Source organism: Silurus meridionalis, chromosome 25 (assembly GCF_014805685.1).
Source record: "Silurus meridionalis isolate SWU-2019-XX chromosome 25, ASM1480568v1, whole genome shotgun sequence".
Classification (NCBI taxonomy): Eukaryota; Metazoa; Chordata; class Actinopteri; order Siluriformes; family Siluridae; genus Silurus; species Silurus meridionalis.
The window spans coordinates 895,034-1,039,212 of record NC_060908.1 but is presented as its reverse complement, the minus strand read 5'-3'; the positions used below and the strand labels follow the sequence as shown (position 1 = coordinate 1,039,212).

Here is a 144,179-nt window from a genome sequence, read left to right as displayed (position 1 = left end):
GAAAGGGGAAGAGCAATAAACCTTAAATAAATTACCAACCCAAATCAGTTCAGTGTTATACAAGACAGAACTCAGAAATAAAAAAAAAAAATATATAAGCTGAGAGTGGAGGAGTGAAGGAGGAATTAGAAAAGGAGTGGAAAAGGGAATCAGAAGAGGAGTGAAGGAGGAAATAAGGGTAGAAGAGAAGAAGGAAGAAGTGATGGAGAAAAGACATGTAGGAGAGAAGGAGTGAGGGAGTGAGGAAGTAAATGAGAGAAGCAGTGAAGGATACAAGGAGGAATAAAGAGAAAGAGTAAGGGAGGGAAATAGTGAAGAAGAGAAGGAGTGAAGGGGTGGAGGAGTAAATGAGTGTGGGGAGGAGAAGTGAGGGAGTGGAGGAGTGAAGGAGAGATGGAATAAAAGAGTGAAGGGGTGGAGGAGTTAGGAGAGTAAAAGTGAAGGAAAGAAGGCGGGGAGGTGTAAAAAACTGAAGAAGTGAATGAGTGAGGGAGTAGAGGAGTGAAGTCACACTGGGATGGAGGGATGAGTGGAGGAGTGAAGGTGATATAAAGAGTAATGAAGGTGAGATCTGTACACTCTCACTCACTCCTGCCTCGTTCATTCGTTACTAAATAATCTGCTTTATGGTCTGGAAGTTCATCAGACGCTTCCTGCAGATGAATGAAGTGTGTTTAGTTGGCTCAGAGTGTTGAAGAGTGTGTGTGTGTGTGTGTGTGTGTGTGTGTGTGTGTGTGTGTGTGTGAGAGAGAGAAGGCAAAGTCCAAACTCCCTGCAGCAGCTCTGTACAGCTCTGGCGGTGTGGCTGGAAGCAGCAGCAGAAGGAGGTGTGAGCTGCTGCTACCTGCTGCTGTGTGGAGCCTCGACGCCGGGACGCTTCACAGCCACGTGCGCTAACGGCCTCTTAATGAGCGCGTGGCTGATTGTTTCATATTTTTTCCCCTTAGTTTTTTTTACTTTCTTTCTCTTTTCTTACGTTTCTTCCTCCCTCTTTTGCGTGTATTGTTCGCCCGCGAATTCTTCCGAGACTCTGAACGGCAGACGAGTCGCAGGCTGCCCTCTTCTCTTCTCCAAAATGGAGGACAGTGTGTGTCTTTGTGCCGAGCGTGAGTGCACAGCTCCCTCCTCTAACCGACCCAGGCCCCGTTTCTCACAAACACACACACTGACAGAGAGAGAGAGAGAGAGAGAGAGAGAGAGAGAGAGAGAGAGAGAGAGAGAGAGAGCACGGCTGTAAACAAATCAGAAGTAAACTTGGCACTGCTGCCAGAGAGAATGCTTCGCCTACCTCGGTTTTATTTTTTCATCTCTCTTTTACAAACCACTTCCAGATATTTTTCCCTCCAGAAAACTCTCAGCGATCCTCACGTGGACTCTGCCGAGCGCCATATGGGTGCCGGGGTTAGCCGAGGACACGCATGCACCTTGGCAAATGCACAACTTCCCTATTAGAATCCAAGATACATTTCTCACGCGAGGTGAAAACGCCTGCCTGCTCGCGTATGGATTTAAAGGGCCGACGCGCCGCCTGCCTGCCTGCCTGCCTGCCTGCACACCCTGTCTCTTTGCCTAAACAAAATATGTTTGGTAAAGAAATTTGGTTATTAACCATCAACTGCCTGACAGGTTTTTATCTATGTGTTCATGCAAAAAAGCTCCTGGCAGCTTGTCCGTGCCATCTGTGTGCCATTTCAATGGAAACCCGACTCGCGGCCCGGTGTTTAGGCCAAACACGCCGCTGCCGTCCTGTTTATATTCAACAATGCACACTGCACTTACACACTTATACAGAGCTCCGGCTTTGTGTCCTGAAATCTCCTCGTCTCAGAAAACTTCTCCTGGTAACAAAATGATGTGATGATACGATACGTTTTACGGCGTTTGCGCGAAGCTCTTCGGCTGAAACCGCGTCCAGATTCGCCGCTCGATTCGTTTCAGGTTCGGAAAAGGAATCGAATGAAACCCTCTTTTTTTTTCACTTTAAATGATTTCACCACCTGTGAGAGAATTCGTGTTAGTTCACGTCCCTCGTCGTATCGTGTGTGTGTTCTGTGTGAAATCTCTTGAAATGTTTTTTCTTACGTTATTGGGAACCGAGTAGGAGGATTAATGTTAACCAGTAATATGGTGATTTTATTCGTCTCTCGCCACAAACCACACCAGATACAGTATCACCGAGCCAAAACACCAGGCTGCTTCGCTCGTCAGGCTGCAGAGACAAAAGTCTCCTGATATTACGTTGTGTTTTACTTAACAAAGTTTTGTATATATGCTGTATTTCGTGTACATGGTTTAGTTGTCTAGTTTGTGTACATGATGTGCACTGTGTAGAGTTTGCATATAATAAGGCATGTTTTGTGTATATTTTGTATATATGATTGTATATATAGTAAATATTGTGAAATTAGTATAGTGTATATGGGGTATATTGTGTATATTTGTGTATACGTTATATATTGTTTATACAGTGCATATTTTGTATATGATTGTGTATATGGTATAAATGGTGTATATGGTGCATATTTTTGTATACTATGTAAATGGTTAAATTGTGTATAGCTTATAAGGGTGCATATTGTGTATATTGTGTATATGCTGTATATTGTGTAGATAGTTGCATATTGTTTATATAGTTTATATTGTATATATAGTGTATATTGTTCAAAGCAAATTAAATTGTATTTGTCACATACACATACATACAGGGTACGACATGCAGTGAAATGTTTATATTGTATATATAGTTTATATTGTATATATAGTTGTATATATAGTTTATATTGTATATATAGTTTATACTGTATATAGTCAGTACATAGCCCATACTGTGCACATAGTCAGTATACATAGCCCATACTGTACACATAGTCAGTACATAGCCCATACTGTACACATAGTCAGTATACATAGCCCATACTGCATACATAGTCAGTACATAGCCCATACTGTGCACATAGTCAGTACATAGCCCATACTGCATACATAGTCAGTACATAGCCCATACTGCATACATAGTCAGTACATAGCCCATACTGTGCACATAGTCAGTACATAGCCCATACTGTATACATAGTCAGTATACATAGCCCATACTGCATACATAGTCAGTACATAGCCCATACTGTGCACATAGTCAGTACATAGCCCATACTGTATACATAGCCCATACTGCATACATAGTCAGTATACATAGCCCATACTGTACACATAGTCAGTATATATAGTTTATACTGTATATATAGTTTATACTGTATATATAGTCAGTATATAGTTTATACTGTATACATAGCCTATACTGCATACATAGTCAGTACATAGCCCATACTGTACACATAGTCAGTACATAGCCCATACTGTACACATAGTCAGTATACATAGCCCATACTGTACACATAGTCAGTATATATAGTTTATACTGTATACATAGCCCATACTGTACACATAGTCAGTATATAGTTTATACTGTATACATAGTCAGTACATAGCCCATACTGTACACATAGTCAGTATACATAGCCCATACTGTACACATAGTCAGTATATAGTTTATATTGTATATATAGTTTATATTGTACATATAGTTGTATATAGTTTATACTGTATACATAGTCAGTACATAGCCCATACTGTATACATAGTCAGTACATAGCCCATACTGTACACATAGTCAGTATATAGTTTATACTGTACACATAGTCAGTACATAGCCCATACTGTACACATAGTCAGTATACATAGCCCATACTGTACACATAGTCAGTACATAGCCCATACTGTATACATAGTCAGTATATATAGTTTATATTGTACATATAGTTGTATATATAGTTTATACTGTATACATAGTCAGTACATAGCCCATACTGCATACATAGTCAGTACATAGCCCATACTGTACACATAGTCAGTATATAGTTTATACTGTATACATAGTCAGTACATAGCCCATACTGTGCACATAGTCAGTACATAGCCCATACTGTATACATAGTCAGTACATAGCCCATACTGTATACATAGCCCATACTGCATACACAGTCAGTACATAGCCTATACTGTACATAGTCAGTATACATAGCCCATACTGCACATAGTCAGTATACATAGCCCATACTGCACATAGTCAGTATATATAGTTTATACTGTATACATAGTCAGTATATAGCCCATACTGCATACATAGCCCATACTGCACACAGTCAGTATACATAGCCCATACTGTGCACATAGTCAGTATATATAGCCCATACTGCACACACAGTCAGTACACATAGCCCATACTGTATACATAGTCAGTATACATAGCCCATACTGTATACATAGTCAGTATACATAGCCCATACTGTATACATAGCCCATACTGTGCATACAGTCAGTACACATAGCCCATACTGTGCATACAGTCAGTACACATAGCCCATACTGTATACATAGTCAGTACATAGCCCATACTGTACACATAGTCAGTACACATAGCCCATACTGTATACATAGTCAGTACATAGCCTATACTGTACATAGTCAGTACATAGCCCATACTGCATACATAGCCCATACTGCATACATAGTCAGTACATACATAGCCCATACTGTGCACATAGTCAGTACACATAGCCCATACTGTATACATAGCCCATACTGCATACATAGTCAGTATATAGTTTATATTATATATAGTTTATACTGTACACATAGTCAGTATATATAGTTTATATATTGTATATATAGTTGTATATATATTTTATATTGTATATAGTCAGTATATATAGTTTATATATTGTATATAGTTGTATATAGTTTATATATATAGTTTATATATATAGTTGTATATAGTTTATATTGTGTATATAGTGGTATATATATTTTATATTGTATATATAGTTGTATATAATTTATATTGTGTATATAGTTGTATATATATAGTTTATATTGTATATAGTTGTATAATGTGTATATTGTGCTTTGTTACACACACACACACACACACACACACACACACACACACACACACACACACACACGTGCATGGTGACAATGTGATCCATATGATCAGGTTCTCTGAGGTGAGCGTTCCCACACTGCTGGATCAGATGTACACATGACACTGAGAAACTGGTTTCCTGGTAAGGGTGTGTGCGGAAGATAACTAGAGCATAGTGGGTGTGTGTGTGTGTGTGTGTGTGTGTGTGTGTGTGTGTGTGTGTGTGTAAGTCATCTGAGGTGAACAGGAACGATATACACTCGCTTGGAGCTGAAGCCAAGGCCTGACGCATGCTCTGACATTCACACACACGAGCAGCAGAGGGCCATGTGAGGGTCAAACGTGGACGCGTGCGCGCACGCAAATGTCTACCGCGATGGGCTTTTCCGTAGAGTGCTTCCCCTGCTTAATAGTCTCAGCTGTTGCTCAACGGGAGACGTGTGTGTGCCGTGGAGCGGAGTGTGTGTGAGTGTGTGTGTAAGCCGTGTAGCCTTATCGAGGAGCCAGACGGCGTGCTATAGTCAGTGCCTATATTAAGAACGCTGGTTTAAATTCACTGCCATTATCACATATGTATGCGTGCACGTGCACACACACACACACACACACACACACACACACACACACACACACACACAGAGCGTTCCCAATAAGACCCCCCAACCACATCCATGATGGAAAAACACAGTTCTGCCCAAATTCTGAGAGAACACGGTGAATCGCGTGTGTAAGAACAATGCCACAGTGTGTAAAGAGAATTCCTCTGCAAATGCAAAACTCTTGAGAGGAGCTACAAAGCCAAAACTCCACGCACTCCTTCATTCTCTCTCTCTCTCTCTCTCTCTCTCTCTCTCTCGATCCCTCTCTCGGCCCTCAGAGTAAACCCATTTGGGAAATTGTCTTTTTTTTTTCTCAAACCATCCCGAAAATGAGGAAACAGCTCAGTGTGACACGGCACAGATCAGATCTCCAGGTTTTCTGAATCAGTTACAGAAGGACTTTTAGGAACAGGACGGATCTGGAGCTCGGCTGCGATGAATACCAGGACCGTTTGCAAATTAGCACAAATCTGCAACAGCTGTACGGCTGACAAACACGCTCTTCTACAGACGAGAAAAAAAGGCCTCATTGTGTCTCTCGCAGGGTTTCACAACAACAGCGACAGGTAACTTACACCTGAGAGACAGAGCAGGCCTTTTCGGGACTGATCCCAGATCTGATCTCGCAGACTTTCACGCTGATGTGGGAAAGAATTATTTTGGACTCGTGGCTTTCAGAGAGCTGGTGGATAAAAAAAAAACGCTGTCTTTGATGAGTTCGCGTCACGTGGCTTTTTGGACGGATCTGGAATTGGATCACGATGTTTCGTGAACTGATCACAATCAGATCACCCCAATTTTTCCATTAATCTTTGATTGGATGCAAAACTGTAAAGTCTTTGATCAGATCTCGAAGCTTTTTAGATGGACCTAAGATCAGATCACCACAATTCTTAAATTGATTTTAGATTGGATGTTTTTGGACTGGTCTGGTTTGAGATTGGATCAAAAATGTTTTATAGACGATCTGGAATTGGATCAGAAAGATTTTTTTTAAGTTATCGTAGCTCAAATGCTAAAGAAATGTGGATTCTTACAGCAGATCTTGAAGCTTTTTAGAGGATCTGAGATCCAGTTCTTAGATTATCATTTGATTGGATCACAGATGTTTTTGAAAACTGGTTTTGGATTAGATATCGTATCTTTTTGGTCCGTTATGAAATTGGATCACAAATGTTTTTTGGATTGATCTGTGATTGGATCACAAATAATTTTTTTATTTATCTTTGCTTGGATATAAAAGTAATTTGGAATCTTAGATTTACATTTATGTACTTTGGCAGATGCCCTCATCCAGAGCAGCTTACAGCTGAACAGGGAAGTGTTAAGAGCCGTGCTCAAGGGCCCAGCAGTGGCGGGATTCAAACTTGTGACCTTCTGATCCAGAGTACAATGCCTTAACCATTGAGCTACCACCTAGATCGGATCCTGGCACCTTTTTCACTCTGAACTGTCATAGATCACAAATATTGTTGACATGAAATTGGATTGTGAATCTGATCTGCTTGATTCTGCATTTCCTTCACGCTGTACTTTTATTGACACTAAAATTGAATCCAATCTAATTTAAAAGAAAATCTGGGATCATATCTTTATGTTTTCTGGACTGACCTGAGATCAGACCACACTGCTTGGCTGATTAATCTAGACTCCGGATCACTCTGTCTTTGAAAGAAATCGATCTGGAATCGGATCACTTGTCGTATCAGACTGCTGAGGGATCGGCTCGCTTTACTTTCCCTGCGTCTGATCCGAGGGAGGGCCGCTCTCCCAGATCAGAGCGTGTAAAAGCATTGTGGGTAGGATTTGTTCGGTGTTGCATCAGATGAACCACATGCTGTGTGTGTCATTGCTCTCCCTCGCTCACTCTTTCACCATGTAGGGGGCAGCAGAGAGACGGAGCGCCGAGCGCCATGCTCAAAAACGTAAACATCCCAATTATAAATCATTTAGTGGGAAAAGGCGCTTCGGGAGGAAATCGTGCCACACGTGTAAAATCGGAATTTGCGCTCGGATCGACACGTGACGGACGCCTCGCTCATACACGCCAGAAGAATGCAGAGAGGTCACGTGTCGGTGTAAATGAGCGAGAGCAGGAGAAGAGGATGAAGCAGGAGGAGAACGCTGAGCTCACCTCTCACTCTCGGATGGGGAACACGCTTCCTCTCCAGCGCCCCGCGGCTGCGAAGATCACATCTGATGCTCCTCTGAGTGCGTTCTCCTCGGCCGATCCGGATCTGTTACTGAGAACATCACACACTGTTAATTTCCACGTACGAGATGTGTTTAAACACGTGCACACACACACACACACACACACAGACAGACCACTGCTTTTAAACTGACATGACCTTCGTTAGTGTGTGTGTGTGTGTGTGTGTGTGTGTGTGTGTGTGTGTGTGTGATGGCCTTTCCTTTTGAAGCAATGTCCTTAACTAACTACAGAATTGTTTCGATGCAACACAATGTGAACAAAAAAAAAGTTTCCATGCCTGAACACGACTCCTGAGTCTCTGTCCCCACACGTGTGCTGGTTTGTAAATCAAGATCTTGCTGAGCAAACACACACACACACACACACACACACACACACACACACACACACACACACACACAAACACTCAGAACGGCCGAAGCTTCACAACTCAAAGTGTGATACAAAAAAAAAATCGAAAATTGTTTACGATGATCAAAGAAACAGTTAAACGTCCTGCCATGAGGGAAAAAAAATTGACTCCAACGCGGCTCCGCCCACTGATCCGGGAAATTGAGGGGCGTTACAGCAAACAAAAAAGAGCAACGGTTACAAAAAATTAACTTAAAAGAAGAGTGCGATGTTTATTGGCCCGCAGTGTCACCATACCGAGCCAAACCAAATCATCATCATCATCATCATCATCATGATACATAAATATGATAAATAAAAAGTTCTCAAAGCATGAGGCGTGACGCAAAACCGGATTTACCCATAAGCAGTGCCTGATACAATATTTCAGTAATTATAAGTGTGTATAGGGAGTTATAATCAGCCCACGTTCCACAGGCATTCTGGGTATTTTCGAAAGGCCGGTGAGCAAGAGAACATACCAGCACAACGGAAAACAAACAAGACATGCGTTCATTTAAAGTGGAGTGATGCAGTTTCAGGTTTCCGTGCTCTGATGAAGCCTCGAGCACATGGTTGAAATGAACGAAACACACACACACAAAACATCAAAACAGAACCGGTATCGAGTGTGTGTGTGTTCATTCCAGCCGGGGTTCACCGGGTTCGCCCCGAACTCCACGTGTTCTCCTCTCAGATACATCTCCATGTGTCTCCTACACCACGTACAACCACAACACAACCTCGATACGACAACGCAAAACCTCACCCGTTCCCCAATTACACTTCTACACACACACACACACACACACACACACACACACACACACACACATTGTTTGGTCATGTTCGGGTCGTAGCAGGTCATCAGCATTTCTACCAGAGTTTAAACTTTTTATTTTTAATTAATTTATTATTAGATATGCTCCGTTTTTTGTGTTAAACTGCTCAAATATTTTCTGTCTAAAAACTTACGGTCTTTACTGTAATCACGAGGACGAGTTCACACACAAACCAGCCAGTTTCTGTTCCGTTCTTTTAGTTTACACTCTGAGTCAAAAATTATACAAATAAAAAAAAAAAACATCTCTAAACATTTTACACAGAAATTATTTACATTCTTTTCTATTAAAACAATATTCAATTCTATTTATTTAAATGATTTTTATATTATTCTGTACTTAATGTTTAGACTATTTTTACATTTTACATTTTTACATCAATTTCAATTGATGCAGTTTTAAATTTTTTATTCTTTTTTTAATTTGTATTGATTTTATTTACATTCTTTTGTTTTTGTGTATCTAATTTTTAAATTTTTATTTTTTCCCTATTTCAATTCTTTTTATTTATTTTATTGTTTTTTATTAAACTTTTACATCGGGGCGGCTGATGAAAGGGTTTTTTGGTTGCACTGTGTACAGTTGCATACGTGACGAACAAAATGTAAACCTTAAAGGTAAATACAATTATAGACAGAAGTGTGTGTGAACAGTGTGAACACTGAGTTCCTCAGACTTCAACTCGGGTGAAATTTTGTATTTGGTTTCTAGAGGAACGTTTCCAAGTTACACGTCTGATGCGATCACTTAGACGTGGATAAAAAACACAAACCCCAACTTATAATGAGCCCCTTCCCCTTTCTATAGAAGCTCCACAGAATGTGATTCACGTGAATCCAACAAGAACATCGGGAACATTTATAAGATTTAAAATTGACCCTTTTAAATGATTTGAACTTAATTTTCTACTTAAAAACACATTAAAAAAAAAACTAATAAAAATATTTTTTATGGAATATTTGGTTTCTAGTGAAGTTGGTGAAAAGATGTAGAAGATGAATATTTCCGAGCTCAGGGGTTGGGGTGGGGCACATAAAGGCTTCATCATCATCATCATCATCATCATCACCACCATCACACTACTCCGACACAAATTCAGCCTTGACTTTCAATTAGAGCAGTGAAGGTCATTCTGTAACGAGCTTTAAAGTATTCCAGGATCCTCTCTCTCTCACACACACACACACACACACACACACACACACACACACACACACACACACACACTATGTAACGTTTGCAGCCCGGGGCGGGTCAATATGATTTTATTTTACGATAAAGTTATTTTCCGTTAACGGCTCCAGATCATTTGTTCGTTAATGCGAGACATGGTTCAGTTCAGCGTTTTCGGATTGCGTAGATAGACTGGTAGATAGACAGACAGACAGACAGACAGACAGACAGACAGACAGACAGACACATATACAAATAGCTAGACAGACAGACAGACAGACAGACAGACAGACAGACAGACAGACATACAGACAGACAGACATATATACAAATAGCTAGACAGACCAACAGACAGACAGACAAACAAACATATATACAAATAGCTAGACAGACAGACAGACAAACATACAGACAGACAGACAGACATATATACAAATAGCTAGACAGACTGACAGACAGACAAACAAACATATATACAAATAGCTAGACAGACAGACAGACAAACATATATACAAATAGCTAGACAGACAGACAGACAGACATACAGACAGACAGACAGACATATATACAAATAGCTAGACAGACAGACAGACAAACATACAGACAGACAGACATATATACAAATAGCTAGATATACAGACAGACAGACAGACAGACAGACAGACATATATACAACTAGCTAGACAGACAGACAGACAGACAGACAGACATATATACAAATAGCTAGACAGACTGACAGACAGACAGACAAACAAACATATATACAAATAGCTAGACAGACAGACAGACAGACAGACATATATACAAATAGCTAGACAGACAGACAGACAGACAAACATATATACAAATAGCTAAACAGACAGACATACAGACACACAGACAGACAGTATTTTTTTCATCCTCTAAACAGTACAAGCATTTGTGTGCTGCGTTTCTCAGAACAAACTTATCCTTCGTGTACAAACGTTTGTCGTTATTAAGTGCACGTGTGCGTGTGCATGCGTGTGTATGCATGTGTATGTGTGCAGTAATAAAAGGGTTTTCTTGTCCATTTCAGGTTCGAGCAATTACATCATTTCCGAATAATACTTTGCGTCTGAACAATGATGGGCACCTGCTAGTGTGAGCCGTGGAGAGGAACATCAAGGCTACGCCGATTGAGGTTAGACGTGTGAATGCGAGCGAGGTTATACTTATAAACGCGTGAAATAAATACCGGTTCTCTACAGGTTACAGCACGGGTGCTTTTTTTTTCACGTTAGCGCGATTTTTGTACATTGATAAAAAATATATATATACTGTTGAGTGCGGACTGATGAGCTTAAACTCCTCTCTGTGTATTATTATCTGTTTATTTCTATAAATTCGCAGTGATTTAGTCAGAAATACTCCATACACACTCCAGCTGTTATACAGTATATGTTTATGGTGTTGTAAGATTTATCGTGTGATATTGACAGAAACTTTATCATGCCATAATCACACTAAATATACAATTCAGCCGAATCCCTGCCCTGGGTAAATGTTAAATATTTATAAATCCGAATGATGGAAAAAGACGGTGGTCATGAAGACCTGGAAAGGAAGCGGACTCTGAGGAGAACTCGTGTCCTCATCGGAGAATAAAATCCCACAAAGCGCTTACAGACACCTGGGAATTCGACTTCAGCTTCGTGCCAGGTGTTAAATCCGCTTTCAGAGTCGAGTGTGAAAAACGTGACGAGATCCAGCCCTTTACCCAATACACAGATGATGGACTCAACACCAAACTCAAGACGAAGTGGAGCCATGAGAACACCACAGAGTCGGTTGAAGCGAGAGGTGTTTCTTTCTAAAGTGTCTCGTCAGAGAAAGCATAAACATCTTTTTTGTGGGAGGGGCTTAAACCTCTCACCTGTGCCAATCAAGCCCTGACACTAGCCAATCATCAGGGCTTGTCCACTCATGTATGTGGAAGAGGGCAGATAGCGCTTTCCTCCAAACATCTTACACTTGAACAGAGAAGGCATTGCTGCACTTTCACTCTTGAACAGTGAACAATGAATGAACAAAACTGGAACAAACTTTTTTTTCTGAATTTGAGGTGAAAAACGAGGTTCAGTAAAGTGTAAGAGGGTCACAGTTTCCTCCCTGGTAGGAGCTCGTACCTGCGGCTTTCTACAAGAAATAAAACCATCTTTTTATGTAGATCTTCATGTTGCGTGAACATACACACTAAACCTCTTTACAAATTCTTCCATGTATGACACACACACACACACACACACACACACCCCTCATCAGTATGAAAGTTGATACTCATCCATTACTATTTCTTACATTTCCATTTAAATAGCCTTTTTTTTTATCCAATGCTTTTAATAACAGTTTTAATATCCTGGTTTGAAGGAAATGATATTTTGTTAATATATGAGAATTTGAGGAATAATCTTCGCCTACTTTTTCCAGTAAACATCATAAAGTCCTGAAAAGTCTTTCTCGGAGATCCAAATCTCACTCATGCATTCGCACACGATTCTCATTCAAGCATGCAAACAATTCATCAATGATCGTTTGAAAGAAACGAACAACAAACAAAAACCCTTTTTATTTTTCGACTGATGAAATCCCGGCATCAGACGAATTCCTGGGAATTGTCGATTTCAGCCTCGCGCACTCTGACACGCCGACTTTCACGTCGTTACACGTTTCTAAATAAACATCCTGCTTCAAAATCAGCGATGTCGAGAATCTTTATGGTTAACTTTCCTGATTTTCCTATTAGACCTGTTAGAACTATTACACACACACACACACACACACAAACAGGCGTACGGTTTAATTTGATAAATGACTGTATAAAGATAGAACGTGTATTGAGATGAGTCTGTACAGAGCTCGGTATATTCATCGTTTTAATGAGAACTTGTTAGAAAAAGAGAATTTTTTTGCCTTTTTTTGTCTCGTTTAAAGAATATTAGTGTGACCTGTGTGAATAGCGCAGTAATGATTAAGCCATATATCAGCGTAGGTATATAAATAGCTGATATTAATACTGCTATCAAGCGCTGACCTTGGTACTGGTGTAAATGAAATAAGTTTTAAAGGGGGTCTACAGAGGCGGTTTATAAGCGTGTACATTAGCTGTAAATAGCACTGACTGATTACACATAAGCACAGTACAGTGTACACAGGCAGGTCCTGAGGAACGATGAATAAAAAAAATATATTTTTTAATTGTCGTACGCATTTTTAATTCCATACACGTCTCCATTCTTGCGGAATGCCCAATTTTAGCTCGTTGTCGCTCTGCTTTTTATCACGTCGCCGGATACGCTCTATAATCTAAAGCTCTTCCACGCCCCCTCTGCCACCGCTCGCCTGGGTATGATAGACCATATATAAATATATTTATAAAAATATATATACAGAGTACTACTCAAACATTACTACTCACATCACTACATACACACCTGATTACACACACAACTTACTATATATATATATATATATATATATATATATATATTTATATACATACAGTAGAGTCACTACTCATACACAAATTAACAACTTACTGCATACACAAGTTACCAAATACATATACTACTTATACACATTACTACACACACACACACACACACACACACACACACACACATTACCTACAAAAGTTCTATATACATACACAACTACACAAATACAAAGAGAGAGAGAGAGAGAGAGAGAGAGAGTGAGAGAGAGAGAGAGAGAGAGAGAGTGAGAGAGAGAGAGTGAGAGAGAGAGAGAGGAGTGAGAGAGAGAGAGAGAGAGAGAGAGAGAGAGAGTGAGGAGTGAGAGAGAGAGAGAGAGTGAGAGAGAGTGAGTGAGTGAGAGAGAGAGAGAGAGAGTGAGAGAGAGAGAGAGAGAGAGAGAGTGAGAGAGAGAGGAGTGAGAGAGAGAGAGTGAGAGAGAGAGAGAGAGAGTGAGAGAGAGTGAGAGAGAGAGAGTACTCGTACACATTACTACTCACATTACTAAATACACACATACACACGCTACTATATACACACACTACTCATCATACATACACATACCTACATACACATATTATTACATGCCTACATACGCGTATTATAACATGCCTACATACACATATTATTACATGCCTACATTCGCGGATTATAACATGCCTACATACACATATTACATGCCTACATACGCGTATTATAACATGCCTACAAACACGTATTACTACATGCCTACATACGCGTATTATAACATGCCTACATACGCGTATTATAACATGCCTACATACACGTATTATAACATGCCTACATACACGTATTATTACATGCCTACATACATGCCTACATACACGATTATTACATGCCTACATACGCCGTATTATAACATGCCTACATACACGTAATATTACATGCCTAAATACACATATTATTACATGCCTACATACGCGTATTATAACATGCCTACATACACGTATTATAACATGCCTACATACGCGTATTATAACATGCCTACATACACGTATTATAACATGCCTACATACGCGTATTATTACATGCCTACATACGCCAGACATTATAACATGCCTACATACACGTGACATTACATGCCTACATACGCCGTATTATAACATGCCTACATACGCAGACATTATAACATGCCTACATACGCGACATTATTACATGCCTACATACACATATTACTACATGCCTACATACGCCAGACATTACATGCCTACATACATTATTACATGCCTACATACGCAGACATAACATGCCTACATACACGATATTACATGCCTACATACATTATTACATGCCTACATGCCTACATACACGTATTATTACATGCCTACATACACGATATTACATGCCTACATACGCCGTATTATTACATGCCTACATACAGACATTACATGCCTACATACGCAGACATAACATGCCTACATACACGATATTACATGCCTACATACGCACATTATTACATGCCTACATACACGTATTATTACATGCCTACATACGCGTATTATTACATGCCTACACATGCGTATTATTACATGCCTACATACGCGTATTATTACATGCCTACATTCGCGGATTATAACATGCCTACATACACGACATTACATGCCTACATTCGCGGATTATAACATGCCTACATACACGATTATTACATGCCTACATACACGACATTACATGCCTACATACACGTATTATTACATGCCTACATACACGTATTATTACATGCCTACATACACGTATTATTACATGCCTACATTCGCGTATTATAACATGCCTACATACACATATTATTACATGCCTACATACGCGTATTATAACATGCCTACATACGCACATTATTACATGCCTACATACACGTATTATTACATGCCTACATACACGTATTATTACATGCCTACATACACGTATTATTACATGCCTACATACACGTATTATTACATGCCTACATACGCGTATTATTACATGCCTACACATGCGTATTATTACATGCCTACATACACGTATTATTACATGCCTACATACACGTATTATTACATGCCTACATACGCGTATTATTACATGCCTACATACGCCATTATTACATGCCTACATTCACAGACATTACATGCCTACATACGCATATTGCCTACATACTACATACGCACTTCAAGGCTCTTCTCTGTTCTGGCACCAAGGTGGTGGAATGAACTTCCCCTAGATGTCCGTACAGCAGAGTCCCTGATTATCTTTAAGCGACGACTGAAGACCTACATCCTCCTGAAATACCTGAATTAGCACTTTCCAAGTTTGTAGAATTCAAGTTATATTTATATTAAGTTTGTAATCTTGCGTAGCAGTGTAGATTTATTTATTACTAGAGATTTAAAGCACTTTTGTATGTCGCTCTAGATAAGGGCGTCTGCTAAATGCCGCAAATGTAAATGTATTATTACATGCCTACATACACGTATTACTACATGCCTACATACGCGTATTATTAAATGTCTACATACACGTATTACTACGTACACGTTTTACTATGTACACCTATTACTACATACAGGTGTATGTGTGTACATGTGGGTATGTAGTACCTACATTATTACAGAGACAGAGAGAGAAAGAAAGAGAGAGAGAACTACATACAAGCTATCTATCTATCTATCTATCTATCTATCTATCTATCTATCTATCTATCTATCTATCTATCTAATATTTGATAGATTATTGCGTACATGTCTATTACCTTTACACTCTACAGATTGCTGCCTGTATGTATTAATATGTGTGTGTGATAAAGATAAAAATGACTCCACTGACACGTGAACGATGCATTATGGATTATGAGTTCATATTCATGCACCTGTACGCCAGGACCGTAAGAAAAGAGCTCTTCATGAGATCGTGTTGTAGAAATCATCTTCTCCTTTCCTTAACACTTTCTCAAGCAGCCTTCGAAAAGGGAAAAAAAAAAAAATGCAATATCGATATCTCTATCAGCCCGCGACCTTGCCGACGCGTTAAAGTGGTGTGAAGGTGGAGGGACGGAAAGAAAGGAGTTTTGAACTCTGGGGGACGTGTAAATAACGTGTACAGCCTCAATCACTTCCGTGGACCTTTTGGTGGAAAATCAGCGGCTTTCGTACTGACGTGATCTTTTTCTTTTAAGATTATTTGTTCATTTATATATATATATATATATATATATATATATATATATATATATATATATATATATATAAATAAAAGACAACTGGATTGACTTTGATTGGTTATAATCCCTAATAACACGTCTCTCGGACATCATAACCCTAACAGAAGTCTGTTCGCTATATTTTCAATACGAGACGTTATTTGTGTTTGGCCTCGACGGGTATACACATTTCTTTCTTGTGACAAACGTGAAAAGATCTTCGTGAACGTTCGCTGGTTATGGATTTGTTGTTCATGAATCAGCCAAACTCAAGAATTTAAAGAATTTACAGTATTAAAAAAATGCTGAAATAAAACTATTCAAAAATACAAATCTGTGGTGTAAAAGACCAACATGGACGGCTTCGAAAAAGAGAGCACAAACATTTGGGCAACGTCACATTGACGTGTCTGTACACACACACACACACACACACACACACACACACACACACACACACACACCACTTTCCAAGAACCTGCCATGCACGAGAAGCTACAAGTCTGAAACCCGACGAGTTCACATGCGAAAGAAAATCGGAATTCGACAAAGATAATAATAATAATAATAATAATAATAATAATGATAATAATAATATGTGCAAAAGCACTTTTTTTTGTATTATAATATTTATAGCTGCGGTGTAGTAAAAGCCGATAACATGAGGGTTATTTATTTCCTGTCCGCTGTTCGGCTACGTTAAATATTCATTAATAATTCGGTGTCAGGGAAGAGGACGTCTGTATGGCCCGTGTTCGGCTCGGAGAGAGAGACGATAAGAACTGCTGGAGAATTATCATCTGGATAAAACAGGAATATTGAGGATCAGAGATTCTGTAATACTGCCAAGAAAAGATCGCTGTGGGGATGTTCGCCTTGATACATTTTTTATTTTAAGTCAGAGCGGGTGTGACCTTTGACCCTTGTACGGATCTCGCTCTCTCACACACACACACACACACACACACACACACACACACACACACACACATTCTCATTCACTCATTAAAAACAAAATAAAAAATAAATAAAAACACACACCAGCGCATAAAAGTTTTTTCCAAACCTATTCCGAGGCCTTTTTTTTCAGGACTGGACTCGATATGAAGTGCAGACGGTCAGTTTTTTTTTTTTTAGTGCCGCGATGACCTCTGACCCGGAGCGCCGATCGAAACCGGGGCCCTGTGCATCCGTGTCGGGTTTTTTGTTGCACCCGCGACGTTTCCTTGGCTTTTATTTTCCCCCTGCACTGTTTTACAACTGAATCGCGGGCAAACCGAAACCTTGCTGCTCTGCTTGGTGTCGAGAGAAAGAGCGAGAGCGAGAAAATAAAACAAATCCGAAAGGAATTGGCGAATCTGATCGCAGGAAATAAACACAGAGCCCAGTGACGCTTTCTCTGGAGCGGTTCTCCTGCTGAGGAGGAACTCCAGAAAAGACAAAAATGTAATTAAAAAAAAACAACAAAAAAACGGTATCCTGCATATAAAAAAAACACCAAGACAAACAAAAATGCACAGGAAAAAAAGAATAAAGCAATAAATCCACGTGTGATTTTTTACGCACTGAGACGGACGACTAACCTGCGACTCCCTCTCTCCTTCCTCTCTCCTTCCTCTCGCTCTTCCCTGACAGAACTCTTTCACTATACGGGAACGATCAGAGTTGAAGATAAAGATAAAGAACATGTGCTCAGGGGGGGGAAATAGAGAGAGAGAGAGAGAGAGAGAGAGAGAGAGAGAGAGAGAGAGAGAGAGAGAGAGAGAGAGAAGGCCTGTATTTTATTAAACTAACACACACTCTCTGCAGGTCTAACACTTCCTTCTGTAGAGTTATGAGTGCTATTAAAATACATTAATGTGATCAGATACATGTGTGTGTGTGATACTCAATGTATGGGGTGTGTGTGTGTGTGATCGTTGTATTGTTTAGGGTTTGCCCGACCCGAGAGAGAGAGAGAGAGAGAGAGAGAGAGAGAGAAACACACCTGTATAAATGCATTAATATCTATCAGGTATGAAGGTTGTTTATGAGCAGGTTTTTGTTCCTGATCAGAGAAAAGTTACCAAAAGACAACGCCTGGCATGGGGCGTGTGTGGGGCGTGTGGGGGGGTTGTAAACAAAAACAACAACACAAACAAACAGAACAGGGTGTGTGTGTGTTTGAGAGTCAGAAGCCTGATCACAATAATAAAACTAATATTATTCAGTATTCCTCTAAACACTTCTTATGTGTGCCAGAGAAATTCTGAAAAGGTTCTGCAGTGTGTGAAAGCTGAGAACATCCCTCACACACACACACACACACACACACACACACACACACACACACACTCTCTTTACCGGCACCTGTTATCTCTTTATCACTTTACTCAATAAAATAGAGGGAAAAAATCGCCTCCCCCCAAAAAAAATTAAATCCTCCTGTGAGACATTTTTATCATGTCGATCCGAAATCTGCTCCACACCGGATCTCGAATTTCATACCGTATTCACGGCTTTGTGTCGTTAATAAATCCGTTTTAAGCCATCTGACCCACTTTCTGTCCTCTCTTTAAAGCCGAGCTCCACACACACACACACACACACACACACACACACTCACACACACACACGCTTTCATTCTCCTCGTGTTTTTCCTCCGTGTTCAGGAAGATGAGCTGCGGGTTCGAATAAATCGGTCTAGAAAAATCCGACAAAATCTTCAGGCCGCGCGCTAATTTCATTCCTCACCCAAAAGAGAGAGAGAGAGAGAGAGAGAGAGAGAGAGAGAGAGAGAGATTCTCTTCATCTCCTGGGGCACTTTTTTTTTGCACTCCATAATCCCGCTAGTGTTTTTGTGTTATTTGTGGTGTTTGGAGAAGAGTGAGAGCCTCAGGACTCGGATTTACATACCGAAAAAAAAAATTGCCAAAAAAAATATGAAAGAAGAGATGAGGAAGCACAAGAAGGAGGTGAAGATGAGGATGGAGATGAAGGATGAGAAGCCGCTAAAGCTAAAGGGATATTAGTGTTAATATTCGCGTTCACACTGATCCGAATTAGTGACCGATTTCTGTCCGAGTCTCATCTTTAATTTTATTATTACTATATTTTATTATAATGGGGGGGGGATAGCAGACACCTTTAATTCTACAACTCACACATACACACACACACACACACACACACACACACAACAGCTGCATACTTTCATATTAAATTAACAGAGAACAATACAAAAAAAAACACAAACCCGGGCTTCATCTATCCTTCTCTCTCTCTCTCTCTCTCTCTCTCTCACCACATTCATCCCGTCTTACTTCTGTCTTTCTTTATAAACAGAAAATGTGGCGCGGTGAAGATATTTATATTCTATTTATTTATTTATAATAAGAAGAAGATTCATGCTCGCGCCTTCGGTGTGTGTGTGTGTGTGTGTGTGCGCGCGTGTGTATGAACACGTTTCGGCTCTTAAACCCGAATATTAAACCTTGAATAAAAATTTAAATAATACTACAAATAAAACCACACACACACACACACACACACACACACACACACACCGAGGCGCGCGCGCGCGTCTAAACCCCTTTGAACATAAACAAGGCTACATTTGATTTGATTTGTCGCACGAATCCGTCACTTGTTCATTCTCGGGGTTTATTAGATTTGATCTCTGCGGGATTATTTTTTTGTGTGTGTTTATTTTAAAGTAAACAAACTGGAAGGAAGAGCAGATTTTATAAAGTTCCTCCAAATCACAGCGTCCAAAAATAAAACACGACTTTCCAAAAAAGGGAAAAAAGAAAAAGAAGAAAAAAAAAAAGCGTCATGAAGTTGAAGTTTGTCCTTATTTACCCCTGACATGAGCATGTACAGTATACGCGTGTGTGTGTGTGTGTGTGTGTGTGTGTGTGAGAGAGAGAGAGAGTGCATGCCATTTTTTAGAAAACGGCCAGACACAGATAATGTTGAACGCCCTCCCTCTCTCTCTCTCTCTCTCCCTCTCTCTCTCTTTCCCTTCTCGTTTTCTTACCTTTCCTCTTTTCCCCCACGAGCGACAGTGTTTCACAGCTTTCTCCGGTTTGTCTTTTCTTCCTTTATCCGGACAAGGTTGGAGTTTTCTTCCTTTTTTGTTTCTACATGGAGTATTTTCTCTTACTTTGTTTCATGTCTCACTTCCATCTTCTTTCATCTCATCAATAAACACACGCTGCAGCCTACCTTCGGAGAGGAGGAGGAGGAGAGAGAGAGAGAGAGAGAGAGAGAGAGAGAGAGAGAGAGAGAGAGGAGACCGCGGCCACTTTCAGCGCTGCCCTCCCATTATACCTCCGCCATTGGACGGAGACGCGATTAGGACACGCCCACTTCCAACTGCGATTGGGACACAGCCGCGACGGGGTTATGCTAGGCTAAGAGACGCTCCAACACCCCCCCACACACACACACACACACACACACACACACACACACACACACACACACACACGTCTTGTCACAGTCTACGCACGCGCCTCCTCCTTCTTATATTTGTGATTTTATTTGTATTTATTTATTATTTGGGGGGAGGGGGGGGGGAGTCTCTATTTGTAGCTCGGACAAAAACGAAATCGTGTGTGTGTTTATTTATTTACTTTTTTCTGTCATTTATTTATCCCATTTATTTAAGAGCACGACACTCGGTTATTGGTCGTTTATTATTATTATTATTAATTACTATTATTATTATTATTATTGTTGTTATTATTATTCATTATTATTATTATAATTATTATAATTATTATTATTATTATTTGACACACAGTAAAAGACGGGATGAAACTCCAGTAGAGATCCTGAGATCCTGCTTCGTCCCGTCGCTGATGTAAAGAGGAGCAACGGTCACTCATTACACACACACACACACACACACACACACACACACACACACACACACACACACAAAGTACACAAACACGCGCCGTGCGCACGTCATCAACCGTCACTTTCGATTGGGCGCGTGGCGCGTCATTTAAACGCTCCCCGCGCGCCCCGCGCTCTCTCGTTGGCTCGTGCGGCTGTCCGTCAAAAAAAAACAAAAAAACGCGTCTTTTTAGTTTTTTTTTTTTTTTCCAAACCACCAACAAGCTAGTCTGCTCCTAGTCCGCTCCTGGTCTGCTCCTCCTCCTCCACACCGCCGCCTCCTCTGACTTTATACGCATTTCTATTTTCTCCTTTATTTATTTAATTCCACCCCCTCCTGCCCCACCCCTTTATTAAACCCCGCCCCTCACCCTATAGCTCCTCCCGTCATCATCTCAGCCACTCCCCTCCGCTCCACGTCCCCAGCTGACCTCGAGGCGACGTAAGGAGAACGCTCGCGCTCTTGTCGACCAATCAGAGCGCCGGAACTCTGACTGTGTGTGTTTTTCGCCCTCCAATGGATTCCTCCGGCGCGGTAATGACGGACAGCGAATTAATGCAATGGTGCTGCCCCGATCCGTCCACACACACACACACACACACACATCCTCGTTACCCCAACCCTCTCTTGTCTAGACAGTGACAGGTGTGTGTGTGTGTGTTGAAGTATATACTGTAGACCAAGAATAACATTACTATTTCACAGTTTTGTTTTTGCACGCATGTGTGTGTGTGTGTGTGTGTGTGTGTGTGTGTGTGTGTGCATTTTCAAATACATTTACACAACATTAATGTACAATTTTCTTTGCCAATTTGCCATAAAAATAAACGTCACTATGCCCGAACCATCCATACACAACTTCCGGTTTTAATTATTGTACACAATAATCCGGTGTTTTGAGGTAACATCAAAGAGTCGCTTTTGTTTTCACGCCACCATGATGTTTTTAATATCCTACAACGGAAGTGTTCAGCGACACACACACACACACACACACACACGCACTTAGATATACACATATTTATACATACAGGTTCAGGCCGGTTGTCATGGTAACTGCGCTTCTCGGAGCCCCTTCATGGTTTAGCTAGCTAGCTAGTCTGCGCGTGTTACCCAGTACAGGAGGAGGAGAAGGAGGTAATTCTTCTTTTCTTTGGGTAATAACACACTTTAGTATGTTTACTAAACGATATGGAGCGTAACCTATATATTTCCTTGAACGCGCGCTCCCTCTGCCGGTTTAAACAGCAAATAACAGCGGGGTTATAATACACCCCCCACCACCACCACCACACACACACACACACACACACACACACACACACACACACACACCTCCTGCGCGCCCCCACTACACCCCCGTTCGCGCGCTCTCGCTCCGCCTCGGGTTCACGGAGGGACACGAGCACCGTCTGCCCTACATTACACGCGCGCGCCGTGATGTCATTTGAGGACGACGGTGTAACCTAGAAACGGAGAGGGATCTTTTCCCTTCTTTTTCACTTTACTCCGCCTCTGTAATCCGGAACAACATAAATAATAAAGATATCAAATATGTACAATTTATACAAATAAATAAATAAACAAACAAACAAACAAACAAATAAATAAATGCAAAATTTTAAGTTTTCCTTTAAAATAAATAAATAAATAAATATGCATACATTCTTGTGCTCATGACTCTCACACCCTCACACCCACACGTCCTTCCTGATCGTCTCTTTCCAAATCATCTCTTCTTTCACTCTTCTGAGAAGGTTTTCCACTACATTCTGTAGATGTGTTTATTAAACGTCAAGAGTCTTAGTGAGATCAGGAACTGATGTCGGTTTGTGAAATGATAACGGAGGTGTGATGTCCAGGTGTGTAGATATTAGTGCACTCACACCTGGGGGGATTTCGCCTCAACTAAACATCCTGGAAAGGCAATTGCTTACCTGGATTATAGGTAAACAATTGCCTAACACAGACAAACATATATATATATATATCGTACGCATACAGATATAAAACACATAGATTATATAAAACACACACCTACACACACACACACACACACACACACACACACACACACACACACACACACACACACAAATGCACTAAAGTAAGGCATAATGTGAGCAAGTAACGAAAAAAAATAGCAAAAAAAATCACTAATTAGTAATCACTTTTTTGTCGTGTAAAATTTTATATGTCCACAAAATTATACATTATTCATAAAATGCTTTTTCTGAATTTTGCAGCCGAGCCTCATTTCAGCAAATAAACAAACAACTAATGAGAATAGTTTACTGAATAATAATTTATTCAGTGATATTAAATACATAAGAAAACATACACATACATAACACAAATGCACACACACACACACACACACACACACACACACACACACACACATATATATATATATATATATATATATATATATATATATATATATATATATACCAACCTACACATACATTACTGTGCAAATGTTTTAGGCAGATGTGAAGGAATGTTGTATGTAAAGTAAGAATTATTTTCAAAAATATATATTTGAATTGTTTATTTAAAAACTGCAAAATCTAAATCAAATCAATATTTAATGTAGAAGCTTCAGACTGGGTGAGGAACAGCCAAACTACATGGAGCCCAGGTACACCCATTGACTGTACAGAGAAGTCTGGCCAAAGGTGGCCTTTATGAAGAAATGGTGACCTCCAACATGGCAACAAGGCTAAATGTCTCAACTCTGCATGAAAACAGAGGAACTGGACAGCAGAAAAATGGCAGCAGGCGCTCCAGTCTGACGAGTCAAAACATTGTCTGTAGCAGGATGGAGTTGTTTGCTGAAGAGCTGAAGAATGCCACAATACGTCTGTGTGTCTGCAGGAAACAGTGAAGCATGGTGGAGGTTTCCTGCAAATTCTGGGATGTATTTCAGTAAATGATGTTGGAGATGTGGTCAGGATAAATAGTGTCCACAATGTTGAGAAATACAGGCAGATACTTCTCCATCATGCAGTGCCATCAGTGAGGCACCAAAATTTATCCTGCAGCAGAACAACAACCTCAAACATACAGCCCATGTTATTAAGAACTACCTTCAGCATACAGAAGACCAAGGACTCCTGTAATAGATAATTTTGGCTCCACAGAGTCCTGATCTCAACATCCTTGAGTCGATCCGGCATTACATTAAGAAGGATTTGAGAAGCCTTCATCCACAGAGCAGATCAGATCAGATCATATATATAAAAGCACATACAGTACAGACCAAAAGTTTGGACACACCTTCTCATTCAAAGAGTTTTCTTTATTTTCATGACTATGAAAATTGTAGATTCACACTGAAGGCATCAAAACTTTGAATGAACACATGTGGAATTATATATGGAATTATATACATAACAAAAAAGTGTGAAACAACTGAAAAATGTCATATTCTAGGTTCTTCAAAGTAGCCACCTTTTGCTTTGATTACTGCTTTGCACACTCTTGGCATTCTCTTGATGAGCTTCAAGAGGTAGTCACCTGAAATGGTCTTCCAACAGTCTTGAAGGAGTTCCCGGAGAGATGCTTGGCACTTGTTGGCCCTTTTGCCTTCACTCTGCGGTCCAGCTCACCCCTAAACCATCTCGATTGGGTTCAGGTCCGGTGACTGTGGAGGCCAGGTCATCTGGCGCAGCACCCCATCACTCTCCTTCTTGGTCAAATAGCCCTTGATGCCTTCAGTGTGACTCTACAATTTTCATAGTCATGAAAATAAAGAAAACTCTTTGAATAAGAAGGTGTGTCCAAACTTTTGGTCTGTACTGTATATAACACACTCATACACCCTTTTCCAAATGTAAATAACAACATGCACTGGATCGAACTCTACACACACACACACACACACACACACACACACACACACACACACAAACACACACTCCTGTTTCATGCATTTGCATTAGTATAATTTTGTACATTTATAATCTCTGGTCTTTTGTCCTCATCATTGGTATCAGAGGCGGCTGGAGGATCGTCCGAGGAAGAATCTCACTGTAGTGTGTAACACTGATTTACGACCAAATAAACTCCTGAAAGTATACAGTATTATATTATATAAAAATATGGAGTATTATAATAATGGATTTATTTATAAACTTTTGAACATATGTGCAAAATAAAGTCGATTTTATTGATACATTACATTATTTAATTATATCACATGAAATTGACGATACATGAGTAAATTGTTATGATGTATTACGTCATAACATTACGTTACACTATATATTATATGATATTAAATTATGATGCTTTTCCAAACTCACACTAAAAAGCGTGTAAAATATGTAAATCCGGGTATTTTGTGTTTTATTTCTTCTCGTCTGAGATTTGCAGCAGTTTGACCGATAAAAACGAGCGCGCGCGCGATTATTGTAATCAGTTACAGTAATGACATCATCGGTGTGTCTCGTGCGCCGTTGCCAGGGGTTACAGCCTGACATTTCGGTCGGTGTAAACAGAGCCGCAGGAAGTCCGAGCCGCACGAGCGAATCGTTTCTCTGCTTTTATTTCATTTACAAAACCAAGTGCAGGCGAGAAGGTGCTCAGCATCCGCGCAGGAGACGAGAAGAAGATCCCTGCTCCAGTCCACAGCCTGTCCACCAGCACACAAGGTCCTGCTCTCTCCAAACCAGCAAGTATTTAGTGTAGGAGAAAAGTTCTTCCTGCTCTCGAGGCCACGGTTCTGATCATTTCTGCGCTGTTTTGTTTTCTTCACAGTCACTTGAAATGATGGAGAATTCAGGTAGGATTCGAGTAGATATCTCTGGAGAGCCTTATGAGCAAACAGTGAAGTACATGGAGAGCCATAACATTCTGCAGATATTCCAGGTAGGAAGATTCCTGAAGATCCTGATAATGAAGTCTTAATCCAGGGATAACTGGCTGCGTGAAGTCCTTTATTGTTGGAATAATAAACTTTTGGACAAAAAATATGAGCGAATATCTAGAAAAGGAAATTCAAAGATACTCTTTATTGCCAAAAGTATTGGGACACCTCGCATTTCCTGCCATATGTTTTTTTTTTCTCTAAACTGTTACCACAAAGCTGGAGGTACTCAATCATACAGGACGTCTTTGGAACACCTTTGTGATGAATGTGAACGCTGACTGCACCTCAGACCTCCTCACCTTCTCACCTACATCACTGCCTGACTTTACTAACAGCCTTGAAGCTGATGAACACAAATGTCCACAAGCACACTCCAAAATCTAGTGAAGCACCTTCCCAGAAGAGTGGAGGGAATAATAAGAGTAAATGGGGACTAAATGTGGAATGTGATGTTTGAAGAGCACATACCGTCCTTATGATCAGGTGTCCGCAAACTTTTGGCAATTTAGTGTACGTCGTTTAATTTTATTGTTCCATTTATCGCTTCAAGGAAAACAAACTCATTCCTCATTCCTGGGGGCTAGGTCCCGCCCCCAGGGGGTGTGTCTTTCTCTACAATTGCATTCAAACCTGGCTTTTTCTTAGTGTTTCTTCCCCCACTGGCTGTGTGTCTTCCTGAACCCGAGTCGCTTTCCTCCTTCGTTTTGGAAGATGGTGGAGTTTGTGTAAGATTTAATGGAGATTTTTTTAAAAACATTTTGTGAAGATGGACCTCAAAGTGTGGTTTTGGGACCGTTCGAATCCTGGAACTCACACATGGGTCTCATTACTTGTTAGTGTGGTGGAAATCACAGCCCATATTATTCATTATATTTAGGGGTCCAAGCACCAAATTCAGATCTGATGTGTTCCACCAATGAGACGTTCTAAATAAAATTCTCTAATGCGCTAATAAACATTATTCTAATAATATGGAGATAAATCTGTAAATCCGAGGGGGTCTATGGAACTGGAATCCCGGAAAAAGACTTCTTCTCCATGTTTATTTAGTTCATGTCACGTTTTTTCTTGTATCTCCGGCATGGACTTCAGCACGCCTCAACTTCATGTTTCAAATCGATTGAAATCACAAGTGGGTTCAGGAGCACTTTACTGAAGTCTAAATGAAAAATGTAAATTAAAAACGGTCATTTGGTCTCAGAGACATTTCCTAGGAAACGACCGGGGAAAAATTAGCATCGCGCGAGACGGCCGAATCGCATCACAGCCAGAAACCATCAGTGAGACCACGAGCCGGTCTGCTGTTCGCCGAGCGCGCGCTGGTTATTACTCATCTCATTTTCTCATTTTTTTCTCTCTTATCAGGAAATCACAGAGAACCTGGTTTATGACAGACCCGAGGACCCCCTACAGTATATGTTAGAGCAGGTACATGTGGATGTCTTATGAGCTTCACTTCATAAAGCATGTGGTGTGATGGATCCTGCCAGCCTCTGATTCAGACCTTCATTTACTTCCTAATTACTGAAAACAAAAAGCAACGGTCTATTTTTTTAAAATCCACAAAGCAACTCGACTTCCTGTTTCAGCAGATCAGCTGTGTTTCATCCGAACCTGAATTCTGCCGGAACATCAGGGAAACAGTTGGTGATTAATTGCCTGAACTTTTGAAAAATAGTTCTGCAGAAGTGTTTCAGAAATGTCTGGTGTCTGATGTTTGCTGGGGTTTTCTTTGTTTTTACTGGAGTTCCAGGATTCGTGTCTCTCACAAACAATATTCCTTCTCAAATCTTTTCATACTTCCATCAAGCGACATCATTACGCTCTGTAAACCTTTATTACACTTAATTAACCTAACTTAATTAAAGACAATCGATTGTCGGAGGCGTGGCCTAAAGGAGCAGAGTAATCATTTTTCATAATCCCAGGATAGGCTCTGGATCCACCAGCATCCGGATCAGGATTAAGAAGACTAGCGAACGATAGATACCCCACCCCCCCCACACACACACACCTGTACGTGTTCAGGTTGGCGTTTACACGTGACAGGAAGTCCCACTGCGTCCTAACCCACATCGGCACATCTGGAGAGCTGGATGTGGTTTGAGGCGGATATTAACACCAAAAGTGGCAGCTGTGGCATTTGTTAAAAAAAAAAATTTTGGCCTGTTGCTATGGCGATACAGGAGACACCTAAAAACCATGCCTGTCTGCTTTCTCAGACAAAGCAGCAGTCAGATGAAGAAACAGAGAGAGAATTTTGCAGGACGCACCACACATTCGCTTCTCAGCGCCGTTCGTTCCGCTTCGTTCCGCTTCGTGCCGGACGACTCCAACACAAACCTCTGTTTACAAGCCGGTAGAGAAGACGCTTAAACATGACCTTTTCTTTTCTTTTCTCTTTTTTTTTTTCGCCAAATTGTTAAAAGTACATGTATTTCATTGCAAAAAGAATTTACATCAGTTTGAGTTTAAGTTTTAAAAATCATCAAATGCATCAGAAATAACTTGAATATTCAGTAGACGTGAGTTTTATTATTACGCGGTTGCAGGACATTTATTAGATGATTATTACATCTATTTTTTATATATTTGACTCATTATAAGTGGATTATTTTGCAGTTGCAGTTTTGATTTATATATATATATATATATATTTTCAAGATATTTTCACTTGCAAGCATGTATTTTTTCCTGCAGTGTAAAAAAACAACAAAAACAAAAAAATGCCCAGAGCAAGTGATTATTTATATGAAGACGATTTGAGACACAAAAAAACGTCTCGATTGTCCAGCTGGAATGAAGATTCCTCCCCAGACTCGTATAATACATGACTATAATTATTTCTTATTCCTTTCTGGCATCGCTTTAGTCTTCTTCATGTCACACTGGATTCTTTTATTTACAGTATTTCTTTATTATTATTATTATTATTTATTTTCGTGTGTTTAGTTGCAGAAGAAGATCCGGGAACGCCAGGAGTCGATGGAAGCTGCGAAAGCTGAATAGTTTTCTCAGATGGGATGTTAATATTCAGCCCAGGATTTTTTCCCCTCACACACACATACACACACACACACACACACACACACACACAAGCACACACTCTCATAATTGCAGCTCATATTATTAAAAAATTCTGATTTATTTTGCCTGAATAATCCTGTGTGTGTTCTCTCATGTAAGATTGTTACTACGGGGCGTGTTTTCTACGACGAGGCTCGTTTTGGGAACTTTTAGGAAGGTGGGAATCACATTGTAGTGTTTTCTAGGAGCAGGATCTGGGCTGGGAAAACTGTTCTGCAGGTGACGAGGTAAAAAACAGATCCGCTAAGATGTACGATGAAAGCAGATTTTGCGCCGAGAAGAATCCGGCTTTAAGTCCGCAATGAAAACAAACACTGGCTCGAACGGCGTATTCAGATTTGGACGAGGGCATTTTGGCAGTCGGAGTAAAGGAAGTCTTTGTTTGTAGTAGGTTTACCTTTCAGTGTATCGCTCTGGTCATCATCCTGCGCTTTGAAGCCGCATCTGCTGTTTCAGCTGCACCACATAAAGCTCCGTTAAGTACATCCTTCTCTCTGTGATTTAAAGAGAGCCAGAAAAACAAAAGACGTCTCTCTCTCTCTCTCTTTCTCTCTCTCTCTCTCTGGATTAGGCATCAAGGAGAATCGGATTTCAGTGTATAAAAGTGAGATCAGACCCTTTTATTTCTTTTCTTTTTCTTGTTTTTTTAAATATTCACTCATATAAACTCAGGAGCATCATGAATGGTAATAAAGCCTGACACTGACACTGACAGTCACTTCCAGAGCCCAGGATCCAGAGTCCAACCCAAATTAACCGAATCCTGACATGAGCACACGTTAGCATCAAACGTGTCATCAGTGGACATTTGACTCAGGAGTCAGAGTCGTCCAGTTCTGAGAAACGAATCAGTAACGAGGTTATCGGTATCACCGTGACGTTGTTCCCTGATAACGGCGTGTCCCCCAGTGTTTTATTCCTCTTACACTTCAGTCCTACACTGAGCTGAATACAGGCCACTTCACTGCTGAAAGAAACTCACCGTCATACTTTTTATCCGTTTGTAGTTACATACAGTGTAAAGAGTCATTTTCTTACCGGTCTATTTCTCACTACTCTCTCTGTCTCTCTTTTCTGTCTCTTTCTTTCTCTTTGCCTCATTTTCTCTCTCGTTGTCTATCTCTCTCTCTTTCTCTTTGTCTCCTCGTTTCTTTCTCTTTCATACTGTCTTTTCTCCCTCTGTCCATCTGTCTCACTTTCATGATTTTCTTTATTGTTTCTTTCTATTTGTCTGTTTTTCTGTCTGTCTTTTTGTCATTGTCACTTTTTCTTATTTTCTCTTTCTCTCTTTGTTCTCTCTCTTCACTCTCTCTCTCTCTCTCTCTCTCTCTCTCTCTCTCTCTCTCTCTCTCTCACTGTCTGTCTACCTGTCTCTTTCTCTCTGTCTACCTCGTTTTCTATTTATTTCTCTGTCTTTCTGTCATTGACTGTTTGTCTACTTTCCTGCCACAATCTTTCTCTTTTGTCTCTGTCTCTTTTCTCTCTGTCTCTCTCTGTAAATCTGTCTTTTTCTGACTGCCTTATTGTCTCTCTCTTAGTCTCATTGTTGCTATCTCTCTCTTACTGTCTGTCTCTCCCTCTCTGTCTCATTCTATCCCTCTCTCTCTCTCTCACTCTTATTGTCTCTGTCTCTCTCTTTTTGCTTCTCACCCCTCTCTCTCTCTCTCTCTCTCTCTCTCCCTCTCTCTCGAAGTTGATGAGAGAACAGGAATCGCAGTCCTTCCTGCTTCAAAGAACCCAAATAGGAGTGTAAATTCCTCTGTCCTGAGGAAAAAAACCCGAGTTACAGCTCTACAGCTCTCTGACCCCGGAGGCTCCTTCCACTAAAGCTGTACGTTACAGAAAACATCACCGTAATCAACACCACGTTTTTGAATCGGTTCCTCAGCGGAGCGCGTGCTGTACGAGGCCCCCGTTAGCGACTTGTAACCACGGAAACGATGTGCTACTGTCAGAGCCGCTGTTCTAGAGAATTAATCAACACAAATCCTTCCCAGTGGAATTCAGCAGTGCTGTAGGGGTTTAGATCACGAGAACAAGAGACTCATGATATATAAAAAATAATACAACTGCAGGCCATTCACAAAAAAATAAACACCTCCCCACAGTCTCCCATAGCAACAGTGGTTTTTGGGCCGTACGTTAATCTTGTAAAGCATGATAGAAGTGACCTCCAGGTCAACCTGTTTATCTGCATTTTTATCTCATAATACAGAAACGTTTATTATCACACTTCCATGTGACTAATGCAACTTATATTCCACAAAATAACCACAATTACTACAGTAAATATGAAGTATATTTATTGTGATGTTTACAGTGGATGTGTATATATTTATAAAATAAATTCAGTTTATGCAATAAACATTTTTTACACAGTTAGTTTTCTTTGGTTACAGTTTCTGACAACATAAAATTCCTTTCTCCTCATCTCACACAGAACAGTACAGAGTGTACAGTTGTGCTTCATCCCTTCCTCCGAAACATCCCGGATCGCTGGCAGCATTTTCCTAAAACTCCGATTTTGGATTTCTCGCTCAATAGCTTGTACTCCTAATTCCATAAACTCCAATGTAGCCGAGTGTATACACACACACACACACACACACACACACACACACACACACACACACACACTCACACACACACACACACACTCACACACCATCTTTTCCCAACAAAACACACTCAAACAATCGGTACACTGTGATCCATTGTACAGAACAGACGCCTAGAAAAGTGTGACTGCGCATTCATTCCACTCGGAATTTCCCAGTCAGGAACTCGGACATTTTTATGAGCAACAATTAACAAGGCAGATGTTCTACACTATATGGCCAAAAGTTTGGTGTGTGCTTTCTGATCATCCCATATTTATATTTATGGCATTTGTCAGACACTCTTATCCAGAGCAACTTACATTTGGCTAATTCATAAAGCAGCAGATACTGGGTTAAGGGCCTTTCTCAGGGGCCCAGGATTCTCAGCTTGGTGTGGCGGGGATTTGAACTCACAACCTTCCGATCCAAAGTTGAATGCTTTAAACCACTAAGCTAACATTTCCATTTTCTTCCATTTAGTTGCCATTTGCTGTCATGATAACCTCAATTCTTCTGGTAAGATGTTCCTCTAGATTTTGCCGAGATTCATTCAGCTACATGTGTGTTAGTAAAGTCAGGTGATGTAGATGAGGAGGTGAGGAGGTTCCTGGGTGCAGTCAGCGTTCACAATTATCCTACAGGTGTTCAATAGAGTTGGAGCTCTATAGCAGGAGATCTTTCACTCCAAGCCATGTAAAGAAGATCTTCATGGAGCTGGCTTTGTGCACAGGGGCATTGTCATGCTGGAACAGGTTTGGGTCTCCTAGTTAAAGTGAAGGAGAAATTTCATGCTCCCATGTCTAAAGATATCCGATACAATTGTGTGTTTAACTTTGTGGGTGAAGCACATATGGGTGGAAAAGGGTGGTGTCTTAATACTTTTGGCCAAATAATGTATCTTCATTTGATGATTATAAAAATCAGAGACTAACCTTACAAACACGATTATGTTCTGCGAAGCCGAAACACAGGAAAGTGTTTAGATCTCGCTGGAGTACAAACGAATCACAGCGTCCGAGCACGTGTTCCAACCAGTATCAGAACCTTCACATTCTTCAGCGTTCCATCTTTCTTGTTTCTCTCAAACTGAACCTCTACCTTCAGATACCAACCAACTAATCACCAAAACAAGGCGAGAAATCGTATTTTTATACGTCGTCATAAGATAAACGTGTGTCCTTCACACAACTATAAAACTTTTATGGTTTGGAACAACAGTGATATCCACAACACCGTCACAAAGTCCACGTCATGAGACACAAACCACATAAATAAATACACCATAAAATTCCAGGCTTCTTTTTGTACAATGACATTATTTGCACATAGATATTCCGATTTAAATGGCTTCACGTGACGTCGTGTCACGACCCGATATTATATTATAATCGCACAATATAGGGTAACAATAAACACAGTGTTGACAGTCGTCATGGCAACGTCATCATATCGATTCCTGTGCTCCATTATGTATTTCTTTAAAATAAAAATAAAAAACATCCAAACAATGACACCATGATCTTTTCTTGGTTATGTAACCTCCATGAAAAGGTTTTAGCAAGCATTGATGTGTCCTTCACTTGTCCTTGACATTGCACCATAATGACAAGCCCATTTAGGACTCTAGAATTCGATAATATATTCGGAGATGAAGACACCAGCTGAAGTAGAAGATGATGAACAAAAACAAATATATAAAAGAACAATTATGGATCGAATCCAGACCTCACGGTTGTAAGTTTGTGCTTTGACCCTTTAATTGCACCATCGCTGAGTAACACTGCGTATCTGACCTATGGCTCCCATCCCATAATAATAATCCCCATAAAGAAATGGGTACGGAAGGAAGAATGAAATAAACACATTGCAGGATATTTAATACTATTTAGAAATCTGACCAGGACAAACAAACAAATAAACAAACAAACAAACAAACAAAAAAATCCCCTGAATTATTTGGTTACTCGATCCAGGTAAGGCTTCGTTGTAAATTCAGTGGAGCTCACCTTCATCTTCATCACCATCTTCACCATTCCGAGACCATGCGAGCCAGAAATGTACAGCAGTTAGCACTAAAATGCTACTTCACAAAAAAAAAAAAAAGCATTCTGTTTATCTTCAAAGTCGTTTAGCAGCAGAATTTTACACCAACAACAACAACGACGATGAAAGTTCTACATTTGTCACCTTTAGAAGTTAAAGGCACCTTGTTAGATGCCAATTTTTGGTCAGCAAAAAAGAATAAGGGAACTTGTTACATTCAGACACTCTTCCGTCTAGAGATGACGTGAAGGTTTACGGGTCTGACCGATGGCTCACTCGATCTGCCGACTGCTCCTGTTGTCAAAAATCATCGACCTCCTCTGGGGCTGGTAGAAGCAGCTCGTAGAAGTTTCCAATCTCTGTCCGCTCTTGGGCAAAGTCATCTTGTTTCGTAAGGTGACCTCATCTGGAGTTTTAAGGTTCTCTGCGAGCTCCTTGGTAAGGACGTCAAGAGGAGATGTTTCAGCAGGACTCTTAATGGGTGACAGGACGTGTTTTCCATCGTCCCCCGCTGGATGATAGTCCATGATAGGAAATGGAGGACTGAAGAGAATCAGGCTCTGAGGCCTTGGACGATTCCTGAAGGAAGACCTTTGAAGTAAGGCAGATCTTTCAGGTCTGGGACGATCCACGAAGAAGTCTCCATTGGCAGACCGTTTCCTCCTTAGGATGGGAAACTCAGGAGCAGGCGCTGCCTTGGACATCTCTGACGGTTTTTCCACAGACGCCTGTCTTTGGATCCTTGTGCCTGGTTTGCAGTTTTCTCTTTCTTCTTTGGAATCTTTTACCATCAGGAGAGGAGGTAAAGAATCGGCCTTCTCTAATTTAATCTTCTCAGGTCTACTTTCTGCTGTGTCCTGCTCGTGGCTGCATTTCTCTGGATGAACTGGATGTGGTGTGTGGCTGTACTGGAGTTTTGGAGGTATAACAGGCACGGCTTTGGCTTGACAGGTTTTGATCATGAAAGCAGTGCGCACTGAGGACACGCTAACCGGTGCCGAGTTGCGTCGCATGGGTGCGTGACGGTCCCTCAGGAACATCTCCAGTTCCAAAGACAACCCTTCATACTTTGTTCCAGAAGGGGTTATTGCCCCCCTCTGCCAAGAGAAATGATCAACAAGATCAAGGTTCTGCTGATTTGAGATGTCCCTGATGCACCGGTTTCCCAAATCCAAGTTAAGGGAGTATGGTCTGTGTTTTGGAGCAATGTTTTCCTCGTTCTTCTCAGCAATACAGGGCTCATGCGATACCTGCCGGTGAAATCTTTGGGAAAAGACAGAAGACTTTGAAGATTTTGGAGGTCCACTGTTTCTCTTTGGGATTCTGGTAGTCTCCTCCTGGTAGATGGGAGTCTTGGGTTGTGCAGCCTGTGAAAAGTCCTGTTTAGTCTCTGTGTTTTCTCCAGGATCTTCAAAGTTGTCACCAAGTAAGAGCTCAGTTATAGTTTCACAAGTCAATTCATCTGCCTTTTTCACTGGATCGAGAGGTTCACGATTAATGGGTGAATTTTCTTCTAATTTCTCTGATGGAGGTTCTCTCACATCTACCTCCTTTTTGTCTTCTTGCAAGTGATGGATGCTCAACTCAGTCGATGTTCTGATTTCAGCTCCTGAAGCTGGCGCCGGTGTATTAAACAGAGAGAAAAGATCCTCCAGTTTGGTTGAGTGGAGTGGGCTTGTGACCCACTGCTTGGTAGTGCTCAAGTCTTCCCAGGGCTCCACTTGATCCAGTCCTGCCAAATGACTCCCCCAGATATCGTCATCATCTTGACTCGGGATTTCTAGAGTGAGGCGCCTTTCATCCAAGCATTTTGAAAGCCTTTCAATGTTTACCTTTACTTTGGTTGTTAAATTAACACTCATACTGCTAGTTTCCTTCTTGTCATTTTTCTTGTCATCATTGTACTTTGGTAAGTTTCCATCCTGCTCTGCAATCAAAACAGGTTTGCTATCAAGACTAGAACCATAAGCAATTGCATCATTGCTTTCCTTGGCTGAAGGATCTTCTGGTGAATAAACCAAAGGCCAGGGATCAGCATCTTGGAGAATATCGGTCTCCTTCAACTGAAGGAAAGGCGAAAGCTTCAGCTTGTTTGCCATAATGTCCAACGACTCAAATGAATCCAAGCTCTTGTGATCGTTTTTCTCGGCATCCAGGTAATTCCAGTCATTTTCAGAAGCTGAAAGCTTCGACGTCGTTTTAAAAAGCGTAGCACCTGAACGGTCCACCAAGAGACCTTTTAGAATGTCTTTGAAGTGTCCCTTTGAAGACAACGGGTGAGTTGGTAAACTGCTTCTTCTTTTAGCCTGAGCAGTGAAATTTAAAGCACCATCGTGTCCAGCGATTTTGCTCATTGAGCCGCTGGTTTTCAGTTGGTCTTTCGGAGAGTTGATTTCGGACTCTGTGATCCTGAGCTTGTGATCATAGTGCAGCTTTGGATCTTTCGATCCTACTTCCTGTACGAGACAACAAAAAAGTGGTAGGATTAGTCGACATCAGGATTTAATACTAATCTAGACCTTTTAATACATCCCTAATTCGATTGATAATAGAATTATTAATACAGGACAGATTATTGACCACGCCCACTGGGGTGAATTGAACAGGATCCTAATCCTAATAAGGTGAAAAAAAGGGAATATAGCTGGGAATGTCATGTGAGAGAGGTCAGTTACCTGGAGATAAGGTGGGGATAAATCCAGAGATAAAAAAACATAAATTTTTCTTAACAAGTCCTATTTTAACCCTGACCCTGAACTGCGAATTGAAACAGGGTAAAGGAGACTCGGCGCGTGGTCTCTGCTGGCCCAGGAACCGGAGCTTGTTAAAGAGCTGGATTTAGACAGACTGCTGCAGGGAGGTTGGGTGGAGAAAGGAAAATAAGAAATTCTCAAAATGGAGGTGTGATTGTGCAGTCGTTTGCATGTGTGCTGGGTTTGGTTTTGTGGCGATCAGGGCTCAATGCGTTGGTTCGTGAGTTGTGGCTTAGAGAGGAACAATCTCCAACTGGGGGTCCAGGATTCACTCATCCACCCCCTGATAGTTATGTAAATTAATATATAAAAAAAAAAAAAAGTCAAGTATCACAGAAAACAAATTAAAACAGGCTGATTTTAACACCATTATCGTCTTAAAATAGACGAGGAACTGAAGTGTAAATTGGAGGCAGCAAAATTTCACCCTGACTTAAGCCAAGGAAAATTAGGACCTGAGGACTAGTAGACTCCTGAATAGTAATAACGACATGATGTTATCATTATCACTCTTACCAGTCGGTCCGTTTTTTTCAGCTCCTCGCTGAGCTGCGCTGGTGAAGCATCCAGTTCTGTCCCGGAGGACTGAGGCGTTTCTTTGTGGTTTTCAGTCACTTTTGATTGAGGTGCCATTACGTTCTGTGACATTTCTACACCAGGCTTCACCTCCACCTTAATGCCTGGAAGAGTGAATGCAGAAGAGAGAAGAAAAAGAGATTTACGTGCTTTTCTTGATGATATGGGGAAGGTTTTTAGTTTTTTGACTCTGAATGCTTCCAACAAATGTTTTATTAACATTCAAAAGCAGCTCATTAGATGATATTTATTATCTGTAAATCTGGAATGTTCGTGTGCACATTTGCATGCACAGACACACCACATGCACACACACACATGCACACACACACACACACACACACACACACACACACACACACACACATATTTTATCTTACTCAGTGCTGCTGTTTCGGAGGGGACCACCCTGGTGCTCCTCTCATTCATTTGACTCTCCTCTGTGGGGACGGAGCTGCTGTTGCTATAGATACCGTATCCGGCGCTGTTGCCGAGCGGGTTCTCTCTGCCCCCAAATAGTCTCTCCCTGTCTCGGAAATCAAAGCTCCCACTGTTGCTGGGGTGTGGCTCTCTAAAACTGGCGCTTCCCAAGCTTCCCAAACCGCGTTCACGATCTTTTCCTGCCACCCTGCAGGGGGTGCTGTTACAGCTGATGACCGCCGAGACGCGCAACGGGACGGACACCGCAAACGGCTCCGAGATGTTCAGTGCCTTGCGTTGATGCCTCGGCGACGATTCCAAGGGAAACAAGCTGCCCGGAAAGGACGGCCTTTGTGACGAGCCGTTGTGCGACGTCCCGGAATACAACATCCGGCGGTTTTTCGGGGATGCGGGCCGGCACGTGGACGATTCGTCCCCTTTAAACACCTTGAGCTGCTCGGGAAAAGAACGCTGTAACTGAGATGAAGCAGACGACGGAGAAGACGACAAAGATGCATTTGGAGTCCCTGGGGACATTTTGGCGGTCAGACCGTTCCCGGTGTTGCCAGATTTGGGCAAGTCAAATTCCCAATCGGGATCCTGTTCGTTAGGATCGTAGTTGATATCCGAACCCAGGGTTCTGGATTTCACAACAGGGGCGAAGAATCCGTTTTTTCCTCTGGCTGATACGACTTTATCATCATCTAAATGGGACAAGAATCACTGGGTTACAATTTTGCAATTGAACAACAACTTAGAAATGTGTACGGTCAAAACTCTTGGTACTGTACAATTAAAAAATGCGGAACTGTTCAGAATAGTTGACAATGCTGATCAGAGCCCAGGTGTGATGTGTGTAAACGAGGCTTTTCACAGAACACCTGATGCTCCGCTGATTGTTTCTGTACCACTTCACACGTACAAACACTAACAGTACACCTCACACTTAACGTTTTTTCCCCCCACTTGTACACAATCCAGTATTTAAACATATACACGGTGAAGAGTGTGTGTGTGTGTGTGTGTGTGTGTGTGTGTGTGTCAGGGTGCATGTTATTAAGCGCTGATGGTGTTGTGTTGTAGCGCCACCTGTTGGCAGAGAACAGAGGGAATCCATGCTCTTGGATGGACGAATCCCAGGCTTTTCTGCAGAAGGAAAGAAGAGAAAAAGGAAAAGAAATCTCCATTTTATGTTTCAAAAGCACATCTGTTTAAAGCTGTGTGAAATTACACATTATGAATTCGATAATGGCGTGTGACCGCACATCTTATTAGACTTTTTTATTTATTTATTTTTTTTTTTGACGACATTAACATTAAGTAATGAAAGTCAAATTCTCTCTTGAAGCTGAAATAAAGGGGAAAAAAGCGAAGGGTAATACAGGTCGTGCGAAAACATCAGATCGTTTGAAAAGGATAAACGCTCAAAAGCAATTCTTCATTTTCTTCATTGTCTTTACTTCTTTGGGTAGTGTAGGTGTCCCCCCCCCCCCCTCCCCACCACCACCATTTTTTATTATTGCTCAAATAGCTCAACCATTGAGACATTACAAAGTGTCTAGTGTTCATATATAAAATTCATATGACCATATAACTTATATTTACTCTTCATTTTCTTGCCATAAACCATATCCTAGCTCAGAGTGTGTGTTCTTTTTTTTTGCAGTAATACTCACATGAGCTCACTGTAACATAAGAAAGCTCTCTGTCTGCATGCATGCTAAAGCTCGGACAGATTTCTTTTTTATTTGTAAAAATTGTGTTAGTTTAATTCATTTGTTCCTTTTGACAAATACTGGTGAACACGTTTCTCTTCCCTTCCATACGTTTTTTTTTTTTGAAGGCTATAAGATCTGCACAGAAAGTGTAATGAAATGAATTGAAGCGCACAGATCGGATTAGGAGTAGTCCGATAATCAGATGCATTTAGCGTCTGAAATACATTAGCCTTACGTTACATATCACGCCTTTCCTCATAGACATTTAGGATCAGGTTTTCTCAGTAATTCACACTCACACCACATGGGTATTGAAACCTGAACGCTTCATCTTCGGGTATTAATTAGATATCAGGGACAAAATTCAATCATGCGCTCCATTACAGCTCAACCTTCAGCTTTAACGCTAGATATATACCTCATATACGGTCAAAAGTATTGGAACCCCCAGCCATATGCAGTTCTTCAACAAACTGTTAGTATAAAGTTGAAGGCACACAATTGTGTAGGACGTCTCTGGATGCCATAGCTTGAACTAGGACATCAAAACCTGTTCCACCATGACAAAACCAGCTCCATGAAGATCTGCTTTACATGGGTTGGAGTGGAAGATCTCCTGCTATAGAGCTTCAACCCTATTGAACAGGATGAATGTGAACGCTGACTGCACCCCAGGCCTCCTCACCACACCTCCATCAGTATCACCAGTATCTTGTAACCTAATGAATCTCCACAAAATCTAGTGGAAGATCTTCCCAGAAGAGTGGAGCTTATTATAATGGGGAATTAATGTGGAATTGGATCTTCAAAAAGCTAATGGTCAGGTGTCCACAAACCTTTGGTCATAAAGTGTGTATCTTGTGAAGTCTATAAACATGAACATGAGCATTTAAGCTAAAACGAGTATTAGCAGCCTCGGTTTTCTTTTTCTTTCCATTTTATTTGCAAATTCATTTTATTTTAAAGACGGCAGCTTTACGGAAATCCGGGTGTATATTTGGAACAAACCCCGAGGCGACAGCGGAGAGGAACTCCCAGAGAAGACATGACAAGACATTTTTCTCTGCGTTTTTTTATTTCCCTTAAAATTCCTGTCACTTTTACACAACACACACACACACACACACACACACACACACACACACAGAGACACAAACACACACAGCATACCCGAGACGTTCTGTGCTCTCATGAACACGCTCCCGTTGCGACTCAGCTTCCCTTTGCCATCAGCGACGGATCGACCCAGGCTGAAGATGGACTTCCACTTCTTCGACTTTCCGGAGAATTTCCTCCTGTTGTGGAGACGAACACGTCATTACACCTCCGGAAAAAGACAACCTAGGCGTCAAAAGCCTGTGTGTCAAACACTCCGAGACTTGTGTTCTGTTCTTGTCTGTTCTGGTGGGCCGACAGAGACACTGAACTGCACTGAGGTGTAAAAAAAATGCCAAATCGTTTATCTATCACAAGCCATTTCTCCACACAGGTTGGGAAGAAAGAAACCTCAGTCAGGCAGCCATTTCTCTCTTACTAAACCCAGAAAGAAGTCAAGCAGAAGACTGAAAATAGTCAAAGTACAATGGAAACATTAAGAAACAGCTTGGAGTAATGATCACTTTAGAATTCAATTGTAAATCTAAATTGTACAAAAAATCTGGAACAATTGTTCTGTGTACCTTCTGGCCATTTGATTTTTATTTGAGAGAATATGATTTTATTTTTGTAATACTCCAGAACAAAACTACGGAAAAACTATTATCTTCGTGGACGGAAAAGAAAATTAAAGGAAAAGATAACAACAAAAAAAGGTGATTTTAACTTATTAAGACTTTATGCATCCAGAAGAACGCGGCAAAATGAGGGGCCAGATACTGTAGCTGAAAGATCAAACAGGTTAGTCAGAATAGAAATTCGCCTTAATATGATGTTAGAATGTCAAACAAAAGAATATCATCATCCTCGAAATCAGAATACCTGGTGTGTGAATGTCGGGAAACATTGTGAGGTTTTCAGTAACAAATGTAAGAAGATTTTGTGTTAAATTCTGCTGTATAAGCAAATAATAAAAAATAAATAAATAATTAAAAATCCAGTCTTTTTCTGTTTAAGTTTCTATTTGATTTTCTTTTCATGCATCCACAAAGAAACTGGAAAAATACTTGTTTTCTGTAGGTTTGTTCTGGAGTATTAAAAGAAAATTCCAACACAGTCCAACAATCTTCTATTCAAATCCAGTCTTTGTTCAGCAGTTTACAGTTCTTAAGCTGGATATATGTATATATTTTATTTGTAAATTGTTTCATTGTTTCACAAACTACTTTGTGCCTTTTGAACATTAACATATTAAACATCTTGAGATTTTGGTGTGTGTGAAATGTATATATATATATATATATATATATATATATATATATATATATATATATATATATATATATATATATATATATAAGCAATAAACACCACTGTCTTTCCATTAACTGTCAGGGTAAAGAGGGTGCCAATACAATAGGGTGCAGAGCAACAAAATGAGCCACAGTCAGTAATTTTACACCTACATAGTGACCTTTGTGGCATGTAGAACTGAAAGTGTGTGTGTGTGTGTGTGTGTGCGTGGGTGGGTGTAACAAAAGGTTTAAAATAACGTTGACATTGAAAGCCGATTTATTTATGCACTTATAGTGAACAGAAGTGGAGCCAGTTTGTTTAGGTATGTGTGTGTGTGTGTGTGTGTGTGTGTGTGTGTGTGTGTGTGTGTGTGTGTGCGTGCGTGCGTGCGTGCGTTTGTGTGTGTGTGTGTGTGTGTCTGTGTGTGTGTGTGTGTGTGTGTATGTGTGTGTGTGTGTGTGTGTGTGTGTGTGTGTGGTAAATGCTCTGCCATAAAAAAATGTGGGGACATTTTAAGGTCTCTATAAAACTGTGGGGACATTTTAAGGTCTCTATAAAACTGTGGGGACATTTGAAGGTCACTATAAAAAATGTGGGGACATTTAAAGGTATCTTTAGAAAGTATGGACATTGGAAAGTCATTATAAAAAATAAAAAAAAGCTGGAAAAAATTGAAAGACCACTATAATAAAGTGTGGACATTTAAATGTCACTATAAAATTAGGGACATTTGAAGGTCACTATAAAAATATGGGGACATTGAAGGTCACTATAAAAATGTGGGGACATATGAAGGTCTATATAGAAGGTATGGTCATTTGAAGGTCACTATAAAAAAAGTTGGGTAATTTGAACATCACTATAATAAAGTGTGGACATTAAAATTTCGATATAAACAAGTGGGACAATTGAAAAGGTTATTGAAAAAGGTGAGTACATTTGAAGGTCACTAAAAAAGTCATTTATAGGTATTTCTAAACTAAATAAATACATTTGAAGGTCATTATAGATAAAAGTTGGGTAATTTAAAGGCCACTATAATAAAGTGTGGACATTTAAATGTCACTACAAAAATGTGGGGACATTTGAAGGTCACTATAAAAAAATGGGGACATTGAAGGTCACTATTAAAATGTGGGGACATTTAAAGGTCTCTATAGAAAGTATGGGCATTTAAAGGTCATTATAAAAATGTTGGGTCACTTGAATATCACTATAATAAAATGTGGACATTAAAACGTCAATACAAACAAGTGGGACAATTGAAAATGCTATTGAAAAAGGTGAGGACATTCAAAGGTCACTATAAAAGTGTGGATATTCAAGGTCATTATAAAAAGTGGGAAATTTTAATGTCAATATAAAAAGTGGGGACAAATTAAAAAGTCTTTGTAAAAGAAGTGGGGACATTTCAAGGTTACTATAAAAATGTGGATATTTAAAGGGCTGGATAAATAGTGGGCACATTTGAAAGAACTATAAAAAAGAGGGGGTATTTGAAGGTCATTAAAAAGTGGGGACTTCAAATAGCTCTGTGCAAAAAAGTGGAGACATGTGACAATCACTATAAAAAGTAGGGTCATTTGAAGGTCACTATAAAAGTAAAGACATCTGAAGGTCAATTTAAAAATGAGACAATTCAAAGGACTAAAAAAGTAGGGACATTAAAACCTCACTATAAAAATGGGGACATCTGAAGGTCACAAAAAATTAGGGACAATTTAAAGGACTATTAAAAAAGAGGGGACATTTTAAAGATCACTATAAAAAAAGTGGGGAAATTTAAAGTTCTGTAAACTAAATAATTACTTTCGAAGGCCATTATAAACAAAATGGGACATTTTAGTTCAAAAATAACAACGGACAATGTAAAAGGACTATAAAAAAGTGGGGACATTTGACAGTCAATATAAAAAAGAAGGGACAATTTAAAAGACTGTTTAAAAGAAGTGTGGACATTTAAAGGTTACTATAAAAAGTGGGGACATGTGAAGTTAAAAAACTACAAAAAATTGGGGACAATTGAAAGGATCGTACACAAGATGGACCATTTGATGATCACTATAAACATTTAAAGGGCTTTGTGAAGAAAAAAGGTTCATTAGAGCTCACTATGAAAAAAACTTGCGTGGGGTTGGGGGTGAGGCCTTTAGAACTATCCATTGTGTAAAAGGCCCCCAGTTTTTCACATAAAAAAGATTTTCATCTTCAACCTTCAGTTCTCTAAGAAAAAAAAAAAGACTTTCGGGGTGTTTTCTACAATGCTGCTAGGATAGGATCTGGACCACCAGGCACCCCAAACCCTGTGTGTGTGTGTGTGTGAGTGTGTGTGTGTGTGTGTGTGTGTGTGTGTGTGTGTGTGTGTGTGTGTGTGAGTGTGTGTGTGTAAGGCGTACTTGCTCTCACTAAACTCTATGACGGTGTGGTACATGGCGGCGGTGCTGGTGTCAGGAAGGCTGTTCTCTCGGAGTCGCTCAGTTCTCGCTGGGTGATTGGGAGCGAGAGATCGAGCCTGAGCTTCCTCCAGACTCATCAGCTTCATGGGAGGACACTGACTTACTGCCGGCAGCGTAGCGTACTTCTCCACACACATCACAGCTGCACCTACACACACACACACACACACACACACACACACACACACACACACACACACACACACACACACATACACATAGACAGTCAGAGTGAAGTGTTCTTCAGCTTATTTTATACAGACTGTAATTTCTACTCAATAAACATCATCATTCAGAGCGGTGTAATAAAAGAAAAACAGTAATGTAACAGTAATAATGATGATGATGATATAACAGGATTGTAGAGCGGAACACTGCGCAGGATACGGAACTCAGTTCTAGGATTTAGCACAGCAGTGGGAATGTGTATTAAAGATTGCAGTAATAAAATAACTCATGCTTTTTAGTTTTAAACAGTAATAAGTGTTGTGAGTGATGAACCCCACTCGGGCGACTTTATTAAACAAATCAATAACTCACAACACAATGACTCCGGATATCTCTTAAGCACTTGAATGTATTGTGTATATATAAGTTTTATTGTTCTTTCTGCCTGTACATAGTAGTATTTGTAGTAGTAGTAATAGTAATTTTAGTACAGGTAGGAGTATTGGTATAATTATTAGTAGAAGTATTTGTAATAGTGATATTAGTATTAGAAGTATTAGTAGTAGTAATATGATTATTATTAATACTAGTAGTATTGGAATTAGTAGTAGCAGGAGTTGGAGTAGTAACAGTAGCATCAGTATTATTATATTCGTAGTAGCTGTATTGTTAGAATTAGTATTGCAGCAGTATTATTATTATTATTATTATTAGTAGCAGTAGTAGAAGTAGTATTGTTGTAACTGTGTAGTATATGTCAGTGTATTTGATTAGGTGTGGCCTGGTTCATGATGAATTACATTTCCAGGTCTCGGACTTGGTTGCTACCTGTTTGTGCTCCTGCTGGAACTCAGCCCAGTGTTTTTGTGTTGTATTTTTGGCTCGGAGTTTAATTTCATTGTTTTTTTCAATCTCCTCCCATAAGAGCCCTATATTTTAGAAACGCCACAATCACAGCAGCAGCAGCAGCAGCAGCAGCAGCAGCAGCAGCAGCAGCAGCAGCAGCAGCAGCGACTAAATGAGTCAGCAAGTCAGCAGGTCCGACTCAGAGGCTTCGAGGATCTGAGACCTCAAGGAGTTATTCTTGTATCCTGATTTGACATTCATTAAACTGATGGGTTTGTTTTATAATACATTTCTTAAGTGAATAAACAAATGAAAAAATTGTTCAAATACTAAAACAACCTTCTTTCAGAGGTTTTGGGAGCTCGGCTCCAGGGTTAAAGATCTGCTCCGTGTGCTTCAGGATGAACTCCACCACCGACTGCTGAACCCGAACTTCCAGAAAGGCCTCATCACCGTTACACGCTGATACCTCAATCTCCTTCGAGCTGCAAACATCACGTGTGTTACACACTTACTCCTTACATCTCACTGCACCTGATTCATATCACACAATATCATATAAAATATACAGGAGCAAATACACAAATAATAAATAACGTGAAGTAATAAAGAATAAATAAAATAAAATAAAAAGAAGGCTCTATATGTAATAATGACATTAGAAATAAAGAATAATGTATTCTATTATATTTTTATCGAAATTACATTTGAAATGCTAAATTTATTTTAAATATATATAGATTTTAAAAAAATGATTTAAATACTTTAAATGCATTATTTCAGCATATGTGGTCTGTTTAAAGCTCAAAATAATACTTTGTCTAGTATTATTATGTGCTTAAATGATCATATGAACTAGTAAGATGGGTATATAGTTATAATTATTAAATATAATAAAAGATTATTTACAATTAATGGTAAGGATTACATTTTATATTTATTATATATTTCCATAATAAATGTCAAATATTTATTAAAAACTATACTAAAAAGTAACTGTATATATAATAGAAAAATAATGAATAATAGAATTATACTTTATACTTTATATAATAGAATTTATACAGTATAGAATTAATAAAATATTGTTAACTATAAATATTTATAAATGTTTTATTTTAAAATGTTTAATATGTTTGCATGCCTAAATTATAATTAGTTATTATTATTATATACGCAATTAAAATGATAAAGAACAGAATTTTTATTTTTTTTTACTTTTATCATTTCTATAAATATCATAAATTGAATTAAATTTAAGCAGTAATGAGTGTGGTTGTTGTCTGACCGGAGTAGGTTCGGAGCCCACACCAGGGCCAGGTTACGTGTGTGCATGTTGGTCTGGTGGCTAAGTGTGGCCAGGTAAGCAAGGTGCTTCGCCAGGTACTCCAGAGTTCTATGAGGGGGAAAAGGAAACATCAGAAATTTTACATACACAGAAACACTGAGGTAGAGCAGGAGCAAAGGATGCTGGTTGTGTGTTGATTGTAAATGTGTTTGTTGATTGTATATTCATATGTTAATTGTACGTTAATTGTGTGTTGGTTGTGTATTAATTTTAAATGTGTATGTTGATTGTATGTTTCATTGTGTGTTGATTATATGTTGTTTGTATATTTGTATGTTGATTGTGTATTTGTATGTCTATTACATGTTGTATGCATATTGATTGTGTGTTTATGTGTGTTGATTGTATGTTGATGTGTGTTAATTGTACATTTATATGTTAATTGAGTTGACTGTGTGTTGATTATATGTTCATTGTGTGTTGACTTTGTTTTGATTATGAATTTATTGTATATTTGTATGTTGATTGTGTATTCGCATGTTCATTACATGTTGAATGCATATTGATTGTGGTTTGACCGTGTGTTGATTGTATGTTGACTATGTGTTAGTTACAGGTGTGTTTGTACCTGAAGTGGGGAACAGGAAGTTCTTTGATGACTCGCTGAATGTTCCTGAGCTGCTCATGTTCCTCCTGGACTGACATGGCGTCCTGCGTAAAAACAAAACAAAACAAAACTTCCATGTTTCACGCTCTACTGGGGTATCCTTTATGTACATATATATATATATATATATATATATATATATATATATATATATATATATATTATATATATATATATATATATATATATATATATATATATATATATAATTTTATATAAAGATATACATACATATATAATATATCCAAATATATAATATATATATATATATATATATATATATATATATATATATATATATATATATATATATATAAATCTCTAAAATATATAAAAATATGTTACATATAAAAGTATCAGCAAATTCCTACATTTAATGACAAAAATAATACAAAATGTTAAATATCAAAATAACACATTTAGAATCAAAATCATGCTAATTACGCTATTCATTGTTTCAACTTTGCAATTGCAGTCGCTAGTTAAGAGCTAAGTGAAGACAGAAAGCTGTAATTAGCGTAATTCTGACGTGACACGACGCAGCATGGCCTAATGTAACACGCCGTGATGTGACGTGAGATGAAGTAGTGACTCACAGTGAATTTCTGATAGAGTTCGTAGGTAAGCAGTGGATTTGGAAGCTCCCTGAAATACAGCTTACACAAGGAGCCAACACAGTGGATGTCCTGCAGATACACTTCCTTAGTGAGATCAGGACACTGCTCTGAGCTGAACTCCTGCCTACACACACACACACATACACACACACACACACACACATTAATTTCTGAGTAAGAGAATAACCAATAAGTGTTAACATGCTGAGTTGAACCTTGTGTCAAAACAAAGCTAATACAGTTATTGGAAAAAAGCTAGCATCAAAATAAATTAGCATAATGAGCAATGGCTAGCAACTAAAGCTAATCTGTTAAGTGAAAGCTAACTTCCCATAACCTCCTAAAATCGGTGAATGACAGAACGAATGCTGATTAGCGGAGCACAACGTTAAATATTAGCACAAGATTCAGTGACTTGTAGCCTAAACCATGACCTCTGACCTGAGGCGCTGGATGTTGGAGGTGATTCCTGAGAGTCTGTAGATTCCATCGACGATGCCATGCTTCTCAATAAACTCTGCACACGTCTTCACAACCTGGGGAACTGAGAGAAAAAGAAAAGAAAATTGCTTTGTCTTTCCCTCGTATGTTTCTCTTTATGATCTCGTATTTACCTTGTAACTGTCTTGCATTTATCTCACGTTTACCTCGTATGGAATATATCTCGAATTTACCTCATACTCCCCATGCACATGCATCGCATTAACTTTATATTAGCCTTACATTGACCTCATGGTAACCATATATTCATCTCATATTTACCTCACAGGTACCTTGTTCTAATTACGGACAAGAAAAAAACACATTTACCTCAAATTAGCCTTACATTTACCTCACATTTACCTCACATTTACCTCACTATTTCTTTATAGTTATCTACCGTTTACATCACAGTTACCGTTCTTTAATTACAGACTACACACTACTCATTTACCTGATATTCCCCTTACATTTAGCTCACTTTTACCTCGCTTTTACCGCAATTTTTGTATATTTACCTCCTATTTACCAAATGTTTACCTCACAGGTACATTGTTGTAATTATGGACTACAAGCTATGATTTACCTCATAATTTCCTTACATTTACCTCACACTTGCTTGCATTTACCTCACTTTTACCTCACAGTTATCTTATTGTAAATACAGACTTAAGTGCTACTCATTTACCTCATATTTACCATATGTTTGCCTTGTAATTACCTCACACATGCTGCACATTTTTTTATGCATAGTCGCCTAATGTTTATTTTGCATGTATCTCATATCTATTGCACGTTTACCTCATAACCAACATTCTTTTACACGGTAAATACAGGTTTACACGCTACTCAGACTAAGATCTTTCAGTGTGTTATTCATGGTGAAGCTCCACACTGAAGAGGCACTCAGTTCAACAGTCATAAAGCTAGTACATGTGTGTGTGTGTGTGTGTGTGTGTGTGTGTGTGTTTGTGTGTGTGTGAGTGTGTTGTGAGCGCAGCTGGTATGAAGCACAAATAGCAAAAGAGAAAAAAAGGAAAAGAAAAGAGAGTATATGATATAAAGCACTGTATTTTTGTCCAAAAAGCTAAGTGTGTGTGTGTGTGTGTGTGTGTGTGTGTGTGTGTGTGTGTGTGTGTGTGTGTGTGTGGTTTGTTTTCATGTTTTGAATTGTGACTCTCATATTTGCAGGACCTTCGCCTTCTTTTACAACAGCAATCCACCTCCATTCAACTTATTATATTATATTCTTTATCATCTTCTTCTTTTTCTTCCTAATATTATTATTATATTTATATTATATGTTAAAACCATTTATGATTACAATTCACTAATTTCTTTATTGTAGTATCAAAGGAATTTGGCAAATTCAAATACAATACTGAGAAGAAATAATAATAATAATAATAATAATAATATTATTATTATTATTATTATTATTATTATTATTATTATAAAACTATGAGCTTGATTTAACCCCCTGATATATTTTTGTTGTTTTGTGTTATAACCATGAAACTTGTCACTTTTATTGCATTATCATATATATATATTATTTTAATTAAATAAATATTTTATTAAATATTTATATTTATATTTTATATTTTAAGAACACTGCTGATGAACTGGAACAGCTGTCATTAATACACACAAACACATACACACACCCACACACTCACTCACACACCCATTCACCCCCCACACACAGACACAAAGATTCACGGTTATTTGACATTTATTTAAATGAATGTGGAATAAAATAAAATATAATTATATATTTTTGGGGGGTTTGGTACACTAATAAAAAAAAGGTTATTTATTGTGCAGCAAAAATACATTTTAAGTGTAAATTTATTGTGACATGAATTAGATGTTTTTTTGTCCATCTGAAAGATGAATCAATCTTAAATTCATTTTCAGTCTTGCTAGTTTATGTCTGATAAATACAAAATTGGACCAATTGTGAAAAACATTAATTACACACACATACACACACACACACACACACACACACACACACACACATACACATTAACTTAGACACAATATATATTTATATACACAAACATTTTCAGCTGGGGAAAATTAATATTTTATTTCTGAAATTCTATTGTAGTTCCTTTTATATATATTTTATTGTATTTTATTCTTTTTTGTATTTTTATTCTTAATTATAATTTTTTTGGATGGAGCAGTTCTTACTAACATTTTGCTATGTGTGTGTGTGTGTGTGTGTGTGTGTGTGTGTGTGTGTGTGTGTGTGTACGTGTGTGTGTGTGTGTGTGTGTGTGTGTGTGTGTGGTGCTGTATGTAACAAATTACATTTATTTTTTACAAATGTATAAAGCTGTTAAAAACATAAAAGTGTATAGACAGTAACAGTTGCTACAGCAACCTTTTTATCTGTATTTGAACGATGAAACTGAAGAAGTTCCTGTTTACAGATGAGTTACAGCAAGTGTGTGATCATCATTAGGTGTCATTTATTTCAATATTCATCAGGTACTATTTGGCAAATCATTTCTCACTATACTCCTCCTTCTCTTTCTCTTTCTCTTTCTTTCTCTCTTTCTCTATTTTTCTTTTTATCAGATTTAACATATGGCATGTCCCATTTAGAGACGACAACCCCATAAATTACACTGTACAAAAGGTTTCGGGAAAAAAAAACGTACACACATGCAAGCAGAAATTATGCGAATCTTCCTAAACATTTCAGAGATTTTATTTAATCTCGATTTCAACATCATTTAAATAACTCATTAGCTACTGAGAATTACTATGTATAAAATAAAATAAATAAATCCGAGCAAACACTGAGACTGTGAGTAAAGAATAATATTTTAGAAAACAAAGCAATTTTATAAATAAATATATAAAAATAACTGTAATTGTTTCGTGAGAGAATTTGATGAAAAAAGAGTAAATAATGAGAATAATGCAACTCGTAAAATACAAAAGAAACCCCCCCGATGAATTAAAATAAAACACTTTAATTATTATTATAATTATTTTCCTATAAGGAAATAAAGAAATTGTAGAAAACAAACAAACAAATAAATAAAAATGCAATAATATTAAAATTTTCTGAGCTGCAAATAGAAAATAGAAAATAGAAAACGATAACAATGTGTATATTTTATATCGCTTGTTCCCATCTGGTTGTGTGTATTACAGCGTAAACGTCTCTCTGAGGCTCTCACACACTCCGTAAAGTTTTGTATTGGTATTAAAATGGAGTGCTGGGAGAAATAAAGCAGCTGCTTTCAGTATACACACACACACACACACACACACACACACACACACACACGTGCATGTGCACACACAAGCGAGGATTGGACAAAAAAAAAGTTGGCATCAGCAAAACTATTAAAATATTGATTCCCTGCTAAAGCATGTGTTTGGGAACAGAGTGCAGTTTTCAGGACGTCTCAGTATTTTTATTGTAAAATACACTGTACGGTCAAACTCCACTCTCCAGGGAAGATGTTCCACTAGATTATGTGAAGATTTGTGGAGATTTCATTCAACTGCAAGGGTGTTAGTAAAGTTAGTAAAGTCAGGTACTGATGTAGGTGAGGTGAGGTGAGGAGGCCTGGGGTCATCGTTCACATTCATCCCAGAGGTTTTCAATATGGTCTACAACTATTATTTCTATAGCAGTTTATCTTTCACTCTCCAACCCATGTAAAGATGTTCATGTAAAGATGTTCATGTAAAGATGTTCATGTAAAGATGTTCATGGAGCTGGCTTTGGCACAGGAGCATTGTCATGCTGGAACAGGTTTGGGTCTCCAAGTTCAAGTGAAAGGAAAATTTCCTGCTCCTGCAGCCAAAGACATTTTATACAGGTATATTTTTTTAAATTAGTATGAACAGTTTGTGGAGTGAATCACATATGGCTGGAAAAGTCGGGTGTCCCAATACCTTTTGCCACAAATTGTATATATTAATGGGATATTAATTTATTAAAATAATGGACATTATTGTATGGGAGCAATAATTTCTTCATTGTGTAATTACTTATGTTGTCATTATCAGTGTGAGTGTGTTTTTTATATTATGTAGCTGTAATATAATGTGTCTTTGTGGCTTTTGTAATTGAAAATGCATGTGTTTGTGGTTTGTGTAGTTTGCTGTGGGTATCTGTGGATTATGTCATAGTAGGTATTTGTGGGTTGTGTAGTATAACAGTGGGTATTTGTGGGTTGTGTAGCGTGACAGTGTGTATGTGAGGGGGATTATTGTAATAGAGTTGATTTGTGGGTTGTGTAGATGTGACGGTGTGTGTGTGTAAAGGGATTGGTGTAACAGTGGGTATTTGTGGGTTGTGTAGATATGACAGTGTGTGTGTGTGTGTGTGTGTGTGTGTGTGTGTGTGTGTGTGTGTGTGTGTGTGTGTGTGTGTAACAGTGTGTGTGTGTGGGGGGTGAAGTGTAACTGTGTGTGTGTGTGTGTGTGTGTGTGTGTGTGTGTGTGTGTGTGTGTGTGTGTGTGTGTGTGTGTGTGTGTGGGTTGTGTAGTGTAATAGTGTGTGTGGGTTGTGTAGTGTAATAGTGTGTGTGTAACAGTGTGTGGGGCTGTGAAGTGTAATAGTGTGTGTGGTAACAGTGTGTGTGGGTTGTGAAGTGTTACAGTGTGTGTGTGTGTGGGGGAGGGGTTGTGTAGTGTAGTAGCGTGTGTATGACAGTGTGTTGGGAGGTTGTGAAGTGTAACAGTGTGTGTGTGTGTGTGTGAGTTGTCTAGTGTAACAGTATGTCTTTGTGCTGTTGGTGCTGCAGAAGGTCAGAGCAGGAAGTTCAGAATGGTTTGTTTGTTTCAGAGGAAGGTCGACACACCCAGAGGTCTTGGTGCTGCTCTTACCGGTGACGCTTCCTCTCAAACAATAGTGAGTTTGGAAAAATGCCATCGGGCTCTTACTGGCGTCCTACACACACTCGTACACTTCTACACGCTCCAGCACACACTTATACACTCGTACTAACCTATACCTCCCTAAATACACTTATGCACTTCTTCACACACATACACTCCTACACACTTATACCCACCTATACACTCCAAGACATACTTAGAAACTCCTGCACACCCTTATACACTTCCACACACAATCATACACTCCTGCGCACTCCCACACACACTTATACACTTCTACACACTCATACACACACACTTATACACTCCTACACACTCATACACACACACTTATACCCTCCTACACACTCCTATACATACTCATACACTCCTACACACGTTTACAATTATATAACACTTTTACACTCCTACACAGTCCTACACACCCCTTTATACACATATACACTCCTGCACATGCTTATACACTCCTATACATGCTTCTACACACCTAAACATGGTTATACAATACTACACATTACTGCACACTCCTACACTTCTACACACTCCTACACATGCATATACACTTCCACACACTTTGACACACTTCTACACACACTTATACACCTTTACTATACACACCTACATACTGCAATACTCCTACACACTCACACACAGTCTATATAAAGTGCACAGTTTATCTATATAAAGTCTACACTGAATCTACACTGAGTCTGCATAATGTCTACACCAAGTCTAAAGTCTACACTGTCTAAAGTCTACAATGAATTGCATAAAGTTTACACTGAGTCTGCATAAAGCCTACACAAGGTCTACATAAAGTCTACATAAAGCCTACACACAGTCTACATACAGCCTACACACAGTCTATATAATGTCTACAGTCTAAATACAGCCCACATACAGTCTAGATAAAGTCTACACACTGTCTACATAAAGCCTACAGTAAGTCTTCATAAAGTCTACACTAAGTCTACATAAAACCTACATTGAGTCTGCATACAGTAAAGCCTACACTAAGTCTACATACAGCCCACATACGGTCTATATAAAGAATACACACTGTCTACATAAAGCTTATATATATATATATATATGTATGTATGTATGTATGTGTGTGTGTGTGTGTGTGTGTGTGTGTGTGTGTTTTCATTAAGTCAGCACTATGACCAGCCTCAGGAGGAGGAAAAGTCAATACTTTGTACTAACCAGTGTTTAATATGCAAAGGTGGAAAAACAAGAAAGAATTCATGCTTACATCCAAAGAAAATTGCAGTACATCAGCAAAAGGTTGTGTTTTTGGATGAAAATATAGGCCATAATGTGTAAAATAGCAAAGTGTGTGTTTTTATTTTCTTCTAGTTATTAGATTTTATTTGGAAAAATGATGCATGTAAATATTTCATTCTGGAGCTAAAAACAAACTTGAGAATGAAGACTTGTGCTGCTAACCTACAGATGCTTCATACAGAACCTTCATTACTGATCAGTTTCCTCCACAGTAAAGGAAAAAGAAATCAGAAATGTGTCCTGAAATAAAAGCAGGGAACTAAAACACAAGGATTAAAGACACAAAGGTGACAGTAAAAACTCGAGCATGTTTCACACTGAAACACAGTCTACTGCAGCTAGATCTCGGCTTTACTCCTATTTAAAAGGATATTATACATGTGATGGTTTGTATGATGGCATTGACCTTTAATCTGGCTTCATCATGCTGCAAAATAAGTGTCAGTGAAAAAAAAAACAGGTATTTTGTTTAATTTGTTTGTTGAAAATATTGTTGTAGGCAGTAAATGTGCACAAATTTTTATAGGATTTTACAGATCAGAGTCGGATCTTATAAACGTGTCTGCATGCATAGCTTTCAGATAGCTATCAATCGCTAGCAATAAAATTAAAATTTTGTCCATTAACCCAATCACAGGAATTTCAGCTGTTACAAAAGTGAAACTTAAAAATGGTCATTTGCACTCGTTATAGCAATTTACCTTTATTTAGCCTAAAATCCACAGAACATGGATGTATTTGTGTATTGTACATGCGCATGCGTAATAATAAATACAAATTTTACTAGGCTACACGAAACCTTCATGACAAATTTAAGCAAGTCTAGTGTTATAAAGATCCATTTTCACTTCAGGTTGATATAACATCCAAGTCAAGTGAGATATGGTAGTTATGAGACATTTTAGACTGAATATTAGAACGTCATGAAGCCTGGATTTGAATCACATGGAGACAATTTTCTGTCATTTAGGTTTAAAAATGATACATCTTCTTCTTCTTCTTCTTCTTCTTCTTCTTTTTTCTATTGGGGTCTAAATACCCCCCTGTCCTCTACATCTGCCTCTTTCAAACAAACTACATGCATGTCTTCCCTCACCACATCCATAAACCTTCTCCTTGGTCTTCCTCTTTTCCTCCTTTCTTTTGTCTCCATCCTCAGCATTCTCCTACTGATATACCCCATGTCCCTCCTCTGCACATGTCCAAACCATCTCAATCTCACCTCCCTCACCTTGTCTCCAAAACATCCTACATGCGCTGTCCCTCTAATAAACTCATTGCTAATGCTGTCCATCGTCGTCACTCATAACGAAAACCTCAACATCTTCAGCTCTGCTACCTCCAGCTCCACCTCCTGTCTTTTACTCGATGCCACTGTCTCTAAACCATACAACATCTCAGGTCTCACCACAGTCCTATAAACTTTCCCTTTCACTCTCACAGATATTCTACTATCACAAATCACTCCTGCTATCACTCTTCTCCACCCACTCCACCTTGCCTGCACTCTTACTCCTACTCTCACCACAAATCACAATATTATCCACAAACATCAGAGTCCACGGAGACTCCATTAAAAATGATGCATAACGTTGCTATTACTGTGCATTAGCACTGACAGCTATTACAGACAATATTATAAGCCATGACATGAAATTAGCAAGAGCTAGAACGTCTATAGCTTTACATAGGAGTGTTATGTCAACCATCATTATCAGTATACACACACACACACACACACACACACACACACACACACATATACACACAGCAGTTTATTCACAGTAATATACACACACCAATATACACACCAGTACACACACCAGTATACTCACACCGATTAACACACACACCAGTATACTCACACCAATATACACACTCCAATATACACACTAGTAGACACACCAGTATATACACACCAGTATACACACCAGTATACACACCAGTATACACACACACAAGTATACACACCAGTATATACACACCAGTATACACACACAAGCATACACACCAGTATACTTACACCAATATACACACACCAGTATACTCACACCAATAAACACACTAGCATCCACACCAGTACACACACAGTACACACACCAGTACACACATCAATTTACACACAGAAATATACGCACACACCAGTAAACACACCCACCAGTATACTTACACCAATATACACACACCAGGATCCACACCAGTACACACACCAGTATACTTACACCAATATACACACACCAGCATACACACCAGTATACTCACACCAATATACACACACCAGAATCAGAATCAGAAATAGCTTTATAACCAAGTATGCTTACACACACAAGGAATTTGACTTGGCGTCAGAAGGTTCCAGTGCAGTAGAAGTACAAATATAGTACAGACACACCAATAAACACACACACCGGTATACTCACGCCAATATACACACACGCACCAATAAACACACACACCAGTATACTCACACCAATATACACACACACCGATATACACACACCAATATACACACCAATATACACACACCAGTATACTCACACCAATATACATACACCAATATACACACCAGTATACTCCCAGTATACTCACACCAATAAACACACACCAGTATACTCACCAATATACACACATCAATACACACACACCAATTTACTCACACCAATATTTACACACCAATAAACACACAGACCAGTATACTCACCAGTATACTCACACCAATAAACACACACCAGTTTACTCACACCAATATACATACACCAATATACACACACCAGCATACACCAGCATACACCAGTACACACACCAGTACACACACCAGTATACTCACCAGTATACTCACACCAATATACACACACCAATAAACACACACAGTATACTCACACCAATATACAGACACCAATAAACACACACACAGTATACTCACACCAATAAACACACACACACCAGTATACTCACACCAATATACACACACACACACATATACACACAGCAGTTTATTCACAGTAATATACACACACCAATATACACACCAATATACACATCAATACACACACACCAGTATACTCACACCAGTAAACACACACCCTGTATACTCACACCAATATATACACACCAATACACACACACACCAATTTACTCACACCAATATTTACACACCAATAAACACACACACCAGTATACTCACCAGTATACTCACACCAATAAACACACACCAGTTTACTCACACCAATATACATACACCAATATACACACACCAGCATACACACAGTACACACACCAGTACACACAGTATACTCACCAGTATACTCACACCAATATACACACCAATAAACACACACACCAGTATACTCACACAATAAACACACACCAGTATACTCACACCAATATACACACAATATACACACACCAATATACACACCAATATACACACCAGTATACTCACACCAGTAAACACACACCAGTATACTCACACCAATATACACACACCAATACACACACACACCAATTTACTCACCAATATTTACACCAATAAACACACACACCAGTATACTCACCAGTATACTCACACCAATAAACACACACACCAGTTTACTCACACCAATATACATACACCAATATACACACACCAGCATACACACCAGTACTCACACCAGTACACACCAGTATACTCACACAATATACACACCAATAAACACACACACCAGTATACTCACACCAATATACACACACACAATAAACACACACACACCAGTATACTCACCAGTATACTCACACCAATAAACACGCACATCAATATACACACACCAATAAACACACACACCAGTATACTCACACCAATATACACACCAATAAACACACACACACACCAGTATACTCACCAGTATACTCACCAATAAACACGCACATCAATATACACACACCAATAAACACACACACCAGTTTACTCACACCAATATACACATTAATAAACACACATCAATAAACACACACCAGCATACACACCAGTATACTCACACCAATATACAGACACCAATAAACACACACTAGTACACACACACCAGTATACTACACCAATATACACACCAATAAACACACACACCAGTATACTCACACAATATACACACACCAGTATACTCACACCAATATACACACACCAATAAACACACACACCAGTATACTCACACCAATATACACACACCAATAAACACACACACCAGTATACTCACACCAATATACACACCAATAAACACACACACCAGTATACTCACACCAATATACTCACACCAATAAACACACACACCAGTATACTCACCAGTATACTCACACCAATAAACACACACACACCAGTATACTCACCAGTATACTCACACCAATATAAAACACCAATAAACACACACACCAGTATACTCACACCAATAAACACACACACACCAGTTTACTCACACAATATACACATTAATAAACACACATCAATAAACACACACACCAGCATACACACCAGTGCACACACACACCAGTACACACACCAGTACACACACACACACACACCAGTAGACACACACACACCAGTGCACACACACCAGTACACACACACACACCAGTGCACACACACCAGTACACACACACACACACACACACACACCAGTACACACACACACACCAGTGCACACACACCAGTACACACACACCAGTGCACACAGTTCTGTAACTGTAAAAAATAATGTGTAAAATGAGGAAATGTAATTGTGAAATAAAGATGGTGTGTTTCTGTAACACAGTGAGACAGTGTCCTGTTACTGAATCATCCAAACCACAGCATACACACATGAGGACCCCCCACAGAGAGAGGGGGGATAGATAGATAGATAGATAGATAGATAGATAGATAGATAGATAGATAGATAGATAGATAGACAGACAAAGGGACAGAAAGAAAGATTTATAAAAAAAAAAAAAAAATGAAACTGCACTACATTACAATGTTATAACTCAGTAATATGAAGGTAATTATCATGTATAAAGCAGTAAAAAGTTATTAGTTGACAGAAAGGTCACATGACCAGACCCGTGAACACACACACACACACACACACACACACACACACACACACACACACACACTCAGTGATGTTAAGTTTGTCCTGAGCGTGAGACAGAACTCGAGATTATAACTGTATTTACTGTACAAAAACAAAAAAAAAAACAGCGTTATTTTTTGGCACATTTTTGAGTGCTGGAAAAAAAACAATCCTGAGAGGCTGCCAATATGAAAAAAGTGTGTGTGTGTGTGTGTGTGTGTGTGTGTGTGTGTGTGTGTGTGTGTGTTTGGGGGGGTTCAGGGGCAAACAGGATCTCAAACAAAAAAATGTCTCAATCTCAACCACAATCACGACCACGCCGGTTTTCGCACTGATCTCAGGTCAGCTCGCTGCCTCTCGCCTGATTTTACACAAACACCAAACCATTACAGAGATCTGATCTGAGATCAGAGAGAAATAGCAGCTCTGACACTCATCTTTTCCTGCAATTACGCCGGCATCCCACAATTCAGCGGGGCAGGGAAGGCAGCACATGCAGCACAGAGCTGAAGGGAGGGGACGAGGGCGTTGCCCGCACCGAGATGCCACAAATAGCCAATAACCAGAATAAAAGACAATCAGGGTGCAGGACATGGAACAAAAAAATTTTAAACCCACTCCACCACTCCGTCTCTGTCTCTCCGTCTAACTGCTCGACTCCTCCTCTGCCTCTTCCTCCTCCACAAATTTGCTTTTTTTGTTTATTTTTCACTCTCCTTAGGGAGCCTGAGCAGGAATCTTGTGTATGTGTGTGTGTGTGTGTGTGTGTGTGTAGACACAGGAAGTCAGAAATGTCTAAAATAACATGAAGCTCTCGTTTAGATGCCCTAATGTTCCAACTGACTCAACCCAAGTGAGAGGAAAGTTTTTTTCTTCTCTACAAGCTGCTTTAGTTCCTCTATGTAGCTCCAAAACAAGCAAAAATTATTTTTTTGTGCTGTTTATTTTAAGAATTGACATAGAATCAAAATATTTTATTATATGATGCTCTTTAATTTGATTAATAGGGTTTAATGTAATCCTGGAGGAAGTCTGGAAGAAATTCCCAGAAATCACCATCATCATCATCATCATCATCATCATTATCACAGAGGAAGCAGGGGAGAAAGAGAACAAGCAGGATGTGTGTGTGTGTGTGTGTGTGTGTGTGTGTGTGTGTGGTTTCTTTCAGAACAAGACTTGAGAAATAATTGAAATCAAATAAAGTTGGAGAGAAAATAAAAGTTGTACCGTCATGTCCTGAGGTCTGGAGGTGCTCGCTCAGGTCACAGCCGAACGCATTTTCACTTCCTTTCCTCTTAGACTTCTGCTTGGCAGCTTTATTCTTCATCAGGAGCTCAAGGTTTTATCCAGATCGAGAAAGAAACAAACGCAGGAGACGAGAGAAAATACAAAGCCGAGGAAAAAAAAAAAAGAAAGGAAAGAAAAAGATTCTGGAACGGAAAGAAAAGTCACATCGGGCTCACATGGTGACCGAGAGTCCAGAGTTTCGGAGTGGGAGAGGAATTCTGGAGCTCAGCGGCACCAGGATGACGTCACTCCCCACATCGGACGTTTTTTTCTCTCTTCTGTTTGGGCTGAGAGACACAAAAGCGGAGTGAAAAAGTGACTCTGAGACTCTGTGAGTCGGTTTCCTGTAGGCGTTTTTTTTTCACTCCTCAACCCCTCCTGACCCTCGTCCTCCTCCTTTCTCTCTCTCTCTTTCCTCTTTAAAACTTTCTTTTCAGCTGGACCTTCTGGATTTCACTCCTCCGGCTCGTCTCCGTCCTTCTCAGCTTGTCCATGTTTCACTGCTCGAATACACGAGGCTTCAAACTTTTTTTCTTCCTCCTTTTTTTCCCTGCTGAAGGGAGGGGAGAAAAATTACAGCCTTTTCTACTCGGCTTAACACGTTACTGACCCTCCCTCTCTCATCTCGTCTCTCCTCTCTGCTTTCTCGTCCACCTCGTTCTCCTGCTCCATTAAAGGTTTTTCCTTTTTTCCTCCTTCTTTTTTTTTTTTGAGGTAGGGTCTGAACAGGAAATCTGTTCTCTGCCTTCCTGAACGCTCCCAGAGTCCACAATTTCCTGTACAGGGCTCTTTGTTTGGGAAAACAAAAACAGACAGACAGGGGAGAGAAGGGAAGTGTGGATAGAGGGGGGTGTGTGAGAGACAGAGAGAGAGAGAGAGAGAGAGAGAGAGAGAGAGAGAGAGAGAGAGAGAGAGAGAGAGAGAGACAGATGGCAGAAGCACACATGGTTCCTGTTAGTCTCCTTCCTTTCACTCATAACTCTGACATTTACTAATGCACAGCTTCTAAAGACTAAACGGACAATGACATGACAGCAGCACACACACACACACACACACACACACACACACACACACACACAAAATGCTAAATGTTCAAAATGTTAAAAATGCTCAGGATCACACACTAATCATATAAATGGGACATGATCACACATCTCCTGAACACAAACATATGAGGAACTGATTTATCTTCTCTATATGTCAAAGTTGGAACAGAACTTCAGGCATCGTGGATAAACACGTCTGATCCAATAATACTAAATCACACCCAATTCCGAGGCAAGCATCCTGTCCCGGGGGAAACCGAGTAATATCACAGTAGAAAAATAGAAATCTGTGTTTTAGAGCCGAATATTAACGTTTTACAAATTTATCATCACGTGAACACTTCAACTTCAAATCAAAAGAGACAGACTGGGATTATTTTATCCTGAATATCTGTGGAAATGGCGATCTTTAACAAATTATTAAAAACTGACTGTTCAGTGTGTACTGATTTTGTAGCAGAAAGAAAGAAAGAAAGAAAGAAAGAAAGAAAGAAAGAAAGAAAGAAAGAAAGAAAGAAAGAAAGAAAGGCACAGAGGGGAAGACAAAGTAAGGCAAAATGGAAGCAAGCAAGAAAGAAAAACATTGACTAAGAGAGATAAATAAAGAGAGATAGAGAGACTGAACGAGAGACAAAGATAGACAGAGAAACTGGGAGACAAATTGAGAGATACAGACTGAGTGTAAGAAAGAGAGAAAGAGAGAGAGAAAGAGAGAGAGAGAGAGAGAGAGAGAGAGAGAGAGAGAGAGAGAGAGAGAAAGAGAAGAGATTAATGGATAGGGGACATAGGGACAGAAAGAAACAGATGAAAAGAATACCACACAATGGATTGGATGGACTTACGGTGTTGAGGATGAGGATAAGGTTCCACTCCACAGGGCAGTGGCGGTCCAGTGGTGGTCCAGTGGTTAAAGCGCTGGGTTATTGATCATAAGGTCTGAAGTTCCAGCACCACCAAGCTGCCACTGTTGAGCCCCTCAGCAATGCACCTGACCCTGTCTGCTCCCTCTGTGCTGGACCCTGGCTGACCCTGAGCTCTGACCCCGGTTTCCTGAAAACCTGGGATATGTGAAACTTTACAAATACACCTTTCTCTTTAGCACATTGTATATAAGACTTTATACAGCAGGTTTACTGGTGGCGCTCTTGTGTGTTTTGTGTATTTGTCCTACACTGTCTTGTGTTGTCTGTTTGCACTGTCTTTTGACTGCGCCATCTGCACTCAGTTGTCACTTTATGTGGTGAAGACACGTACTTTAGTCCTTAACTCTGTGTTCTGTGTGTAACTCTGTGTTCTGTGTGTAGCTCTGTGTTCTGTGTGTAACTCTGTGTTCTGTGTGTAGCTCTGTGTTCTGTGTGTAACTCTGTGTTCTGTGTAGCTCTGTGTTCTGTGTGTAGCTCTGTGTTCTGTGTGTAGCTCTGTGTTCTGTGTGTAGCTCTGTGTTCTGTGTGTAACTCTGTGTTCTGTGTGTAGCTCTGTGTTCTGTGTGTAGCTCTGTGTTCTGTGTAACTCTGTGTTCTGTGTGTAACTCTGTGTTCTGTGTGTAGCTCTGTGTTCTGTGTGTAGCTCTGTGTTCTGTATGTAACTCTGTGTTCTGTGTAACTCTGTGTTCTGTGTGTAGCTCTGTGGTCTGTGTGTAACTCTGTGTTCTGTGTGTAGCTCTGTGTTCTGTGTGTTGCTCTGTGTTCTGTATGTAACTCTGTGTTCTGTGTGTGTAACTCTGTGTTCTGTATGTAGCTCTGTGTTCTGTGTGTAACTCTGTGTTCTGTGTGTAACTCTGTGTTCTGTGTGTAACTCTGTGTTCTGTGTGTAACTCTGTGTTCTGTGTAGCTCTGTGTTCTGTGTGTAGCTCTGTGTTCTGTGTGTAGCTCTGTGTTCTGTATGTAACTCTGTGTTCTGTGTGTTGCTCTGTGTTCTGTATGTAACTCTGTGTTCTGTGTGTAGCTCTGTGTTGTGTGTAACTCTGTGTTCTGTGTGTAACTCTGTGTTCTGTGTGTAACTCTGTGTTCTGTGTGTAACTCTGTGTTCTGTGTGTAGCTCTGTGTTCTGTGTGTAGCTCTGTGTTCTGTGTAACTCTGTGTTCTGTGTGTAACTCTGTGTTCTGTGTGTAACTCTGTGTTCTGTATGTAACTCTGTGTTCTGTGTGTTGCCAATCATGCCAAGAAAGCTGACTTTGAATCTTGAGAAAGAGAGGAGAGAGAAAGAGAGAGTGAGAGAGAGAAAGGGGAACAGAGAAGTTATTATTTGGTGTTCTTGCTGATGAAATGACGCTATGGAACAGTTTGGTGAGAAAGTCTGACTTCACGTCCGAGTGATCAGATGTCGGAGTTAACATGTTTAAATGTTGAAGTTTTAAATAAAAATCCAGTAATGCTGTAGGGGGCGCTACAGAACTCGCTCTGTCCAACTGACTACACATAGAACATGATGTTTATGCTGCACTCAGTTAATTATAAAAAACCTGAAAGGAACTTCAGCAACATCATATTTACAATCCAAAGGCCAGGGGGCGGAGCTTCGCTCAGACACACCGAGGGTTCGCGTTTTCTCTCAGTGCTGCGAGCGAACAATGAGCGGCTGTTGCTCACAGCAGGAAGGAGGATGATCTCATCACGTCAAACATACACAAGCTCATTTCCCGCTTCTTCACACTGATCTGTATCGGCAGTTCTGGGCAGATATGAATAATTATTATAGCAGTTATGAGCAGTAACAATGAGTTATAAGCAGTTATAATCCTATAATAATTAGTTACAAGCAGGAATGGGCAGATATAATCAGTTTAATTCAGTTATTAACAGTTATAATCATTTATAAGCAATTATAATCAGTTATTAGCAGTTATTTTTGGTTGTGAGCAGTTATAATGAATTATGAAGAGTTACAGCCGTTATGCCAGTTATGAACAATTATAATCAGTTATGAACAGGTATTAGCAGCTATGGGCGGGATTAGTGCTCTAAAGTGTGTTGTGATGCATTAAATAATAAACACGTCTCCGATAAAAACACGTCTCAAATAAAAACACGTCCCAGATAAAAACACGTCTCAAATAAAAACACGTCCCAGATAAAAACACGTCTCAAATTTAAAAACTTTTAAATAAAAACACGTCTCAAATAAAAACACATCTCCGATAAAAACACGTTTTAAATAAAAACACGTTTTAGATAAAAACACGTCTCAAATAAAAACACGTCTCCGATTAAAACACGTTTTAGATAAATCACTTCCATTAGCAACTGATTAGTGTTTTAAGTGAACATTAGACATCTGTGGCCCCCCCCCACACACACACACACACACACACACACACACACACACACACACACACACACACACACACACACAGAAAGGTCTCTTTCACACAGGAGTAAAAACACAGCAGTGTTTACAGAGCGTGAGATGAGAAGTGAGTTCCCTCACCGAGCGTCCGTCTCCACGTCCAGACCTCGTGATATGTGCCAAAGGTCACAGGTCACATGACAAGCTCGACTCAACAAAGGAACGATTCAGGAACATCAGGCAGGCATTTGCTCTGGACGGAGAGACAGACAGCGTGATAAAAGTGTTTGTGAAGGTCTCGCTCACCTTTACAGAGAGATCACCTTCTTATTACTCCTAAAGTTCAGGAGAGTTTATAGATCAGTTATTCAGCAGGGTTTCATTTCTATTATCGAGCTCCAACACTCCTGAACACCTCGGGGATGAATGTGAACACTGACTGCACTGAACCCAGGCCTCCTAACCTTCTCACCTTCTCACCTCCATCACTACATGACTTTACTAACACTGAAATGAGCTGAATGAATCTCCACAAGTATCTTCCCAGAAGAGTGGAGCTCATCATAACAGCAAAATGAAACTAAATGTGGAATAAGTGTAATTTTAAATGTGTTTGAAGAAAACACATTTAAATATAACATGCTGAACTGGAATGTAGACTATTAGATTGTACAATTCAAATAAACAAACAAACAAACAAACAAACAAAATAAATACATACATACATACATACATACATACATAAAAACAATTCAGAATCCAGTTTTCAAGAAGAAATGATCAGAAAAAGGAGAAATAAGCAGCCTGGCATCCGCTGCAGCACGAGTGCTTTCACATCTGCACAGGTGAAGTGTGCGAGATGATTATAATACCCAAGAAACTTTTTCACATCAGTAATGATTTAAGTGAATTTATTCATTTTAAAAATCAGTCCAAAGCTTTAATTCTGTGTTTCAATGTGGTTATGATACACCCTCTAGTTTTAACTCGTGGAGACTCTGAAATGATAAAAGAGTGTAATAAACTGTAATAAAACTTTACTACACTTAAGAGTTCAGGATTCGGTCAATCTTATAGAGGATGTTTCTGATGTAAACGCGTTAACAACTCTGTACCGCTAGAGGGCGCCGAAGGACAAGGGCCGCTATTGCTGATTCTAAAGAAAAATCGGTGTGAGTGGCACCTGCTGGAGATACACCGTAATTACACAAATAATACAAAAAATACTGTTATAATAATAATAAATAATAATAATAAATAATTATGATTATTATTTTTTACTAAATGAAATAAATTTTAGCTCGTTTGCGTTCAATATGGTGGTAATTATTTATTAATATTATTATAATATAAAATTATTTACATTTCTAAACTAAATGTTTCAATTAAGACTTTTTTTTAACAGATTTTACAATAAAGTTTTATCTTGGTATTAAATTAATTAATTAGATAAAAAACAATGTTATATATTTATTATATTATAAAATACACAATGAGCATTTTAAAGTTTGAATAAATAAAATAAAAATATATATATTATAAAATAAGTGTATTAATGAGTGAAAACTAATTTTTAAATTACGCCTGTAAGTGAAAATGAAGAATAATAATTAAAAAAAAATTCATAATGATTATTTAAAAGAATCACACTGTAGGTTTGATCTAAATTCGGATATATAATTAAATAAAATTAAATAATTATACTATCCATAGTTTAACACAAATCACAAAGAAGAGGAAGAGAAAAAATAAAGAAAAGAAAGAAAACCATCAGACTTTCATTCTTGTTTAAAGAAATGATTTATTTGCTTTCCTGAAGCCTCTCAAGCACAAAAAACTCACAGCTGTTTTTCTGTTTATAAAACACCAACCAAAAAAAAAAAAAGCAAATAATCAGCAAGAAGGAAAGAAAAAAAACGTGTATTTTAAAGTGATTATCAAACAGTAAAATGTGATGAAACTAAATCATATTGAAATGTAAATTTGGCTTCATTTGATACATTCTGAGGAAATAAAAGCAATAAAATCCTGCAGTAAAAAAACAATAAGGCTTTGAAATCTCATTGTTTTCTCCTTTAGAGAATCTCGGGATGTGATCGCTGTAGATCAGAATATTACTGAAGACCGGCTGATCTGATGACAGAACCAGGTTTGTGGGGACGCAAGATGTTTATATGAAATAAATATAATAGTGTCGGTTCTTGTCCCCAGAACGCAGAGCTCCGAGACCCTCTGCTGCACATTTCACACTCCGCTTATTATTTCATAAAAAATAAACAGATTAAAGAAAGATACAGATTATACCAGGTGGTATGAAAAAGTGTGGAGATTCGCTCGGAGTACTTTATTCACAAGATCGCCTTCAAAATAGTCCCCGTGCACAGCAGCACAGCGCCACCCAGTGGTGTTCTGGAACGTGAGTCTTCTTTTCAAAGCGTCTGGAGCGTCTTCTGGGATTCGCTCAGCAACCGTGTCAAATCTGGTGTGCAGAATTGAGGTCTTGTGATTTCATCAGATCGGTGAAGAGGGGGCGGGAGGGGTGTTAGGGGTCACGTGGGCAGAACTACACCAGTCGCACAGCTCCAGATGTTCACAGGATGACGTCTTTTATCACACTGACTTATGAAGGTCGGTGCTCCCTGTGACTCTGCGAGCTGCCGCGTGCTGCCATCTGCTGGTGTGTTACAAAACCAGTCTCAAAAACTTTTTGATTCCACCTTGTAACAGCGATCAGCAGAGACCAAGTACTCTTCAACAACACTGCAGTGTTTACACACATGAGCACGTTGACAATATTCACAATAACAATCCTGACAAAATACCACCTGATGGACATCATCAGCCAATCAGATGCTCTTCAGCATTTATTTAGTGTTTCTGGATAAGTTCAGGCAAAGTTCAGAGCAGAACTCGAGGAAGAACATGCTGTAGTGGGAATCCAGACAGTTTCTGTAGTTATACACAAGTGTGTGTGTGTGTGTGTGTGTGTGCGTGTGTGTGTGTGTGATCCGACCAGCGGTACTGTATCACCTCCTGGTATTAGGCCTGTTTCTAAATCAGGAACTTTTTCAGGAACTCTCGGGATTTAACGCACAGTTCCAGCACAGAAAACCAGGAACCGTTTCCAGGCAGTTTTTTATGTTCCTCTAAGAGAAGTCAGGTGATCAGGGGGCGGAGCTTCATTTGCTCTCGAGATGATCTGCTGAGCCGTGGTGCTCCTGTGCCCCCTTTTTAAACAGAACCCTGTGTCAAAAACCATCCCAGAGACGCTCCTTCACCCATCTCTCGGTCTTGTGCAAAACTTTTGGCACCCACGAACGAGTCACTGTGCTCTTGTGCAGTTGACGTGAAGAATTGCTATTTTTAGAACTATGCAAAAAAAAATGACATTTGTATAAAATCTATACTAAAATATTATATTAATTATATTATTCATATAAATGTAATAAAATCTGCATCGGTAATGAATCAACACTCGGAGATAAAACCGATAAAGAAGCACATGGTATGTAGGATCAAGCGTTTGATTAGGAACTGAAACATCAGTGTGACAAAAAAAAATCATTTGGTTCGAACTGCAGCAATAATCCAGATTACAGATTATTGTGGAACACAGGGGAACACGGTACACGCCTGTTCCTCAAATACTATCGGTTCCTATCACTGGAGGGACCAGGAACCGGTTAACTGGATACTAGGCATGTGTGCGATCACTTTCATGGTGCCAAAACTTTTGTAAAAAGGCCTCTTCACCAGCGTGAAGTGAATGTTCACCTCAGGACCGTCTCAGTGTCGGCGGCGTTCCGATATCCACCGTGACGTTAACGTACAGCGTGTGGCGCTCCACCGACAGAGTTTTATACGCACACGAGTTCAGACCGTCTTGCCTCCATGTCTGAGGCGTCCGACCCAGCAAACGCATCCTGTGGGAAACAGAGTCAGGAGGAACCGAGAAACTCTCAAACTGATTGGTTCATAAAGAGTGTACTGATTCTGCACACGTTTTTCACGACACGAACACCAGGTTTATATTAGTACTCTCATTCTAATAGAGCGACGGCTCATACACAGAAAAGAGAGAGAGAGAGAGAGAGAGAGAGAGAGACAGACAGACAGAGAGAGAGTTAGGGGAGACAGACAGACAGACAGAGAGAGAGAGAGGCAGACAGACAGAGAGAGAGTTGGGGGAGACAGACAGACAGACAGAGAGAGAGTTGGGGGAGACAGACAGACACAGAGAGAGAGTGAGAGAGAGCAACAGAAAGAGACAGAGAGAGAGAAAGTTGGGGAGACAGGCAGACAGACAGACAGAGAGAGAGTTAGGGGAGACAGGGAGACAGACAGACAGACAGACAGACAGACAGAGAGAGAGCGAGAGAGAAAAAGAGACAGTGAGAGATGATGGTGAGGTCACAGACAGAGACAGACAGACACACAGAGAGAGAGAGAGCAACAGAGAAAGAGAGAGAGAGTTGGGGAAGACAGACAGAGACAGACAGACACAGAGAGAGAGAGAGAGAGAGAGAGAGAGAGAGAGAGAGAGAGAGAGAGAGAGAGAGCGACAGAGAGAGAGAGAGAGAGAGAGAGATGGTGAGGTCACAGACAGAGAGAGAGACAGACAGACAGACACAAATCACAGAGAGAGAAAGAGAGAGAGAGTTGGGGAAGACAGGCAGGCAGGGGGGGAAAGAGAGAGAGAGAGAGAGAGTTAGGGGAGACAGACAGAGACAGACAGACACACAGAGAGAGAGAGAGAGAGAGAGAGATATGATGGTGAGGTCACATGTTTATATCTTCCTTTTATGATAGATATTTTAAAATGCAAATGTTTTGGCACCCCAGTGTGCAGAAAGGGAATATATATTTTCACCTCTAAAGAAAGTGTGTCTCGTTCGCTACCTGAAGAAGAAAAAGAAAAAACACACACATTCCTCACCTGTCCTTATTGACCTCATTGCCGGTGTCTCTCTTGTGGAACACCATGGTGTAACGCGCGACATCAGCAGGCGGCCGGATGATCTTCATCCCCTGCAGCTGAACCCTGAACAACAAACATCACTTCAGGGGTGAATTTTCTGTTACAAAATATACCTCAATCTGGAACAATTATAGCTACAAAAATATCCCATAATGCACTGCATCAGGGTCATTCTCCACTGTGATTAGAGGAAGAAAAGCCACAATACTGCACTCTGGAATAAACAAGTGCATGTGTCATGAGAACTGATTCGTGTGTGTGTGTGTGTGTGTGTGTGTGTTACCGTATACGCAGGTCGTCATCTTCCCCTCCCCAGCCCCAGTAGGTGTTTGGAAATCCGTTCACTTTGGAGAACTGCTCCTTGGTCATCGCGCTCACGCCCCCGAAATAACCTTTATATCTCAGTCTGCGTAAACACACACACACACACACACACACACACACACACACACACACACACACACACACACACACACACACCTCATCAGATTGTTTTAACCCACTGAGTGAATAGTGTTTGTTCACTCGGAGACCTTTTTGGATCCCTAGTATCATGTAAGTATCATGAAATGTTCTCTTCACTTCAACTAGGAGACCCAAACCTGTTCCATGGGTTGGAGAGGAAGATCTTCTGCTATAGAGCTCTAAACCCTACTGAACACCTTTAAGATAAATGTGAATGCTGACTGCACCCCAGGAACCTCCTTTACAGGGCTATGAGCTAGCACAATCACGCCGCGTTTTATCGAGAAGTCGGAATGCAAATCTGTTCCGGTGAACTCGTATCTGTTCATACCAGGTGAGAACTGACAGAAGAAGATAATGTCGAAACCCTGAGATGGGAAGAAGCCGTTTTATACAACACGGCTTTGAAAGCTGCCTGATTTGCAGTGATGTCGCTGCGTACACGAACAGGGGGGGTGACGGTGGTGAGTGATGTCATTTCCTGTCGCTACCACATTCACAGCTGGTCTACGAATAAATTATGCATGAATGAAGTCTAGTGAAACTGCAGCCTTAGACCACCTACAGTATGTACAGCGTGTGTGTGTGTGTGTGTGTGTGTGTGTGTGTGTGTGTGTGTGTGTGTTACGTACTTGTACCCAGTGGAGTTTCGTCCCACCACTAAGTGTTTGGGTTGCTGTGCACACGTGTACAAATTGCGATCGTTTTCCGGGACGAGATCCACGTCGTGGAAGATAAAACAATCCCAGCTGTAGTCCTTCAGAGCCTCCAGATAACCGACGTTCAACAACTTCGCCCTGTTAAAGATCGCATCGCCTGCCTGGGAGAGTGAAACAAAAATAATATTCTGACGAGTGCAAAAGTTTGTGTTTCTTCCAATATAAAAATTTTAAATGTGGACGGTTATAAATATGCATTATGCAAATTTATTTAAATTGAAAAAATATTAAAAAGTGGTGACACGCGCGTTCACTCTCATATAGCAATCATCAGGAAACACGTGTGTGTGTGTGTGTGTGTGTGTGTGTGTGTGTGTGTGTGTGTGTGCGCTGACCTGGTGGATGATGTAAATGGCGTAGTGGAGCTGCTGGCGCTGCAGAAAGGGGTGGAGGTGTTTCAGCAGGTACAGCAGGTGTTTCTCTCGGTTTCGGTGAGGGATGAGTACGGCTACGCTTTGCCTCGCTTTACACTCGCCCGGCTTATACTGTCCCTCCATCACACCTCTGTTCTCCATCTCCACCTGGCCCAGAGTCAAAAACGGCTCAAACGCCAATCTCATCGCTCCGTCTGTGATGATCACACACACACACACACACACACACACACACACACACACACACACACACACACACCCTTCATCATTTCCTTTTTTCCTCTGATCATTAATTTGTTCCTACTCGCTTGATGTCGTATTTATTTATTCACTTATTGCCAGTCGGTCCATCGATCTTTCTGTCGATCCATCCATCCATCCATCACTCTCAATCATCTTACCATCAACAGATGCTCTTCTTTCCTTTCATCCCCATCAACTCTCAATCTCTTTGTCCAACTTCCTTCCTTCTCTGAATTCTTATCTATCCATCATTCTCGCCTCTTTCTCTTCATCAATCTATTTCTGCCTCTTCATCCTTGTCTGTCCTTTTTTCACTCATTCCTTTCCCTCAGTTCCATATGTCAGTAATATTCACTTTCTTTTAATCTGTCTGTCTCTTTATCTCGATCTGTCCATGTCTCTCCCTCAGGGTTTCATCTGTCTCTTTCTTTACCAGTATATCCCCCTTTCACTCGGTCTCCTTATTTCTATCCATCTTTTTTTCTGCATTTCTCCTCCATTCATTTTATCCATCTATCTATCTATCTATCTATCTATCTATCTATCTATCTATCTATCTATCTATCAGCCTGTGCACCTTTCTCCACCCCTTTCCAGTATTCTCTATTTTTCTCAATCCATCGTCCCTCCATCCCTTGCAATCTGTTTACTCATCTTATTTTTTTTCCCTTTTCCATGTCCATCCCTTTCCATCAGTCTCTTCCCCCATCTCTTTCTGTCCATCTCTCTTTCATCTATCTCTCCGAATCAAAAGTTAAAAGGAAAAGATCAAACAGCAGGAAACAAATATTTACAAAGTCAAACACCTCAGAAGCCAATCAGAAAACACACACACACACACACACACACACACACACACACACACACACACACATGCGCACACACACCAGGATGTAAGCAAACAGTGAGTCAGTGTGTGCATTTGCAGCTCAACACACAGGAGTGTGATATCTAAACACTTTCATGCCCTCGGGAGGAGACGTGAGATTCAACACCGAGATGGAAAAACTCTGCTGTGTCCCAAAAAGTGGAATAAACTGTGCTCCGGGATTCACACATTTACACAACGTCACAAACACCGCGATTACACACTTGTACGACCATCACCACGTCATGACCATCATGATTACATGACCAATATAACAATATAAAGTTTTATTTTTGCTAATAAACTTTCCAATATCCATTATTTAGAAATATATACAATATATACAGTTATCATTATATATGATGAATATTAATTTTTATAATATTAAACAAACTCTAAAAAATATTTTATATAAAAATATTTTAAACAGACACGTTCTGTTCCTGCCTCCATAATAGAGGTCGGCCGATTAATCTGCACCAATCATTTCTGGAACTATTCGCAAAAATCCATCCTGGTAGTTTTTCCGGGTTGCATTATACAGTACAAGCGCCCTCTAGAGGCAAACTACTGACATCACATGTCATTCATTTTTAGTGTATATTTATTTTGGATGGAACTGTTTTTATTTAATTGAAGTGTTGATTTTTGTGTCAGTTTGAATACGTCTTATTTTCCTTAATATTTATTAATATAATTCATGTATATTTATTTTAGCACATTTTCATTTTTTTTTTATAAAGTTATACTTTACATGTTTTTTTTTTTTAAAAGCAATTGGATAAAAAATAGACCACCTGTTTATCAGTAAAATCCACCATCAGTCAGCCTCTACTATATAAACATATAAAATATTAATTACTTAGATAGATAGATAGATAGATAGATAGATAGATAGATAGATAGATAGATAGATTTTTTAAAGAATAGCATACTAAATAAAGTAATACTTTCCTGTACAGTTTAAATAATTAATAAGGTTTAAATACCTAAAGAATTAATAAAATCTAGGTGAAGTATCCTGAATAAGCCTCCTGAACTCAAACAAAAGAAAAAAACAATAATAAATCTCACGGAGCAGAGGTGACGTTTCTGGGCATAGGTTTTTTTCGTGAATTTGCTCCTCGTCCACTTCATCCTGCTGCTCCATATCCATCTCCATGTCGATCTGCGCCTCCTTCCTGTTCTTCAGGATGTGCTCCTCGGCCGAGGTCGGGACCAGGACCGGCCCAGAGGTCTTGGCGTGGGACTTGATCCATACGATCACACATGCGCAGAGAACCAGCAGGAGCAGATACTTGGTCCTCCACGTGAGATTGGTTGCGATGTGATACGCTTTCATGTCTGCGTCTCAGAGGGAGCGAGTGTGTGAGAAGACACGTTGGAGACGTAAACAAGCCCTGTGGAGAAACATCTGCTTCTCTTCTCTGATTCAGCAGCACACAGGAAACTTCTCACGTCTGCTGATCCGCGGTGTTCAAGAAGGTGCAGTCTGCTAAAGAAACCCTGAGATCCAGAAACAGGTCGAGTTAATCATCTTCTCGACAGGTGCAGCAGGAAATGTCACATTCCTCACATCTACAGTATAAAATTGAATCCCTCAAGGAGCATCAGAACCTGAGCTCCTGCTCCTTAAACACACATCCTGAACACTGACATGGACCAGGAGCTCCATCTTCATCATCTTCATCACACTAACATGCGCCTGATCATCATCATCATCATCATCATCATCACGGCGTATTATAGCGTTATGAAGCACTCATCAATTTCTTATAAATAAAGCATGTGGGTACAGCTGTGTGCAAAAGTTTACACACCCTTACAACTAAATGAATTGTAATTTATGTTGTGCTACTTTGAGTATAATAAAAAATACTATTATTATTATTATTAATAAATATTCGCTAACATGCTAGCAAGCGTCCAGACAAATCAGAACATCTAATTAAATACTCACACACACAAAGTCAAATAAGAACACTTCTGTACAAATTAAATCGAAGTTACTGTTTACTAGAACACGTTACCTGAAGCCGTAGATGATCCTGGCAATGTAAATGAAATCAGCTACGTGACATCCTACTTCACTTCCCTGTAGGATGATAAGCCCCGCCCCCGGCGCCGGGATTGGCTAATACACTCGAGTAGCATAGTGTCTATTGGGCAAAGTAACGGTCAGTCAACATAAGTGGGCAGGACTAAGAGAACCTCTTAGTCTTCTTCAGTGGAAACGATAGAGGGCTATCCAAAAAGATAGCGGAGCTGCGGTCACGTGCACAAAAGCATAGCTGACGTATGAGAGCCGGATAAATAGATGTCACATGTGCCAAAAAAAAGGTCGCAAAACTTTCACATTTGCGGCATATGGCAGACGCCCTTATCTAGAACGATAAGTGATGATGCAGATGGACCTCCTGCTCCATGTCAGTGTTCAGGATGTGTGTTAAGGAGCAGGAGCTCAGGTGCTTTTAAATGGAGGTTTTATATATATATATATATATATATATATATATATATATATATATATATGTGTGTGTGTGTTTATATATATATATATATATATATATATATATATATATATATATATATATATAAACACACACACACACACACACGCATTCAGCTGGCCTAAACTCTATCAGAATCAATGATTTACGATTTTATATATTTTTGTCCACGAATATGTATACAATTATTCCCAATAATTAAACGTAGTTGCCCTAAACCTTTCAGAATCAACACTGCAGGTGCCTGCTAGCAAAAAATCCATGTTTGCTTGATGCTGTCACTTTAGCCAATCAGATTGCGAGTTGCTGACTTCAGAGGCCATCTAGCAGGCGTCCAATAACGTCAGCATTTTCATGTCTTTTGATTGGATGGTCAAAGTAGCAAACTGCACAATCTCAAATACGTATTTATTTGGATTTAATAGCTGTTAATTTATTCCACAAGACTGACAGAGGAGAAGAAATTGATTTGGTCGCTGAGACACTTACAAGACAGGTTTTTCAAGAAAAGATGGACATTTTGAGGAAAAGTCACCAAAACAGTAAAAACTGAACAGTTTATACTTTTCTTTCCTGCACAAAAACACATTTTGTCTTCATTTCAAATCCTCAGGAAAACAGTAATGCACTGAATAAATGCACAAAAATGCACTGGGTCATATCAATGCTCTTGCTGGAGATGATGTATGTGGAGGTGTGTGTGTGTGTGTGTGTGTGTGTGTGTGTGTGTGTGTGAGGAGGTGAATATCGATGCTCCTGCTGGAGATGATGTATGTGGAGGTGCAGTTGTGGCTCCAGTGAAATGAGACGTGTTGAATTGTGTTCATTGGGTTTCTTGCTTTAGTGACGTTCATTCTGACTGTATGAGATCCTGTGTGTGATGCAGCTCTGATCTACTGCACTTCTCTATAATACTGAGATAGATAGATAGATAGATAGATAGATAGATAGATAGATAGATAGATAGATAGATAGATAGATAGATAGATAGATAGATAGATAATTAAATTACACGGCTAATCACACACTATTAATTACACGGCTAATTACACGATATTTAGTAATTTCTCAATATTGCTCTTACAGGTTTGGCCTCACCCTGGAATTCCTGAATCAACAGAAAAGAAAAGCCACACCCAACCGACATGCTGCCAGATTGTATTCGGAGATGAGAAGTCGAGCAGAGAAAAGAAGTCTATATGCATTTAATACAAGCGTCTCAACGCCCCAGCGTTTTTAAACACATTTCACTTCAACTCTGCTTGCCAACAAAAAGAAAAAAAAAAAAAAAAAACTCATAGTACACATTCTATTTTTTATTCAGTTTGCTATGATTTATGTTAAATAAACCTGGAATCACATAATAACAACAACAACAACAACAATAACAGCAACAACACAGAAAGAAATTATGGATTGGAATCATTACAGAATTTACAAAGTACAGAATTTATAGAAATTGTCTCACACACACACACACACACACACACACACACACACACACACACACACACACACACACACCATTTGCTTGATCTGGAAACAACACACAATGCATCTAACAATACTAAATAAAGATATGAGACCAAATCTATTTGCTAAATAATTAGACATGATTGTTTTGTTTAAAACAAGTCGTTCACCAGGTTCATTCCATGTTTGTTATCATTATGTTCATGTCAGAAATTCCGAACTGTTGAATTTAAGGAAGTTCGACTCATAGGAATGAAGCACCATACAAATACCTCTGTTCAGTGGGTAGAGTCAGTGCTTTGTACAGTGCAACAAATGAATTGTACACTTACTATGTGATCTGCATTTAATAAAAACAGCTACTGAAGGCAAATGTTTATTTTTGATTTGCTGTTTCGTGATTTCCACATCGTCTCACATTTAGTTTTTTCTCGCCTCCTCAAAAGTTAGTGACAGACTCATCGTCCCACTCTCAAAGCTCACTCTGGGCCTCTGGCTCCACCTCTGCCCGGTGGGTGTGGCTGCTTCATTGGTCTTCAGGCAGATCGATGAGGATGGTGATGAGGCAGAGGACCCGCCCACACTGCTGGACCTCTTCCTGAAGGCGGAGCTTTGCCTCAGCGTGGCTTTGGCAGCCGCTTTGAAGGCATGGGCCGCTGTGCAGGAGCGAACTTCCTCAATGGTGTTCCTGCAAGGCTTGAACAAAATGATGTAGACCTTGTTGAAGAAGATGCATGCGAGCAGGCTAAAGCTGGACGCCAGGATGGCGATGACCTCCACAGCCGAGACGAACTTCCCATATGTGCTGAAGTATGCAGGGACGAAGGAGATCCAGACGATGAAGAAGATGAGCATGCTAAAAGTGATAAACTTGGCCTCCGTGAAGTTCTCCGGCAGCTTCCGAGACTTGAAGGCGAAGAAGAAACAGATGCCTGCCAGGAGGCAGGTGTAGCCGATGAGAAAGCCCAGAGCCATCATGGAGCCTTCATTGCAGGTTATGAAGATGATCTCATCGATGTCGTAGTTTCTGTAGCTCGCAGGTGGAGCATTGTACAACCACACCACACAGATCATCACCTGCACAAAGGTAAACAGGAACACCAAGAGAAACTGCAAGTTCAGTCCCCACCACTTACGATGGAGGCTGGTTGGAATCTTGGCTTCGAACACCAGAAGAACCCGGTTGGTCTTGACCAGGATGCAGGAGATGCACAAGACGAAGCTGATGCCGAACGCAGGCTGACGCAGACGACACGTCCAGTCCTGAGGTTCACCAATAAACACCAGCGAACTGGAGAAACAGCAGATTAATGAGAACAGCAGCAGGTAGGACAGCTCTCTGTTCGAAGCCTTGACTATAGGTGTGTTCCGGAATCGCACAAACACGCCGATCACGAAGGAAGTCAGGAGAATGCCGAGCACAGTGAGCAGGGTCAGAGCGATCCCGAACGGCTCCGACCATGCCAGAAACTCGATCTCCTTCAAGAAACAGGAAGTGTGGTTCCCGTTGGACCAAGAATTGTTGGGGCATTTAGTACAAAAACTGGCATCTGAGAATAAATAAAAATAAAAACAAACTATGCATTTAAATATTAAAGTATTCTTATTCATATAAAATAACATAATAACATAATAATAATATTCAACTAATATTAGGTTTAAAAATGCAATTATATGATCATTAATAAATATTAAAGACACAGCGCCACAGCAGATCATCCGTCTCCACACCCCCCTGTCCTCTACATCTGCCTCTTTCAGACCAACTACCGGCATGTCTTCCTTCACCACATCCATAAACTTCCTCCTTGGCCTTCCTTTTTTCCTCCTTCCTGGTTTCTCCATCCTCAGCATTCTCCTACTGATATACCCCATGTCCCTCCTCTGCACATGTCCAAACCATCTTAATCCACTCTTTTCTTCACTTCTCTAACACAATCTCCATTACTCTGCACTGTTGACCCCAGGTACCTGAACTCCTCCACCTTCTCCACATCTTCTCCCTGCAACCGCATCACTCCACTGCCCCCCCCTCAATCACACACATGTACTCTGTCTTACTCCTACTGACTTCCATTCCCCTTCTCTCCAGCGTGTACCTCCACCTCTCCAGGCTCTTCTCCACCTGCTCACTACTCTCACCACAAATCACAATATCATCCACAAACATCATAGTCCACAGAGACTCCTGTCTGACCTCGTCCTTTAACCTGTCCATCACCACTGCAAACAGGAAAGGGCTCAGAGCCGATCTTTGATGCAGTCCAACCTCCACCTTGATCCAGTCTGTCATTCCTACTGCACACTTCACTGCTGTCACACTGTCCTCATACATGTCCTGCACCACCCTCACATACTTCTCTGACACACCAGACTTCCTCATACAATACCACAACTTCTCACTCTCTCCGCCGTCGTACGCCTTTTCTAAATCCACAAATACACAATGCATTGCTTCTGACCTTCTCTAAACTTCTCCATCAACTTTTCTCAAAGCAAATAATGTGTCTGTGGTGCTCTTCCTTGGCATGAAACCTTACTGCAGGTCGATATATTTACACAAAAATGATACAGAATGTACGGAAGGCAGGAAAAAATTATCTATAAGTAATAAATCACACACCTTTATACTCGCTGTATTCTCCATCAGAGCACTCAGTACACTCGAAGCAGCAGGTGGGCTTCCCCTCGATGATGCCCTTCCTGGTGCCGGGCTCACACTCCTCACTGCAATTGGAAAATGGTACCTGTGTAAAGTCCCGGAGAAAAAAAAATGAATCATGTGACCAGTATCTGGGCTCTATTAATAATAATAATCTAACATTGCACTTTATTATAAGCATCTAATAAAGTATTGATGTATTTAATAAAAAAATTAAATAATTACAGGTCGCATAGAGACCATTTCTGATAAATAAGAAATTATCGGAAAATGTAATAAAAAAATAAAATGCATAAAAACATGCACATAGTTAATTCTATGGATTAATCATGCAGGGATATTGTACAGTGTTTATTTGTTTTTTCAGTTTTTCAACTAAAAAGTTGAAAAAGAAAAAACGGAAAAAAAGACAAAACGTTTTAGGATTTAGGTGAAATATTCATACATGAAATAAATGCACATACAAAAGATTTTATATATTGATTAATAAGTGAGTAATCTGTAATTAACCAACAGTATCTTTTATAGATTCTGAATAATTTTACACTTTTAGATCAGTGAATTGTGTAAAACAAAAACAATTATAGATGTATAGAGTAAACAGAACGTATTTACAGTACATGAGCTTATTTATATAAACACAGCAAAGTTCAACTTCTGAAATCTTTGTTAAAATCTTTCACCCTGTACGAATATATTAATTTATATAAATTATATTAAAATATTTTAAATATGTGCCGTATAAATAGATAACAGGAACGACTGGACTTGTTGGTTAACTTGTCTCTGGTGTTTTAGTCCCAGCATGTCTCAATGGCAACGACATTAAATCAATAACAAATCCAGTTCCAATGCTTATCTAAGTCCAGATGCTTTACCAGGAAAAAACACACTGCTAAAAATCTCAGATTTCACATAAAATTCACATAAATCTAATAAAAATCAGACAGAAAACAGCCCACAATGAAAACATTGCCATTTGCAGAGTAAGGATCAGATCACGGATCGTTTAGCAGGAACGTGTACACCTGCTCATTCATGCAGGTAACCTAATCAGTAGAATCATGTGGGAGAAACACAATGCAGAAACAGTACAACCACCTTGAAGAATAAAAAAAGGTTAGAAGAATGAAGCCAGACGGGTTCCAACTACCAGAAGGGATTTTTATCAATCTTATCATGTAATCGCTCTTACATGCGTGGAGAGCAGAAAAGCATCTCATTATGTACACAACGTCAAACCTTCTGGTGGAAGTGACAGCTGTGACAGCAGAAAAGCACAACAGGTTCCTCTTCTGTCAGCAAAGAACAGGGATCGTGTGAAGCTTTCACATTGTTCAGATTCACCAACACTGGACAGGTGAGAAAAAAAAAAAAAACTCGCCTGGTCTTTAGGTGTCCAGTTGCAAAAATAATCCCACCAGATTATCCGGTACCAGCATCTATGCCATGGTTAAATTCACTGAGGATTTCTCTAAATATAAGACACTTTATTTGTCACATATACTTAAGAGCACAGTAAAATTGTTTCTTCGCATATCCCACATTGTTGTGAAGCTAGGATCAGAGCTCAGGGTCAGGCATGATACAGCACCTCTGGAGCACAGACGGTTAAGGGCCTTTCTCAAAGGTCCAAGAGTGGCAGCTTGGCAATACCGGGGCTTAAACCCCCGACCTTCCAAGCGGTAACCCAGAGCCTTAACCACTCATCTCCCACTCACTCTGCACTGTGCTGCTGCCACATGATTGGCTGATTAGATAATATATTCCTATCATAACGCTGTGTATTTATATGAATATACTCTCCTGATGAAGCACATCATTTTATAAACAGTTAAAATGTTGATTCTTTGAGAGCCATCTGTAAAAACACTCACCTCAGTCAAGTAACCGTTCCACAGTATCTTCGTTTTGTCTATGGAGAGTTTGGCACCTTTTTTGCCATGAACGCTGTAGTAGCCGACCTCCCTGAAGACCACCGAGCCGTCGGCAGGAGAACGGTGCCAGTTCATGATGGTGTAGTTGGCGGAAAGTTCGCTGCTCTCGTCGAAGCGTACTCTCTCGCCCATGCTGTTCTGGAACTTCAGATGCCTCAACTGCTTCAAAACCTGGAAATAAATTAATTATTGTTATTCAGAGACAAAGTCCATCATAGATGAAGCTCCACTGAACTTCCCGTATCGCTTGTCTATACTGTTTGTATTTATGATTTATAAAATGAAGCAGATTAACAAATTACATAAATGACACTGCACCAGAAAAAGGACAAAAGTTTAATCTTGGAGCCCAGAAATGGCAGAACTTCCTGCTCATATACCTGCCATGCTTCCACCTTCCGAATATCTGCACAGGACCCGTTAGCAAAGAGTCCTCTCCCTGGCGTACAGGTAAGGATGTCCTGCAGAGCTTCAGCTATGGCGTACACAGCCACGTAGACGTTATAGGAGATTCTCAGGTGAGTGTAGTCCAGGTAAGGCGTCTCCACGCTCGTGATGTCCTCATCACCCGTGCAAAGTGGCCGGAATCCCGCACTGCTGTTCTCGCTGTCCTCCTTCCTCACGCTGTCCTCCAGGTAACAGTTAAACGTCTCTTCCCAAAACTCTCGCACAAACTCGTTATGCAGGGATTTTTTCGGATGCACCTGCTGCAGGAACTCCTTGAATCCGGGGATTTGTCCTGCCTGCAGAGCAAAGCCGATCGTCCCACCCATGACATCCAAGTATTCGGGTTTGGCCACGAGGCTCGACAGAGCCCAGGCTTCACTCGCTAACCATACGCGATCCGTGATGTTACGCCTTACCATTTCCTTTACCAGTGGCTCGACATCCGGCCCACTAGCAAATACCACAATGACTTTAGCGCTGGAGTTCTGGATTTGGTCAGCAATGTGGATAATCTCTGCTTCTTCCAGGTACTGAGAGATCAGCACATTGAGGTCGATGCAGATGTCCCTCTCGAACATCTCGTTCTCGAATTTCTCGATCCCGGGGCGGCCGTACTCATCATCCGAAGCGATCGCGATGACCCAGTTCCACTGGAAGTGATCGATGATGGCCGCCATGCCGATAGCCTGATACTCATCAGTCGGAATGGTCCTCATAAAAGACTTGTACTGGTTCTTGTTGCTTAGAAGGCGACTCGATGATGCATAGCTGATCTGATAAAGCGAAATGAATAGTTCATAAATAACTTACTTTAAAAAAAATAAACTTTTTACAGCAAAGTCTCAGCTCACCTGTGGGATGTAGAAGAGACCGACGAGATCAGCGACGGCTGTAGAAACCGCCGAACCGCACGCTCCGACCAAGGCAATAGTGGACGGGATGTTCCCGGTGCAGTTACAAAACCCGTCCAAGTTCAGAGAGTCGATCTTATTCTGAGCCACGAAGCTCAGCGAGGCCTCCAGCGCTTTGGAGACGGTGTTACAGGTGTCGAATATGCGGTACCCCAGGGTGATGTTGGGTAAAAGAGTAGAACTGTTGTTGATTTCCTCAATGGCAAAAATCATGGCCTGGAGCCAACGAAACCCACGGAAATTATACCTGAGAAATCACAGAAATCTTTATGATACATTTTTCTGTGTTATGTACAGGATACAAAAAATTTTTTTTGATCAGTTTCAACCATAGACATGAATATTTATAATCTTTTAATATTTACAGCATTAAAAAAAGAGAAATGATACTTGAAAAATCACAGAAATGATCTTTATGATCTTAATGATTTTTTTTGTACTGTTATTTACAGAACAATACAAATACATATTTGATCTGTTTTGACCATTAATCTGAATCTTTTGAATTTACAACATTAAAAAATCACTTGGATTATAATTATCTGGACCTTGTTATCCAGGTTTTCACCCCAGTGCTGCCCCTATACAGGTTTGGTTTTCCTCATGTACCTTACACACTCTGTAGATTCTGGTTTAGCCGCCAAGTCCTGGTCGTTCGAGGCGACTCTGAAGTGTATAGGGAACAATCCCCCCAGCAGGATATCCCCTGTTTTCTGAGCTCTCTGATGAGGGCCGTACGAAAAAACTCTGTCGTTAAAAGCCAACAGCACCAAGTAGTGCAGACAGAACTTGAAATGAAACCTCATGGTCTCAGTGGTTTGTATGTTTTTTGGCCATAAAAGGGGAAAGATCAGCAGCAGGGTGTAGGACACTCGAAGGCAAGCCTTGAATTAAAATGTTTTTTTCTCAGTATGAACGCAGGAAATCTGAGTATAACCTAAAAATCTGGTCCATTAAGATACAAAAGAGAATATGCTTGTAACTGGTTTGGGAACAAAAAAAACAACCACCATGCAGCAGATAAGGAACTAAATTTAAATGCTTGCCCACAAAAAATGGAAACTAAACAACCCAAAAGTCTGTTAAATTCTTTTCAAGACTTTTCAAGGCTTTTCAGGGGTCTATTTGAGGAGCTGTGGATCTCTTCACACTGTCCTCCATCAGTATCATCTTCATCCCCGGTGCGGTTCAGGTCTGTGTGACGCTTCTAAGACAGACTGTACCATGAGGTTATATAAAGCTGTGTATTCCTACCAAAAAAAAAAAAAAAAAACACATTTATGCACAATTATACATTTGATCTTTGTCATATACATATTTCACTTTTCTCAACATGCTGACTCAGGATATTTACTGTGAATCTTATCTCTGTGAAAATATCAAGAGGAGAATCTGATACCTTTAACACCTTATACATCCTGCTGTGACCAGAGCATGCTCAGCAATGAAGAAGAAAAAAGCAGGAGAGTCAAGAAATGAGTGCCATGAATTATGCACACACACACACACACACACACACACACACACACACACACACACACACACACAGAGAAAGAGCACTTCAGTTCAGCGAGCACTGAACACCCAGACATGACCAGCACACTGTTTAATTCTCTTAATGTTCACCACATTAACTGCACACTACAACAGATTTACATCACTAGAGGTATTTGGTTCTCTGACACCCCTGATGGATGGACCCTCAGTTGGTTAATCCCGATAACTATTTTAAATTGAATAACTCAAAATACAAACAAAAAATTAATAAATAGCTCAGTGGTTAAAACACTGCACTTTTAATCAGAAGGTTGTGAGTTCAAATCCCAGCACCACAAAGCTTCCACTGGCCTGCTCAACTGTAAGTCACTCTGGATAAAAGTGTCTGCCAAATGGTATAAATATTTGTATTCAGGTTTGTCTATTTAAATATTTCTGATCAATCGATCGTGAGAAATTATGCTCTGCAACATTTCTTCACTTAAAGACAAAAAGCAGAAAAAATGACAATTAATAATGTATTAATAACATCAACAGAAATCAGGATGATCAGCGTTTAGGATTTTTCGGCAGTCCTTGCATGAGAATGAGAAATGCTGACAATGATTTGTGAAGTTTTTTTGAAAATCAGCCGTCAGGTCGACCAGGCACTTACAAAAAAATAAAATATCTAACAAAGATGACCAACTTCAATCTGAGCTGAAAAAGAGGTGGTTTGTTCCACATCACCGCATGACCGAACTCCTGAGTGCGGGTGCCAAACACCACTGTGAAGACCATAGCAGGCCTTCCTTCTGGTCAATAACGCTCCAACATAACGCTTCAACATAACGCTCATTAACCCTGGAAATATGCAGCAGCAGGGCCGAGCTATTCCGCCTCAAAGCGCCAGTCAACTCGCTGGAAAAAGATGGAGAACTGATTATACAGCAGGGGAAAGTTTTCCTGGTTCTGGAGATGGAGGATATTGAATTTGAGTGGCGGTATCAGTAGAAGCAGCAGGATTGAAGATGTACATTTAAATAAAAAAGCTGATTGAAAGGTTTGAGCACTTTGTGTCTGATTTCTTTCTTCACCTTTATATATACTGTAACACTCAGAAGGAACAACTTCAAATATGACATTCAGAAAGTATTCGAGCGAGAATGTACTCCAGATTTTACATTTATCACAATAAATAATGTAAATATTTTTTCCCCTCAAAAGCTTTAACATACTCAGCACTTTAACATGGAATAATGCGCATCAGTCCTGATCACTGGAGCAGGTGAACATCTAATTAAACTGCACATAGTGAGGACTGGGTGTTAAAAATAAATACAATTAAAATAATTTACTACTAGACTTACCTGGGCTACAATCCATCAAATCTGAACAAACAGTAAATAAAATAAAGATTCTGGAAACTCATCCTGGAAAAAGAAAATAATGCAGCTTTTAAAAAAAAAAAAAAAATCCACCCTAGTTTATCAGCAGAGTTGCACATCCAGCTTTTTTCTTCTCATCACAGATCGAAGAGAAAAGTCTGCAGTGGTATTGGGTTTAATGTGAGCAGGCTGGACAAGTGCAAAGCTCCTTCACTTCATGCCATAGTGACTCATTAACCAGATGTGGTCAGGTTATTTCCTCTGATCTCCTGTTTCACCTCAGCATGTTCCTCACACTTTATCATCAGAGGAAGAGCACAGCGCAACATCCGTGGCATTTAAAGTGTTTCATATCAAAACAAAGAACATCGACGTAAAGACAGGCGGAAATGACGCGTCTTTATGGAGAAATTCTAAAAGGATGGCATAATGAATATGTATAATATGTAAATTAGGAAGACCAGCATGTTCTGAAATCCTAATTCTTTCATGGTTCCATGCGCAACCCCTACATCCTGTTTTCTTTGTGAAAAAAAAACTAATCGTGGAGAAAGACCTTCATGGCATTTTCAGATCATCAATCTTTGTTTAAAATAACAAAAACGCATCAAGACCAAATATGGGCAACTTTTATTGTTTGAAGAAAAATACACCAAAAACAAACTCCATAGAACTTTTTTTTTTCTCTCCCAAACAAATGAACAAAAACAAAACTAAAAGAAAAAAAAAAGTGACAGGAAATAAAGTGCTGAATGTGAAAATAAGGCAAGTGACGCTTCTGTTCAGACAACAAATTTGTTCTTGGCGATGGAGTTACTTTTGGTGGCCGTGTCTGCGTGAGCCTGATATCCAATCACAAGCTTCGCTGGAAGGCCGAGACTCTCTTTATATTTCCGCCTTAAAAACAAACAAGCAGAAAAACTAATTTTAGCACAAAAGTTGTTCAGGCTATTTAAAACTTGTTTTATCATTCCATCATCTGAAATTGACAATCTAAAAAGTTTAGTTATAAAGACACTGGAGACTCAAGTCCACGTGATGAGCATTAACTATGGAATTGATCAAATAATCAAATAGAAGAAGATGACGTCGTCACCCCTCATCAGATTCTGCGATACTTTCAGCCTCTCAGGGTCACATTGTTTTAAAAATTTATTTATTCCTCTTCTGCCACTGAGAACTTGCTGAACCCGGTTTTCTAAACACCACATCTTTCCATTAGTAGACACCTGAGGGGGGTTTAAATGTTACATAATGCAGCTTGAACATGGCCTGATGAAGTCCAAGGCCACTTCACATATCCCAGCAGCACTGGAGTGCACCGCGTCCTCCACTCTCTCTACGCTGCGATGGGTAATTAGCCTCGTTAGGGTTGCTAAGCACAAATCCGTTTTCCATGATCATTATTTACAGTGGAACAAACGATGAACTGCACACATCTGTCTGAAACTGGAAGCTTCACAAATGCTGAAAAAGTGTCACGTGTAAAATGGAATAAATTTACAATAAAAACGTGCCACTAAAATCAAACAGCGTCAAGTTGAAATCTGACGCAGACGTACCCGATATACGTGACAGCCTCCGCGTTCTCTGTGTTTGTCGTCCAGACGGCGATTTTGTCTCCTTTGGCACGAACGTTAATGACCGCACCGCAGACGTCTCTACTGTAGGAGCCAAAACCCTCACCCATGAGGCACAGCAGCTGCAGGAAGAACAAACTACACTGAAATGTGACAAAAAGCCAGAAAGGGGGGGGGGGGGTGTCTACAACTGTGTGCCTCCAAATTTGTGCGAACAGTTTGGGAAGAACTACAAATAGCTGAGAATCAGGTGTCCCAGGTGTAATCAAGATTTAAATATAAATGTAAAAGTTTTGTACGGGTAACATTTTTCCCGCCAGTCAGTGAAAGTATATATATAGAATACACAATAAAATGCAACACAAATCTAAAGCAAAAAGGGTGTGTTTCTCAGACCGTCTCCAGCCAATAGCGGTCGAGATCAGAGTGTCTCTGCTGTTTGGAGAGCGTAATGAGCCAACGGCCGCCGCATTTATTGCTTCTGTCCTCCCACATGGGCTCGATTCCATCCTGCAGTAAAGATCAGAAGGAACACACACAAACATTCAGAACCTCTCAAAAATTAAAAACCATCTAAAGCTGTTTCAGTGGAACTCCGTTACTCAGGCTAGTTTTTAGATGAATGTGAAAGGTCAGAGCAGCACATCACTCACCTTGAACACTGAATAGTCGCACCCTGACGAGAGTTTACTGGCCTTCTGAATGTTATGGTACAACCTGCAGGAAAGAAGGGAAGGAATGGTGGAGGAAGCTGAGAGCTCAGCACCCGCACCACACTGTGAATGAAAAAGCGTAAGGTTTTCTCTTTACCTCCTGCACAGTGTAAACTCAAACCTGACACTGCGTTTAATGCCAGGAACGAGGGCTCTAAACACCCGCGTCGGCGCCAGACTGCCAGCGTTAACGCGCCAATTCACTCGTGCCTTATGGTGCCGCACCACCTCCGCGAGAAATCAGGCGAGCACGGTCTCGACACGTGATGAACGCTTTAACGCAGGAAAGCTACACTTAAAGCAGCCAACTGTTGAGATGCTGTCGATAGCATGCGAGAAGGAACCGTCTCAACGCCAGCACTCGATTAGAAGTGCTCAAATGAATCAGACGGACTCAGGGGGCACGTGTAAACGGGGTTAGCGTTACGGGTCTCCACGTTGGGCCTTTTACAGTCATTTTCCCCAAAAGTTGCTCATCCACAACGAAACCTTTTTTTTTTGACCCGCGTCATTTCCACCCGCTGCTTATTTATTTTCGTCTCTTCGAAACGTCGCATCAACGACTGAAAACGTGTCACTGTTATCTCAAGCCTCTGTTTTCCGACACCGCGACGTGAAAAAAAAAAACGCCGTTTTCAAAAAGCTACATTTTCGTTGACTGAAAATCCATGCTAGAGGAAATACACAAAACATGTAGTTGAGTAAAAGTAGAGACTCCAAAATATGACTCCAGTAAACAGAGGTGATTCAGTGAAGAATCTTGTGAATAATAACAGGAACATTAAAGTTATAATAAATCACTACTTTGGACACTGAAGTAAAAACTTGTACTTTTATTGAAATGAAAGTTTAAAGTGACTTTTACTGAGTGTCTCTACTGTAACTACATGGTTTGTGTACTTCATCTACACCTGATCATTGGATAGATGATCATGTTCTTGCACCCCAAGCTCTACGTCCTCGCCATACACACAACGACCCTCAGAATCTCTTCTATAAAGAAGGTGGATTTGAAATTGGTGGTAAAACCTCAAACCTGGAGCTGCCTACAGACTCACCCCCAAAAATCCTCAACAGTATCAAACTTGGTGATGAGTCTCAGATTATCTTGCCACATTTTGCTCTTATCGTTCTTGTAGAACCACAAGGCCCACCTGCATGAACAGAAACACACATTTTCAGAACACACAACCTCCCACACAACCCACCACACACACAACCTCCCACACAACCAAACAAAACAAACAAACCTCCCACACAACCCACCAAACACACACAACCACCCAAACACACAACCAAAACACACAACCAACCAACCAAAACAAACCACCCACACACCCCACCAAACACACACAACCACCCACACACCCCACCCACACAACCAACCAAACAAAACAACCACCCACACAACCATTCACACCACCCACCAAACACACACAACCACCCACCAAACACACACAACCACCCACCAAACACACACAACCACCCACACAACTCATGCGCTTAAGAATGTTGGTGTATAAGTGCCATGTTTGGGTGAAGTTTAACACACCGGTTTTGTAACGGATGTCTTGCATGCAGAACTTTTTTCACAAACACCACTGGGGTCTCTTTTTTCTCTACAAGCTTCCGGGGCCGTTTGTCCATCTGTCACAACAAAACCATTCAAACCTGATTAGAGACTTTTTGGGGTCTTATTTTGTACATTTGAGTCACACAGCAGTTAGAAAACATCATGATATGAGTGTTTCGAGTTTTAAATGTGAAAACCCGGTGTTTTTAAGCTGAAAAGTATCTCGATATAAAGAGCCACACACAGACTCCTGCTCACCAACTGAACCGCACAAGCCGCCATGTTGAATCAGAAAAATGGCGCGCACCTGCGAGACGCCGCCATTCGCCCTCCAATTTAGGCGCTCGTGACGGGCCGCGTCCCAAATCGCGCACTACCCTACTAACTAGGATGGAATAGTTTTTAGCACGGAAGTGAGTGCGGGAAAGCGCACCACGAGCGGCTTCTACTAATAATGTCATAATATATTTCAATTACGATATTCTGAAAAAACATTTCCCAATATGTCGTATGTCCACATTTACTCGTTCGACCACAAGGTGGCGACATTTACACACTGCATGTTTTTAAATGTCTACTAAATAAACAAGTTACTGAAGTCCTGAGAGCTCGTGCATTATGATATTTCTTCTTACTTGTTTTTTTGTTTCGTGAAACGTGTATATTATATAGATTCATCACACACACAGACTGATATATTTCTAGTCTTTATTTCTTTTAATTCTGATGATTTTGGCTCAGATTTAACAAAAACACACTAATTCAGTATCTCAAAAAATTTTAAAACATCATAAGACCAATAAATTTTTTTTTTTGTGAATTGTTGGTCTTCTGGAAAGTCTGTTCATTTACTGTATCTGTACTCAATATTTGGTTGAGGCTCCTTTTGCTTTAATTACTGCCTTAATTCAGTGTGGCATGGAAGTGATCAGACTGTGGCATGGAGGTGATCAGACTGTGGCATGGAGGTGATCAGACTGTGGCATGGAGGGGATCAGACTGTGGCATGGAGGGGATCAGTCTGTGGCATGGAGGGGATCAGTCTGTGGCATAGACACGATCAGACTGTGGCATGGAGGGGATCAGTCTGTGGCATGGAGGTGATCAGTCTGTGGCATGGAGGGGATCAGTCTGTGGCATGGAGGGGATCAGTCTGTGGCATAGACACGATCAGACTGTGGCATGGAGGGGATCAGTCTGTGGCATGGAGGTGATCAGACTGTGGCATGGAGGGGATCAGTCTGTGGCATGGAGGTGATCAGACTGTGGCATGGAGGGGATCAGTCTGTGGCATGGAGGGGATCAGTCTGTGGCATGGAGGGGATCAGTCTGTGGCATGGAGGGGATCAGTCTGTGGCCCTGCTGAGGTGGTATGGAAGCCCAGGTTTCTTTGACAGTGGCCTTTAACTCATTTACATTTTTTGGTCTTTTGTTTTTCATTTTCCTCTTGACAATACTCCAGAGATTCTCTATAGGGTTCAGGTCTGGGGAGTTTGCTGGCCAGTCACCACACCAACACCATGTTTATTTAACCAACTTTTGGTGCTTTGGGCAGTGTGGGCAGGTGCCAAATCCTGCTGGAAAATGAAATCACATTTTTCCTTCCATTTAACTTTCCAGTAATCAGCTTGGATCCAGCAGTCTTTGAACAGCAGCTTCTTTTTTAGTGATGACCTTTTGTGTCTCATCCTCCATTTTCAGGGAGTCAAAGATCGTCTTCTGGAAAACTGTCAAGTCAGCAGTCTTCCTCATGATTGTGGAGCCTGAACCAGACTGAGACACCCTTTAAAGACTCAGGAACATTTGCAGGTGTTTGGATTTAATGAGCTTCAACTTTTTTACAATATTCTTATTTTCTGAGATACTGAATTTGCGGTTTTCATCAGCTGTGAGCGAAAATCATCACATTTAAAAGAAATAAACACTTGAAATTTTTTCAGTCTGTGTGATGAATCTATGTAATATATCTATATATACAGTTTTACTTTGTGTATTGAATTACTAAATAATCAACTTTTTAATTATATTCTAATTTATTGAGATGCACCTGTACTTCCAAACATGCAGTGTAAAAACTGTGCATCAAACTTTACCACTTATAGTAGAAAAATTATTTCAATGTTTCAATGTGAAAATTACCTGCAGGGGTGGTAATTGTGTTCAATATGATGGATCTTGATTTTGCTACTGTAAATATTACAAATATCCTAAAGTATCTTCTTTATCTGATGCGCACTACTTCTCTTTTCACTACTATATACTCTCACACTTTACTGTATGTACATTACTGATCTGTCATATATTCTGTATATTCTGGTTTTATTTAATCTGTATAATCTGTATAGTCTTGTCTATAAAATAAATGTATACCGTTGTTATTTATGTCTGTACTTTTGAAAGTTACTAACGGCTGGAACCAAAATTCCCTTTCAGCTACGACTCTTATGATCAGGAATTTTAATCAATCATTATTATTATTATTATTATTATTATTATTATTATTATTATTATTATGTACTACAGCAGTGCATATAAAATATAATATATGAGGCCATTGTACATTTTAAATACACGAGTAAGCATTTCTCAGATTTTTTTTTCTTTTGGTTTTAACGTGAGCAATAAAATATGTATTATATCAATGTGTGAATTAAAACTGTATTCAAACTTGATAATAATTTGATGTTAAGATAAAGTGGCAGAAATCATTAATTCTGGGTTACTTTTTTGTTCATTTTGGGTGGTAGAAAAGATATTTCTAAAAATCATCAGAATAAGAACCATACTACACAAAGGAAATTTAACAAACTCTGGATTCTGATTTGGGTTCAATTTTCTATATCAGCACCATGGACAGGTTCATATATACACCACTGGTTCTTTAGTAGCAGCTCATTCACTGCTTCTGTGTTTTAATGGGAATAAAACAGAAAAATAATCAACTACAAATATATGTACATGTAAAGTTATTTGGTTTGTTACTTTTTGTCCAGGTTTGCTCTCACCGGCTGCCCTTTTACCTCCTCACTGCTTATCAGCTCTAACCATTTTACAGCTTCTTACATTCCTGTAATAAATAATCTATTAGTGTAAAACCCTCCTCGAGACGTAACAGCAGAGCTGCTTAAACAACAAAACACAGCGTGCCTGAAGGCTAACTAATCACTTGCGTGGTCATTTACGACTATTAATAACTGATGAAAGTGAACACATGGCATACGTGCTACTTACAGAGTCATTATCACCAGTGTTTATGGACTTCCGGTTCATTATTGCCTCCGAGAGTCTTTTATTTAAATGACATGCATCACTGGGGGTCAAGTATTTCTACACAGAAAACTGTGAAGTAAAATGCTAAGACATGCCAGTATGTACACAGTATGATAGGTTCTTAGCTAGCAAAAGAAAGTTCTGCACTAACATTGGATATATTGCTTTGATTGCTCACGGGCCATTTTAATGTGTCTCCAGTCCTATCATGAGAAGCCCAATGTACGTTCTTGTTTTTGAGTTTGTTGTTGAGAGCATTTTGTTTCTTTTTTTGAGTTGTGGACTGATTTTTTCCCTGCCATTTTCTAAACAAGACTCAGTTAAAGTGTACACACACACACACACACACACACACACACACACACACACACACACACACATACACACACACCCACACACACACTTTTGGGATGGTTTTGGGCAGGTGATGAGAGGTGCCTATTTTCCTCCAGACATAATGGCAAGACACACTATGGCAGCAGAACTAAATGGGAGATCCAGAAGGTAACACAGATGTGAGGATCTCTGGGATAAGAGACGACCCACCACCCCACCATTAACAAACCTGAGTGAACTTTAATATAATGATCAACCTGAAAAACTGCTCACCTGCATGGACTCATGGGTTCATCAGTGTGATGAGTAAAGAGGTCACGAACATTTTCTACTAGGGTCTGAGTGTGAGCTACTTCATGTGCTCGGCAGTTCAATCTTTAATCTTTCGTCAGCGGTTTTCAGATCACCGGCTTTGTCTCATTCAGCAAATATCACTTCCTGTCATCTCTCCTGACCGGATCCTGATTCCAGGACTTAGTGAATAGAGATGATTAATCCTGGATTCTGATTGGGTGTTTATATTGATGAACGAATTGTGTCAAATCAAATGCTGCAAACGTGCATAGGAGGAGTCTCCAGTGTCCATTTTTTTACACTCGAATACATTATTATACACCATATAACATGAAGTGAAGGGCTTTTTTACAGCTGGTCTGTAACACAGTATAATAAAACAAATCACATAATAATAAATTAACAATATAAATAGTTAAATATAAATACAGTACAGACCAAAAGTTTGGACACACCTTCTCATTCAAAGAGTTTTCTTTATTTTCATGACTATGAAAATTGTAGAGTCACACTGAAGGCATCAAGGGCTATTTGACCAAGAAGGAGAGTGATGGGGTGCTGCGCCAGATGACCTGGCCTCCACTGTCACCGGACCTGAACCCAATCGAGATGGTTTAGGGGTGAGCTGGACCGCAGAGTGAAGGCAAAAGGGCCAACAAGTGCCAAGCATCTCTCGGGGAACTCCTTCAAGACTGTTGGAAGACCATTTCAGGTGACTACCTCTTGAAGCTCATCAAGAGAATGCCAAGAGTGTGCAAAGCAGTAATCAAAGCAAAAGGTGGCTACTTTGAAGAACCTAGAATATGACATTTTTCAGTTGTTTCACACTTTTTTGTTATGTATATAATTCCATATATAATTCCACATGTGTTCATTCATAGTTTTGATGCCTTCAGTGTGAATCTACAATTTTCATAGTCATGAAAATAAAGAAAACTCTTTGAATGAGAAGGTGTGTCCAAACTTTTGGTCTGTACTGTATATATATATATATATATATATATATATATATATATATATATATATATATATATATATATAAACAGTATATTCACATACATACACATACACGAGGGTCGTTCAAGTCAAACCGACTTTTGGGTTTATAAAATAAAGAACAACCTTCAAGAAGTGGAAACTGCATTTATTCAACATCCTTCCCTGCTAAATTTATACACCTATCCCAGCATTTAAATATCGCCTGAAAAGATCCGGCATAGAGAGATTTGTCAGAACCCCTGAAGCATGAATGCTTAACACTAAGGAACTCTTTAATGAGTTCTGTGGGCTGAGAAGCACCACAACCATCACTGATGGACCAACAGCCATCTTTAAAATGATTACACCTTATCAGGAAACAGTTCTACTGCACTGATGTTGCTCGTATTGAAGCAGTGCTGCTGTGAGAGGATGAGATGAAGGCAGGAGGGACGATGTTCACGGGTCTTTTGATACCCATATTATAAACATTAAGTCATTGAGGCTGCACTGCTTTCTAAAATATAGACCTGTTGCTTATTTCTGGCACACAATAAAAAAAATTAAGTATTGTTATCAAAGTCATCTTTGTATAAAGACCTGGTGATTTGGTTTCCTTATTGCAGCCTTACAGAGTAATTATTAATGTTTAATGGAGTATGAAGTAAACCCTGGCGACTGTCAGGTTGTCACATCAGCGAAATCTCGCTCACTCTGTGGACATCTAATCTGATATCTGATTAGGATTATTGCACAGAGATAAGAACTGTTTATCGGTTCTGTGTGCAGTAAAACACACAGGTGCACACACACACACACACACACACACACACACACACACACACACACGCATACACACACAGTTGGACATGAAATTCTGGCATTTACATGCTGCTATGGATACGATATCAGAATAAGTACATTAATAAAAACCTGCACTACAGTTGCAGCTGCTCTTATAGAGAGTAAATGATACATCTCTTACCATAACAGAGTTACACACAGAACACAGAGTTACACACAGAACACAGAGCTACACACAGAACACAGAGTTACACACAGAACACAGAGTTACACACAGAACACAGAGCACACAGAACACAGAGTTACACACAGAACACAGAGTTACACACAGAACACAGAGCTACACACAGAACACAGAGTTACACAGAACACAGAGTTACACACAGAACACAGAGCTACACACACAGAACACAGAGCTACACACAGAACACAGAGTTACACAGAACACAGAGCTACACACAGAACACAGAGTTACACACAGAACACAGAGCTACACACAGAACACAGAGTTACACAGAACACAGAGTTACACACAGAACACAGAGTTACACACAGAACACAGAGCTACACAGAACACAGAGTTACACACAGAACACAGAGCTACACACAGAACACAGAGCTACACACAGAACACAGAGTTACACACAGAACACAGAGTTACACACAGAACACAGAGCTACACACAGAACACAGAGTTACACACAGAACACAGAGCTACACACAGAACACAGAGTTACACACAGAACACAGAGTTACACAGAACACAGAGCTACACACAGAACACAGAGCTACACACAGAACACAGAGCTACACACACAGAACACAGAGTTACACAGAACACAGAGTACACACAGAACACAGAGTTACACACAGAACACAGAGTTACACACAGAACACAGAGCTACACACAGAACACAGAGCTACACACAGAACACAGAGTTACACACAGAACACAGAGCTACACACAGAACACAGAGTTACACACAGAACACAGAGTTACACACAGAACACAGAGCTACACACAGAACACAGAGTTACACACAGAACACAGAGTTACACACAGAACACAGAGCTACACAGAACACAGAGCTACACACAGAACACAGAGTTACACACAGAACACAGAGCTACACACAGAACACAGAGTTACACACAGAACACAGAGCAACACACAGAACACAGAGCTACACACAGAACACAGAGTTACATACACAACACAGAGTTACACAGAACACAGAGCTACACACAGAACACAGAGTTACATACAGAACACAGAGTTACACACAGAACACAGAGCTACACACAACACAGAGTTACACACAGAACACAGAGTTACACACAGAACACAGAGCTACACAGAACACAGAGTTACATACACAACACAGAGCTACACACAGAACACAGAGTTACACACAGAACACAGAGTTACACACACAACACAGAGCTACACACAGAACACAGAGTTACACACAGAACACAGAGTTACACACAGAACACAGAGCTACACACAGAACACAGAGCTACACACACAGAACACAGAGCTACACAGAACACAGAGCTACACACAGAACACAGAGTTACACACAGAACACAGAGTTACACACAGAACACAGAGCTACACACAGAACACAGAGTTACATACAGAACACAGAGCTACACACAGAACACAGAGCTACACACACAGAACACAGAGCTACACACAGAACACAGAGCTACACACAGAACACAGAGTTACACACAGAACACAGAGCTACACACAGAACACAGAGTTACACACAGAACACAGAGTTACACACAGAACACAGAGCTACACACAGAACACAGAGTTACACACACACAACACAGAGCTACACACAGAACACAGAGCTACACACAGAACATAGAGCTACACACAGAACATAGAGCTACACACAGAACACAGAGCTACACACACAACACAGAGCTACACACAGAACACACAGAGCTACACACAGAACACAGAACACAGAGCTACACACAGACACAGAGCTACACAGAACACAGAGTTACACACAGAACACAGAGTTACACACAGAACACAGAGCTACACACAGAACACAGAGCTACACACAGACACAGAGCTACACACAGAACACAGAGTTACACACAACACAGAGCTACACACAGAACACAGAGTTACACACAGAACACAGAGTTACACACACAGAACACAGAGCAACACACAGAACACAGAGCTACACACAGAACACAGAGCTACACACAGAACACAGAGTTACACACAGAACACAGAGTTACTCACAGAACACAGAGCTACATACAGAACACAGAACTACACACAGGACACAGAGTTTCTTACAGAACACAGAGCTTACACACAGAACACAGAGTTACACACAGAACACAGAGCTACACACAGAACACAGAGTTACACAGAACACAGAGTTTCTTACAGAACACAGAGCTACACACAGAACACAGAGTTACACACAGAACACAGAGCTACACACAGAACACAGAGTTACACACAGAACACAGAGCTACACACAGAACACAGAGTTACACACAGAACACAGAGCTACACACAGAACACAGAGCTACATACAGAACACAGAGTTACACACAGAACACAGAGCTACATACAGAACACAGAGCTACACAGAACACAGAGCTACACACAGAACACAGAGTTACACAGAACACAGAGCTACATACAGAACACAGAGCTACATACAGAACACAGAGCTACACACAGAACACAGAGTTACACACAGAACACAGAGCTACACAGAACACAGAGCTACACACAGAACACAGAGTTACACACAGAACACAGAGTTACACACAGAACACAGAGTTACATACAGAACACAGAGTTACATACAGAACACAGAGTTACATACAGAACACAGAGTTACACACAGAACACAGAGCTACATACACAACACAGAGTTACATACAGAACACAGAGCTACACACAGAACACAGAGTTACTCACAGAACACAGAGCTACACACACAGAACACAGAGTTACACACAGAACACAGAGTTACACACAGAACACAGAGCTACACACAGAACACAGAGCTACACAGAACACAGAGTTACACACAGAACACAGAGCTACAGAACACAGAGCTACACACAGAACACAGAGTTACACACAGAACACAGAGCTACATACAGAACACAGAGTTACACACAGAACACAGAGTTACATACAGAACACAGAGTTACACAGAACACAGAGCTACACACAGAACACAGAGCTACATACAGAACACAGAGTTACACACAGAACACAGAGCTACATACCAAACACAGAGTTACATACAGAACACAGAGTTACACACAGAACACAGAGTTACACACAGAACACAGAGCTACACACAGAACACAGAGTTACTCACAGAACACAGAGCTACACACAGAACACAGAGCTACACAGAACACAGAGCTACACACAAACACAGAGTTACATACAGAACACAGAGCAACATACAGAACACAGAGCTACACACAGAACACAGAGTTACACACAGAACACAGAGTTACATACAGAACACAGAGCTACACAGAACACAGAGCTACACACATAACACAGAGTTACACACAGAACACAGAGCTACACACAGAACACAGAGCTACACACAGAACACAGAGTTACACACAGAACAGAGTTACACACAGAACACAGAGTTACACACAGAACACAGAGCTACACACAGAACACAGAGCTACACACAGAACACAGAGTTACACACAGAACACAGAGCTACACACAGAACACAGAACTACACAGAACACAGAGCTACACACAAAACACAGAGTTACATACAGAACACAGAGCAACATACAGAACACAGAGCTACACACAGAACACAGAGCTACACAGAACACAGAGTTACATACAGAACACAGAGCTACATACAGAACACAGAGCTACACACAGAACACAGAGTTACACACAGAACACAGAGTTACACAGAACACAGAGCTACACACAGAACACAGAGTTACACACAGAACAGAGTTACACACAGAACACAGAGTTACACACAGAACACAGAGCTACACACAGAACACAGAGCTACACACAGAACACAGAGTTACACACAGAACACAGAGCTACACACAGAACACAGTGTTACACACAGAACACAGTGTTACACACAGAACACAGAGCTACACACACAGAACACAGAGTTACACACAGAACACAGAGCTACACACAGAACACAGAACTACACACAGAACACAGTGTTACACACAGAACACAGAGCTACACACAGTGCAAAAACAGACAACACAGGACAGTGTAGAATAGATACACAAAACACACAAGAGCGCCACCAGTAAACCTGCTGTATTAAAAGTCTTATATACAATGTGCTAAAATGAACTGCATACAAGAGTGTATTTGTAAACAGAAACACAATTTAGTGCAAAAACAGCAGTAGCAGCATTAAAGAGGTGCAGAACAGCATGTAAACACTATAATAAGGTGAAATATCAATATAATATGGTGGTAGAATGGATTGAAATGAGTAATGAGTGTGTGTTAAGTTCAGGTTGTACAGTTCAGTAACATACAGTTGAGTGTGTGTGTGTGTGTGTGTGTGTGTGTGTGTGTGTGTGTGTGTGTGTGTGTGTTTGTACAGTTTAGATCTGTGTTGTGAGGAATTTGATGGCTTGAGAGAAAAAACTGTTGTATAGTCTGTATGTGAGGCCCGAATGCTTCGGATCTTCTTTCCTTATAAGGTTTGAACACACACACCTGCGTGACTATATCACACTCGGTATCTGAATTCACAATCTTTCACACGAGTCCAGGGATGAGAACACAAACACATGTACAACCACACAGTCCTGGATTTGAACTCACAACAGTCCTGGGAGGCTTTTTTTAAATAATAAGTATTCATAATGTATACTTTTTTTTAATGAATGATAACAGGGTGTGTGTTTTACTTTACAGCACACTGATACAGACCCAGAACAGAACACAGAAGGTTAATGACCCAAGAGGGGCAACTTGGCAATACTGGGGTTTGAACTGCCGACCTTCTGATCAGTATCAATAAGCCTTAACCACAGAGCTACTATATAATCACATTTGCAGCAATAACGATAAAAAGAATAATAATTATTATTATTATAGTATAGTTTATTTTTTATATTTTAAACCTTATAGTTATACTTTATAAGTTTATACTATATATATATATATATATATATATATATATATATATATATGTGTGTGTGTGTGTGTGTGTGTGTGTGTGTGTGTGTGTGAGTGTGCATATGTGTGCATATGTGTGTGAATGTGAGTTTGAAGAAGAAGATTTCGTCAAGCCTCCCAGAAATCACACTTTCCTACTAAATGTAACAGAATCTGTCAAAAACTACATGTGAACATTTTAAAACACGTGAGCTGAGACAGGAGGGGCCTGAAAGATGGACTGTGGTCAAAGCGAGGCGGCACACACACACACACACACACACACACACACACACACACACACACACACACACACACACACACACACACACACACACACACAGCCACACCTTCAGACGCTGCTCACACACTGCACTCTGAGCCCTCAGGTAAGAGAACACACACTTACAGCTTGACTGCTTCAAATCTACTTTTTTTATTTTTATACAAATCTGATTTAAATGAATGCATTAGCAAACGCAATCACACACACACACACACACACACACACACACACACACACACACACACACACACACACACACACACTTCCCTGATTTACCTTCTAATGACTTTGAATGATGTAAACGAATGAAAAAGAAGTGAGAAATGGTCATTAATGTTTATATTGTATATAGTTTATGTATTATATTTAATAAATCAGCTTAGACTCGTGTAAACTGTGAGCTGTGAGATGATCTATGAGCTTTAATTATACAATATTGGTCCAATTTTTCTGAAGTTGATCTGGAGATAAACTTCAAGACAATTATAAAGGTAAATTAGAGACAAACATGAAAATGTTTTATAAATTATTCCCAAGAAAACGCAAACAATTAATTATGGTAGTATGACATTTATTACATGTATTATGATATTATTAGTAGTAACAGTATTAATAATATTACACATCAAGTGAAATATTGGACTATAGGCGATAGATTGGATAGAGGAGGTCAGCGACATCATTAGGATTAGATTAGATTTGGAAGGTTCATTCATTTTATTGAACCCATTCTAATCTTTAATACGTTCACTATCCATAAATCAGTTTTATTATACACGCGAAGTCAATTTCCTCGTAAGTGAGTCCTGAGTGAGAGGCGAGGAAGGAAACCACGGTTCCCTCTGACATCAGACATGATACACATGTGATTTACGATTCGGTTATCTTTTAATGGGATGTAAAAAATACAGTAAACCATTTTGTGTGTTCATTCGGATGGAGCTGTCTCAGATTTTTGTTTTTGCTGCCTGTGGAGTATTTCAGCTGAATCATCACGTTGTTAAGCAGTGTTTAGGATCTAAAGTCTACAGAAATATTACTTCCAGTGACGTGAGATTTAGCAGAGGTTGTGAAGAACACGCTTTTTCTCATCACAGAAAGCCTGTGTTTTTCCTCAAAATGGAAAGAAGTGTTGAGTTTCTCATTATGAGTAACAGACGCGCTTATTAAAGTCAGAATGTGCACTTCAATTATGACATTTAATTATATGACATCATGTTATAATTTTATATATATATATATATATATATAATTGGGACAGCCAATAGAATTCAAGATACTGTAAAAATGACATCATGTTCCAGTCAACATAATAAACAACTGAAATTCAATTAAACGTGTGAGGTATTTTATGGTCTTCTTTTAACATTTAAAATATAAATTAGATTTGTTTTATATATATATAATACATTTGATGGTGTTGATTAATTTTCTATAGCTGCAGCTGTGACCATAGAACAAGTTTCTGTGAAAAATGTTGAAACTCTGAGTGTTTATGGTTTTTTATACTCAAACTTGGTAATTTAACAAAATATAAACATTTCCTTTGATCAAACAAATCAATTAATGTCCAGATGTTCCACTTTATTTTCATTAAAAAATTCTCCTTTAGCATGAAGAACAGCTTCACACTCTTGAAGCATCCAAACACGTTCTCCAAACGTTCAGCTGAAACACTTGCGCTGCCTCTTGGACATTTTTCTCTTGTAAAATGTTCTTCACTAGTTGAAACAAAAGGAACATGCATGAGCCTCAAAAACCGACATAAACCAGTTGTTTACACAATTTTCCAGACACGTCAAATCTGCACGTTCTGCCATGTTATTGTTCCTACATCGACATCATGTTCACAGACAAGCGTGCAGCTTGTTTCTCTTACTGACATTAAGATGATGTTTATACTGAAGCCGCTGTGATGTAGGTGAGAACAGGAACTAATAGACTCACAGATGCTCCACAATGTAATGACTTCACACATGCTGTTATAGGAAACTAATCAGCATCTCTCAGCTCCACTCGCCGCTCATCAAATCCAAATAAACTATTTATTGACTGTATTTATTCTTCATCCCAGGATGCCTTTCTCGAAGCTGCTGTCTTTCCTGAAGAACCTGTCGCGGGTAAAGCCGTTGGAGCCAGATGGCGAGAGTTCCGATTTCCGCCGCTGTTTGACCACTCTGGACCTGGTGGCACTGGGCGTGGGCAGCACGCTGGGCGCCGGGGTTTACGTGCTCTCGGGAGAGGTGGCGCGCACCGTATCAGGCCCCAGCATCATCATCTCCTTCCTCATTGCTGCCATTGCGTCGGTGTTTGCCGGGTTGTGCTACGCCGAGTTCGGTGCCCGTGTGCCCAAAACAGGTTCTGCGTATCTGTACAGCTACGTGACTGTGGGAGAAGTGTGGGCCTTCATTACAGGATGGAACCTGCTGCTGTCCTACGTCATAGGCAAGAAAACACAACAAATAAGCCATTCATTCAGATTCATTCAATCAGTGTGAAAAATGGTACTGAACTTTATTACAGAAATATAAAAATACAGTACTGAATCATGAAAATGTGCGAAAGGAAATATATATGAATGCATTCGTATATGAATAGAATTATAAATTATTAATACATTGGAAACCACTCCTATAAAACCTCTGCAAATTTGACCTGGAAAAATAAAGCTAGGAATAAAATACAGCACAGACAACATGAGATCCTAGAAAATAGGATCTTTAGGAAACTAGAAATATGTAGGAATATTCACTGGGAACATGGGATTTTGGAAATATGAGCTTCCAGATTGTGGAAACATGATTATGGGAACATAAAGTTACAAGGCAGAGTGACTACAGCCAAAAAATCAACAAAACCTAAAGAAAACATCTAAAGAAAATAGGAGGTTAAAAAATGTAGAAAACAACAACCCAGCCAAGAAAGATCAGTGAGGACACTGAATGGGAAAATATATCGTGGAATAGTGGGAATATACTGTAGATACATGAAACCGTCCCTCATCTCCTCATAAAATATTCCTCCAGTTACAGTTCTTTGTGGAGTTAAAGTAGTGGGAAACCTCCATGTGTATAATGGATGCAGTCCAATGTTCTGTTCTTCTGCACATCGGCTCCTTAATGAAGAGAGACCCCCATCTCCCAACTCTCAGCTACACTTCTCCTCTCAGTCTCAGTCTTATCTCAGTCTACCTGCTACTGATTGGGCACAACTAAATAAAACTGGCAAAATAAATCCATGAGCCTAACCCTAACCCTAACCCGAGTCCTGGAAGTGCAATAATCTGGTTTCTAGCTACAAACATCAATAATGTCATTGTAAATATCTGTGTAGATGCTGAACAGGGTTTGGGTAAGGGTTAGTTCTTCTCATTTATATGACATGCTGTGATTTCTGCAGGTACGTCGAGCGTGGCCGAGCCTGGAGCGGAACATTTGATGATCTCATCGGGAACGTCATTGATTCGTATTTGAGGGAACATGTAGCAATGGACTTACCTGGACTCGCTCCTTACCCAGACTTCTTTGCAGCTGCACTTATCATGCTTCTGGCAGGTCAGATTCTCCAGTCAAGTTCAGACGTTTGTGTCATTTTAGAACTAAAGAAAAACACAATTTCTTTTAGATATCAAGAAAGATTATTATTTTTTAATTGCAAAGAAAGAAAGACAGAAAAACCTAAATATACATTTGTTTCATACTGGAACAGTTTTGGGTTTTTTAAGTTCAAGGGAAAGTTTGTGTATAAACTTTGTGAGAACACAAAGTTTGGAGAAGAACTACATATGCTGGAAAAGTACAAATTAAATTAAATTAAATTAAATTAAATTAAATTAAATTAAATTAAATTAAATTAAATACATGAAAAACCTATTTAAAAATTATTTTAGTTTTTTTATTTAATATACCCACATTTCATTAATTTTAATCTCCCATAATATACAGTATATTTTCACTTTAATATGTAATTTAAATTTTATAAATAATACATTTTCCTTTTTTCATATTTATAAAATAATAATTATTTGCTGTATTAGGAGAATTTGTGACGTTCTGAATTGTTCATATTTCTAAATCTTTTCTCAGGAATTCTCGCTTTCGGAGTAAAAGAGTCCGCGATGGTTAACAAGATCTTCACCGGTGTAAATGTTCTGGTGCTGCTGTTCGTCATCATCGCTGGATTTATTAAAGGCAACATTAATAACTGGAATCAAACCGAGGAGGACATCATCAACACCACGACGTCCATGTAGGTCTTTTTATCAACGCTTTTTCACAATATAATAAAGATTCTGCAACATGTTCAGTCCAGTGCGAACGCATCACTGAGACATTGTGTCCTTCATGTTCTCAAATGTTCTTACGTCCACATAGAAACCTGTGATCATTTTTATTGCAGATAAATTCAGAAATCCAACACATTACTGATGCACTTTTCGCTTTTGGTTGTTTTTCTTGCAGCAACCCGAACACTACAGATTTTTCTAAATACGGAACTGGAGGATTTTTCCCTTTCGGATTCGAGGGAACGTTGGCCGGAGCTGCGACCTGCTTCTACGCTTTTGTAGGATTCGATTGTATCGCCACTACGGGTGCTTCATCTCATTAAACATGGAATTACCCTTTCAGTATGGAGTAAATTCAGAGAAAATCTGGGATAAAGAAAACAACCTTGTAAAAGGATGTTCTGACCATATTTCCTACAATGCAAAAGATTTGAATATGATTTATTTATATTTATTTCTACAGAATTCAACTATGAAATAAACAGATTCTTTAATTACAAATGTAAAATACAGAGAAACCCTTTAATTTAGAAATATATTAATTTTTCCACTATATTTCAACTTGTGCTCGAAGTCTACAGCATCACCCCTCAACCCATCACTCACTCCAGACGTATGTTTTTATTCTGTTGAAGGCGAGGAGGTCCGTAACCCTCAGAAGTCGATCCCCGTGGGTATTGTGGTGTCACTCCTGATCTGTTTTTTGGCTTACTTTGGCGTCTCGGCTGCTCTCACGCTCATGATGCCGTATTACCTGCTGAGCATCCAGAGCCCGCTCCCTACGGCCTTCACACACGTGGGCTGGGAACCAGCGAAGTACGCCGTGGCCGTGGGGTCTCTGTGTGCGCTCTCTACCAGGTACAGAAGGAAAACATCTCATTCATCTCTTTCTACATTCAATAGCAGTAAAAATACATGACTCCATTTATCGTAATATTCATAGAAATTGAGGAGCAAAGGTCCTTTCCAGGTGTGTGTGTGTGTGTGTGTGTGTGTGTGTGTGTGTGTGAGAACATGAACATAACCTCTCTGTAATATAAATATGATTTTAAACGGGTCGTTTTGACTCCAAACACCATTTAAACCTCGTTATCATCTTCTCAAACAACAAAAAACAAATCACTTGTGCAGAAAGATGAGCTCTGATGGGTTCGGTGATGAGGTCGGACGCCATAAAGTCTTGGATGATGCCAAATCTCGTAAAAAATAAATACCAGCCAGAAGTGAAGGAACATGAATAAATGAAAGACCAGGAGTTAAACATTTACTCGTCTGAAAGGTTAATGCTGGTTTTGCTGGAATGAATTTTCCTCAGATCTGAAACGATGTCATTTTTTTATGTTTAGAAATAAAAAAACGGGGGGGAATAAATTGTACATGTCCGTACTACTAGATTGGTGTCTTTATTATTATATCTTTAAAATGTATTTCACCTGGAGATGTGGATATAATATCTTTACCAAACGACTGAATGGTAAATAAGAGACGGGTGCACCTACAGGGTTGAAAAGGTACTAAAGGCACTAAAGGTACAATTTGTCTAGACAGTTTGGGCAAATTAAGAGGAAAAAACAGGAACAGACAAACTGGCAAACTAGAGATAACACACAAACATGTAGAACCAATTAACTAACATAGAAACAAGCACAGGAAGTTCTCTCGCGTTTAAGGAAAATGGGTCAGAATTAGACCAATAATCAATAACAACACATTTTAATAACAATAACAGCATATTTTATGTACAGTATCATCCACATGTCAGAATGTTATAAAATCACAAATATTTACTTATATAATAATCACTTCTTAAATTTACTGAAACTCTGTAAAAAGCCTACATTTGGAAACGAATTGAATATTAGAGATCATTTCTATTCGGTTACACAAGACTTCAGTTCTGTATTTTTGTAATCTGGCAGTTTGTTGGGTGCGATGTTCCCGATGCCACGTGTCCTGTTCGCCATGGCCCGAGACGGACTTCTCTTCAAACCCCTGAGTCGGATGAGCTCCAGGCAGAGTCCCGTCATCGCCACTCTCGTGTCAGGATTCGTGGCAGGTAACAGAGCTGAGAAACACACCTGTCTTTTTTTTAAGGGATGCAGCATTATTTTGGAAAGAAATGTCTGCTGTTTGGTGGTTTTAGGTTATTTGTAGATTATAAAGTGTGTGTCATTTTCAGCCATCATGGCACTCGTGTTCGACCTGAAAGCTCTGGTGGACATGATGTCCATCGGGACGCTGTTTGCCTACACTCTGGTGGCCATCTGCATCCTCATCCTCAGGTACCACTGATATTCACTTCACTCTTTCCTCCTTCTCATTTTCCTGTAACAGTCCGTCTATCTGTCTATTGAGAAACTCAGATGGTTCGACTTATGATTTTTTATTCTTATGATGATGATTTGACTGTTAACTGTTACTTAAACTGGAGACTCCTTCCGTAACTCTACAGTCATTTCTTCTCACAGTAAACAAATTACATCCCGCATTTCTTCTGCTCATCTGGAACCTCAAACCAATGATCAAAATCCCAGTATTCACCATTAAAGTTCCACCACACGCAGAACTTCTCCATGGAGCTCAGTGAGGTCATTAGGAAATGTGTACAATCGCTGTCTCACGCTGGATAGATCTGGAACTGGATGTTACGATGTTTACTGTGTTTATAACTAAACTACCTGTGTGTTCACTGCTCTGAACTCACATCTGAACATCCAGCCAATCACCCAGTCTGACCCTGTAGAAATATACCTTATCAGCACTTTCTGAATAATAAAGATATCAGAAATCTCTCACCATTAAAGCGTAAGTGTGTAATTGTGCGACTGTGTGTTCACACAGATACAAAGGGGATTCGGACGAGCTGAGCGAAAAGGAGAGGTGGAGCTTAATCCGACCACCATCTTCACCTACAGCCACCAGCTCGAAAGTCGTCTCCTTCCTGACCATAGCCATCAGTGAGTCGTTAAAACATTCATCTGAATAAATTACACAGGAGCAGAATGTGTTCGTATACAAACCTGTGAACGAGCTGCAGCTCTGGAAATCTTATCAATTAAATCTGCAATGAATGATCCAAGAATTTAACATCTACAGCTTCAGTATCAAGTCTCTTAGTGACACTGTGTGTGTGTGTGTGTGTGTGTGTGTGTGTGTGTGTGTGTGTGTGTGTGTGTGAGACAGTCGTGTTGATCGTGGCCTTGAGTGTGACTCTGACCAAGGGGCTGGAGTCAGGCCTGGTGGAGACGTGGTGGATGATTCTGATCATCTGTGTACTCGTGCTGTTTTTATTGACCGCCATCTTCATCATCTGGAGACAACCTCAGAACAGCACCAAGGCCGCCTTCATGGTGAGACCTCGTGGTGGGATTAAAACCTTTATCACACTTCACTTATGCTTCCTATAGCGGCTAAAAGTTTAGAAATGCTTTCCGGTTACAGGTTCCTCTCGTGCCAGTGCTTCCCATTGTTAGTACTTTTGTCAACATTTATCTGATGGTTCAGCTTGGAGGAGAGACTTGGATCCGTTACGCCGTGTGGATGGCAGTAGGTGAGGATAAAATCATCAAATGCTGGTGTTGTCCATCATTAACCTTCATTAAATTCTCATAACCTTCACAAAAATCCTCATAACCTTCATAAACTTATCATAAACTTCACACAAATCCTCATAACCTTCATTAAATTCTCATAACCTTCATTAAATTCTCATAACATTTGCAAAAATCCTCATAACATTTGCAAAAATGTTTATAACCTGTATATAATTCTCATAACCTTTACATAAATCCTCAGAGCCTTCACAAAAAAATCCTCATAACCTTCATAAAATTCTCATAACCTTCACAAAAATTATCAGAACTTTCATAAAATCCCCATACCCTTCATAAAAATCCATATAACCTCCACAAAATCCTCAAATTCCTCATAAAATTCTCAGAGCCTTCACAATAATCTACACAACCGTCGGAATATCTTCATAACCTTCACAAAGAATCTTTGTAATAAAATAAAAATCTTCATAATCTCCATAAAATCTTCAGAACCTTCATAATATCATCATAGCCTTCACAGAAATCCTCATAACATTCATAATATCCAAAGTGTTCATACAGAACCAGAACCCGTTTTATTGTAAGATAATACGTTGTGAGGACTGGGAGAAGAACGTGGAGATTATAGTATGTAATGATTTCTGTGGAACATGGTGGAAAGGGGCATCACTGTTTAGGGTTGTTTCTCTCTTTAATAACTATTTATTTACGTATCGTTTAAACTGGAATGTAACGGCACTACTTTATCTGCGTGTGTGATTCGGAGCAGCAGAATCGCAGATGAACGAGTCGTAAATAAAATGCATGATGGAAATGTAGCGTTATTTTGATCCTTTCAGTCAGTTTTGTTTCGTTTGTTTGTTGTGACCATGGTATAAGGTGATAATCCACAGTGAGGTGTGAGATCTTACACCATTATAACCCTCTCCGCTTCACTTCTGGACGTTCTTCACCTCCACATCATGACCTCACACCTCCACCTGGATCATCATCTCACTAACATCTGTCATTTATTCAAACCAAAATAATCACATGACATGTATCTTTGATTAGTAGGTCATTGTTTGTTCTCAACAAAGTGTAACTGGACATTTCTGCTGTTCAGGGATGCTGATTTATTTCTGCTACGGCGTTTGGCACAGTGTCCAGAAGACGCGAGACGAATATGCTCAGAGCTTTGAGCCGCAAACCGTCTCCGGCCAAATGGAGAAATCGAAGAAAGAGGATGTTTGTCTACAACAAACCAAGTTATAAAGTTCTCCCCGAATCGCAACACGTTCTCGACCCGTGCCTGATGATTATTGATGATGGATGACGAGTGTGTGTGTGGGTGCAGATCAGGATGTGATGTGTGGATTTGTACAAAGAAAAAAAAGAGAAAGACTTTTACAAGACAGACGTAACAAATTAAGCAAACAGTTTGACCGTCTGAAAAAGCCTTTATACATATTATATAACTATATATTTTTGTAATATATGCTGTGTTTTCTGTGCTGAATTCTGATCATTAATTATGAATAACTGTGGCTGCATTGGATTATATACAGTGTCTGTGAAAAGTGTGGAAACTCAGTGTTTTATGGTTTTATGTGCACGTTCCTAATGTTTCTATGCAACAAACTCAATAGTGAAGATTAGATTTTTTTTACCAAACAAATCTATAAATGTTCGGATGTTCCACTTTATTTTTATTGAAAAATCCTCCCTAAGCATGAAGAACAGCTTCACACGCTCTCAGCATCACAACACCATTGTGTTTCTTGTGTTCTTCACTAGTTGGAGATTTCTTTCTTTCTTTCCTGTGATGCAGTTCATCTCAGTGCAGTTCAGTAGGATTGAGGTGTGGTGTCTGGGCAGGTAGTTCTATGATAAATATCACTCCAGACGTCTGTTTTCTCTCTAAATAACACGTACAGAACTCAGACGTGCGCTTCGGCTCGTCGTCTTGTTGTACGGTGAAGTCGGTTCCGATGACCCGCAGTCCAGACGGAACTGCACGGTGATGAAGTGTGGAATAGGAGACGTGTCGGGACTCCACAGAACGTTTTTCCACTCATTCACTCTCCAATTCCTGTGTGTTTTGAACTTTTATGTAACGTGTGTTTGACGACTATAAATGAGTTTCCACACTTTTCACAGACACTGAATATATTATAAAGATGTGTAAATATTATTCTTTTTTTCTACGGGAGACTAAAAGCAGAAAAAAAAGAACATGTATATGTTTATTTACTGTCTTTATTTGTTTCTTTTCTTTTAAGGAAAGCAACATTAAACATTATTCCTGGGATTCAATTGTTCAAGGTCTTCAAGGCATTATAATACTTCATATATAACAGATGAATTTCTAATACAAGTTATAACATATTTATATATAATATACCTAAAATAATAATAGTTATTATTATAACTAGAGAAAGAAAGAAAGAAAGAAAGAAAGAAAGAAAGAAAGAAAGAAAGAAAGTCACTGCTATGACAGATGACAAGCAAAAAAAAAAAAACAGTAAGAAAATGATTGATTGAAATAAATATGGGCAGAGAGAAAGAGAGAGAGAGAGAGAGAGAGATTAGGATATTATTATATTTTATATTTTACATAGAGTTTGCTTACGAACATGATTAATTTTAAGAGCGACTAAAACAGGAAGACTGTTAGAAAGACATTATACCGAAAGAGAGATTCATGGATGATATTAGGAGAGAGTGATACAGGTAGATTGATAGAAAAAACATATAAAGGGGGGCTTCAGCCGTGAGCTCACAGGTGTGTATCTGAGTTCTGGCAGGTGGAGGTGGAGGTGGTGTTATGGACATTCCAAGCCAGAACCTGAACTTGTGGAAAATCATAATTCCAATCATCTGGAACACATCTGGAACTCTAAACAGCCTGAAAGATGGTGTTGAGGTTCATGACTGTAGCTTGAGAGGTGTCCGAGTTATAAAGAGCTTTTGTGATGGAAAAAACATCAATTTGAGATATTTTGGTTTCAGAATAATAATTTTACAATTAAAAAAGAAATGCACTACAAAAGCAATACGCTGCTGTGTAAATGCAGTGGGGTAATTATTCGTCCCCTAGCTATCTGATTCTTTCTTCTATTGTTCTTGACCGGTATTATACGATATCGCTGTGGAGAGCGGTGTTGTATCGCCGGTACCGGTGTGGCGGTGTGACGGTGTGGATCAGTCCGGCCCTGACCCAGCCAGTCCGGCACACTGTGCACAAAAACATGGCGGAGTGAACATTTCATCTGCGTGGATATAAGCAGAGTATTTCCGTGCATCGAAAAAAGAAGACATTCTTCAAATACACTGCGGTATTTATGATAAAACTGTAAAAAAAAAAAAAAACCCGATATTTTTATTTATTTATTCGGCGCCCGTGTGAAAGCGGATACTTCACTGTTTACAATATGTTTAGCTAGCTAGCTGTACTTAGCTTAGCCCAGCTTGCTTAATCTTTTTTTGCACTGCGTAAAAAGTCTATAATGTGTTTATAAAGAAAGCACAAATTAATCAGTCTTTTATTTCCTGGTGGTTTTTGGATCCGTTTTGCAACATGCAGGTTTAAAAACCGGAATCAGATTTTTAGCTTGTTGTGCAAAACAATGTGTGGCCGTATCCCAATCGGGTAACTTCCCACTTTCTTAAGAGCCCTACATAGCGTTTGAATTAATCGCGTCCTGAGCCCTTCCTAGGGCACTAGACGTCCAACAGAGAGCGATTTGGGTTCCGCCGGCCTCGCGTGCTAGTCCCCTCTTTTTTGTAAACCTCACGCTAGCTAGCGTTAGCAATTTGATCACATTTGAGTGTTTTTATAATATTGAAATATTCACGGATTTCATCTGAATGTCGATAACGACAGACTTTTGATAGAAAAAGAGAACGTAAATTAATCTGGTGTGTTAAAAAAAGCAATAAATGCTTATTTTTTTTAGGATTAGCCGCTAGCAGGCTAGTAACCGGCCGTGTATTTACGCTAACGCTTCATAAATATGTAAATATTTATAAATGCAAATTTTTCCGATTAATTAATATATTTTTTTAGTAGCAGCTGAGCGCATGCTCATACATGTAGTAATAATATTAATATCATAAATAAAATCATTATTATATGTTGTTGGCATGTGTGCACTTAAACCTCAGTCCCCATATTAAGGTAATATTAATATAAATATCAGATAAAAGGTGTATTAATTTGCTTTCTATTCATGTAATCATTAATAATGAATTTCTCCTGCTGTATTATTAATGTTTTTCTGTTTGTGTGTGCAGTGGAACATCAGCGAGAGGATTTCCTCTCCACTCCAGAGTCCTGATTTGAAGATGGAGTCTTCGGACAGCGCGCCTGAATCGGCTCCCATTAACACTCAGAGCCTCTACTCGGCTCTGGGCCTGAGCTCGGAGGACATCGAGGCTTTGGCTCAAATCCCCGAGAACGAGATCAGCGTGGAAACGTTACCGTATCTCATCATGCAGCTCAAAGCCAAGCGCGCTGAAAAGGCTGCTGCTGCCTCTGCCACCGCTGCTGCCCCTGCCGCTGCCCCTGCTCCTGCCCTTTCCCCTGCCCCTGCCCCTGCCCTTTCACCTGCTCCTGCCCCTGCCCTTTCCCCTGCTCCTGCCCCTGCCCTTTCCCCTGCCCTTACTGACTCCGCCCCCGCTCCCAACACAGACTGTAGTGACAAACCGATGGAGGAGGAGGAGCCTAAAGAGGCCAATCAGGAAATGGAGTCTCTGGAGGAAAAGAAAGAAAAACATGAAAGCCCACCGTCTTCGAGCGCGTCACGTCAAACATCCAGCCATGATCACGATCACGATCACGAGCATCACGGGAAGGGGGACGGGCACAGAAGGGCAGAGCGAGCGAGCACGGGGGGCAGGAGGGACTCCAGGTCCAGGAAGTCATCCCGGGAGAGACAGAGCGGAGACGGAGCCACGTCAGAGGAAACCGAGTTCGATGACAAACCTACGGTTTTCCCACACATCTGTACGCTCTGCAAGACTGAGAGCAACGGCTCCAAGGTAGAAGATCCAAACTACGTTAATATTGTACGCTCTGAAACCGACCTTCGATCATATCGTAGCTCTGAGTAACAAAGTGCAACGACACGGGAATGATTTTTATTTGATTTATTTATTTACTGAATGATTTCTCTTCCTCTTCTCCTGTACGTACACAAAGCCGGGTAGAAGGTACAGTGGCCTGCAGAGTTCAGTCCTCTGCCTGATGGTGTTAGTATTTTGCGCTCTTTCAGGAGGAACGTGGGTAAAGCTGCCTCCGACGTCATCCGTAATAAAGTTCGTCCTCTCGGATGTTTTCTGGAAGCACAGTGTGCGTGTGCATGTGTGTGTGCTTCAGTGCACAGTGATAAAAACATATCTCATCTCGCTGGTGATTATGGTGTTTTTCTTTTTGAGCATGAAAGGGGTGGAGTCAATGCAGATTGGGGGCGTGTCTATAAAACAAGCTGTCGAGCTTCGTGATTAATCAAAGGCTAGATTCAGAAAGATCTTAAAAAACCAACAACAACAACAAACACATCACTGTTCATTTCAATACCAACATTCAAATGTTGCCTCTTTGTTTCTCGCTCACTGTCTGTTGCTTTATTTATCTCTGTATTTGTTTGTCTGTCTGTCTACCAGTCTATCTCAATGTCTATCCCAATTTATTTTTCTGTACTTGTCTCTGTCTGCATGTGTCTCTCCCTCTTCATCTCTCTTTCTGTCTGCATGTCTCTCTCTCTCTCTCTTTCTAATCTCCTTTCATTTTCCTATTTACACCAGAGTTGTAAACATTTTCCAAACAAACTCACACTAAAACCTCTGATAGCACATTTACATCCCTGTATAATTTGTGTGTAAAAACCGCATGGTGCCTCTTCCTGAGTCGTTTCCTTTAGGTCAGTATTTACTCTCCATCTCTTCTAGCTGATACGCCGACATCGAGAAAAACAGGCAGGTTTTTAACCGGACAGACGAAGCGATTGAGTCAGTTATTAAAGATATAAAGAAAATAACTCTAAACTGTATCGACTACTAAAGTCGATGAAGCGGCATCTCAGTGCGGAGGAACCGCGGAGACCGAAAACCTCCTACTTGCATGTTTCTACAGAACATTAGGTCTCGTTTAGGATTGTTACACTTTGCCAAAGATGTATGTATGAGAGGGAACAAAAAGGCCTTCAGCACACAGAGAGAGAGAGAGAGAGAGAGAGAGAGAGAGGCGTGGAGAGAGGGAGAGAGGGAGAGGAATGCTCACAGAAGCCTTGGCTTTTTCTTTAGTTTGCCTGTAACTTCAGGGAAGTGGAGGTGAGATTTGACACATGGCCTAGACCTGAGCACAGCCATGCAATGTTCTTGGAGATAAAGTTTCACTGTAGTGCTGTTGCAGAAAAACTGTTTTGTGATGTAAACATTACCTTTATTGCCCTGAAGTTGGTTGTTTTCCTGTAACCACGTGTTTCACGGCACCAGCAGTTAACTAGCATTTCCAAATACATTTTTTTTTCTTCGACACTGAAAACTCCTTCCACAAATTTGCATGCGCGTCCCCAGCATCTTTTTTTGTGCAGCTGTACACACCCTTGTAAACAACTTTGTTACTATAGCAACCATACTATGTTACTAGATCTTAATGGATGTGGTGGCCAATCAGAATGCAGAATTCAGCAGCAGTGTGTCATGAACATTCATGAACATTATTTAAAAAATATGGGTTTAATTGTGTTGGGGTTTTTTTTCAGGCATGGCACAGTCACATCCGTGGCATCCGACACACCAAAGCACGGAGAGAGTACATAATGCTGTAAGTTTCTCTGCTGCTGATCTACACCACGTCTCAGGGGAAATTCTGTATTATTGTGATCATTGATAATAACTAAGATTTAAAAAAAAATTTAACTTTATAAGTTTGATTACAAATGACATACAGCAGCATCAGTGTGGGAAAAGCAACGTGTGTGTGTGTGTGTGTGTGTGTGTGTGTGTGTGTGTGTGTATATCACCTGATCTAATTCTTCAGGTGTCCATTTCCATCTGTCTAATAAGAGTTTTTGTACAGTTGTTTAAATCTTTGATATCGTTATAAACAAGGATGATTCTAATCTCGCTTCCTGTCTCTTTGTTCGTTTATCTTTCTGTTTCTCTCTCTCTCTCTCTCTCTCTCTCTCTCTCTCTCTCTCTCTCTATTTCACTTTCTCTCAGTTCCTGTGTACAGTAGTTAAGTGCGTGTGTGTATATAAATTTCCCAGCATGCTTTGTTTTTTTCAGGTCCGGCCCATCAGATGATTCGTACTCGTCTCGTCGAGGTTCTCGCTCGTCTCAGCCCACTAAGCGCTCCTACAGTTCAGAACGAAGTGCAGGTACCCCACACCCAGACTACACCCCCTCTCTCTCTCTCTTTCTCTCACCTCTGCCCCTCTTTACCTACAGTATGTACTTTCTTTCCTCCTTTCTCTTTTTCTTTTATTCTTTCCTTACTTTTTTTTAATTTTGTGTAATTACTTTGAAACCCGTCTTTATCTCTGTATCTAATGCATGGTATTTGCGTGTGTGTGTGTGTGTGTGTTTTTAGGAGACCTGTCCTCATCTTCTGAACGTTTTTTTCACCCTCCGAAGGTACATGATGATGATGATGATATGATAAATAATGTGTAATAAATGATTATTGCTGTATGTACACTGATGATGCTCATGACTCTCTGCTCCACGGTGATGAATTGCAGCCCTTCACCAAGGTGGTGGTGGCCAAATATCCGATGGGCAGCATGGCTGTGGCCGACATGTTGGCGCTGGGAAAACCGTTCGGAACCATAGTGAAGCATCTCATCTTCCCTTTTAAGGTAAAAAAAAAAACAGAAATGATTTGAGCTGGAAAATAACTCCAGCGTGACGTTTGCTGTGGGTGTTTAATGGGACATCGCTGTATTTCAGGGATTTCTGGAGTTCAGCTCTCATGCAGAAGCGAAGGACATGGTGACTCACTATCAGACTAAACCCGCCTTCATTAAGGGGCAACGCATCAGTCTGTGTTTATCCCCCACCGTCGAGGTCATTCATGTACGTACACATAAACCTAACACACGTACAAATCATGTCAGATTTCAGCGCTCCGAGTAGAAGGAGGTGAAAACACAGCGGTCAACGATGACACATTTTAGTCATGTGACCCAATGCACAACTGTTCTAGTCGACCTAATGGAATCAACACGGGATACAATCTGTACGCGGATGTAAAAGCGGTTTGAGCAACTGATTTTCAGCGTTTCATATCTAAGCTAAATTTTTAGTAGAGGTCGATTAATTGGCATTGATAGTTTATCGCTCGAGCTATCAGCTATCTGCAAAGATCCATGCTAATAGTTTTTCCGGGCTGCATCCATCCATTCCTGAAGCAACTGAGAAGGTCAATAGTCATTACGAAAGCGCCCTCTAGAGGCGAATCACTGTCCCCATGTGCTGTTTGTGTTTACACGTGGGACTGCTTACTGTTTTCAGAGAGCACTATATTATATTTATTATTTATAAAAATTATAAATAATAATGTATTATATCTACTAGGGGTGTAACGTTACACAAAAATCCCGGTTCTGTACGTACTGCTGTTCTAAAGTCATGGTTCGTTTAAATTTGGGTACAGTTACGGGGGAGAAATGCAAAACATACCATTGTTTTTTATTAATGCAGTTTATTATTATTAGTAGTGAGCATAAACAGTTCACATTATTTAAAACAATTTTAAATAAAATGCCTGCCTGGTTTAGTAATATACTAAATAATTGTTTATAATATTTTATAAAAATAAACACTTTTTATTATATTAATTACATTGGGTAATCAGTTAAATTGGCACAAATTAAATTGATTAAATAAAATTAAATAATTGGTTAAATTTAATTCAATGGTTTACATTTGTTAGACTCCATTTTGGTAATACAGATGTGAGTGTAAGTGTGTGTGTGTGTGTGTGTGGTTTTTATGAACAAAGATATTTAATATTGAATTTTCTAAAGATATGATCTACTGAACTGTTCTACTTATCTCAACTTTAACAAATGTCTTTATTCCTTCCGTCCTTCATTCATTCACTCCCTCGATATGTGGAATTCTCAGGATTTTCCCCTTTTAAGAGAAATTCTTGAAGCTGGACATAAAAATGCTAAATAATCCGTAGCGCTAGCGTTAGACTCTTGTTTTCAAGGTTAATAATAATTTCAAAAATGCACTCAAAGTGTGAGGCGGAGAGTAAACAAACTTGTGGTCTGCCACTTAATACATTCATGAGGGAACTCATTTTTAACAGTCCGCATTCCACACGTCGAAAGGATTGGATTCGTGATCCGAACCAAAAGCCCTGAACCGCAACATTTCGGTACGAATATGTGTATCATTACACCCCTAACATTTATCTACCTATCTGTATATCTCTTTATCTCTTTTATCCACCTGTCTGTCTGTCTGTCTGTCTGTCTGTCTGTCTGCCTGCCTGTCGTTTTTTCTGTCTATTACTGTCTGTCTATCCAGTGATCTTTCTCTCTGTCTGAAACCAATGATTAAAGTTCTGTTTTGAGACTAACGTCATTGTGTGTGTGTGTGTGTGTGTGTGTGTGTGTGTGTGTGTGTGTGCGCGCTCAGCAGCCTCCGGAGGCGTACGAGGCGTCGTCGTCGAAGCGCTCGAAGTTGTCCACCCAGTCGGTGGTGTGTTTCTCGCGTCTGCCCCCGGGGAAGGAGACGGAGGACAAGGTGCTGGACCTGGCGGCTTTATTTGGAGAAGTTCGCTATTCCAAATTTACAGAAGACAAGGTAGAAAACACGAGTAATAAATCAGGAGGAAGATTCTGGTTTATTTCCAGACAGTTTTATTTTATTATGGATTATTGAATCTTTACTTCGTTCAAAATGAGGTTCTCTTTAGAATTGAATTTCTCCACACGTCAGGCTCTGATCGAGATGGCGGACTGGCGTGACGCGGACATCATGGTGAAGTATTACCACTCGAACCCACTGAGGATTCAGGACAAGAGCATCAAAGTGTCCATGTCCTCCCGAGTAAGCATACGGTGAGAGTCGATCTTTACTTTCTAACTGTGACCAAGTGTTAGAATAAAACAGATTTTTCTTCTCCTTATAATTATTGTTTGTTTTATCTGCTTAATTTGCATATTAATAAGAAAAGCACAAAACTGTAAATGCAAGGAAATAACCTTTAACAAGGGTACTTTCAGGAACCAAGCAGTACTCTTGTAGCAAGAGGATTATTTTATTCATCTCATAAGTCCGAGTTGTTTGTTCTTTTATCACGTGACTCCAATAGAAGCTACACAATGCAATAGATCAGGTGTTTTTGGTCCGAATCTTAACATAATTGTTACTATGATTACGGGAGTCACGTGACAAAAGATCTAATGACACGGACCAGAAGAAACCAGAGGTGAAGCTACTCATACTGTTTATCATTATTTGTCTTTAGCTGCAGTCACATAGAAATGATTGGAACTATAGTAAAAGTTGGTGTGTGTAGATATTTTGGAGATTTGCATATTGAAAATGTTACTTTATTAAACATTTTATTTTTGATCAAAGGAACAAAACAAACTAAATGACAAAAAAAAAAAAAAAAGATTTGCTCATTTTGGTAAACGCGATTTAAAGAACCGAGTCACAAAAATGACTTTAACATCTTCTATAGTAACATCGGAATGTGTATTGACCTTGAGCTCCCTCTAGTGGACATTTACATGTATAGCAGCTTGTTCCTCTTGTCTGTGTCACTTATGATTTATTTTTTTTGTCAATCGCTTCCAGAGACAGCAGCCCTGAGCGTTCTTCCTCCAAAAAGTCCAACTCGAGCAAGAGCCACAGCAGCAGCAGCAGCAGCAGCAGACAGAAAAGCGAGTCGTCTTCCTCTAAGAGTGCGTCTCAGTCCAGCAGCAAGGACAAGGAGAGGGCCGACGAGAAGGAGAAAGAGGAAAAGGAGAAGGAGGGAGAGAAGAAAGATGGAGAGGAAACTGAGATCAAGGAGGAAGAAGTGGGGAACGAGGAAGGTGTTGAGGTGGAGGATGAACATGGGCTGGTAGACAAAGCTGAGGTGGAGGATGTTGCCATGGGAAATGAAGAGGTGAAGGAGGAGGAGGAGATGGAGAAAGAAGGAGTGGAACAGGTCGATGCTGAGGAAGAGAGGAAAGAGGAGGAGAAGCAAGTTCAGGAGGAAAAAGGCGAGAGTAAAGGAGAGCGAGGATCCGAGGAGGAAGTGGAGGTTTGTTGATACGGTTCTGGTGTTCACAGTGTAGGGGCGTGGCTTTTGTATGTACCTCTAGTAAAGGAGGTTTGACCATTGTATCTGCCACTCCCACTCATAAAAGGGGGTGTGGTCTTAGTGTCACTATTTCATATAAATACACTTTTAAATCGTATTGTATTAAATCATTGCAGCCTTAAATTACATCATTTTGACATTTTGAAATAAAAAGCGCTCTGTCCTCTGTAGGACGACCTGGAGGACATGGATTTCCCAGAGAATATGGACGACTTTGTCACTTTGGATGAGCTGGACACCACGGCCGGAGACTCGCTAGGTAAAGCATCATCTACAGTCCTCATCCTCGTCTACTTCCCTTTCCTTTATATAGTCAATCTTTTGTGGATTATTTAATGATTTATGTTTTTTTCCTCCTTGTAGATTCCTGTGAAGCTCAGGTTAGTAATACAATCACAACCAAATTCATATATAGAGGTGAAGCCTGTTGGAGCAGCTCTTCTAGCTTTATATAGATTGCTAAACATTTAATTGTGTGTGTGTGTGTGTGTGCACATGTGCAGGAGGGTAAGGTGGTTGTTGTGAGACCCATCAGGAACGAGTTTAAAGAGACTCGTAAAAAAGCCATGAGAGAAGCTCTGTTCAAGATGGCCGCCCCGTTTGGTGAAGTGGTGAACTTCGCCATCTCCTACTACAGACATGAGGTGTGTGTGTGTGTGTGTGTGTGTGTGTGTGTGTGTGTGTGTATAGATATCGTAACTGAGGCAGATCCGATTCCCCCGACGTTACGATGCAGTAAAAATAATCTGATGCTCTGCAGTTTAATATGGTACAGAAAATTTACTTTTATTTCAGACAGACAGCAAATCATCAATTTCCTTAAGTGTTTTCTTAAATTTACATTAAATGAACCTAGATGTTCTTTTCCTGTTCTGTCTGCAGGAAGATACAGCTCTACCTCTGCCATGTTAATCTGTATGTAAATATGATAAACGATGCGTCGGGATACAAATGCCAACGTGTCTATTCGATGCAGACTTTTTAAATTGATGAATCACATCACAACGTTTATGCACTGATGCTTATTAGTGAATCTTATCATCCCTAATATATAAATATAAACCCAGTAATGTGATTAATAGTGTTACTGTAATAGAAGAAGAACGTTCTTCGTTCATGATGGTACATGATCTCATCTGTGTATGACCCGTGTCTTCACTCCTCAGGCTCTGATCGAACTGGAGTCGGTGGAGAAAGCTCACAAGATGGTGAGCTACTATAAAAGCAGTAAGAGGTCGAAGCTGTGTGGGAGAACCGTCTCCGTGTCGCTGTGTATGGCCTTCAACACCATCGAGGTGAGAACGCTGATACTGCTGATCTCATCATATATCAGTCATTTATACTTTTATATCACATATGAAATGCTCTGTCTCTGCGTGTGTGTGTGTGTGTGTGTGTGTGTGTGTGTGTGTGTGTAGGGTCCCAGTGGAAGGACACTGTTTATCAGCATGCTTCCTCCTTTCAAATATTCAGACAAATCCCTCCTCAGACTCGCACGGCCTTTTGGAAAAATCACCGCTTATTGCTTCAACAGGGTGTACGGAACGGTGTGTAATGAGCAACACACACAATATATGCTGTAAAAACAAGCCCATGAGTTTTATGAATGTATAATAGTTATGTTAATAATAAATTATTAATCTTCAATAATAATACAAAGTGTGGGAACTCAGTGTTTTATGGTTTTTGAGAGAAACCTGCATGTTCCTAAACTTAGTAATTAAGATTTCCTTTGACCAAACAAATCTATTAATGTCCAGATGTTCCATTTTTTATTGAAAAATCCTCCCCAGAGTCTTCACACTTTTCACAGACACTGTAAATACAATAACCGATTAAGAAAAACGTTAATGCAGAGTTTTTTTTTAATCAAAAAATAAATAATTTTTGATTAGTAGTAAGTTGATTCCTAATAAAAAAAAAATCACCCCATGTTTAAAAAGAATGTACATGATTCTGATTTCAAATCTCTCGCTCTCAGTGTTATATCCAAATGGAGACTGTGGAAGCGGCTGAGAAGATGATCCAGAGGTACCTCCCCTGGCCTCTTAAATTCTACGGCACTCCGCTGAAGATCACCAAGTGCAGAAAAGGAGACTCTCTGATCCCCTGGTGGGTTTTTATTATTTTTTTAAATGTTTGTGTTGATATTATCTGTAAACATATTTTTTTTAAAACGTGCATTTAGTGTGCGTTCTTTTCCTCCATTCCTGTTTTTTTCCTCCAAAAATCAGCATAATTACAAATGTGATATTGATCTTATACAAACGAGAAGTTAATATAATAAGATTTACCTTTTAGGCAACACATTTTCTGTTTTTGTTTTATTTCATTAATAAAAATAATCCAAACGAAGCCACAGCACTGTTTTGCGTCTCTGAGCAACATGATGGTGTTGCGTTCATGAACGAATCACTCGTTTAAATGATTCGATTCAATCGCAATGACTCACTTATTAGCGGTGATTTGCTGCCACCTACAGACGCTTTTAATTTTACATTAAGTATCTTTTTTTTTTTTTTTTTTAAATCACTATTCAAATATCACTATTTAAAGTTAATGTTTAAAAGATCAAAACATTATGTATGCATTTGTAACTGCAGGTTAAAGCATGTCCCTCTGAGGTGCATCCTTCAGGTGGTCCTTCAAGTACTAGCACAATAACACACTCAGCAAAATATCATCAATCATCACTCAGATTTTTTTTTTAGTCAGTATGATTTTGTAATGTACGTGAAGGCTGATACATCATGACCTGACCTCTTTGGAAAATCCGAGATGATTATATTGCGGTGTGTCACTGATTTACACACACGACTTTGAAGAATATCAAATCAAAGTGTGATATCACATCCTGTCACCTCCCATAATCGCCACAGATCTTTCGCATGCTGAAATTCGAATACCTCAAAGTCTAATGAGTAACTTTGTGTGTGTTTCAGGACACCAGCAGATAAGTTTGAGCACTGGTATGAGCCAAAGCTTGGGAGAAACATAGACGAGAGGAAAGAGAACGGACAGACAGCCAAGAACAGCAGCGGGGAGGTGAATTCATTACGTTCTGACTAGAACTAAAGATATTTATATGATTTCAGGCTGAATTGTGTAACTAGTGGGGTGTGTGTGTGTGTGTGTTTAGGACCGCCATAGTCCTGTATCCAGCTCTGAAGGAGTGTGTGGAGATCCTGCAGGCGAGGGTGAAGATTCAGAGGAAGAGGAGAAAGACCAGACGCCCCTCGGACCGTACCAACCCGACAACCCCGTGGGTAAGAACGAGAGAGTGAGATGCTCCCCCGAGCTTCAGGAGTGTTAGTGACATCAGACATCAGAAAGTGAGGTGACGACTTCATGGGTTGAGGAGTTCAGGGCTCTCTGAGTTCTTCTCCAAATTTATCACCAGCAGCCGTGTCTTCATAAACAACCTGCATTAACTTCAATACACTCATGTGGTAACTTCAATCTGGCTAGTAGGATCATGTAGGAACCCTGCTAACCTCTCAGATCTCTCCGCTCAGGTGTCAGCTACGTCGTCCCCAAAAGCGGCTTCTTCTGCAAGCTCTGTAATGTTTTTTACACGGATGAGAAAAAAGCCAAGACGGATCACTGCAGCAGCCTGGAGCATTACAACCTGCTGAAGGTAAGAAGCGCCTCTCCATCACACCTGCACCCTGAGTACCGCGCTCACAGCCTGGGCCAGGCTTCATCACATCCCTTTCATCTCATCTGCAGAAAAAGCGTGGAGATCTGATCGAGGAGGAACAGACGGACGGACAGACGGAAGGATGAATGAGCAAACCGGTTCGCCTGTCCAGCTCCGATTTCCCTGAAGCCCATAGGGTTTTTTTGTTTTTTGTTAAAACTTAAAAAAAAAAAACAAAAAAAAAACACATAGGAGAACATTCCAGACTTTTGTGTTTTCATCTGTTTTGTTACACACTTTTTTTTTGTTTTGTTTTCGTTTTATTTGACAAACTACAGTAGAGAGAAAAACAGACAAGCTCGTTCGATAATCAGAAAAAACCTTCGAAATTGTTTCAGGTGGTTGGGTTGTGTGTGTGTGTGTGTGTGTGTGTGTGTGTGTAAGAGCAGAGTAGGGGTTACAGTCATCGTAGCTTCTTATCAAATAAACAAAAGTCTGTTTGAAAAAGGTTTGAGGTTTTTTTTTCCTCTTCATCTGCAGAACCTCGCACTCGGCTCGCAGCCTGACGCTGTCGCACCGGACGCGGTTTAGCCCTATAGTTACGAAGGAATCTGGAATTCTGGGTATTGGAATGTGGGAGGCGTCAGTTCGCAGGATGATGATGTCGTTTGCATTGATTTATTACTATTAGAATAAACGTTTTCACTTATCACTTATTCCCATCATGAGTACTGTTGCACAAATGAATAGCGCCACCTTGAGCACACACATGGAGATGCATGAAAAATACAGGACGGGTGTAGGAACTGGAAACAGTTTTATTACATTTAAAGCATTGAAAGCTGTACAGTGAGAAGACGCAGCTCTGATACTTGCTCTCATTACTGACACACGATGCAACAGTGTTATTATTTGTATTTTTATTTGTATTTATCGCGCAGGATACGGCATCAAACACCAACTCTGTCCATATCTGTCTGGAGCAGTACTTTGGATATTGGATCATTTTCAGATTTGTTTGCTGCTGTTTTGTTTGGAAAGTCATGATTATTATTATTATTATTATTATTATTATTATTATTATTATTATTATTATTATGATTATTACCTTTAGCTAACAGCAGGGCGGCGACGTTGTGCGTCACTACCAGTGGAATAGTAATGAAGTCAATTTTATTCGTAACTGCACTTAAGTAGCTTTTTAACGTATTTGTACTTTACTGAATTATTTCCGTTTGGGGAGATTTTTACTGAAACTTCACTACATTTTAAAGTCAAATATTTTACTTTTTACTCAACTACATTTAGCGAAATCAGTCGTTTCTTTTTATTAACAAGGATAAAAATGTAACTGGTGAAACACGCAGTGAGTCACCAATCAGGATCGAGCGCACGCTCTGTTTTACACGTGTTCTGATCGGCGCTTGGTGCATCTACTGATCACCAACATACAGTTCAGCATCAGTTCAACATCAAGCAGAACATTTAGAGAGGAATCAATGATGATGAAACTCCAGACTCGCCACTACAAAGACTCTTGTGACAAAACTGATTATAGCCATAATAAATCAGTACTTTGGGTACTTCAGTACATTTGAAGGCAAATACTTTGACTGGAGTCAAATTTTACTGAGTGGATCTACTTTTACTCAAATACATAGTTTGTGTACTTCATCCAACACTGATCTCTACGGCTACAACACGAAACACTGTTTTTATTATACTGGTAGTTATTTGACACATTTCCTTTCCTTAGACTGTTCAATGTTTTCAAATTAAAAGTGAGTACAATAAATTCAGCGATCGTTGTGCGAGAAACTCGATATTTCAATTAGGAGAAGATTCAACAGGGAAAAAAAAAAATCCAGAGCAAATGTAATTACAGACGTGTGTGTGTGTGTGTGTGTGTGTGTGTTGCATGGCAAAGACTATAAAAAAAAATACTTAAAAATAAAAAATGACATTTCTTATCGGTTTTATAGACATAATCAATAAAGACTTAATATAATATATATAAACCTGCTCCTGACAGAACGTGGTGCGAGACGTCATGCTTCGCTCACCACTTCAGACACGTCCATCATCTTGACATCATAACAATCTGTTCTGGAATGTTGGGATAATAAGCGTGTTCTGGGTTCTAAGAAAGAAACCGTGACAAAGAACAAATAAATAAAGACTTTAGCGCATTCTTTAGTGATTTTGGAGGAACAGGTTTGCTGAGGGTTCCTTCAGCCAGGTTCTACGTTCTGATGCGGTTTTATTGGGAATCTAATGGTGGTTCTGCTTCTCGACTGAACTTATAGAGTTCTACTCACAAAACTAAAGAAGCCTTTCTAGTGCTAGATATAAAACCCATATACATCGGTAGCGTGTGAGCTAACACCTCAGCTCGGTCCTCACCTAACGCACGTTCTACGGTTCTCGTGCGTTAAACACGTTAGTGCGCTAGCCTGTTCGAGAAAAAAAATGAGGCTCCCAGTTTCTTGAACGTGTTTCAAATCACGACAAAAAAACTCACCTGTAGGAGAAAATTACCTCAAAACACATCATATAATCAATATATCATCATTTTACTAAACTATTTTATTTTTTTTGCTAGCTAAAGTCCTTCATTACTGTTAGCTAACTAGCAGGACAATCATATGGTAAATTTAGCTAGCTACTAGCAAAACCATATGGTAATTGTAGCTAGCTAATAGCAACATTCTGTGGTAATTTTACTGTAATACCTAGCTAAAAAAAAACAAACAAGCAAAATACTACCTTGGTAAATTAAGCTAGCTACTAACAAGACTGTGTGGTAATTGTAGCTAGCTAATAGTTGACTAATTAGCAGGAGAATTGTGGTAACTTTAACTAGCTACTAGCAAGACCATATTGTAATTGTAGCCAGCTAGCTGGGACACCCTGTGTTAATTTTACTGAACTAGCTAGTAAGAAAATCATGCATTACTGTTAGCTAACCAGCATGATAATTACAGTATGTAGTAACTTTAAATAGCTACTAGCAAGAACATTGGGTAATTGCAGTAAGTAGATTCTAATTTCACTGAACTAGCTAACAAAAAATATCTTGCATTAGTGTTAGCCAACTAGCAGGAGAATCCTGTGGTAACTTTAGCTAGTTACTAGAAAAACCAATTGTAGCTAGTTAATACTAACATCCTGTGAGCTAGCTAGCAAAAACATCATGCATTAGAGTTCAATATCTAGGAGAATCCTGTGGGTATTTTAGTAGCTTAGTTGCAAGAAAATCTTGCATTTATGTTAATCTACATCTACTTTATGTTAATCTTATGTTACTACATAAGCTATTTTGAGGTGCATCATGACATCATTCTGACATCGTTAAAACCCAAAAATGACAATCTTCACCTTAAAGGTCTGACAGTGCAACAGCTTCTTATGGCTTCTATTCAGGAATGAAGGAACACGTGAAAACCACAGTTTACACACCACGTGGTCACGTTATTGTCTAGTGGCGAATCAAAATGCGAAAAAATAAAATATCCTGAGGCCACACAATGCTGTCAGAGTGGTCAGGGAATGATGAAGTCCTAGCCTTAAGTAGCACAGGTTGAGGCCACGTATGGCGATTGTGATTAGTTTAGCCAGCTGGCAGCAAATATCTTAATTTATTGTAGCTAGCAAAGTGCAAAGTCACGTAGTACCGTCAGTTAGCTAATAGTAACATTGTGGGGTAAATTTAGATAGCTAGCATTAAATTATTTGCAATAAGTTTAGCTAGAACGGCAAGGTGGAACCTTTATACAAATAATAGTAAATACTTGTGGCTAATTTGGCTGGCTCACAATAGCAATGTAGCTAGTAGTAATTATGTGAGGTAAATTTTGATAGCTAGCAGTACATATTTGTATCTAGCAGTTTCCTGTGGAATCATTTGACAGCTAATCATAACCACTACTGTGCTGAATCAGTTTATGAGGCAATAAGTTAATAGTTTTAGTGTTATTATAATTGTTTTATAACAATCTTTAGTTAGTTAATAGTAACTACTTGGGGCTAACTGTGCTAGTTGAAAATATTTAGCTAGCTACATACTGTGGTTCTTTTAGACACCTAAGAACTTCCCTACTTGTGGGAATTTTAGCTTGTTGGCAGCTAATTCAGCCAATTAGCACAAGGCGGTGGTAGCTTTAGATAGCACATTGTCGATTAGCATATAATAACTTTAGCTAGTGTGTAGTAACCTTGCCCATTTTTTTTTAGCTTTAGCTACTTAACCACAAACTCCTGTGAAACTTGAGTTTTATAAAAGCTTTAGGAGTTTTGTTTCTCAAACACAAAGGAATGCTTTTCACTTGGCAAATCGTTAGCATGAAGCTGTTCCCCGTTTCTTGGAGAAATTTTTTAGCGAATTCCAGATCAGCACTCCAACTGTGCTGTTTTTATTTATTAGTAACTACGGTACACATTGCTAGCCTAAGGGCTTTCTGTGAGCTAAAGTAAATTTGATTTGTCTGCAGGTTTCATTCCCCTGAGCTGGTGGTAAAAATGGTGTAGATGTTAAACGATGAGGTCGATTTCGAACCAGACGCGTCGCTACACGTTTTTTTCCCCCCACTCGTATTTCATCTCTTTTCTGTGGTAAACTAGAATTTATCTTTGATTTGTCCACATGCGCCTTAAAATGTTTTTTTTTTCTTTTTAATATTTATTGCTAACAAAATCTGCATTATCCTTTGAAGACTTAAAAACCAGGACAATCTTTTGCGTTATTTGAACTAAAGGAGTTTAACTGATTAGCGAGCTACACCTATTAGCTAAACAACTGCGTAAAATAGCGATATTGATGTGGTGTTTTTTTGGTCGCTGTAGGTGCAGAGGGTTTGTGTGAGACTGGTTACGTGTTTGAATAAATATTTGGCGAGTGTGAACAGGAAGCTGAGAAGAAGAAACTGAACAGAATGTGAAAAGGAAGAGCTCTGGATCTGATGTGCGGTTTCCGGGTTGTACGACTGCAAGGCGGGTTTAGGGGGAACTCGGTTCTCCATTGCGCCGCGGCGAGTCGTAGCGCATGATCTGTCGCGGCGTTCCGTACCCCGTCATACCCGACTGAGACGCACCACGGTTGCTGCCCATCTGCAGACCGATCAGAGAACGACCCTGACGTAGCTGCTCCTCTGAGAACTCCCTCCTGTGGCCTTTAGCTTTCCTACACACACACACACACACACACACACACACACACTAGTTACACACATTTCATAACATTTCATTGCATCAGTTGTATTTTTTTTCATTGCATCATTGTATTTTTACATCCCACTCTGTTCCTTACACACCGCAGCATTGCATTATGGGAATCTCTGCATGGATCAGTTGCGCTCCTGCAATGCGTTGTGGGATTTAACTTTAATTCGCATGCATTTACTTTAAATCTCAAATCTATTTTACTCCGTTATTCGGTTGCACGTTTACATCTCAGATGCCAGACACCTGTCAGGAGGTCTACAGTATAAGGCACTGCATTATGGGTAACACCTGCGGAACCAGTCCTTGTTGCCATGGTAATGACCGTCGTCTTTGGTAAGAGCCTCGCTTCCCAGAGCCATGAGTGTCCTCTGGACAGCAGCCATGTCCTTCCCTGTGACACACACACACACACACACACACACACACACACACACCAGATGATATCATCGCACACATACTGTGTGTAAGGGCTGTGTGTAAGAATAAAGCTTCTAATTGGAGGAGGACCTTCTGCCGATTTCAACTGCTTCAGCTCCAAAAAACTCCATATGTTTTGGCACCCTCAATCTCCATGCATAAAAATCAGATGGATAAAAATAAGTGAATGAACAAACTAATTTTATTTATGTATGATACGTGTGTGTGTGTGTGTGTGTGTGTGTGTGTGTGTGTGTGTGTGTGTGTGTGTGTAGAAGGGTTGCTGATTCGAGCAGATCAGGGCAGCAAAATGTTATTTTGGGGATGAAAAAGTCCAGGAGTTCAGCACACTAAGGACAAAATCAAGGGTAGGAATGGAGGAGTCTGGATAAGAAACCTAGGAAATATTTATATTAATTGTTAAAGCTAACACATGCTACCTTCTGAAGTGTTTTATCATTTGAGATCTGTTACTGAAGTTGATAAAGGATGATGCAGAAACTGCAGAAACAAAATCACCCAAAGCTAAATGCATGTATTTAACCTCCACATGTGTCTCTTGGTCATGTGATTGTTAGCATAGAGGCTATTAAGTCAACATCCTCCTGGCTAATTAACCAGTGTGCTAACAACAAATGTGCCCTGGAGGAATAGAGGAACGGAGGACGCATTCGCGTACAAAGCACCAGTTGGTATGTGTTGGTTAGTGGTGCTCACAGCCCCACCTGCAGAAACCTGTTAACAAGAGAAACACCCAGAAAAGTCCTAGACCAATCAAAACTGAAGGGAAACCACCATCTCCACCATCTTCTTCTCATTGCAGCCCTCATGAGCCAGGTCTAACCCTGTCCCTGAATGTTCTAGTGAATTTCTACATGGACATGGTGCATAACATCCCCAGTTCAAATCCCAGCTTTTTGCTTTAACATCATGTAAAGATTACGCACACAAGAGAGAAATGTTCCATAAGACATGAGTCAGGTACGAGATTCTATGATGCGACTCTGGGTTGAGAGGTCACCGCTTCAAATCCCAGACAGGTCTCTAGGATATGAGTGAGGTTCAGGTTTGGTCTGCAACAGGACGTGTGGAAAGGCTTCTTATGGAGCTTCAAGATCCTTTCCGTTAAGTCGCTTCACCCACACGGTCTCTCACGACCCTGTGAGCACCAACTCACGATCTAAAGCACAGGGACACACTGGATTCAAACCAGCAACCTCTGAGTACAGGGGCAAAGCTTCTACCATTAATCCATCAAGAGTCAGGGATCATATGACCTTTGTCCTTTCAAATGTCCACCATAAAGAATACATCAAAAATAAATAAAAAAGAGGGAGAGAGCAATTGAAAGTGAATTTGTGGAAAAAAAAGATTCTGAGCTGAAACACTATACAGCTTGACTTAGATGTAGGTTTAAGGTCATTAGCTTGATGAAAAAGTCTCCTCTTGGCTAAGTATTAACCTCCTGGCAGAGGTGAGTAAAAGAAGTCTTGGGTCTGCAGAATTCATGATGTAATTAATCTTTCCAAAAGCCACAGAACAGAATTTACACTGCAGTAGCGCATGCATTAGTTTATATACAGTATAATGAATTACATTTACGTTACTTTAATTACGTTTTTATTTTTTTGTACTTCTACTTTTTAAAGTAGTTTTTAAAATCTGTAATTTTGCACTTAACTACATTCTAAATCATAAGCGCAAGTGAGAAATTAATTAAAATAATGCAATAAAAAAATGTTAATAAATATAAAAATCACCCCCCGGAAACTACTGCACCGACTGACTGATGGCGGAGAAAAAAAAAAGCTTTAAACTCACAGGAAGAAAAGGTGCAGACGGACAGACGCAGACAATCTGCATTTCTCTCATCATAAATGAAATTATAACAGGAGATTATTTTTGCTGTGAAAGTGAAAAACTCAGACGTGTGGACTGTAGTGTGGGTTTGTTGTTATTGCACTTTAATTTGTAAAAAGTTTTACTTTAATTAAAAACAACTAGTTTAAGTTTGATGTCTCCTTGTCCTTTCTGAACTACACCGGAATCCCTGGAGAAGATTTTAAATGAGTTGCTTTTACTTGAGTTGATTTTTAAACCTATACATTTACTTGTACTTCAGTAAAATTTCATTGAAGTAACAGTCACTTTGACTTGAGTAGAATATTTGTATATATAGAAAATGATATAAATGCGTATCTACATGAAGAGAAAAATAATGCCGTGGTTTTGCTTTTTTCCCCTCTTTACGCCGCATGTATACTCTAAAGAGGAATTCATTTTATTATTCATCCATCAAATGAAACCGCCGACACGAATCAAATTCTCCTGATGGACTGAAACTTGAAACTCCTGCCTCGTGCTTGACCTCACCGTCTAGATCTCCTAAAGACCACAACTACATTGTGATCTACAGTAGCAGGGAAGCTGATTTAGTTCTGTTACAGGAGCAGAAGAGTGTGAGGATTATTACAGTGAACATCACGACTTGTGTGTGTCTCTCTGTGTGTGTGTGTGGTACCTTCCCACAGGTCAACAGTCTGGAAAATGTCTCCTCGGGTCACACCATAAGCTTCTGCAGCCTGCGTGAACTGAGAGATTTTCTCCATCTGCTTGAAGGCCATCTTGGTTTCAGGAATCTTCTTTATGGGCTGCAGGTCGCTGGGGTAGAGGCTGTTAATAAGCCGGCAGAGAATCTGCAGAAACGGAGACATCAGCGCTCGTGAAAACAAATCAACATTTGGGGAAAAAATGGCTTCTTCCCAAATCACTAATACACTCACTATACAGCCAAGACCTGTGAACATCAGATACAATTTTGTGCCTCCAACTTTGTGTTAACAGTTTGGGGAAGAACTACAAATAGCTGGAAAATTCAGAAGTCCCAACACAAAAGGATATAGGAATAAGAAGAAAAAAAACAAAATGAATATAATGTATGATTGAATATATAATTTATATTACTGCTTTATAAATAGAAAATAGTTTCATTAAATCAAACTGAATGTTTGTATAACAGCCGCATATTTAAGTCTTATTAATCAGCATACCACTGGAAGCCTGCACACACACACACACACACACACACACACACACACACACACACACACACACACACACACACACACACACACACACACACGTGACTCATCAGTTGTGTGAAAAGAAAAAAAAAAAAACAAAACACTGCCATAACTGCTTGAGGTTCCTCTCCCTCACCGTGCCATCCATGAGCCAGTTTTGGAAGTTCTGCTTGCCAGGTTGTGGGCGCTGCAGGTCGTCTCCACACTGAGCCACGATCCAGTCCACGATTCGAGCCTCAAGCTCCGTGTCGTACTTCTGCTCGATCTTCTCCTGCACCTCACGGCTCAGGCCATAACTCGGCCCTCGGTTCGCCATCAGCTCTTAGTCTCAGTGATCTGCTCTACAGACACAAGGAGGACTGCTGAGTGGGATTTAAAAACACAGGAATGCACACACACACACACACACACACACACACACACACACACACACACACACACACACACACACACACACACACACACACACACACACACACACACACAGAGAGGAAGCCACGGCAGTGCACACACATGCACAAAGACACACAGGCAGACTGTTTTAACGCATTTTCTGTGTGTGTAGTAAACGTGTGTGTGTGTGTGTGTGTGTGTGTTTTCTTCTATCCGTTGTTGATGTTGCACCGTTTCACGTTTCATAATTAGTGATGCTCCGTATGGTGTCCAGCGCGCGCGCGCGCCTCCACACCACATAACACTTTTGATCTTTTAATAAAAAAGGCGCGAGAGCTCGTTTCATGGTAATTAACCGATAAACAAACATACGCACACACGCGCGTGCACACACACACACACATGTCGCATGACGCATAAATCTCTCGTCGCGAAATAAAACAACCGTAACGCACCAGGGGCACGCGCGCAAACATCAAAGGGGATGCAGAATTCCGCATAATTTACAGATTAATAACTAAATAAGATTTTAGAGAGAGAGAGAGAGAGAGAGAGAGAGAGAGAGAGAGAGAGAGTGGATGGATGGGTGAGAGAGAGAGATGAGAAAAGGATGAGAGGGATGGACGAGAGAGGAATGGATGGATGAATAGATGAAAGGGATGAGAGAGACAGATGGATGTGTGCACTCACCCTGCTCTCCGCTCCGTCTCTGTCTCCGTCTCTCGGCGTTGGGAGGAGTCGGAAATCTCCATCACCGAGTCACTGAGTCGACAAACGCGTTTGACCGAACCGACACATTGCAGGTGATTCCTTTGATTCAGTACTGAGCTGCTGTAAACTGCACAGCTGGAAGTGGGTGTGGTTTGGATTCTACACAAATCAGTAGCCTTTATTTAACCTTTGGTTAAAAAGGTATTAAAAATAAAAAAGGAACCGACTACGCCACCTGGGTTATTTATTCACCCAGGAAAATAGATTGAACCCAAAAGAATAATTAAACCAAAGAAAGTTACAAAAATATGAAGGACCCTGCTGGTTCGGATGGGATTAAAGACAGACGTGACTTTACACAAATAGTACAAATTTATTAAACAAAAGAATGCTTAAATATTTTAAAATACCATTTACAGCTTACCAGTTATTTACCCACAACCAGAGAGACTAGATTACATCCTCTCTGTAACAGAAGGGACAGAGCACACCGCAAATCAGTGCATAATTCTTAAAAACAAGAATAAACCAAAAATAAACCCAAAACACACAATCTCCCCTTCTGTTTAAGTCTCAAAAATCACAGCTCAGATAGTTACACGTGGAAATAGTTATGTAAATGGTACTTACACTTATACACATGTTAAAAAGAGAAAAACAATTAACTCCCGATTAATATTTAAAAAGCGTCCAAGCGGCTCACGGAGCAAAAATACCAAGCGTGTTAATTTAATACACCTGCACAGGAGATACATATCCAAGTCCTTACTCAAACATAGCACAGAACCGCTGCGCAGGATAATCTTTTAAAACACTCAGTAATCCAGCGGTTTACAGCTGCGACGTCCGCTTGGTCCAACCTGTAACCCAACAAGCTAATTCAGGGTTTATGAATCAGTGTGTACAAGCATATACAAAACATACGAAACAGCAGGAAACAGCAGCTAGCGCTCTTTGGCCGCACCTAAAAAAAAAAAAAAACAAACAAAACATTTCAAACAGTTTCCCCCTTTCCCCAAAATAACCCACAATAGGGGTTAAACTATTATCACTATATGATACCGCGTTCATGCACATCTACCTACAAACACACATTCAGACCATGATTAGCAACTAATAAAATAAAACAAGCGACTCACCAGGGGAGAGCAACAGGAGAGTAGAAGAATAAAAATACCTTTTCTAGCCACCCAGCCTACTAGCAAGAAAGGAATCAAAGCGTCCCACTCAACTGTGCTTTTTATAAAGCCACAAACACGCCGACATAATCACGTGGCACAGGTGTGCTCAATGTCAAAGCGCAACTCCACAGCAGGGGGCGTGTCTTCAGATTTAAAATGCACCCATTATTTATGCAAGTCTATTTGTCTTCATTTTAAAGACGTTCAACCGGTCACATTTACATCAATCAATCAATCAATCAATCAATCAATCAATCAGTCTATCTATCTATCTATCTATCTATCTATCTATCTATCTATCTATCCATCCGTGTGTCTTTTAAAATTTTAATGTTATATTTTATGAATTGATTCATTCAATTCATTTAAATGAGTCTTTAAAAAGAGCCATTTTGTTTGGGAGTCGATTCACTATTACAGAAGGGAAACTTGGGCAACATGCTTCAGTAAAATAAGGCAAATCTGCCCCCACACCCCCCCCATAGGGAGGCCGGGAGGGGCATGTGGAAAGCCAAATGGATCAAAAAAGACACATTTCTGATTCTAATTCATATACACACACACAAGACATCACTACATGTGCGTTCTACTAAAATCTACAATAAAACAAATCCTTTGGACGAATGAGATCATCTTGTCCTGCTTAAATTCTTTCAGGTAACAAGGCTTAGTTTCTGGTTTGTCTAGCAATTCCACCCCTGAACAGTAGAGGGCATAAACAGCCTCCTCAATTTTTTCACTTTCACTATGGGGTAAAACCAGAGACTCCACACAGCAGGGTGCAGGCAGATGATAAATATTATTATGTTCCTGTTCAAAAATGCTTCCTCACCCAAAAGTCAGAAGATCTCCTCCATAACCACTGATGTTGTCTGATGAGTTTCTGCAGTTCTGCTCTAAGCATGTAAACACACAGCAGCTCCACTGTCAGGCCCAGAATCAGATGAGTGATCATTACTGAGTCATCTATCAGTGTCCGATCTGTCTAATCCATCTGATTTATCACTATCTGCTGGTGATGGAGTCGAAAGGTGCTTGTGCGTTCCTCAGCATTTCCATGTACATCATGTAGTTCACAGAAACAGGAACAAAGAATAAAGAGAACAAAGTTCAACATTGAAAGGAACCTGCTCACAGCTGGAGAAAACTTCTCCAGGAAGGTTCCTCTGTAGGGTAGAAGTGCAGGTGATGTTCCTCTGAAATCATAAATTGGTGTTTTAGAGATTTGGGGCTTTAAAGACCAAATAATGCATTTGTCTTTGTCTTGCTTTCTTGAAAACACGATTGAAGTTTACGGATATCATTAGTGATTTCATTCGGAAATCCAGAATTCATTCAGGGTGGTGGTTTTATGACTTTTTTTGGAGGTGTTTAAAGAACTTGTGGCCTTCACTGCTGCTACAAAACACATTTAGATCTTCATAGTGTTCGTAATAAAACACTCTTGAGAAAGTCTTTTCATTGTGCTCGGTCTCTACTGGATGAGGTGTGTTTAGATTGGAGCAGTGGGTGTGGCCAAGTGATTAAAATAAAAAGCTACACATTACTTTTCACAACTCAATTGATTCCTCCAGAAGTGGGCGGGACTAAAACACGAGCCGCTCACGTGACTATCATTAATATAGTATAAACGCTATAAACGTGTTAACCTGCATAAGGAAATTCACTCAGACTAACAAAGTACACAAAGTTGCTCCTGTCTTTATCACCTGACTATATAGTGACATGCTGTTGAGGACACACACACACACACACACACACACACACACACAATATAATAAATATTTCTGCCTTGAAAAAACAACACAAGATACTAAATATATAAAAAATTAAGTGTATTCAGGGTTTTCAGGTGTTTAATGCAATATATATAAATGAAAAATAATTTCATATTTTTTACACACACACACACACACACACACACACACACACACACACACACACACACACACACACATTGAGTCGCGATGGAGAGTATGTAGCTAGCATTAACTAGCTAGTTTTTTCTCTACATGTGCAAGGTCTGAGAGTTCACAGGTCAAAGGTCACCTGTATAAAGTCGAAGTAAAGTGAAAGTGACGGCCACCAAACGTTGCGTTGCGTTGCGTTACTTAGTCTAGTTGTATATTTGTAGCTAGCTAACGAATACTGCAGTAGAAAGTGATAATGTTTAGTAGGTAATTAATGCTCAGGTTTATAACGGATAAATATTCATGAGCGGTGGGTTTACAAACGACACGTGTGAAATAAAACGACACCAACGTGTTTGCTAAAGAAAAAACAGAATCATTATTTTCTGAAAAAACGAGACGGATTTTCAAAGCTAGCTACTGAACATGACACGAAAAATTCCCTCCAATCAAGACCTTGCTGAGCACTGATTGGTTCAGATTGGACTCGGTTTGTTGCAGCGCTGAAGCCCCCCCCGGCAAGTTTCATCCCAGCGTGGTGAGCTTGTCGATGAGGTCGTCCAGGGTGTAGACGATGAGTTTGATGTCGTCTTTGTTTGACATGCGATGGCAGCCTTGTTTGCGCAAGGCGACGTCGACGTCGCTGCTGAGGACGCGCTCGGCCACCTGCATGGACACGTGCCAGGGGACGTCGGCGTCCTGGAGGCAGTGGATGAGACGCACGGGGCAGGACACGGGGATGGGGCACTGCAGCACGCAGTGAGACTCCGCCTCCCGCAGGAAGTCCACACTCAGTCTGTATGAACCGTCCTCGCTGTAGCGGCTGGGAAATGACCAGAACCCACACTCCTGGATCTCCGTCTTCTTCTGCAGAGTACACGTCAATGTTACACGTGATCTGTTTATGCAGAAGCCGAATTCTGTACGGAGACGGAGCGATCTCATGCTGCCTTCTGCCGTTTCTGTGATTTTATGAGTTTAAACACCATGTTTCATTTATAGTTTGCCACTACTGTATTTGTAGCTACCAGATTTATACCTTTAGTATTTCCAGCCACTGTATTTGTAGCTACCATATTTGCTGCTTCTTTATTTTGTAGCAACCAGATTTGTTGTTATTACAATAATAGCTTCATGATTTCTAGACACTGTATCTGTAGCTACTGTATTCGCTGCCACTGCAAATCCGTTCTCACCTGAATAGGAAGCTCGTTGTATGCGGTGACAAAATGATCTGCAGCTGTGGAAATGCCCACCAGGGCGGCGACCTTCTGCGGTCTCGCCAGAGCTGCAAGCAGCATAAGCCAACCGCCTAGACTGCAGCCGACCAAAATCTACAGCCGCAAGAACGCAAGGAGACGAAGAGAAGTGAGAAAAACAAGGATTTCACTGTGACTTCCTGTGTTATATATAAAACCAGTGACCTCACTTCCTGTCCTACCTGTGGTCCTTCCACCAACTCATCCAGCACGTACAGGACATCCTTTTTCCATGTGCCGACATTGTAGTCCGTTATTTTTCCCTCTGATGCTCCGCAGCCGGAATAATCAAACCTGAAACGTGTTAAAAAACGAAAGTCAGATGAGAACAGGAAGTCATCGTTCCCTGGTCCTGTTACCGATAAACTGCTGTGGTGTAAAATTCCGTTTGAAAGTAGTGAAGAACCTCTTTTGCTGACACTGGAGACTCCTTCCACACAATATGAAGTAGATGTATAGGAAGCTGAAGCGACGCTGTAGGAGAGTTACCTGAGGTACGAGTGACCCAGAGATCTACAGAACTCCTCCAGAGCTTCAGCTTTCTGGCCGTTCATGTTGGAGGCAAAGCCGGGGAGGAAGACGACTCCTGGGTTTTTCCCGTTCAGCTTCCTGTAGGCGAGGGTGGGGAGGTCGGGACGTGCGGCATACTGGACCGTACTTTTATATCGGTCTCCTAAACACAACAATACGCCAAATAAGTGTGTGACATTCTCCATACTAGACTAATAATAATACTTCTACTACTACTACTACTAATAATAATAATAATAATAATAAACTATCCAAAATAAAAACCTGTTTACATGCAAACAGTATGACTGCAAAACATATTTAAAAAAATATATATTATTAAATTTAAAATTATTAACTAACATAACAACAATTATTGCTAGTATATGTAATTATTAAATTAAATGTGAATTATTCAATATGATTTAATTTTCACACGTTTAAACACTAATAGTATGCAGAATTCCATCATATAAAGTAGTAACTGCCAAGAAATCATTTAAATATATTTTGTGAGAACATTCTGCACAAACACCTGCTTTTTTTTTTTTATAATTTATTCATTTATAATTAAACAAAACATCGACACTTTTACCGAATCAAAGCTGAACTGTTCCTTTAAGATCAGCATCTCGAAACTATCGGATCAAACGTATCGCGATACCGATATCACATTCGAACCGCGCGACCCCACAGGTCACCATGGCGACGCCACCTACACCACGCGACCCGTCCGAGCAAAGGATCAAAGCGCCGCCATGGCTTTGAGATAATAATATGAGGACTGTACAGGACTAAACACTGACCTGAGAACTGAGACATGACGGGTAAAGTTCTGCTGTGCACGCGGCGGAGTTTATTATAATTCCTGAACACCACAGAGGCCATAATCACATCATTAACCACCTCTGCGGAAGAGTTTATAAAGGACAAGGTGGTCTTAGTGGTCTTCTTATTTATGGTGTTCTTCTTCTTGGTCTTCTTAATGGTGTACTGCTTCTATTTGGTCTTCTTCTTCTGTTTTTCTTCTTCTGTTTTTCTTCTTCTTCTTCTCTTTTTTTTCTTTTTTCTTCTTCTTCTTCTGTGGTTTATTGCTGCTTCTCTTCTGGACGCTTTTATGGATGAGAAGAAGATGAGATCAACACCGCCCCCTACAGCTCTTCCTGATAAACACCCAAATCAGGCCAGCAGTTTGTATCACCTTAAACACAGTAGCTCGGCTTAAACACAGGTGTATCACCAATTACAACCATTAGATAAAATTAAAAACCTGTCCATGTAATGCAGAAAAACATAACTCTTTAGAATTCATCTGCAAAATGAGCAAACGCCAAATTTCTAAAATCATCTAAAGGTGCTTTTATATTTGTCACATGTACATTATAGGACTGTGGTGAGACCTGAGATGTTGTATGGATTAGAGACAGTGGCATTGAGTAAAAACAGGAGGTGGAGCTGGAGGTAGCAGAGCTGAAGATGTTGAGATGTTTGTTGGGAGTGATGACGATGGACAGGATTAGAAATGAGTTTATTAGAGGGACAGCGCATGTAGGACGTTTTGGAGACAAGGTGAGGGCCGTGAGATTGAGATGGTTTGGACATGTGCAGAGGAGGGACATGGGGTATATCAGTAGGAGAATGCTGAGGATGGAGACACCAGGAAGGAGGAAAAGAGATTACATCTGCCTCTTTCACACCAACTACCTGTTGGGGGTGGGGGGCAGCTGATCCGCTGTGGAGACCCCTAATGGGAGCAGCAGAAAGAAGAAGAAGTAGAGCACAATGAAATAAACTGTAAATATATATATATATATATATATATATATATATATATATATATATATATATATATATGTAAATATTTCCCAGTGATGTTAGGAAGCTGTAGTCAGCTGTAATACAACACACCTGGAGCACATAGGGTTAAGGCCCTTGCTCAAGGACCCCGAGTGGCAGCTTTGAACCCCCCACAGGGGTTTGAACCCCCGACCTTACAATTAGCACTGAGCTTCCACCTCCCCAGGTTTTCAGTAATCTGGGGTCAGAATGCAGGTCAGCCACAATAGGGTTGAGTGCCTTGTTTAAGAGCCCAACAGTGGGGATGGGGCTTGAACCAGCAACCTTCTGATCAGTAACCCAGAGCCTTAAACACTGATACACTGATACACCTTCACTGCCTGAAGCTGTTTGTACAGTGAACTACTCAATGAATTTCCTGAATCACAGTCATATTTGAAGAGTTTGTGTACTATATCTTTGCCAAAATTATAGTTAAAGTCGGTACCAATGAGCCGGAGTCCAGGGGGAATTGCATGGTGTTGAAGTATGGAATGGTAGCCATGATGGTTTAGGATTAATCTCATAATTTACCCTTCATGTATATAATGAATTAGCATGTTTTCCAGATATAAACAGGAACTTGTGAGGAAGAATGTGACACAGTTGCATGGATTTCATCCAAAACCTAGTGATATTGCATAGGGTCAGATTTATTTACCAAAAAGAAACATGTACCTGTTTCTCAAAAGCCATAAAGACCAGGTGTTTCCACACTTTTCACAGGCTCTGTAGATACACTGAGATACAGCTACAGGACCCATGAACGTTGCACACCTGTAATTCGTTTTCTCGGTCAGCAGGTGGCGCTGCAGGCCAAGAGTCAATCCTGTGACACTACGATTTATTGTAATATAAATGACAGGATCTTCTGCATGGGAGACAAACCGAGGTCAGATGATCTTCAGGTCACTGATTTAATTTACACCATTCTGATTGGGTGTGGTTTAGTGAAATAAAGAGCTACATGTGGAATTTGTGTTGCCGTTGTTGTTGTTGTTGTTGTTGTTGTTGTTCTTGTTGTTGTTGTTTTGTTCTAACTTTCTTGTTTTCATATTAAAATTTTTGTAGATGAAACGAGTTAGTAAATGAATTTATTTTTGGTTGTGTGTGTGTGTGTGTGTGTGTGTGTGTGTGTGTGTGTGTGTGTGTGTGTGTGTAGTTACCTGTAGGTGGCGCTACCCCTCTATTTGTTTCAATAGAGGGCACAAAACTTGATGATGATGATGATGATGATGATGATGAGTCTGGTATGTCTGATATTTAATCACAGAAACATTAGTGTGGTCCTCAGACATGGCACATTACATGTTTTAGACACTGTGTGTGTGTGTGTGTGTGTGTGTGTGTGTGTGTGTATATGTGTGTGTGTGTGTGTGTGTGTGTGTGTGTGTGTGTGTGTGTGTGTGTGTGTTAAAATAATAATATCTCCTTGTGGGAAAATACAATGCAGATTATAATGGAAGAAGAGAAGAGAATTAAATTAAAAATAAATTACAGATAAAATAGAAATGAATAAACAAAGACCAGGAAAGTAAACTGAGACACAACACAACACACACCAATACAAACACAACACAACACAATACAGCATTGTACTCTGGATCAGAAGGTAGAAGGTTTAAATCCCAGCACCACTAAGCTGCCACAGATGGGCCCTTGAGCAAGGCCCCTGGCACTCACCTGCTCAGGTGGAAGTCGCCCTAATAAGGCTGTCTGCCAAATGCCATGAATTTAAATGTAACACAACACAAACCAATGAAACACAACACAACACAACACAAACCAATGCAACATTTCTTAACTGAAACATTTACCACTGTAAACAAATCCCACATAAATGTGAGTTTATTATATTATAGTACCGATTCAGATCAGATAAAACGAGATTAGACGAGACAGATGAAGATAAAATAAGACACTATAAGAGAAAACAGAATGAGGCATCAGGATTTTAATTAAACTAATATAAAAAATACACTTAAAATCTAAAGCAAAATAAAATGCAGAAAATGTATATTTCAATATTAATGAACAGCTCCTGGTTATGACAGGCCTGTAAAGAGAGAGAGAGAGAGAGAGAGAGAGAGGGGACAGAGGTCTCACACCTCGACACTAAACTAGGAATAATGAATGCAGCGGCTGAAAAGAGGCCATGACAGTTTGGGCATCTCTGCAGCTCATGACTAATTCCCATAGTGAAAAGTGACGGAGGCCTATTTACCAGCAGCCAAGCGCACGTGATCACTTCAGAAAGACTTCAATGGCACCGAGGGTTCAGAGGTGATACGAATTGTTTAACTGTGTTCAAAAATCAATCGAGGAGGGAATTCAGGAGGAACACGACTCAAACACCGGTGGCCGCAGAGCTCTGCCCAGGAGATCGACCTGCCTCTTTCCCAACCCTATCGAGAGAAACCCATCACTCCTCCAGATCATCACACTGCAGGTGCTGAGGATCATCTCTCTCTCTCTCTCTCTCTCTCTCTCTCTCTCTCTCTCTCTCTCTCTCTCTCTCTCTCTCTCTCTCTCTCTCTCTCTCTCTCTCTCTCTCTCTCTCTCTCTCTCTCTCTCTCTCTCTGTCTCTCTCTCTCTCTCTCTCTCTCTGTCTCTCTCTCTCTCTCTCTCTCTGTCTCTCTCTCTCTCTCTCTCTCTCTCTCTGTCTCTCTCTCTCTCTCTCTCTCTCTCTCTCTCTCTCTCTCTCTCTCTCTTTCTGTCTCTCTCTCTCTATCTCTCACTTTCATTCTTTCTTTCTCCATGCTAAATCAAAATGCTGGCTATATTTCCCAACATTAGTGATTCTGAAATTATTTTATGAGCTGTGATTTTAGCATCCTGAATAATTATCAAGGGTCAAACCTGCATATATATGTATATATGTATATAAAAGGAAAAGAAATTCATAAAATAAAACAATAAAAATCCAGGATATAATATAGGCATTTCTTTTTATACAACTAGGAATTTATCTCTGGACTACATCAACATATTTGCCTTTTATGCCAGGATAAAATAAATATATTTATAGCTCAAATACATTTTCCAGGATATAATTTTTTAGGTAATAACCCAGGATAGATAAAGACATATTTAAAAAATAAAATAAAATTAGTCCCAGGCATATTTTTACAACTAAATTCTAATAATTAAGGTTTGCTAGATTTATAGAACTTTGTATTTATTACAGTTGCATATTTATGTTATATGGCAATGGTATCAGCATAAATATGGTATTTATGCATTAAATATAAAAACAAGGCCACCTGCATGTCCGTGACATGTGATGATTTTACATCATGCAATGTTTCATAAGTGGCGCTCAAAAAATTAATAAAAGCATGTCTATGATCTTATTCTTCTGCATAATTACTCCTGACTGTGTAGTTTATACATATGATTATTTATATAATTATACCAAGGCTGAACTAAACCTGGACTAAATTTGTGTCATTAGAGATACTAATTATACCAGTTTCATTCTGCATGGATCTGCAGCATAAACCTAATCACACCAAGGCCAGATATTACATCTTTCATTCACGCCTTGTAATGTGACATCACATGATATAATTCTGCCAATTTAATCCTGACTGTTCCACAGGATAAACACGCACCATCTACTGATCATTCCCATTTACACCAGTTTCAACCTGTAATTGTGTGTTACTGGGAAATTAAAGAAAAATGAATCATCTCGGTTTTCTTACATAATTATATAATTATACTCAGGATGAATGTGCATGTCCTTCAGACATTATAGAATTC

General features: G+C 39.9%; 9 protein-coding genes and 2 long non-coding RNA genes across 22 annotated transcripts in view; 3 read left to right on the top strand and 8 right to left on the bottom strand.

Moving 5' to 3' along the window:
* The window catches only part of zbtb20 (zinc finger and BTB domain containing 20), a 65,814-nt gene extending 42,825 nt beyond the window's left edge, over positions 1–22,989 (bottom strand). Inside the window, exons 1-2 of one of the 2 annotated variants that reach the window (XM_046838638.1) lie at positions 22,795–22,989; positions 7,715–7,823 (exon numbers count right to left, since the gene is read on the bottom strand). The gene's annotated coding sequence lies outside the window, so the exon portion shown is untranslated. Of the gene's footprint in view, positions 1–7,714; positions 7,824–20,896; positions 21,257–22,794 lie in introns of those variants that run through there. The other variant, XM_046838637.1, reaches the window with a different exon arrangement.
* A 3,272-nt stretch (positions 22,990–26,261) lies between these two features.
* Positions 26,262–29,744, top strand: LOC124378853. The gene is made up of 4 exons (XR_006924314.1): positions 26,262–26,421; positions 26,528–26,638; positions 28,005–28,067; positions 29,592–29,744. It is a non-coding gene; the product is annotated as an uncharacterized LOC124378853 (long non-coding RNA).
* A 3,286-nt stretch (positions 29,745–33,030) lies between these two features.
* On the bottom strand, positions 33,031–62,128 carry arhgap31 (Rho GTPase activating protein 31). Of its 2 annotated transcripts, XR_006924312.1 has the most exons (13): positions 61,223–62,128; positions 48,711–48,813; positions 48,249–48,393; positions 47,614–47,696; positions 46,986–47,093; positions 46,037–46,182; positions 44,624–44,831; positions 41,007–41,131; positions 39,208–39,264; positions 38,079–38,822; positions 37,639–37,802; positions 33,259–36,825; positions 33,031–33,089 (listed from the first exon to the last, which is right to left on the bottom strand). XR_006924312.1 is itself a non-coding variant. In XM_046838635.1 (12 exons), exons 1-12 carry the CDS (start codon positions 61,320–61,322, stop codon positions 34,642–34,644), a joined length of 4,167 nt encoding a protein of 1,388 aa, XP_046694591.1. In that variant the 5' UTR covers positions 61,323–62,128; the 3' UTR covers positions 33,096–34,641. The 2 variants fall into 2 exon arrangements, 1 of the variants encoding a protein (XP_046694591.1); XM_046838635.1 differs by lacking the exon at positions 33,031–33,089 and having other exon boundaries at positions 33,096–36,825.
* Positions 62,129–67,397: 5,269 nt separating this feature from the next.
* Positions 67,398–75,443, bottom strand: b4galt4 (UDP-Gal:betaGlcNAc beta 1,4- galactosyltransferase, polypeptide 4). Of its 2 annotated transcripts, none has more exons than XM_046838641.1 (8): positions 75,294–75,443; positions 74,338–74,769; positions 72,114–72,346; positions 71,692–71,879; positions 70,878–71,000; positions 70,553–70,657; positions 69,391–69,539; positions 67,398–68,985 (listed from the first exon to the last, which is right to left on the bottom strand). In XM_046838641.1, exons 2-7 carry the CDS (start codon positions 74,603–74,605, stop codon positions 69,392–69,394), a joined length of 1,065 nt encoding a protein of 354 aa, XP_046694597.1. In that variant the 5' UTR covers positions 74,606–74,769; positions 75,294–75,443; the 3' UTR covers positions 67,398–68,985; position 69,391. The 2 variants fall into 2 exon arrangements, with proteins under 2 accessions (XP_046694597.1, XP_046694598.1); XM_046838642.1 differs by having other exon boundaries at positions 67,398–68,290.
* Positions 75,444–77,617: 2,174 nt separating this feature from the next.
* Positions 77,618–84,009, bottom strand: casr (calcium-sensing receptor). Its single transcript, XM_046838636.1, has 6 exons — positions 83,813–84,009; positions 83,144–83,450; positions 82,226–83,065; positions 81,786–82,016; positions 79,870–79,993; positions 77,618–78,796 (listed from the first exon to the last, which is right to left on the bottom strand). Exons 1-6 carry the CDS (start codon positions 84,007–84,009, stop codon positions 77,667–77,669), a joined length of 2,829 nt encoding a protein of 942 aa, XP_046694592.1. The 3' UTR covers positions 77,618–77,666.
* A 2,676-nt stretch (positions 84,010–86,685) lies between these two features.
* Positions 86,686–90,346, bottom strand: eif4e1b (eukaryotic translation initiation factor 4E family member 1B). 2 transcript variants are annotated; one of them, XM_046839289.1, is made up of 7 exons: positions 90,192–90,346; positions 89,913–90,007; positions 89,419–89,514; positions 88,301–88,423; positions 88,044–88,157; positions 87,630–87,769; positions 86,686–86,964 (listed from the first exon to the last, which is right to left on the bottom strand). In XM_046839289.1, the coding sequence occupies exons 1-7, from the start codon at positions 90,213–90,215 to the stop codon at positions 86,921–86,923; spliced, it is 636 nt and encodes a 211-aa protein (XP_046695245.1). In that variant the 5' UTR covers positions 90,216–90,346; the 3' UTR covers positions 86,686–86,920. The 2 variants fall into 2 exon arrangements, with proteins under 2 accessions (XP_046695245.1, XP_046695244.1); XM_046839288.1 differs by having other exon boundaries at positions 88,301–88,364; positions 90,192–90,342.
* Positions 90,347–101,139: 10,793 nt separating this feature from the next.
* On the top strand, positions 101,140–111,123 carry zgc:175280 (cationic amino acid transporter 2 family protein). The gene is given in 13 exon segments (XM_046839196.1): positions 101,140–101,201; positions 103,173–103,543; positions 104,498–104,512; positions 104,515–104,652; positions 105,184–105,346; positions 105,559–105,689; positions 106,019–106,241; positions 107,303–107,439; positions 107,563–107,665; positions 108,225–108,340; positions 108,567–108,733; positions 108,825–108,933; positions 110,043–111,123. Coding segments are annotated over 12 exon segments (1,821 nt in total). The 5' UTR covers positions 101,140–101,201; position 103,173; the 3' UTR covers positions 110,192–111,123.
* LOC124379098 lies at positions 103,407–106,096 on the bottom strand. Its single transcript, XR_006924374.1, has 3 exons — positions 105,990–106,096; positions 104,596–104,696; positions 103,407–103,532 (listed from the first exon to the last, which is right to left on the bottom strand). It is a non-coding gene; the product is annotated as an uncharacterized LOC124379098 (long non-coding RNA).
* Positions 111,124–112,096: 973 nt separating the features above from the next.
* zgc:152816 (uncharacterized protein LOC777712 homolog) lies at positions 112,097–124,401 on the top strand. 3 transcript variants are annotated; one of them, XM_046839195.1, is made up of 20 exons: positions 112,097–112,254; positions 113,213–113,959; positions 115,684–115,745; positions 116,210–116,301; positions 116,514–116,557; positions 116,665–116,781; positions 116,873–116,998; positions 118,574–118,741; positions 118,877–118,998; positions 119,744–120,194; positions 120,426–120,513; positions 120,618–120,634; positions 120,758–120,898; positions 121,421–121,549; positions 121,673–121,801; positions 122,236–122,366; positions 123,197–123,299; positions 123,394–123,520; positions 123,770–123,891; positions 123,984–124,401. In XM_046839195.1, the coding sequence occupies exons 2-20, from the start codon at positions 113,264–113,266 to the stop codon at positions 124,038–124,040; spliced, it is 2,922 nt and encodes a 973-aa protein (XP_046695151.1). In that variant the 5' UTR covers positions 112,097–112,254; positions 113,213–113,263; the 3' UTR covers positions 124,041–124,401. The 3 variants fall into 3 exon arrangements, with proteins under 3 accessions (XP_046695151.1, XP_046695149.1, XP_046695150.1); XM_046839193.1 differs by lacking the exon at positions 112,097–112,254 and adding an exon at positions 112,722–113,096; XM_046839194.1 differs by lacking the exon at positions 112,097–112,254 and adding an exon at positions 112,723–113,096 and having other exon boundaries at positions 118,577–118,741.
* Positions 124,402–126,502: 2,101 nt separating this feature from the next.
* On the bottom strand, positions 126,503–134,221 carry tagln3a (transgelin 3a). Of its 3 annotated transcripts, none has more exons than XM_046839153.1 (6): positions 134,143–134,221; positions 133,698–133,877; positions 132,751–132,973; positions 132,053–132,227; positions 129,403–129,505; positions 126,503–129,073 (listed from the first exon to the last, which is right to left on the bottom strand). In XM_046839153.1, the coding sequence occupies exons 3-6, from the start codon at positions 132,928–132,930 to the stop codon at positions 128,890–128,892; spliced, it is 642 nt and encodes a 213-aa protein (XP_046695109.1). In that variant the 5' UTR covers positions 132,931–132,973; positions 133,698–133,877; positions 134,143–134,221; the 3' UTR covers positions 126,503–128,889. The 3 variants fall into 3 exon arrangements, with proteins under 3 accessions (XP_046695109.1, XP_046695106.1, XP_046695108.1); XM_046839150.1 differs by having other exon boundaries at positions 132,751–132,955; XM_046839152.1 differs by having other exon boundaries at positions 132,751–132,950.
* Positions 134,072–139,707, bottom strand: abhd10a (abhydrolase domain containing 10, depalmitoylase a). 4 transcript variants are annotated; one of them, XR_006924371.1, is made up of 6 exons: positions 139,385–139,707; positions 138,558–138,741; positions 138,251–138,362; positions 138,006–138,143; positions 134,349–137,676; positions 134,072–134,184 (listed from the first exon to the last, which is right to left on the bottom strand). XR_006924371.1 is itself a non-coding variant. In XM_046839149.1 (5 exons), exons 1-5 carry the CDS (start codon positions 139,464–139,466, stop codon positions 137,335–137,337), a joined length of 858 nt encoding a protein of 285 aa, XP_046695105.1. In that variant the 5' UTR covers positions 139,467–139,707; the 3' UTR covers positions 134,072–137,334. The 4 variants fall into 4 exon arrangements, 1 of the variants encoding a protein (XP_046695105.1); XR_006924369.1 differs by having other exon boundaries at positions 134,072–134,682; positions 134,858–137,676; XR_006924370.1 differs by having other exon boundaries at positions 134,072–134,578; positions 134,858–137,676.
* Between the last annotated feature and the right edge of the window lie 4,472 nt (positions 139,708–144,179).

Bases quoted from the DNA above. Each gene is read 5' to 3' on its own strand.
- b4galt4 (XM_046838641.1), bottom strand. From the start codon at position 74,605: ATGAAAGCGTATCACATCGCAACCAATCTCACGTGGAGGACCAAGTAT. The intron at 72,347-74,337 runs GTGAGATTTATT...TGATCATCACAG, and splicing joins AGAAACGTCACCTCTGCTCC to ACGGAGCGATGAGATTGGCG. The intron at 71,001-71,691 runs GTACGTAACACA...GTGTTTACGCAG, and splicing joins CGAAACTCCACTGGGTACAA to ACTGAGATATAAAGGTTATT.
- arhgap31 (XM_046838635.1), bottom strand. From the start codon at position 61,322: ATGAAGAATAAAGCTGCCAAGCAGAAGTCTAAGAGGAAAGGAAGTGAA. The intron at 47,697-48,248 runs GTGAGTCACTAC...GTTTTTACGCAG, and splicing joins AACTCTATCAGAAATTCACT to GACGCCATGTCAGTCCAGGA. The intron at 38,823-39,207 runs GTGGCGCTACAA...TGTCCCATTTAG, and splicing joins CCTCTGTTCTCTGCCAACAG to ATGATGATAAAGTCGTATCA.
- tagln3a (XM_046839153.1), bottom strand. From the start codon at position 132,930: ATGGCGAACCGAGGGCCGAGTTATGGCCTGAGCCGTGAGGTGCAGGAG. The intron at 132,228-132,750 runs GTGAGGGAGAGG...CCGTTTCTGCAG, and splicing joins ACTGGCTCATGGATGGCACG to ATTCTCTGCCGGCTTATTAA. The intron at 129,506-132,052 runs GTACCACACACA...TGTGTGTCACAG, and splicing joins GACTGTTGACCTGTGGGAAG to GGAAGGACATGGCTGCTGTC.
- casr (XM_046838636.1), bottom strand. From the start codon at position 84,009: ATGAGGTTTCATTTCAAGTTCTGTCTGCACTACTTGGTGCTGTTGGCT. The intron at 83,066-83,143 runs GTGAGCTGAGAC...TCGCTTTATCAG, and splicing joins GTCTCTTCTACATCCCACAG to ATCAGCTATGCATCATCGAG. The intron at 78,797-79,869 runs GTGTGTGATTTA...ATTTATTCTCAG, and splicing joins AGAATACAGCGAGTATAAAG to ATGCCAGTTTTTGTACTAAA.
- zgc:152816 (XM_046839193.1), top strand. From the start codon at position 113,052: ATGTTGTTGGCATGTGTGCACTTAAACCTCAGTCCCCATATTAAG. The intron at 116,782-116,872 runs GTAAAAAAAAAA...GCTGTATTTCAG, and splicing joins ATCTCATCTTCCCTTTTAAG to GGATTTCTGGAGTTCAGCTC. The intron at 122,367-123,196 runs GTGGGTTTTTAT...TGTGTGTTTCAG, and splicing joins GGAGACTCTCTGATCCCCTG to GACACCAGCAGATAAGTTTG.
- eif4e1b (XM_046839288.1), bottom strand. From the start codon at position 90,215: ATGGCGGCTTGTGCGGTTCAGTTG. The intron at 89,515-89,912 runs GTGTGTTAAACT...CTGTTCATGCAG, and splicing joins AGACATCCGTTACAAAACCG to GTGGGCCTTGTGGTTCTACA. The intron at 87,770-88,043 runs GTCTGAGAAACA...TTCTTCCTGCAG, and splicing joins ACCGCTATTGGCTGGAGACG to CTGCTGTGCCTCATGGGTGA.
- abhd10a (XM_046839149.1), bottom strand. From the start codon at position 139,466: ATGGCCTCTGTGGTGTTCAGGAATTATAATAAACTCCGCCGCGTGCAC. The intron at 138,363-138,557 runs GTAACTCTCCTA...AACACGTTTCAG, and splicing joins CTGGGTCACTCGTACCTCAG to GTTTGATTATTCCGGCTGCG. The intron at 137,677-138,005 runs GTGAGAACGGAT...TGTACTCTGCAG, and splicing joins ACAACGAGCTTCCTATTCAG to AAGAAGACGGAGATCCAGGA.